The sequence below is a fragment of the Vulpes vulpes genome, chromosome 3 (assembly GCF_048418805.1).
Source record: "Vulpes vulpes isolate BD-2025 chromosome 3, VulVul3, whole genome shotgun sequence".
Taxonomy (NCBI): domain Eukaryota; kingdom Metazoa; phylum Chordata; class Mammalia; order Carnivora; family Canidae; genus Vulpes; species Vulpes vulpes.
In genome coordinates, this window is record NC_132782.1 from 4,237,589 (window position 1) to 4,359,484 (window position 121,896).

General features: G+C 41.0%; 1 protein-coding gene across 5 annotated transcripts; it reads right to left on the minus strand.

The window, feature by feature from the left end:
* Positions 1-46,867: 46,867 nt before the first annotated feature.
* CYTIP (cytohesin 1 interacting protein) lies at positions 46,868-120,953 on the minus strand. Of its 5 annotated transcripts, none has more exons than XM_072751558.1 (9): positions 119,323-119,461; positions 77,715-77,871; positions 71,382-71,431; positions 71,100-71,154; positions 67,205-67,307; positions 66,903-66,996; positions 64,004-64,073; positions 53,008-53,074; positions 46,868-50,473 (listed from the first exon to the last, which is right to left on the minus strand). In XM_072751558.1, the coding sequence occupies exons 2-9, from the start codon at positions 77,781-77,783 to the stop codon at positions 50,016-50,018; spliced, it is 966 nt and encodes a 321-aa protein (XP_072607659.1). In that variant the 5' UTR covers positions 77,784-77,871; positions 119,323-119,461; the 3' UTR covers positions 46,868-50,015. The 5 variants fall into 5 exon arrangements, with proteins under 5 accessions (XP_072607659.1, XP_072607658.1, XP_072607660.1 ...); XM_072751557.1 differs by lacking the exon at positions 119,323-119,461 and adding an exon at positions 82,013-82,082; XM_072751559.1 differs by lacking the exons at positions 77,715-77,871; positions 119,323-119,461 and adding an exon at positions 120,579-120,953.
* Positions 120,954-121,896: the final 943 nt, after the last annotated feature.

Here is a 121,896-nt window from a genome sequence, read left to right on the forward strand (position 1 = left end):
ATGTCAGCCATCGGCTTTGTACCAGACTTACGACACACTGCTCTATTCCTGAGCCCGTTCTTACGATGATCTTGTTCTTGCCCTAAATGCAACTAAGATCTTTTCATCATTGTTTTGTTTCATCATAAGTTGCAACACATCTTGGACCCGACTCTTTCCAAATCTGATCTTCGAGTCTTTGCTTTCCCCAATGTTGTCACCTTATATATTTTTTTAACGTTTAATCTCCCATATTTCCATTGCTCCAAATGGATGTCATCTGAGAGTCTAGTACACTTTCTAGTACATCCACATCAAAGCTCTTCTTTCTCCCTACATCTGTTTCACTCTCTACAAATGCATATGAATAAAATGTATTTCCACTCTAGATCCCTACTGAAATAAATCACTAGCAGAGGCTAAACACCTCTCTGGTTAATCAAATGCCTATTATTGAGGTATTGAAATAAAGAAACTAAAAAAAAATAAAAAAAATAAAAAAAATAAAAAAAAAGAAATAAAGAAACTCAGTTTCCTGATTCTTGAAGAAAAAAAATATATTTGCTAATTTCTATTGTTATCCACTTACTTCAAAAAACCCAGTGAAATAAGTCAGAGAAAAAAGCAAATACTATATTATATCCCTTATACATGGAATCTTCTAAAAGCTGAACTCATAGAAACAGAGAGCAAAATGATGGTTACCAGGGCTGTGAGGTGGGAGAAATAGGGGGATATTGGTCAAAAGTTCAAACTTCCAGTTATAAGATGAATATGTTCTGGGGAGCTAATGTCCAGTATGGTGATTATGGTTAATAATATTATGTCATATCCTTGAAAGTTGCTATGAGACTAAATCTTAAATATTCCCACCACACACAACACAAAAGTAATCATGTGACATGATGCAGATGTTAGCTGATGCTAATGGTGGTAATCATTTTTTCAATATATAAGTGTATCAAATCAAAGGACTGTACATCTTAAACTTGCATAATGTTATAAGTCAGTTATATCTCAATAAAGCTTGGGGGGGAGATTAGAAAGAGCTGGAAATAATAGTTGTATAATGTATAACATAATGATATAATATAATGATCTTATAATGGAAAGGGCTTTGCTTTTCAAAAATCTGGGTTTGTATGTTGTCTAACACCAACTAAACATAGAAGAGGTCTTTTAACCTCTTTGTGCCTTTGCTCCCACAGCACTAAAATTGGGTTAATAAATGCATATGCTAGGGGCGCCTGGGTGGTTCAGTCAGTTAAGTGTCTGCTTTTGGCTCAGGTCATGATCTTGGGGTCCTGGGACTGAGTCTCGCATTGGGCTCCCTACTCCGCAGGGAGCCTGCTTCTCCCTCTGACTCTGCTTCTCTGTCTCTCATAAAGAAATAAATAAAATCTTTTTTAAAAATGAAAATGAATGAATGAAGAATGCATGAATGAATGAATGAATGAATGAATGAATGAAAATGCTGTTAGTGCTAATCTCCTAAGGTTCTTGTATGGGTAAATAAAATAGTGTACATGAGCTTAACCTTAGAGCCTCAAGACAGTGAATTCCAAAGTGTGAGACGTGATGTTTTAGATGGCTGTTGAACATGAACTAAATAGCATTATTAAATCACATAGTAAGAAAGTTCTTTCAATTCTCTTTAATCTTTCTAATTATATAAAGAAGAAAATTTCCGTTTGGCACTAGCATGGTTTCACACATTTCTAGCACTTTTTAATCTCCCTTTTAAACAGAGAGAGACTAGGTCACAGGCTTCCCTTCAACTGGCAACAGCATTTATCTACAATTTAATTACAGTATTTTTTTGTTTTAATTATATTGATTTTTAACATCATCTATTTATGGCAAGCAATATTTGTTTTTAATTTTCCATTTCTTTTTCAAATAAACTAAACATTTTAATTGATTCATTTTAAATAACAAGTAAAAACCAGTACAGATGGATTGAGCTTTGGCAAAAGTCATTAGTGTATAAAAGACTGAGGAAATAGTCTATTACTCAATGTACACATTTTTAATGTATTATGCTAGTATTATCAGTGAAGTTTTATTCTTATGAAGTTATTTCTTATTATAAGAAAAAATAGTTCTTTGATGCTTGGTACATGTTCCTTAGACTGATTCTCAAAGCTCCTTACCCAGAATTTTTTTCTTTTAATTTTTATTTATTTATGATAATCACACAGAGAGAGAGAGAGAGAGAGAGAGGAGAGAGGCAGAGACACAGGCAGAGGGAGAAGCAGGCTCCATGCACCGGGAGGCCGACATGGGATTCGATCCCGGATCTCCAGGATTGCGCCCTGGGCCAAAGGCAGGCGCCAAACCGCTGTGCCACCCAGGGATCCCCTTACCCAGAATTTTAAAAGGACTCATCAATAAATGATAAAACTACAACTTGCATTTGATATCTCATTTTTTTTTCTCCCTTACGTTAGGGGTAATATCCTGCCTCCTTTGCAGGTCCCCCAGTAACCACCAGAGTGCTGAGTGCACAATTGTTGCCAAGTAAATATGCAAATGTTTGAATTGACATTTAAGCATCTATGGAAAGTTTATGTTTAAGATATCAGTGCCCCTCGGCTCTCCTCAGAGTACCTCCAGATGTTAACTACCCGGACCATTTCCACACCTAACTTCCACTCTCAAGTTTGAAGTTACAGCTCAGATAAATTAGAGACGAAAGAAGCCAGTTGGGACCATCACAGAATCTTCAGCTGTAAGTTGATTCTATAATGTGCACCAGTACCCTGCAAGCAGTCTGTGGGATGCCTAAGACTAGATCAAGGAAGTGTACTTTTCTCCATAGTTTATGTATGCTAAGCCTTTTTACCATGCTATACTGTCTTCTCTAATTCCTTCCCAATTCAGTCCCAGCTCCCCATCCCCATGACAACACATATCTTATAAAGAGAGCTTTTATCAACAGTCATAAGGGGAGACCTGTAATGTTACTCTTCAGGGATCTCATCCACACCCATATTCTCTGTGGGCTCCTGACATTTTTAAGGTCTGAAATACCTGAATCCTATGGAACCAATAGGAAAAGGAAAATAACTCCTCTACATTCTAATCACAAAGAAAGTTGCTTAAAGTCCTAAGCCAAAAAGAAATGCAGAATGTTTCCAGAACCTTATCAGAGAAGATATTTAAATATTCATGAGAAGCATTATTTGTCATTAGAATATCTAAAAGGAAATCCAAAAGCTGCAGAGAAAGGCCAGCCAGGGGTAGATTTAAAATCCTCTGCCCTTGAAGCCAGGTTAGCAGGCTTCGCACCAATTCCATTTGATTAGCTTCTTCTTTAAGCCTATATAATCCTCTCAACTAGTACTGTTTTTCCTTTATTTCTGACTCTTGGTCTCAAGGCCCTTAATAAAAAAGTGACATGGATGACTGCCAAAATAACATAATTGGCTAGAATCCAAAATTCTGACATTTGTCTGGCATGCTAGGTTGTTCATTGGAGCCTAGATTTCTGAATCCTCTGCACACTGGGCTGGCTGACTGCTCGCTGATAACAAGCTTTCCACCAGTCTTCCATCTGCCCTCAAGTAGGAATCTGGTTTAACTACTTTGTGAAAGACCAAGCTCCATTTTGCCCATAAACAATTTCTGCCATCATCCTCCCCACAATCCAGGGAGGTAGGCTTGCTGGCTGCTTTATATGAAGGAAGAAACCTGAGCTTAGAAAGTTAGGTAAGTTACTCAAGGTTATGCAACTTGTGAAGGGCAGAGCAAGGTTAAAATCCAGGTCTGTCTGAATACAAAATCCATTCTCTTTCTATTATACCAGCCCGCTCCATAATAGTGTTATTCATAATGTCAATCTTAAGAATGTCTTAGAATATTAAAAGGAGTATTTCAATTGACTTGCATCCAATATTAGCTTATCATTTGCCCTAAGAAGCAACTATTCTTCCTATCTGTCCAATCAGAAATTCAACTCTCGAAAGATATTTAGTGTCCTCTCTGGCCACTTTTGAGGGTGAAACATCTCCTTTGTTAAGCTGCTATCACTATTAGTTCGTATAAATGTGGTTAGAATCAAAGATGGCTACGAGGCTCTGACCCCTTCTGCAGAAAACAGAAAATAAATGGACTTGCACTTCTTGCTAATGCTTACGGTCCATCATTCAGATTCCCAGGCGTCTTCTCTTCAAGTTCTGGTTTTCTATTTTTCTACTTACTTCCTCTGTGTGTGTGTGTGTCTACCATGGATAGCTTTTGACTGTTTCTTTTTGGTCAAGTTCAAGAAAGTCTTACCTCCGGAGCCCATTAATAGCATTTCTAACAGACCAACAGCCCTGGGAAATGGAATAAGCATGAGCAGCCTGCGAACAACACTCCCCCACAAATGTATACCAAACCTTGGGAAGTATTCTATCGGCTTTCTCGAAGAAGACAAGATTTCAGCCAGAGAAAAACAAAACTTGGAACAATTGGCTGCCTTCTAAAAACTTCCATATGTACGTCTGTGACTCCCTAATTTTCTGACCGGGAATGCATGTCAGCACCTGTTTATTGCAGAGGCAGCCTGGAGAATATGGATTTTATATTTATATATATTTCTTCATGTTCCTAAATAGTGTTTTCTTTCCTTGACCGTATCCTTAGGTCAAAACTCTATTTACTCTTCGAGACATGCCCTCCTTCTACATTTGTGCCACCCTTCCCTGAATTCTTCTAATAAACCAATTGTTAGAAGACACCCCAACAGGATCTCTTATACCAAGAATGTTTCTATGAAGTTCTAGAAGTGTTTGGACCACAGTTTTCTGAAAGCCCACTATTATCATTTATTGGAACAGCTCATCACCACCACTCTTCAGTTCCCAGTAAGAACAGACTTTCACTTCTCTCTGAGGAGAAAGCAGTGTGTCCTAAGTCACAGGGAACCTGCTATATCCCCCACAGTGGTTTCTATTGTCCTGGTTAAACCCTGACTGATATGGTGACATAATTTAATAAGAAGTGAGATTGAGAACTTAGGCTCTCTGACTCCGAGACCCATGCTCTTTTTACCAAGAAATAAACGGCACATTTGTGAAGTTAGGAAAATTCCATCTCCTTGGCTACTAACGAAAGTTTAGCCCAGAACTGGACAGCACCTAAGAGTCATTCTAGTCAGATGCCCTCATCTTACAGATGAAAAAACTGAGGCCCAGAATTATTAAGAGACTTGCCAGAATCATCCAGAAAGAAAGTGGAAGGGCGATAACATGACCACAAGTCTTTCAAGTGATATAAAAGGAAACATATTGATTAACCCAATAACTTCCATGTGACCACACAAGAAGAAAGAGTCCTATAATTAGATACAAGAGGGGGTGGGGGTGGGGTCTTGCAATGAAAGGGAGGACAAATTAGGAGGAGCCTTCACTTTAAGAAGGAAATTAGGAGTAGAAGAGGGTGTTAAAGATTAATGCTGTCTCCTCCAAATTTTGCCCACATATTTCACACATACACAAGTTATTTATTAAAGTTATGTATATTTATAGGAATGAAGGTATGCGTCTATCATAGCTTCCTTCTGTAGAATTGAGGAAGCAAGTCTGCCCTGAAACAGCAAAGGAAACGGTGAGGCGTGAAAAGGTGGGGATACTGATTTCCCAACTGCGCTTGAGAGGATCCAGATCACCTGCATCCACTCCCTGGGCAAGTGAAGGGCTGACAAGAAATGGGCACGTATAAAATTCTCCAGAGCAACGGTGCTCAGCCTGGGGACTACAGATTCCCAAAGGAGAGGAAAGGTGGACTCAGTAATTTCAAGAGTTCTCCCAGTACACAAGGTCCTAACATAACATTTTCTGCGGATTAATTATTACCAGAAGGAGGAATGAGAAAGTAAAGTGGATTCGAATATTCGAATGACTGTGAGTTGTATTTTAAAGCAAACCTGCTAGGGCAGCCACAGCTCCTCCTCACCCTGGCTTCCTTCCCCCTGACCACCTCACTCTTCTCTGGGTCACTGCACACTACAGCCCAACGAGCAGCTGGGGCGTTCTCTGGGACTGCCCCAGACACCTGGGTGGGGAGACACAGGGAAGCTCTGCTACTTCTACATGAACAGAGGATGCCGAAATAGAGAACTTGCAAATATGGTCCTAATCCCTGCCTCATTTTCATGTATTTCTTTAGCCCTTCTTTCAATTTCTACCACAGGAAAAGCAGAAAGAGACAAAAACAAAACAAAACAAAATAAAACCTGAAAAGGCTTTGCAAATGTTGGCCAAGATCACTTTGAGATTGTCTTCAACTGAAATAATTACTTTAGGGGATCCCTGGATGGCTCAGTGGTTTAGCGCCTGCCTTCAGCCCAGGGCGTGATCCTGGAGACGTGGGATCGAGGCCCACATTGGGGTCCCTGCATGGAGCCTGCTTCTCCTTCTGCCTGTGTCTCTGCCTCTCTCTCTCTCAATCTCTCTGTCTCTCATGAATAAATAAATAAAATCTTTAAAAAAAAAAAACAAGAAATAATTACTTTATTGCAATAAACTATTCATCTCAATAAGTAAGAGCTGTGTATCTGATCCAGAGGTTGGGTTGAGACAATCAAAGAAAGTTTGAAAACCTGAGACTTAATGTGATTACACTCTAGGAAGTGAGAAAAGAAGGAGAGCGGCTCCAGGCCTCATGATGCAAGACAAAGAAGGCCAGGTCAATCTGCTTGGCAAGCACTCTCAAGAAATGGCTGTTGAGTTGAACTTAATCAAAACTAGCTAACAAAGTGGAATTTCAACTCAATATTTGAATATAAGACTAAAATAACTCTAGGTAAAGGTGAATACTGTGAAGAATGGAGAAAGGATCATGGAGGAGTCTGGTAATTCCATTGGAAAATTGAAGACAAATGTCAACATTCTTGTGGATTTAGGTGACTAAGTATAATGACGTGAAGAAAATTTGTAAAGAGCAAGCTAAAAATTTTAATAAAAGAGAGCAGAACAAGAGGTAACCTTGAGCTCTCTCTATGGGTCAAAAATATCACCTTTAATAATCAAAATAAACCTAGGAGACGAATAATTTTATTTCTACTTCTTGGATTAGGAGGCCATGATTCTGGAAGATTCATAACATGCCTGAAATCACAGATACTTGTGTTCCTGCAGATGTTCATAAGTGTTCTACAAAATGAGTTCCATGGCAAATAATTTTCTTGAAAAACAGCTCATACTTTTCTGTCTTCTAGAGATTAGGTCCTGAGAAGTCATGCAGAGATCAGTCTTTTTAACCTTTTTAATATCTCTTTAATTCAGAACTTCTCAAACTTATAACATGATGGGAAATGTATGTGTGTATGTGTGTCTCTGTTCTTACTACCTTTGTGAGCACATGAACATTCCACGGGAAGCATTTGGGAAAAGGCAGCCAAAGGCTACAATAGAACTAAACCAATAAGACTAAATTTACTACAGATAAATTTAAATCAGATATTAGATATTTTAAGTCCGATTACATAAGAATAAAATTCAAGTCAACAGTGTATTTTTTTCTTAGGATTTTATTTACTTATTTGAGAGAGAGAGAGCACCGGCAGGGGGAAAGGCAGAGAAGCAGACTCCCCGCTGAGGAGCACTATAAGGGGCTGAATCCCAGGATCCTGAGATCATGACCTGAGCTGATGGCAGAGGCTTAACCAGCTGAGCCACCCAGGTGCCTCAGACCAAGGATGTATTTTTAAATGCCCAGGAAAAGAGCTACCACAAGTCCAAAGATGATGACAAAGCTAAAGTTAATGAAATCTTAGGCTGCATTAATAGGAGTATGCTGTCTATATCAAGGGAGGTTGAGGCATATATCTGACCCTAAATGAAATTTTGAAATAGAATGTTGACAAATTAAAGGAAAAACAGACATTGATGGTGAAGTTGAACATTCTGGAAACTATATCATATGACTTTACTGGGGAATCTAAAAATATGTTAATTGAGGTAAATATTTGACTGGAGGTGTGATGTTGCTAAGATATGGTAGTGACATTCTTCCCATAGCTAAGATTGTGATGAGGATAATGGTATAGACTTACTCGGTGCTTTCTTAGAGTCCTGAACTAGGAGTAACAATTTATAGTTATATGGGATTAAGTTTAAGTGTCACATAATATAATGATTCAATAAGCTGTCTCAGAGGAAAATGGACTGACGGAAGATAGTCTCTTAGAAGTCACCAAGGAATAGAGGTATTTTTCCCGTTGCCTCACTTAATAGGGGTACACTGAAAATTCAGTAGTAGTGGTAAAGGAAGTCCCAGAAATGCCATAGTCACGTTTAAAAAAAAATAAAAGTTTATTAACTGATTTCCAGAATTGAATAGCACCTTTGTTTCTCAAAGAACTGTTCTGTTGACCCCATCACGACTTCAGTCGTTAACTACGTTTGGGACAGCGCTTCCCTCTTTGCCACTCTAACTGCACTGACCTACCCCACAACCCACAAAAGCTAATGCCTTTCCCTCTCATGGCTTCCCACACTGCGAGGCAGGAGGAGTGGCCTGGTGGCTTCTGCTCACTAGTTTCCCTGTTATTTGTCTTCTGACATCTGTGTCTCCGATGATTTTCTCTCCGACTCACCTTAAAACCGCCCTAGAAGATAATCCCATCTCATTGGATTGGCCTGTTGGCATCCAGGAGAGCGCAGCACTGTTAGATTTCTCTTACCTCTGTCTGACAGATGGTGCGCTCCAGGCAGTTGCCTTTGAGACAGCCGCCGAGCCATGATCCACTCAGCATGAGCAGGGTGATGTGATCACATGGCAGCAAGCACTGCAACCTATATGAGAGACATTATTAGGAGGGTATATAAATGGCAGACACTTGAATGACCCATCTAATACCACCATCCCATAGGAATACTCTAGAAGGTACTTCTGCTCTGTATGAGAGATTAAATAATATCTCTTGTATGGTCCCTTCTAACACCAATGTTCTATTGTATTGGGACATAACTCTAACCCATTATTTTTTCTTCATATTGATAAACTAAATCTTGAGTCTTAAAGAAATAATGGATTGCTGGTACCATATTTAATACAAAACATAACTGAACATAATGTTACTTCTTCTAATAAAAGCTTCTAACCCAGACCATTTATTAACAAGTGAGACAAAAGAGAAATGAGAATAAGGTGTGAGTGCATACGGACACAAGTATCTATTTTACATGTTCCACCCTGGCTCTTGCTGAACTTAAGCAGATCTCAATGTCTCTGAGATTTGGTTCCCTCATTTGAAAAATAGAAACTATGATCTAACTTTCAGGGTATGGGAATCAATTTTATAACATGAGCATGATAATTCTAAGTTGCAAAAATTTCTGTAATGCCTTAAGCAATAATCCACAAATGATTCACATCATGGAATTCTATTTCCTTCAGTATCCAGTTAGCAAAATAAATTCTTTCAAGCAACTGGAGAAAATTGAGCATTTGGTATTCAGAAGAAAATTGGGCATTTCAAATTTTCAAAGGAACAACAACAACAAAAAATCAGGCATCCTTTGAGGTGATGACCTTACTGCCGGCCATGTTCTGCCTTGATTCTTAACCTTTCTCTTCGTCACGGTTTACCATCTGATTTCCTTCAATGATTGATAAGTGTAGAACCACCAATTATTTGATAGTTCATATTAATCTCTGCAAACCAAATTGAGTTACAACTGAGACAATAAATCCTAGAGGAAATACCCTAGAGACTGCCATGACACATTTCTTGTTCTCTGACATAAGCAGAGATAATAATTAAGAATCACATGAGATATTACTAAAAATAGATTTCCTGTGTGGTTTTTGTCATACGCACATCTAAGCCTTTTTTGAAATGTTTATTTTAATATGCTGCACATTTAGCCTCTGGGAATCATTTCACTGAGTAGCTGGGAAGCTGCAGTTAATTTTTGGTTACTAAAAAGACAAGTGAATGGGTTATTTAAACATCTTTACGTCCATGACAATAGATTTGTCTGAGACCAATCCCCCATTGTGGCTAACTCATAAAGAATTTACATCAGAGGAGATGCCGTGCATTTTTTTCCTTAATACACGATCATCTTTAGACATTCATTCATTTAACAAACATTTATTGAACATTTACACTGGACTATGGCATTTCTTCCGGGGCTGAGGATGAGTGTCCTACAGTCAGTCAACAAGACAAATGAGTGATCTGCTCTCATACACTCACGATTCTGTTTTAGGAAGGCAGATTGTAAACAAGGAAATAAATCAATAGATAATTCCACATGGAATTAACTGTTAGAAAGAAAAGAAAGTGGGTAACAGAATAAGGAAGAGCAACAGAGATGAGGATGAGGAACTTATCTAGATAGGGTGATTATGGTGGGCCCAAAGAGGTGAGGAGCTGAATGATGACAAGCCTGCCACCTGAACACTGGGGGACAAGATAGTCAAAGCACAGGGAATTCCAGTGGCATGGCACATTTGGGGAAGACAGGCCAGCATTGCTGAAGCACAGAAATCAGAATGCAGTTGGAGATGTGGTCAGCATGCAGACAACAGCCAGATTCTGCATGGGCCTACGCCCTGTGATGAGGACTTCACACCGAATCTAAACTCAATGGGAAGCAATTAGAGTGTTGGCAATGAAGCAATGAGATCTAATTTACATTTTTAGGAGGTTAGTCTGATTATTTGGGAGATAGGAATGGAATTGGTGAAATCATTTCAGCTTTTGAAAAATTTAGTGGCACAGATCAAAAAACAAGCTAATGGTTTGGAGCACTGTTACAGGAGGGTGGGGAGAAATGGTGATGGTGAGAAGTGGTCAGATTCAGGACATGTTAAGGAGACATAGAGACAATCAAAAATTTTTGATGTGATATGTGAAGGAAAATGAGGAGTGGAGGCAGCAATTTCAACCTTATCCCTCAGTTTATTTTATACTGGTCTCTGCATTGTATAAGCTGGTTCTGTGATCACTGTAGGAAGACCAGAGAGCCTAAATTATCTACTTTTTTCCCTATATCGTAACAGATGATTCTACTTTTTCTTTCCATTTTATACAAGACTATACCTTTTGCACAATGCTGCATTAAGCACACAGCCCCATTACCTAATTTCAATAAAATTTGGTCGACCTAGATGTAGATGATGGAAAGAGAAAACAAAATAAAAGTTTAAAAAATATGTAAAGGCAAGGAGGATGAAAGAAATAGAGGGGAGAAGCCTGAATCACGCCTGGGGAATACAAAGAAAGTTCATTTCTGATCATCAGCTCCTGTGTACTTTTGAACTGAGGAAGTTTTAAACTAAGCAAGTTCAAAAGGTGGCCACGACAGCTAAAGTGTCTTTGTTAATGGAAAAATTTTAAACTGAATCTACTCAAGACAGGCATATCTAGGAGTCCTCTAATGAATTTCTCAGTGGGGGAAAAAAAAATCTAAACCTGATCCTTTAGGATGTTAGTTTTCTTAGTGAAAGTGGAGTCTAAGGAACCAACTTTCATGAAAGGCTGAAAGGAAAATGCAACAGAGAATGAGGGCTGCAAACCACTGCATTTTAGACCTTTCTCCTCTTTTTTTTTTTTTTTTTTGTTGTTGTTGTTGTTGTTGTTTTTTGTTTTTACTTTCCTTGTCGTCTAATCTAGGAACCGTGAGTCAGGCTGCCAGGCAACGCAAAGGTCTGAACTTTTTGTGACCAGAGTTGGAAATAATCACATTAAGGCTGTCAAAGCTTTGTAATCGTGGAGGTAAACGGTAACGACCAAGAGAAGTGTGCAATCTGTATTGCGGTGACAGGGATAATGACCAGGACCTGCTGTTCTCGATAGAAGAATAATTCAGATCACAGGATGAGTCCTTGAAGTACAAATACGATCGCACAGGCTTCCCGTAGAAAGCTTCTTCCTTGAACTTCACCGTCTTGGTATTTTGGTAAACCTAGTTTTTCAGCCTTATAAATGATGTGAGGGAATTTCAATAAGAATGTCAGAAAGTAGACTTGGGTCGTAGAAAATTTTATAAAGCTTTACTTCGGTAAGTCTCAAGGTAATTGTAAACATCCAACTTTTATAAATTCATTCCATCTGGGAGACAGATCAGCTGCTTTTAGCCATCGAATAAAGAGCAGAAGGAATCTGAAGATTCAAGGCTCTGAACTCTGTTAACTCATTTTTTTTTAGCAGTTACAGAAGATATTTTGGCAACATGAATAAATAAAACAAAGTGGCCGTTGAATTAAAACTGGAGGTATTACTTCATTAAAGAAGTATTTATTTAGAACTATTATGGTAAAGTGGCCAAGGTAAATTGGATAATGGGCCTGGGGGGCACAGGATGGGGGACCCTCCTGCCTGGGGAGGCGTGGGGGGGCACAGGACGGGGGACCCTCCTGCTTGGGGAGGAAGGGACACATTATTTTTTTTAACAGAAACGTGGAGAACAAGTTTTTCTTTTTTCTAGTACCGGTGTGCTCTTCTAGAAGCAATATTTTCCACTGAGGGAGGAAAAAGAACTAGTATGTAGGGATGGCAAAAGAAAAGTCTGGGAAAAAATGTCAAATGCAAGATGCTTAAACAAGATTACAGCGGAATGCCTATAGTTGGGCTCCTTTCCAGGAAAGCCCTATGGTTCCGCACAAACGAAGCACAGAGTATCTAGTAAGAAAGCCGTCTGGTGGGGGGGGCAGGTGGGGGGGCAGGTGGGGGGGGCAGGGTCCCCAAGTCACCTGTCCCCACCACCTGACCTGATCACCTTCGAATCATCCTGAAAACCTACCAATTCGGCCTGAGATTTAAAGAGAGAACAGTTGGAAGGCGGTGGACACGGGCTTGCACCCCTGACCAGGCAGGACCTAGGCGGGGTTCGGAAGATCCCGGGGCGCGGGGCCCGGCTGGGGGGCGGGGGGCCCGGGGACAGGGGAGCCCCCAGCCGCGGGGACCTTACCTCCCCCCGGATTCTCCCGGCGGAAAGGGCTCCGCAGGGGCTCGGGGGGGGGCGGGGGCTCCTGTCCCCGGGTCACTGTTGGGGGGTCACCTGGGGGGAGCGCACCCACACCGGGGAGCTCGGTAAAGGGGGGCACCCGGGGCCTCGGGGAGAAGCTGGTGGGGGGCTCCGGGCGGGGGGCTGCGTCCTCTGCCTTCGGGCCACGGCGGGAGCGATTCCAGCAGCGCAGGCCCCGGGACCCCAGGGCGTGGCGGGCACAGACCCCCTCCTGCAGCTCCCGGGGGGGGGGGGGCGTGGGGAGGCACAGGACGGGGGACCCTCCTGCAGCTCCCGGGGGGGGGGCATGGGGAGGCACAGGACGGGGGACCCTCCTGCAGCTCCTGGGGGGGCGTGGGGAGGCACAGGACGGGGGACCCTCCTGCCTGGGGGGTTGGGGGGGCACAGGATGGGGGACCCTCCTGCCTGGGGAGGCGTGGGGGGGCACAGGACGGGGGACCCTCCTGCTTGGGGGGGGAGGGAGAGGACCCAGGAACCGGAGGACCTCCCCTCCGGGGCCCCGAGCTGTGCAGGTGAGCGCCCCCGCCCCCGGGTCACCCGGACCAGTGCGGACTGGGAGCTGCGGTGGCCACTGGGGAGCTGACCCCTGGGCTGGGGAGGGGCCGCCACCCCTGGGGCTGCTCCTCCTGGTGTCACCTGTGCCTGGGACGGAGCAGCCGCCAGGGAACAGGGGCGCCCCGGGTCAGCAGTGCCCACTGAGCCCGGCACCCCGGGGGGGCATGTCCCCAGGTGCACACACCTGGAATCAGCACAGCAGCCCCTCCCCCGAGACCAGCAGGAAGGACGGGGAAGAGCGGGTCGGGACGAGCAGCGCTGGGAAGCTCCAGGGGAAGTCGACGGATTTACAGTACAGAGAACCAGAGGGGACCCCTCCTTGGTTTGTTTTCTTCCTTTTTCCAGTACAACTTGTTTTTATATCAGACTATAAATTTCCAATTTTTTTTTCTCTTTTCCCTCCTTAACTACAAAATCTTACCACCTCTTCATTTTTAAGATTCTTCCTTTTTGACTTTCATATTTCTACAGATACAGGCCTTAGATATATTTTCCACTTCTAGATTCCCTTTAACATACTCAATTTTGGGAGATGCAGAGATATGGTTTTTTCTTTTGTGTTTTTTGTTTTCTCTGCCTCATTTTGTTCCACAATGGTGGAAGTTAATACCTTCTAACACATGACCAGCAGCACCCAGACCAAGTGGTACACCAGGTTGGTTCATTCTGTGAGATTCCTCATTCCCATTCTGCCCCCCTCTTTTATCTCCTTTATGTTTGTGGGTCAATGTTGAGGCCTCTACAAGTATTGCTGGTTTATATAAATTTGGAACTAAGCATCTTCTAACATACAGAACTTTAATATACTCAGAACCAAGAGGATTACCCTCTAGGACCCCTCAGGTAGACAACATTCTCCTCCACTACAACTTCATCACCACCACCATCTCCCAGTACCCCCCTTTTTTTCTTCTCCTTTTTTTTCTTTTTTTTTTTTCCTCTTCTTCTTTAGGATTCCTGGACATTTATTTTTTACTACTTTGTTTAAAAATTTGTTTTTCACTTTAGTGGTCCTTTTGTTTTATTTTGTCATGATCTTTGTCTTCAATTTCTGGTCTCTGACTTTGGCAGAATCATCCAGGGTGAAATTTATTTAGGTCGTGGTTGATATTCTTGATGCAGCCCGCTAATACAGCCACCTCTGCACTGAGCAAAATGACTAGAAAGAACTCACCACAAAAGAATCAGAAACAGTACTCTCTGGCACAGTTACAGAATTTGGATTACAATTCGATCTCAGAAAGCCAATTCAGAAGCACAATTATAAAGCTACTGGTGGCCCTGGAAAAAAGCATAAAGGAATCAAGAGACTTCATGACTGCAGAATTTAGATCTAATCAGGCCGAAATTAAAAATTAATTAAAAAGTAATTAATTAATTTTTTTTAAAAAATTAAAAATTAAATGAGATGCAGTCCAAACTGTAGGTCCTAATGACGAGGGTTAATGAGGTAGAAGAAAAAGTGAGTGACATAGAAGACAAGTTGATGGCAAGGAAGGAAGCTGAGGAAAAAAGAGAAAAACAATTAAAAGATCATGATGATAAGTTAAGGGAAATGACAGCCTTAGAAGGAAAAATCTACATTTAATTGGGGTTCCTGAGGGCACCGAGAGGGCCAGAGGGCCAGAAAGCATATTTGAATAAACCATAGCTGGGAACTACCCTAATTTGAGGAGGAAATCAGGCATTCAGATCCAGGAGATAGAGAGATTCCCCCCCTAAAATCAATAAAAACCGTTCACCACCTCAACATTTATTTTTTTTAACACCTCAACATTTAATAGTGAAACTTGCAAATTCCAAAGATAAAGAGAAAATCCTTAAAGCAGCAAGAGACAAGAGATCCCTAACTTACATGGGGAGAAGTATTAGGTTAACAGCAGACCTCTCCACAGAGACCAGGCAGGCCAGAAAGGGCTGGCAGGATATATTCAGGGTCCTAAATGAGAAGAACATGCAACCAAGAATACTCTATCCAGCAAGACTCTCATTCAGAATAGAAGGAGAGATAAAGAGCTTCCAAGATAGGCAGAAACTGAAAGAATATGTGACCACCAAGCCAGCTCTGCAAGAAATATTAAGGGGGACCTTGTAAAAGAAAGAGGAAGCCTAAAGAAATAATCCACAAAAAAGGGGACTGAAGGGCAGCCCGGATGGCTCACCTGCTAGTGCCGCCTTCAGCCCAGGGCCTAATCCTAGAGACCTGGGATCGAGTCCCACATTGGGCTCCCTGCATGGAGCCTGCTTTTCCCTCTGCTTGTGTCTCTGCCTCTCTCTCTCTCGGTGTGTGTCTCTCATGAATAAATAAATAAAGTCTTAAAAAGGGGGGAGCTGAATAGGTATTATGATGACACTAAATTCATATCTTTCAATAGTAACCCTGAACATGAATGGGCTTAATGATCCCATCAAAAGATGCAGGGTTTCAGACTGGATAAAAAAAGCAAGACCCATCTATTTGCTGTCTACAAGAGACTCATTTTAGACGTAAGGAAACCTCCAGCCTGAAAACGAAGGGGTGGAGAACCATTTACCATTCAAATGGTCCTCAAAAGAAAGCAGGGGTAGCAATCCTCATATCAGATAAGTTAAAGTTTATCCCAAAGATTGTAGTAGGAGATGAAGAGGGACACTATATCATACTTAAAGGATCTATCCAACAAGAGGACCTAACAATCATGAATATTTATTCCCCTAATGTGGGAGCTGCCAAGCATATCAATCAATAACCAAAGACATACTTAAATAATAATACACTAATACTGGAAGACTTCAACACGGCAGTTTCTGCAAATGATAAATCTTCTAAGCACAACATCACCAAAGAAACAAGAGCTTTAAATGATACACTGGACCAGATGGATTTCACAGATATTTACAGAACTTTACATCCAAACACAACTGAATACACATTCTTCTCAAGTGCACCTGGAACTTTCTCCAGAATAGACCATATACTGGGTCACAAATCAGATCTCAACCAATACCAAAAGATTGGGATTGTTTCCTGCATATTTTCAGACCATAATGCTTTGAAACTTGAATTCGGAAAGAAGAAATTCAGAAGAAACTCAAACACGTGGAGGTTAAAGAGCATCCTGCTAAAGGATGAAAGAGGCAACCAGGAAATTAGAAAAGAATTTAAAAGATTCATGGAAACTAATGAAAATGAAGATACAACCGTTCAAAATCTTTGGGATACAGTAAAAGCAGTCTTAAGAGGGAAATACATCACAATACAAGCATCTCTCAAAAAATTGGGAAAAACTCACATACACAAGCTAACCTCACATCGAAAGGAACTGGAGAAAGAACAGCAAATAAAACCTACACCAAGCAGAAGAGAGTTAATAAAGATTCGAGCAGAACTCAATGAAATAGAGATCAGAAGAACTGTAGAACAGATCAACAAAACCAGGATTTGGTTCTTTGAAAGAATGAATAGGATAGATAATCCCCTACCAGCCTTATTAAATACAAAAGAGAAAAGACTCAAATTAACAAAATCACGAATGAAAAAGGAGAGATCACAACTAATACCAAGGAAATACAAACGATTTTAAAAACGTATTATGAGCAGCTATATGCCAATAAATTAGGCAATCTAGAAGAAATGGACACATTTCTGGAAAACCACAAACTACCAAAATTGGAACAGGAAGAAATAGAAAACCTGAACAGGCCAATAACCAGGGAGGAAATTGAAGCAGTCATCAAAAACCTCCCGAGACACAAAAGTCCAGGGCCAGATGGCTTCCCTGGGGAATTCTATCAAACGTTTAAAGAAGAAACCGTACCTATTCTACTAAAGTTGTTCTGAAAGATAGAAAGGGATGGAATACTTCCAAACTCATTCTATGAGGCCAGCATCACCTTAATTCCAAAACCAGACAAGGACCCCACCAAAAAAGGAGAATTTTAGACCAATATCCCTGATGAACACAGATGCAAAAATTCTCAACAAGATATTAGCCAACAGGATCCAACAGTACATTAAGAAGATTATTCACTATGACCAAGTGGGATTTATCCCCGGGATGCAAGGCTGGTTCAACACTCATAAAGCAATCAATGCAATTGATCATATCAGCAAGAGAAAAAACAAGAACCATATGATCCTCTCAATAGAAGCAGAGAAAGCATTTGACAAAATACAGCATCCATTCCTGATCAAAACTGTTCAGAGTGTAGGGATAGAGGGAACATTCCTCAGCATCTTAAAAGCCATCTACGAAAAGCCCACAGCAAATATCATTCTCAATGGGGAAGCACTGGGAGCGTTTCCCCTATGATCAGGAACCTGACAGGGATGTCCACTCTCACCACTGCTATTCAACATAGTACTAGAAGTTCTAGCCTCAGCAATCAGGCGACAAAAAGAAATAAAAGGCAAAGAAGAGTTCAAACTCTCCCTCTTCACAGATGACACGATACTGTACCTAGAAAACCCAAAAGACTGCCAGAACTCATACAGCAATTCGGCAGTGTGGCAGGATACAAAATCAATGCTCAGAAATCAGTGGCATTTCCATACACTAACAATGAGACTGAAGAAAGAGAAATTAAGGAGTCAATCCCCTTTACAATTGCACCCAAACTCATAAGATACCTAGGAATAAACCTAACCAAAGAGGTAAAGGATCTATACCCTAAAAACTACAGAACACTTCTGAAAGAAATTGAGGAAGACACAAAGAGATGGAAAAATATTCCATGCTCATGGATTGGCAGAATTAATGTTGTGAAAATGTCAATGTTACCCAGGGCAGTTTACATGTTCAATGCAATCCCTATCAAAACTCCATGGACTTTCTTCAGAGAATTGGAACAAATCATCTTAAGATTTGTGTGGAACCAGAAAAGACCCCGAATAGCAAGGGGAATATTGAAAAAGAAAACCAGAGCTGGGAGCATCACAATCCCGGATTTCAGGCTGTACTACAAAGCTGTTATCATCAAGACAGTGTGGTTCTGGCACAAAAACAGACACATAGATCAATGGAACAGAATAGAGAATCCAGAAATGGACCCTGAACTCTATGGTCAACTAATATCCGGCAAAGCAGGAAAGACTATCCACTGGAAAAAGGATGGTCTCTTCAATAAGTGGTGCTGGGAAAATTGGACAGCTGCATGCAAAAGAATGAAACTAGATCATTCTCTTACACTAGACACAATGATAAACTCAAGATGGATGAAAGATCTAAATGTGAGACAAAAATCCATCAAAATCCTAGGGGAGAAAACAGGCAACACCCATTTTGAACTTGGCCACAGCAACTTCTTGCAAGATACATCTATGAAGGCGAGAGAAACAAAAGCAAAAATGAACTATTGGGACTTCATCCAGATAAGAAGCTTTTGCACAGCAAAAGGAAACAGTCAACAAAACTACAAGACAACCTGAAGAATGGGAGATGATATTGGCCAATGACGTATCAGATAAAGGGCTAGTTTCCAAGATCTATAAAGAACTTATTAAACTCAACAGCAAAGAAACAAACAATCCAATCATGCAATGGGCAAAAGACATGAAGAGAAATCTCACAGAGGAAGACATGGACATGGCCAACATGCACATGAGAAAATGCTCCGCATCACTGGCCATCAGGGAAATACAAATCAAAACCACAATGAGATCCCACCTCACACCAGTGAGAATGGGGAAAATTAACAAGGCAGGAAACAACAAATGTTGGAGAGGATGCGGAGAAAGGGGAGCCCTCCTGCACTGTTGGTGGGAATGTGAACTGGTGCAGCCACTATGGAAAACTGTGTGGAGGTTCCTCAAAGAGTTAAAAATAGACCTGCCCTATGACCCAGCCATTGCACTGCTGGGGATTGACCCCAAAGATTCAGATGCAATGAAATGCCGGGACACCTGCACCCCGATGTTTCTAGCAGCAATGTCCACAATAGCCAAACTGTGGAAGGAGCCTTGGTGTCCATCGAAAGATGAATGGATAAAGAAGATGTGGTCTATGTATACAATGGAATATTCCTCAGCCATTAGAAATGACAAATACCCACCATTTGCTTCAACGTGGATGGAACTGGAGGGTATTATGCCGAGTGAAATAAGTTAATCAGAGGACAAGCAGTAAATGGTCTCATTCATTTGGGGAATATAAAAAGTAGTGAGAGGGAATAAAGGGGAAAGGAGAAAAAATGAGTGGAAAGTATCAGAGAGGGAGACAGAACATGAGAGACTCCTAACTCTGGGAAACGAACAAGGGGTGGTGAAAGGGGAGGTGGGTGGGGGGATGGGGTGACTAGGTGATGGGCTCTGAGGGGGGCACTTGAGGGGATGAGCACTGGGTTTTATGCTATATGTTGGCAAAATGGAGGTCCAATAAAAATATACAATATAAATAAATAAATAAATAAATAAATAAATAAATAAATAAACAAACAAATACATAAATAAAATTATTTTTAAAAAGTAAGCTATGTTTGCATCCATGCCCTAACATTTACCAGCCAGATGATCTAGGGCCATTTACTTCATCTTTCTGAGCCTCGATGTCTTTAATTGTAAAAATTAAGATCCAAAAATTAATCTCATAGATGTAACTGAGCCATCACATTAAAAGCGCTGACCCATGGTATATAATACCTAAAACACACTCACATCTAATTCACAGTGTTTTCAGTAGTGTAGGTACCAAAAGTACATCAATTTGCATTTAAAGGAAATCTGCATTTACTCAAAAAAGGAGAAGCTAAAAGAATTCCATATTTTCATTTTTCTTTAAAATACTGCATCCTGCTCTGTATACTGAGGGATTTTATTAGTGGCAACGAATTAACCACTTCTTTACACAAGTACACTTCTTCCTGTTACCTTAGACTCTCAGGATAAAAGTTAATGGGAAACTTGCCTTTTTTTTTTTTTTTTACAGGCTTAGGGATAAAGGGAGTATGTTAAAATAAGAGGCTAACAAGATAGGCAATTTCTTCTCTCTTGATGGTATTTTTAGAAAGGAGATCAGAGCTTCTAGAGAAGAGCACCAAATGTGGAATTATTTAAGGTGAATTTTATTAGTTGGAAAGTAATGATCTAAGTTATAGAAACTCAAGTAGGATCATCCATAAATAAAGAGAAATTCTAAGGCCAATGAAAAAAAAATTACCGACTTTCACTTTTTTAAAACAGTTGGGCAGGTAGATACCAAAGTATGGCAGTTTTTCAACATAATTAACATTTACTGAATCTTTTTTGTGGTCAGGCACTGCACTGAGAGCTTCTATTAACAATCTCATGTAATCACCAAACGATGTGGGAGGTACATGATAGTTTGACATCCATTTTAAAGTTAACAAACTAAGCCAAGATCAAACCATTTTTAGACAGAGGATCCCAGCACCTGATTCCAAAGGCCTAGCTTTCACCTCCTTCGCTGCACTATTTGGCAACACTGGTAGGCGCCGTGAGCCTCTGCCCAAGCATCGCTACTTGCACGGCCTCCTGGTACTGAGCCAGGAGGGATTGAACTTTATGGGATTGAATTTTTCAAAAGGAGCCAGATGACATGGGACGGAATCTGACAATTTTTTGCTGTCACTTCCCTTAAGAGCCTGTGAAAGTCTCCATATTGGGCTTCCTATTTTTAGTGAATTCATAAGCAAAATGATTTTTCCTCTTGTAAGTAGCACTAGGTGAGCCTCTCGCCCAGCACCGATTGTCAGGTCGCTTGCAGGAATTCAGCCGTGGGATGGGCCTTTTCTTTCCGTGGAGATAGATGGGAGGTACTGATTGTTTCTGTAGCGAGCATTTATTGAAAGCTTAGTATGGACCGGACATGGTGCTAAGCTCACTATATAATTTATCTCAATTAATTTTCACAGATCTCTCCAGATAGATGCTGCTATGGTCTCCACAGTATAGCTGAGGAAACAGACCCACAAAAGATACGTGGTTGTCTTGCCCAACATTTCAAACCTAGCAAAAAGTAGTGGCAGGATTTGATTCCAGAGCTATCTGACTATAAACCCAAACTCTTAATCATTGTAAAATTCAATTAAAGTCACATTTTGGAGCAGCCCAGGTGGCTCAGCGGTTTAGCGTGGCCTTCAGCCCAGGGCATGATCCTGGAGTCCTGAGATCGAGTCCCACATCAGGCTCCCTGCATGGAGCCTGCTCCTCCCTCTGCCTGTGTTTCTGCCTCTATCTCTGTGTGTGTCTCTCATGAATAAATAAACAAATAAATAATCTTTTAAAAAATTAAAAAGTCACATTTTACTAGGTGTGTGCACCTTGGGCAAGATTTATAACCTCAAGGAGCCACAATCTTCTCCTGAAAAATAAGAATAATATAACTGGTTCTCAGAGTAAGATAAGCAGATGTGACATAATGTACAGGTAAGAGCCTGAGGAATGCTAGAAGTAAGGATTAAAATAAATACCAACTAAAATTTTAATTCTATGCAATAACATTATTTGAATAGAAATGCTATGTCCTGTGCCTCCAACCACACTCTCCACATGAACTAGTGTCCAATTTCTATGGAGAGACGACCCTCTAAGTGAAAGCTCCCATACTGTTTCTGTGATCCACAATATTTGTAAGACTTGTGTAGAAACAGGTACACAAGATGCCACTTCTTTATGATCAAGCCCACATGGAGGAAAGAGATTCTCCTAAAAATGTTTTTTCTGGGAAGAAGTGTGTACAGTCTGTCTCTTGCTTTGCTGTTCAGGTTGGCCCCCTTAGATGGCATCTCAGAGTACCCCACATGAAACTACTATCCTACAGGTTTACATTGAAAAAGAAACAGGCCTTGTATTTAGCCTTATCCTTCTAAAACTATTTGATTTGGAATTTCAAGAAAATAGTGCAGATTAAAAACATATTTATTCTGTATTTTTCCTTGGAATCTATTAAAAGTACCAAAAACTTTTTAAATAGGGAAGAACATTACAAGTTCCGAAAAGAGCTATAAAACAAACAAACAAACAGAAAAAAAGTAATGGGAGCGTGCTCCCAACAAAACCTACCAATTTCTGTAAAATGTGGGCTAAAACAAAGGAGAAAACCATAAACTTCATACATCTTAGAGTAAGCCAGAGCATTGCTAAAGACTTAGCCAATAACATTCTATATAAAAGAAGAAAAAAAGAAGGGCATGGTGGTCCACAAAAGACTTAGGAACTAGCCCTAAGAAAGTCCAAGTCAATACTGTGCAAATAGCATAGGAAAAACGGACACTAAGGCTGGGATATTTGACCTCAAAAAACCATCTAGGGGTAACATGAGGAAGAAAAGAATAAAAAGAGAACAAAGACCAGATTGGTAGTTAAAAATGAATGCAACTGAGCAGAAATAAATCCAGAATGATCACTTCTAAAACCACAGTAAGCCAAGAGGCTCTGCTGAAACCCAAGATGACCTTGGACCAGTTCACCTGCTCACCCTGAAAGGAAACATGCTGCAAGGTCAGGAAACTATGTTGAGTTAATGAGAACTAACAAGGCAACAGCTTCTGATCTGAAACTGTCCATGGCCCCTGCTCAAGCCATGGGTGCTTTTCCACACAGCTCTTTTTTTTTTTTTTAAAGATTTATTTATTTATTCATGAGACACACACACACACAGAGAGACAGGGAGAGAGAGAGGCAGAGACACAGGCAGAGGGAGAAGCAGGCTCCCTGCGGGGAGCCCGCTGTGGGACTCCATCCATGCCAGGATCATGCCCTGAGCCGAAGGCAGAAGCTCAACCGCTGAGTCACACAGGCCTCCCTTCCATGCAGTTTTTAATCTAAGTGCCACTAACAGCAAATTCTTCATTCAAGAAGAATAATAAACATAAAGATTCCAACATGAAACCCTCAACCATAACCTGCAAAAAAAAAAAAAACTTTAAAAATGAACAAAAGAACAAGGACAAGCAAATAAAACAGTACACTAAGACATAGAAGACAATTAAGCTATCATGTTCAATGCTTTTACAAAATCAAAGGGATTATGAATTCTGAAACGGGACCTAATAAGGAGCTACAGTGATCAAGACCACACTGTAAAGACAAGTAAGCCTTAGTAAGAGTCATAAGAAACAACAGATTGTATCAGTAATGTCTTCAGATATTGAAGTTATCAGACACAGAAGATAAAATAGCCGTATACTAGGTATTTTTAAAAATAAAACATTGACTTCTCTTTTAATGTGCAAGGAACAAAGAGTAGTGATGAAAATTTGAAAAAGAATCCAGTAGGACGTTTAGGGACTAGAGGCACTGAACATAAATATTTAGTGGACAGATTAAGTAGGAGATAAGCACAGCTGAAAGGGCTATCTGAAGAAATTATCAAGAATTAGGTAGCTTTGAAGATGAATAAAGCAAAATGAAAACAAAGTGAAACTAGGAAATGGAATATGCAAAAGAGACGTGAAACACAGAAGCGCAGAATGGAATTCTCTAGCACACATCTAATTCAATATTCGGGGGGTGGGGAGAATAGAGGAAATGAAAGAAAAGTGATATTCAAGAGATATGGCTGAAAAATCCCTGATCAGATGATAGATAAGAAGCCTTAGAGACACCTGGGTGGCTCAGTGGTTGAGCTTCAGCCTTTGGCTCCAGGCGTGACCCCTGGGTCCCAGGATAGAGTCCCACATCGGGCTCCCCACGGGCAGCCTGCTTCGTACTCTGCCTGTGTCTCTGCCTCTCTCTCTGTGCCTTTCATGAATATATAAAATCTTTAAAAAGAAGAAAAAGAAGAAGGCCTAGGTATGAAAAGTGAAATGAATGCCATTCAGGATGAACAGAAGAAATGAACACCGAGGCACATTTCAAAAAATGTGAAATAAGGTTTTTTATATTAAAAAATGAGTTTGTCATTAGACTTTCACTGAAAAATCAATATTAGAAAGAAAGACAATAATCTCAGAAGGAGAAATACAAGAAGAAATGGGAAGAAATTAATAACAATGAGAGTAAGAGGGGATCCCTGGGTGGCTCAGCAGTTTGGCGCCTGCCTTTGGCCCAGGGCACAATCCAGGAGACCCGGGATCGAATCCCACACCGGGCTCCCGGCAAGGAGCCTGCTTCTCCCTCTGCCTGTCTCTCTCTCTCTCTCTCTCTGCCTATCATGAATAAATAATAAATAAAATCTTAAAAAAAAACAATGAGAGTAAGAAATGTTTACAAAAGAATCATTGTTATTATATTTAATTTGTATGTTGTAGAAGACCTAATTGAAATGCTTGGAAGCAATAGCATACAAGTCAAGAGAAGAGTGATCACAGTTAGTGGGTAATATCCTTTCTTCAAAAGAGAAGGTTAACTGTGTTTGTTAATTTTGGACCTTACTAGGCTATTTAGTGCAGAAGCTACAAGTTCGAGTGTGTCCACTAAAAGAACAAACAAGAAATGTATACCCTCAAATCCAGCCTAGTAGAGTGAAAAACAAAAATAAAACCCATTCATTTAAAAAGGAGAATTTTATTTACTTGTTTTTATGTATTAATTTTTAAAATATTGATTGATTGATTGATTGATTGATTGAAGAGAGAGAGCAGGAGCAGGGGTGGGGGTGGGGCAGAGGAAGAAGCAGACTCCTTGATGAGCAGGAACCCCCACTCTGGATGAATTCTGGACCCTGGAATCATGACCCGAGCCAAAGGGCTCAACTGGCTGAGCCACTCAGGTGCTTCTCTATTTATTTTTTGAAAAGGAGAATTTTTAAAGGCAGAGAAAAAGCAAGTCAACAGTACAATATAAGTTAGTAGGACACATAAAATGAATAGCCAAAACAAATAAAATAAACCAAATAATCCAAATAAAAGATAGAATTTTTGCAGATGGACTTTTAAAAATCCAGCTATATTCTGTTTACAAGAGACACATCTGAAATATAAAGATCTAAATATGTTGAAATTGTGGAAAAGCAAACACCAAATAAAAAACTGCTACAAAAAAATTCTGTAATAGCTATTCGATGTTAAAAATATTGACTTTATTTCAAAAAAGAATTTGAGATGACATCTCTACATAGTGATGGAAGTTTCCAGTAATCAGAAAAATACAATAATTCTAGACACTTATTCATCTATAAAATAACTTTAAAATATATAAAGCAAAAACATTTTAAAACACAATAAATAGAAAAATCTAACCCAAAGTCAAAAACTTCTAAATATTTGTCTCCATTTAATGGTCAAATATAAAAAATTGAATTATACCTAATTCTGCATCCAGAAGTTAAAGAATACACATCTGCTCAAATGCACATTGAACAACAAAAAAGTCAACCACGTAACAAGCTAAAAACAAATCCCAGCTATTCATATACATTAAGTATCATGCAAACTATATTATCCGCATTGTAATGAATTAAAAGAATCAATAACACAAATCTTAAATAAAGCATCCCATGCATTTGGAAATATAAAACATAATTTTGTATAGCTCATTTGTAAAATAAGTTAATCATAATGCAAATTAAAGATATTTAGAACTAAGCAATAATAAGAATAATACATATCCAATATATGTCAAAACCCGTGGGATGCATCCAAACTAGGATTAGGAAGAGATCTATAGCTTTAAATAATCACTTTAAAAAATCTGAAAATTAAAGACTCCTAACTCTGGGAAATGAACTAAGGGTGGTGGAAGGGGAGGTGGGTGGGGGGTGGGGGGGTGGATGGGTGACAGGCACTGAGGGGGGCACTTGACGGGATGAGCACTGGGTGTTATTCTGTATGTTGGCAAAATGAACACCAATAAAAAATAAATTTATTATTAAATAAATAAATAAATAAAAATAAAAAACCTGAAACTATCCTAACAAATTAGAAATATTACAGTAGATGAAATTTGAAGAAAGTAGTAGAAAGGAGAAAATTTTTTAAAAAGCAAAAATTAATAAAATAAAAGACAAAATATATAAGTACAACAAAGACAAAATGTATACTTTAAAGACTGCTGAAATAGGTAAGCTTCATCCAAGATTGAAAGGGGAAAATGAGAAGAGACAAACAAATATTCAGACTTTTAAAGATAACATAACTAAATATTTGACAGATTAAAAAGAAAATAAAGTCATATTATGAAGACTATTATACTAAAAGTTTGGAAACTTACATGACATAAGCAGAGTCCTAGAAGTATGTAAATTATTAAAAATCCCTCAAGAAGAAACAAAATTCTTTTTTTTAAGGTTTTATATTTTCAAATAATCTCAACCCCCAATGCGGGGCTCGAGCCCACAACACCAAGGTCAGGGTCACCTGCTCTACTGACTGAGCCATCCAGGCACCACAAGAAGAAACAGGATTCTTGAATAATCCTGTAATTAGTGAAGAAAGTCATATAAACATTTAAAGGTCTTTCCTAGAAGTAAATAGCAGACCTAGATGACTTCATAGTTGAGTACTACCAAGCTTTCAAGGAACAGATCATGCCAATCTTCCAAAAACTCCCAGGAGAAGAGAAAAAGAAAAAATATTCTTTGATTCTGTCATTAGACTAGCATTATTTTGATAGTCCCCGGGGCTACAATAAGGAAAATGAAGATGATTCAGATAAGAGTTCATGGCCAATGACAGGAAATTTGGGATAATATTAAACCTCAGCTAGAATGCAGAGAATGGGGAGGGAGAGTGTGATTGAATATCTGAATATCTGAATAACAGAGACAAGGAATAAGAAAATCAGGAATCATTAGCATGTGCAGGTGTGAGCACAGTGAACCAGGGACTCTAACTAAGGTCGAGTTAATATACTAATTAGAAGAGAATTTTTAGGAAGGTAATTAGTCATTTCAAGGCGATTAATTCAATTTTAAAGGGTTCTGGTATTAAGAACTTGATTCTGAGTTTTACAAAAATAAGTAGAGGTACAAAAAGGGAAGGTAGACCTTCATTTATGAAGGAACCCCATCATAAATAAAGCAGAAATGAAGAAAAACAATGGCAATCTGGAGGAAAAAAGAGAAAAGACTTGGAGAACAGAACACTCAAATTATGAAACTACCAGTGATGGGAATTCAAGAACAAGAGAAAATAGAGAACAGCTAGAGCCAATAATCACAGAACAAAAATAAAAGTAAACTATCAGTGAGATTAAAAAGAAGATGAGGGGTGCCTGGGTGGCTCAGTGGTTGATGTCTGCCTTTGGCTCAGGTCGTGATTTCCAGGTTCTGGGTTCAAGTCCTGCATCAAGCGCCCTGCAGAGAGCCTGCTTTCCCCTCTCTATGTATCTGCCTTGTTCTGTGTCTCTCATGAATAAATAAATGAAATCCTTTTAAAAAAAGATGAATTTTTCAGATCAAAAGATCAATGTAAACAAGTGTAGTACACACACACACACACACACACACACACCAGTTACTTCTTAGTCCCATTTATAGGCAAAATTTTCCCAAGAATGTTTTCCAAGAATAAGTATCCAAGAATTTCAAGAATAAGTATTGAAAAATATACTTTGTAAGAGAAAAAAAAAACTGGCTTTGGATTGTTTACATGCAGAATGAGAAGACAAAAGAGCAACAATATTACCATCTTGAGAAAGGGCTGTCATCCTAAAGCATATCCCACTAATAGAGCATTCTTTTGAGAACTAAAGCAGAGATGCATTGATATATCAAAGATTCAGAAAATACACATCTGATTAAGTTTAAAAATAAAGTTGTGGACCATTAATTTGGGAAAATTCAATTTATGTTAATACATTAAATGTTTATGGGTTTTAGATATTAAAAACTACAATTTAACATATAAATTATAAGTATTTTTAAGTACAGTTTAATTTATAAATGCCCAAAGGTCTGTAGGAAAGCTCACTAAAATGTTAACAATATCTCTGAGGATGTTAGTAGGAGTTAACTGGAAACATCTTTCATTTGATTTAATAAAAGCATAAAAATTATTTTGTCACTGCCAAGCAGCTATGCTCATGGACATTGTCATTTGAGGATAGTCTGGTAATCCAGGCTTGACTCCCATTAAGTATGTTCCTTTTTCTGGCACCTCACAGGAGATTTTGCTCTTATAAACCTGACAAGTTTAAATTCTTTCTTGTTTCCAAAATAAGTCCAAAGGGCATACATGCTTCAAACGCATTCTAAAACAACTGCTAATTTTTGTGTGTCCCGTGCTTAGTGATACACACACATTTAAATTTTTTTGGTTCATAAGAAAAAATGTCAATAAATGTCTTTTGGATCATTTTGTATATTAGATTTTCCCCCTAAAATAACGACAATTAAACCTCTCCAATTACACAAAGGTAAAGCATATGGATTTTTTTAAAGATTTTATTTTTTTATTTTATTTATTCATAGAGACACAGAGAGAGAGAGGCAGAGACACAGGCAGAGGGAGAAGCAGGCTCCCCGCAGGGATCCCGATGTGGGACTCGACCCCCGGTCCCCAGGATCACGCCCTGGGCTGCAGGCGGCGCTAAACCGCTGCGCCACCGGGGCTGCCCAAAGCGTATGGATTTTTTTATGATCCCTCAAAGTGTAAAAACCAGCATGGATACTGTAAGCATGATCGATCACACACTAAAATCCAAAGATTTTGCTAAAAGCAATGAACGTCAACTCAGCATTGGTCCGGCAACACCATTTCTAACTTCAGTGTGTCTTTTTACCAGGGGCTGCTTCATCTGTTACCGTCAATGACAGAGAAAGGGGAGACACTCATTTGTCATAACTGGCCGGCAAATTCTGAGGCAGATTCTAAGTCTCCTGAGTATTCAGATACAATCCATTCAAAACCTTCTGATTAACAATAGGTTTGAGCACCCATCTGAGGCCCAGGTGAGCCTGCCAGTCAGCATTATTCCCTCGGAGTAAGAAAGAAAAGAGTTTCGAGGCACAAGAAATCAAGTCAGTCTCAATACTCCCCGTGTGCACAGACAATACTAGGTACTGTGGGGACATGAAAATGAATAAGTAAACAAATCCACCTTTAAAGAAGGTATCATTTTTTAGAGGCTTAAGAACATGAAATGACCATATATCGTACACTGTTACATACCGAAAAACAAAGAGGAATACAATCAGTGCTATTAAAAAAAATCAGTTCTATTTTGTCACTGCCTTTTAGTCTTTTGTCTTCAAGATCCCTTTCGTGATGGGATGGCCGAATTGGAAGCAGTTATGGTCTAATTTTCACACCAGAGCAACCTTCTTTGCATGTCTAGCAGGGTTCTGGTGTTGAGCAAAAATCATCTGCTGAGACTACTTCTTCCCTTATGAAATCTCCTTTGCATACTTTTTCTGTGAGTGTATCTCATTAAGGACAATCTCCATGCATCAGAGGTCTGAAATTGCTAATTTTAGAACCTAAAGAGAGGGATCAGGGTTTCTTTCCTGGTTTCTTGACTCATCTGCAATAGTGTCCAACTTTGCAAAGCAGGACACCTGTTGTTCGCTGATGAAAGGTCCTACGCAAAGTGTAAAGACCAAAGAAGGGTAAAGGATGGAGAGTTCAAATCAAGGAGAAACCAAAGGGAAAATTGTGGGTGTGTGGATGAGTGTGTGTGCGCCTGTGTGTATTTGCACATCTACAGGGTGATGGGCAGGGTAGCATCTGAACTAATTTATAAACAATTCACTGAGAAAATTAGAAATGAAAAGAGGGGGACTCATAGACTATGGGAACAGCATCCACAAAACAAAAATGTCAGGAAAGCTGGGGGTGAAATAAGGGTGCAAAATACCAGATTTAACCTAAGATAATTTGACATCCATTTGATCAATCTACAAAGTTTGTTAAAGCAGGTAATCATAAAAACTTGAAGATTCCACCTAAAATAGATAGGTGTAGATTCATTCACCAACATTTTGACCTAAAACCAGGTCCTCACCTTTGAGGATGGACTCGCTAATTGGAATTCCAACAGTATCATTCTCGTATATAGCATTACCCATCATATCCAGCTCCAGTTTCTTTAAAGTGAGAGGAAAATGAAAAGACCCTCCTGAAGGAATCTAAGTGCAGAATTTGAGATTTTTACTATTTTCTTCCTATGCTATTTACTGTCCTGCCCAATTTCAGCAACAGCTTTTAAATAGCAAGTACAACTGGGAACACAGACAACCAACCCCTGGACAGCATGACACCACCTCAACAAAAGGGAGCAGAAGTAGCATGAGCACACCAAATGCGAGTTAACGCGGGAATGGAGAGCTTGTGTTGGTCTGATGAGGCACTTTTGCAGAAGTCTGTTTAAAAAGACTACTGTACTGAGATGCGTGTAGGGAAGCAGGAAAATAAAATCGTAACTATGTTGAAGGGGGCATTTAGAGCTCTGCTAAGGTTTCGTGATGAATCCAGTGGATAACAGAATATTTTTCTTGGGAAATGACACGCTCTGCAGTTGACTTTGCCCTTGGAAAGATTGATCTTAGCAATTGAGTAGGGCGAGGAGGATAGGCAGAGAGTGCAGTAGGAGTGTGGATTGTGTGAGGAGTTTCTTTAAAAATCTAGATTTAGGTCAGAAATTGTAAACTGGTTTCCAGGAGGCTAAATATGGCTGACATGATTTTCTTTGGCTTGCACTGTATTTTCTAAAATTCAAAACTTAGTTGTGTCAATGTTTAGAAACCAGGAGACCATGTACAACTCAATTAAAAACAGAACACCTGGAGAACAATTCACAGGAGCCCAGTAGCGACTGGCCTGCTAGCCAGGAGCCCGGTGGTCCCCATTTCTTTCTGTTGTCCTGACTCTGAGGCTGATTTGTCTTTTTCTTGCCCACACAGCTCACCCATATACTGTACTCTCCGTCATCTCTGTAATTTTAGAAACAGGAAAGTTTGTCCGTTTGGTACAACTGAAATGCAGGATACCTAGGGGAGAAAAGGGGTGTTGGGGTCAGACGGTTAGATTAGAAGCAAGGAACTCTGGCCTGGGAAAATGGCTGAGGAACACGAGTGATATTTCACGTTATGACAGAAGATGAGAACCCAGGGGAAGGAGAGAGACAAGGAAAAGCAGAAAGCAGAGGAGACAGCTCAAGGAATGGCTCCATTTAGTTCGCTGAAAGAGGAATTCGAAAAGGAATGATCAGGAAGGCAGGAGTGGAGTATTTCGTAATGGAGAGAGTCTGATCCCAGACAGTAAATGTTACAAAAAGATCGAGAAAGACCCAGTCTAGTAAGCATTAGTATTGTTCTTTAGAAGGCGATCAATGACGAGAACGTTGTATGTTTGAATGATGACATGGAGTGGCACGGAAACCAGATCACAGAGGAAGGAGCCAACAAGTAGTCGGGTTAGAAGAACGTGGAGACCATGAATGGGGGCCACGCTCTTCAGAGGAGATCGGTTATGTCAAGAAACGGAAGAAGATACAGTAAAAGATTCAAGGAAATCAGCCAAGAGAAGCTTCATAGATACAGATGTATACGTACCTATATATGCATTTATGTGGCTTGACCATACGCACACCTCTGGGTATACGCACATATTTAAAACGTATAAAATTATGACAGAGTTCCCTCAATCTAGGAGTGGAGACAAGTTATCTTGGAATATGATTTTATTATTAAAGGAAGCCACTACAGGGGCTCTTTAATTACTAAATGTAACCCACTATCTTAGATGCAAAGAAATAATAGGACCTCTCATCAGCGAACAACAGGTGTCCTGCTATGCAAAGTTGGACACTATTGCAGATGAGTCAAGAAACCAGGAAAGAAACCCTGATCCCTCTCTTTAGGTTCTAAAATTAGCAATTTCAGACCTCTGATGCATGGAGATTGTCCTTAATGAGATACACTCACAGAAAAAGTATGCAAAGGAGATTTCATAAGGGAAGAAGTAGTCTCAGCAGATGATTTTTGCTCAACACCAGAACCCTGCTAGACATGCAAAGAAGGTTGCTCTGGTGTGAAAATTAGACCATAACGGCTTCCACTTTGGCCATCCCCTCACGAAAGGGATCTTGAAGACAAAAGACTAAGCGTGCAAATTAAAATGTAGAAGAACTGCCATCTTGGGAGCTCACATTCCCCTCACTGAATTAAGCACCAGATGACCTAGGCTGGCCTCTTTCCAAAAACTCTCAAGCTATTGAAGCCTTGGGACCAGAAACAATATCAGTGCATTGAAGTCTGGAGGGCAGGCTTCAGTAACAACATTTTGTGACACCAACAGAAGCAGCAGTAACTGAACCTGGCTGCTTATCAACTTTTCACATTCTCTGTTTCTCTTCTCAGGAAGTTTGGAAGCACAACCAAGTAAGGCCCCAACAGTCTCAGGGAACGTGGGAAGGACGATGGACTAGGATTTATGAATGGCAACGTTCTCGTGCTAAGTGGAGCAAATCAGAGGCTCACAAAAGTAATTCCAATGTTGAAGACATATGACCTTCTTTTTTACTTTATGTTGGTTAAATTCAAAATAAAGAAAAATGACATTCATAGGCCTGATGGAAGGAATCTATGGGTAAGTAAAAAACATGGATTCACACCAGTCAGTACATTTTTCCAGAAACAGGGGCAGAGGGAAAGGGAGACAGAAATCACTGCGGGTAAAAGATTTGAGGGCATTCCTGTGAGATGCCTTCCATTTCAGTGAAGTAGGAGTCAGAATCACTGCTTGTGGAAAACTGAAGGAGGAATGAGGTCGGGAAGAGCAAAGATCTCACACAACCATAATGGGAAATCTAAAAGGAAACCACTAGGAGGTAGCTTTCCCCTAAAGACACTTAATCTTTGACATTTTTCATAATTTTTCTTATACTTTTTTTCCTTTACAGAGTCCAACTCTTTACCAATCACAGAGCTGGCAGAGAAATAGCTCTTAGAGCAGTGTTTCCCAAGCATGGTTCCTTGGCTACCTGTGTAACAATCCGTCGGGAAACTTGTTTTTAAACCAAGATTCCTGGACCCCACCCAGACCTATTTGATGGAATTCCTGGGATCCCATGCCTGGGAATCTGCATTTGACAAGTTTCCCAGGTGGTTCTTATGCAACAAGCCAGCACTTGTCTGAAAACTGTTGTTTCAGAACCACTATCTTAGCTCATGTCTAGTCCACCAAGTCTTATGCATGACTAATCACCCACATCCTGTTTTTAATCAGTGGCTCTGTCTATAGTTTTAAAACAAAAATAAAAGAGTCACAAACTGTGGTGAGGAAATGACAACTGTGTCTTTAAGCTAGTTACGAACAGATTGATACACCCCTTATCATCTTCTGTGTTTTACCTATTTATTAAAAAAAAATGTTAAGCATTTGCCTAGGCATCATCCATTGATGGTCAAGAATGATAGTTACTATAATTAAGCATAATTATAGAATTTTATAGTATTAAACTGCATTGTCTGGTCAATTAGTTTATCATTCTCCACCAGTCAGTTGAGGTAGTGGTGAGGTTGAAAGATATATTAACTCAATCCTAGACATTTGAGGAAAAAACAATTACAAAATTTCACCCTCCAAACAGTGTAAATAGTGTTCTCGTTTCCTTTCTGGCACCACGAGTCCATTAGCTTTTGGAGACCCGGGTTATAAACCATTGTGGAATAGAAGACACTGACTTCAAACACCCACAGGAAGGGAAGTGGGTGCCAGGTGGTATCTTGTATGTTTTTCATTCTGAGCATGGACATCAGTAATGAATTTGTAATCCGACTGGAAGGCTCTCAGGTTATAATCACCAAATTGACATTGTTGTAAACAGAAGGGAAAGCTTACTACAAATCCAGGTTATTTTCTTGGATGAACAAGTTTGTAATTTCCCTTATCATATATCTGATTTGATGTCATAGCTTAAGTGAAGTTCTTTGCACTCTTTCCCTGAAGGGTTTATGTACAAAAATTACCACCTTTCTAACTTTTCAAACAGTGAGGTGGCCCTTGGAGAGGCTCTTAAAATATATTATGTATCTCCTCTCCTTTAGAACTTCATACTCCAATACGCATCTTCTGACACGACTCCTAACTGTTGAGGTGAGGGGCTTTTATTTGTTCTTGAGTTTCTAACCCGGTGTCCACTAATTATAATTGGTCAATTGTTCTTTGACTTGTTGAGTGATTGAAGAAACCAATGAAAATTGGACATGAGCACTCTTTTCCTACTCAAAATTCCTGTCCCTTTAATAAATAATGTCTTCAGCTGGTGGCTACAAAATTATAAGAAGGAAAATTGTACATGCCGCCAAGGTTAATGAAGTCATGCGCCTACACAAGGCTAGCGGCCAGTCTCACAAAAGCTATCACAAAGTGGTATTCTTTATTATGCAGGGTTTGGTTAGTGGCAGGTGTCGTCACTGCTGTCGAGTAGGAACTTGATTCTGCTAGCCTCTTCACGGTGCCTTGTCATCTGTCTTTTCTCTTTGGTTGCCTTTAAGATTTTCTCATTGATGTAAGTGCTCCATGGTTCCACTATAATGTATGAGGGTGGCTGTATTGTATTTACCCTGCTCCTAACATAGTCTTTCTGATTCTCATAATTCGTGGGTTGCTTGTTTTTTTAATGATTCTGTTAAATTCTCATTCATCAGCTTGTCAGATATAACATTGCTCTCATTTTCTGTTTCATTCTGTGTTTATTGGATGTTTTCATTCTCTCTTCCCTATCTGTAACCTGTTCTTAATCCCTCTGCTCTTTTTTTCTTTCTCTCTCTACATTAAGGTAATTTCCTACATCTTTTAGTTCACAGATTCTCTGTATCTATGTTGGATGTGCTGCTCCTCCCATCCGGAAGACTTAATTTCAATGACAATGTTTTCAGAATGAAAATGTCTTTATTTAAATTGTCCTGGTTGATCTTGATATCTTAAAAAATTCCCATATGGTTTCTATTCCCTCCTCTTATTCTCTTTAATCAACTTTCATGTACTTTTGTTTTAAAGTTTAATTTTTGGGCACCTGGATGGCTCAGTTAAGCTTCTGCCTTCAGCTCAGGTTATGATCTCAGGATTTTGGGATCGAGTCCCGCATCGGGCTCTCAGCCCTACAGAGTCTGCTTCTCCCTTTGCCTCTACCTCCACTCATCCTCTCTCTCTCTCTCTCTCTTGCTCTTGCTCTCGCTCTTGCTTTCTCTCCCTCTCTCCTGCTCCCTCTCTCTCTCTCTCTCTCTCAGATAAACTTATTTGAGAGAGAGAAAGAGAGAGCACGTGCATGCTGGTAAGAGGAGAGGTAGAGAGAATCTCAAACAGACTCCCGACTCAGCATGGAACCTGAAGCAGTGCTCATTCCCACAACCCTAAGATCAAGACCTGAGCTGAAACCACGAGTTGGAAGCTCAACCAACTGAGCCTCCCAGGTGCCACCCCCCATCTACTTATTTTTAATAAACTTTACTTTTTGAACAATGTTGGATTTACAGAAAAATTCTGGAGATACTTCAGAGTTCCCATATGTCCTGCATCCAGTTTCCCCTATTACTGACATCTTACGTTATTATGGTACATATGCTACAGTTAATTAATCAATATGGATACATTTTTACTAACTAAAGTCCATACTCTATTCAGAATTTCTTTTTACTTAGTATCCTTCTCTTGTTCCAGGGTGCCATCCAGGACACCACATTACCTTTAGTCATCATGCCCACTTGGGCTTCTCTTGGCTATGATAGCTTCTCAGACTTTACCTGTTTTCAAGGACCCTGACTGTGTTGAGGAGTACTAGTTGGTATTTTGTAAAATGACTCTTAACTAGGATTTGTCTGATGTTTTTCCCATTACTGGGCTCAGCTATGGGTTTATGGAGGAAGACTGCAAATATGTAGCTCTTCTCGCTACATCATATCAAGCGTACATAAAATCAACATGACCTGTCACTATTGATAATGACCTTGATCATCTGACTGAGTAACATTCGTCAGGTATCTCTGCTGTAGAGTTACTTTTCTCCTCCCGTTTCTATGCTGTACTCTTTGGAAGTGACCGTGTTCAAGGAGTGAAGTGTTCTGCTCCAACTCCTCCAGAGTGGAATATCTTACATAAGTTACTTGGAGTTCTTCTGCATAGAAGATTCATCTCTTCATTCCATTTATTATTTATTTCATAATAAATAAATATAATAAATGTTCATCTATTTACATTGGTACATTGGTATGGACCCATCAATGGATATTTATTTTGTATCTTTGGCTCCAGTCTAATATCCTTTTACTTCGTTTGTTGCTCCGACTTCCATATTTGACCATTGATTGCAGTCTCATTCAATTGATTTCTGTCTCCCTTTGATGTATCTCCCTTATTGTGAGTTGGGGTTTTTTGGGGGTTTTTTTGTTTGTTTGTTTATGCAAACACACGAGGGTTTATTTACAAGCTCGAGCTTGGGTCCAAGTATACCAGACACAGCGACACAGCGGGGCAGGGACTTGGACCCCAAGGTGGGTTTCAGCTTAGTTTTTATAGGCTGGTCTAGGGGATCTTCAGAAGAGATGGAGGAATTTCTCAAGTTCTGTTTACATTTTGATATGGGGCTTTCAAGGGCATTGAGCTCTGTTCTTATTCTAATAGGCTTGGGCTCTGTTCTCATTCTAATAGGGGCTTTCTAGGACTTTAAGCTGTTTTCTTCCTGTAACTGAAGTAAGGTAAAGTTCAGCTCTTATTCACAGGGGCCTGGGATGGCTGCACTTGTGCTAACGCTGAGCTTAAAGTGGAATGGCCTTAATTTTCTCGGCCTCCACATTTCCCCCTCTCAGAGGAACCTAAGGAAGGACCCAATCATGGGTCCAGGTTGCTCTCAGAGTGAGCCGGGGGGAATGATTAAACCAGGATTCTAACCAACCTTGTTGCTATTCTCGCTCCCATTTACATTCCAGGGAAGAAGTGACATCTTACGTTTAAGGCAGCACATAACCATCCCCACCCCACCCTTTGTTGTAAGAAGACTAAATCTAATCCCCTTCTATTTTGAAAGACAACCTCAGACTAGGGAGTCTTGGAGGTGGGAAATAAGTGAGAAGGCGCAGGCTTAGCTTTAGGGGATTGTCCTTGTCCGGTTGGCTTTTCCATTCTGGAACAAAGTCCTTGAGAACGGCGTGTGGGTCAGCTGGACCGATGTGGGTGTAGTGGACCCAGGGAGTAATCCCGGGGACCTTGAGAGCAGTGGGAGTGGTCAGGATCACGGTGTAAAGTCCCTTCCAGCGAGGTTGAAGTGTCCGGTGTCGGTATCTCCGCACGTACACCCAGTCACCTGGCCGATATTGATGGGGGTCCGGGGGTGGCCCAGTCTCATAGAGGGCCCCCAGCTTAGGCCACACCTGCTCATGGGTTGGTTGTAACCTTTGGAGGGAGAAAAGAAGTTGGTGATCATCAAATTCAGCAAGCACCTCAGGTTTTAAATTGGGGATAACAGGTGGAGGAAGACCGAACATGATCTCGTAGGGGGTCAGTCCCATCTTATATGGGGAGTTCCTCACCCTATATAGGGCGAAGGGGAGGAGAGTCACCCAGTCCCTGCCAGTCTCCAGGGCTGATTTAGTTAAGGTCTCCCTTAATGTTGTGTTCATCCTCTCTACCTGTCCTGAGCTCTGGGGCCTCTATGCACAATGTCATTTCCAATCTGCCCCAAGTACTAGGGCCACTCCCCATGTTACCTTAGAGACGAATCCTGGGCCGTTGTCTGACCCAGTTCTAACGGGAAAACCATACCTCGGTATGACGTCTTCCAGCAGTTTCTTGGTCACGGTCTGTGCCGTTTCATGTTTGGTGGGAAATGCCTCTGTCCGTCCTGAAAAAGTATCTACAAACACTAGTAAATACCTGGATCCGTATTTTCCAGGTTTCACCTCAGTGAAGTCCACTTCCCAGTAGGCTCCTGGGCGGTCCCGGAGCCGGGCCGGGTGAGATCCACGGGCGGTGGCATTAGTTACCTGGCATGCGCGGCAGCTCGCCACAATCTGCTCGATCTTTGCTCGAGGGTCTTTAATAGTGACCTTTGCATGCCGTATGAGGTCTTCCATCTTCCTTGTTCCCATATGAATACTCGGATGCATTTTGGACAGGCCTCGCCGTCCCAGTTCCTCTGGCAGGAGGATGCTGGAGTCTGCGGCCCTCCGCCAGCCACGCAAGCACGGGGTCATGGGCGAGCGTTGATCCAGTGCGGGTCCCCATCACTATAGTTGGGGGTGTCGGGCAGGGTCGGTGCCCCCGGATCGGGTCGCGTGGTTGCTAAGACCTGGGTCACCAAAAGGGCCCCCTCCTTTGCTTTTAAATCGGCTCGCCGGTTTGCCCTGGCTCCTGGCGTGTCTGCCTTTCGGTGCCCCGGACAGTGGCTGAGGGCCAGGGCCCTGGGCAGCCCGAGGCCCTCGGGAGTTCAAGCATCTCCGTTGGTTTGAACAGTCCTTCCCTCCGCCCTCAGCAGCCCCCTCTCCCTGCGAAGGCTCCGTGGGCGTGAGCGGTGGCGACGGCGACCCGCTGTCCTGTCGACGTTGATTCCTTTACCTTCCCCCACGGTCAGCGCCGGGGCCAGTGCGGTCAGCTCTGCGGGAGCCGGCGCTGCGGCTGCCAGTGGCCCCGCCCAGACGGTCTCGGTCTCCGTCTCCGTCTCGGTCTCCGTCTCCGTCTCGGTCTCGGTCTCGGTCTCGGTCTCGGTCTCCGTCTCCGTCTCCGTCTCGGTCTCCGTCTCGGTCTCGGTCTCGGTCTCGGTCTCGGTCTCCGTCTCGGTCTCCGTCTCGGTCTCCGTCTCCGTCTCCGTCTCCGTCTCGGTCTCGGTCTCCGTCTCGGTCTCGGTCTCGGTCTCCGTCTCCGTCTCCGTCTCCGTCTCCGTCTCCGTCTCCGTCTCCGTCTCCGTCTCGGTCTCCGTCTCCGTCTCCGTCTCGGTCTCGGTCTCCGTCTCGGTCTCGGTCTCGGTCTCGGTCTCCGTCTCGGTCTCGGTCTCCGTCTCCGTCTCCGTCTCCGTCTCCGTCTCCGTCTCGGTCTCCGTCTCGGTCTCGGTCTCGGTCTCGGTCTCCGTCTCGGTCTCCGTCTCCGTCTCCGTCTCCGTCTCCGTCTCCGTCTCGGTCTCGGTCTCCGTCTCCGTCTCCGTCTCCGTCTCGGTCTCGGTCTCGGTCTCCGTCTCGGTCTCGGTCTCGGTCTCGGTCTCCGTCTCCGTCTCGGTCTCGGTCTCGGTCTCGGTCTCGGTCTCGGTCTCCGTCTCCGTCTCCGTCTCGGTCTCCGTCTCCGTCTCCGTCTCCGTCTCCGTCTCCGTCTCGGTCTCGGTCTCGGTCTCGGTCTCGGTCTCCGTCTCCGTCTCCGTCTCCGTCTCGGTCTCGGTCTCGGTCTCGGTCTCCGTCTCCGTCTCCGTCTCCGTCTCCGTCTCGGTCTCCGTCTCCCTGGTCACCGCTGCCCCCGCGGATCTGAGTCCTTCTCGGACAAAACTGCTGCGGCCCGTGGACCAGGTGGCGGCCGCGTTGTGCAGCGGCTGGTCCTGGAGGTCAGCTCCGACTCCGCGCCCCTGTGCCAGACTTTCTTGGCAGTCACGCAGAGGGGGTCCCAGCCTGGGTCAGGGAGCCGAGGGGCAGGGGTATGCGCGGGCCCTGACAGGGTCTGCCCCGGCTTTAGTTCTATGTATGTGGCCAGTGGGTGCGCGGCCGCCCAATTCCCCGTTTCTGCCCACGCCTGGGGACATTCCCGCAGCCAACGGTCAATGTCAGTCACTGGGGCTGAGGGCGTTTGGGGGAGACGATAGAGACGATATTCGTCTTCTAAACTCAGGACAAGCACCTGAATAGGGTGCCCCTTCTTGTTTAGGACTTTTGCCCCTTCGGGGTGGAAGCGAATTTGTGCCCCCATCTTGCTGAGCAAATCCCGACCTAACAACGGGTAGGGACACGCAGGGATGACCGTGAAGGAGTGGGATACCCGCCGCGCCCAGATCCCAGTTCTCCGGGTAGTCCGTGAGTACTGTCTGGTGCCCGTGGCCCCTTGCACCCTGAAGTCTTGTTTGCCAATTTCCCTTGGGGTTGTAATAAAACCCAATGTTGTGCCCCAGTGTCCACTAGGAATTCAACAGGTTGCCCCTCCACTTTAAGAGTGGCCTGGGCTTGGGGAGGGGTGCCGAACCCCGACTCCCCTAATTGTCCAGGTCCTCCATTTCCAAGATCTTGGCAGGGGCCCTAGATCTTTTGTTAGGGCAGCTTTTCACCCAGTGGCCCTCTTCTTTGCAATAAGCACATTGGTTTTTGTTCAGCTTAGGGCGCTCCCGATGGGGACCAGGGCCATCCTCCTTACCTGTCCCCGAAGCCAGCTTCTTGAGGTGCCTCCGTCTTTCCTGTGGGTCGTCCATGGTTGTGACCAGCAGGATCTTGGCCAGGTTTCGGGCCTGCCGGTCACTTAGTTTGGTTTGTTGTTCTTCCGGACTTTCTCTATTATTATAGACTCGTTCTGCTACTATCACTAAGTCCTGCAGGCTCTTCTCTCCCAGTCTCTCTACTCTTTGCAATTTCTTTTTAATGTCCGGAGCGGCCTGGCTAACAAAGGCCAGGATAACTGCGGCCTTTGTTTCCGGGGCTTCTGGGTTCATAGGGGTGCACTGCCTAAAAGCCTCTATGACTCTCTCTAAGAAGGCTGCTGGACTCTCATCCTTACCCTGTCTCACATCATAGACCTTGGCCAGATTGGTAGGCTTGCGCGCGGCAGCCTGGAGACCCCCCCAGGACCCCCTGTAGTGGCTTCCTTTAATAATAAAATCTACTGCTGGGCCCAGAGTCTCTCCTTACCTTCAGCAGAGTTGTGCGTTTTGGGGGGTAAAAAGGGTTTTAGCCAAGGAGGGGAATTTTCGATCATGTCCTGCCAGGCCAGGATGTTGGGCACCTGGTCAGGGTGGCCGTCCGGTTTGTCCCTGAAGGTCACGGCTTTAACCTGTAAGATAATAGGTAGGTGGAAAGTTCCTTTTCGAGGCCATCCCACGTCAAAGGTTGGCCATTCTGATATGCAATAAATTTGGAATCTCTCTCTCCATATGTCTATGCTCAGAATACGAGCTCTTTCCCTAACATCCGAGAAGTGGGAGAGCATAAGAGACAAGGGTGTGGTTTGCGTCTGCCCCATTATGTCCCCCCCCCCCGTCCACACCAAGGCACAGACAGTTATGACAGTTAACAAATAACACAGTCAAATGCACAGTTAACCAGAACACAGTAACACAGACCAGCGCACAAGCAGCCAACACAGATCAGTGCACAAACAGGTAACAAGAACACAGTAACAGACAAACGTTCCAGTGCGGCCGCAGAGACAAGACCGAAAGTACCCCGAAGGGCTGGCAGCGGCCCTCCTTACAGATGAGGACCCCGTCCTCTCTACAGATGAGGACCCCCATCCTCCCTACAGATGAGGACCCCGTCCTCCCTACAGATGAGGACCCCTATCCTCCCTACAGATGAGGACCTCCATCCCCCTTACAGATGAGGACCCGCAACCTCCTTACAGATGAGGACCTCCATCCTCCCTACAGATGAGGACCCCCGTCCTCCATACAGATGAGGACCCCGTCCTCCTTACAGATGAGGACCCCCGCCCTCCTACAGATGAGGACCCCCGTCCTCCCTACAGATGAGGACCCCCGTCCTCCTTACAGATGAGGACCCCCGTCCTCCCTACAGATGAGGACCTCCATCCTCCCTACAGATGAGGACCCCCGTCCTCCATACAGATGAGGACCCCGTCCTCCTTACAGATGAGGACCCCCGCCCTCCTACAGATGAGGACCTCAGTCCTCCAGGCAGAGGCAAGGGACGTCTCCTCAAGACCCCCGGTCGAAGGCCCGCCAGCGCGTCCGCCTAAGCCAATGCTGACCTAATACAGATTGGAATTCCTACAGGTACAGTACAGTTTAGAGCTCTCAGAAAATATGCGCGCAAAAGGTGGAAAAAGTTGAGTGCACTCACCACGTGTGAAACCCTCTGGATAGGGTCCCGAAGGTCTCTCGGATCCCGGAGGAGCCCCCAAATGTTGGGCCCAAGATTACGAATCCGAGAAACCACCGAGGAGCCAACACCGATGCAAACACGCGAGGGTTTATTTACAAGCTCGAGCTTGGGTCCAAGTGTACCCGACACAGGGGAGCAGGGACTTGGACCAGGTTTTTGTTTTATACTTCAAATACTTCTTTAAATTACGGCACTGCAAAATAATCTAGGTTCTTTCACATTTCCTGTCCCAGTCCTAGAATCAATCATTTCCCCGGGGAATCTTGGTTTCTTCTATTGGAAATAGCACCAAGACCTTGGCTTCTAATACTAAGTTTGTTCATTGATTCTAGGTATCATTTCTTCTATGTCTTTTCTGCTAACAGAGCAAATTAATATGTGTATGTATATTACCCTTGTATATAACATTTATAAATATTTTTCTATGTAACCATCTGTACCTGTATTAAGCTAGTATTGAGTGCATATTGATGTCAGCATCTCTAACCTATTTCCACATGGATCATCCTAGCCTCTGCCTTTGCTTATCTGTAAACTACCACTCCAACAGAAAAACCCCTGGCTCCCATCGTCAGTCAGCCATTTATTACTAGTTCAGTTCTAATATATAGGTACAGCAGTATCATAATGGTTAATAGGTATCCCCATGGGAAACAGTTTTCTCAACTGGACTACAATGTTTATGTCCGGTTTCCTTGGCTCTAAGTTACAGACTCTAATCATTTCCGAAGTCCTTCTATTTTCTTGAGTAGGCTGTTTCATACATTAGTAATATAGTAAGAGTGTCTTGTCCATTCTGCATTCAATCCTTCACTTAACAGTTTTCTCACAGCTCTGGATGCTGGTTCCGGGTCTAGTCCAAGATTAAGGTTCTGTAGTGTTTGATTTCTAGAAGAGCTCTCCCCAGCTTGCAGATGGATGTTTGGGTCTCAAACGGCCATTCCTACCCACCGTGGCTCTGCTGCTGGGTAGTCAGCCTCCAGAACCGTGAGAAAACAAATTTCTGTTGTTTTTGCCACCCAGTCTGCAGTAGATCAGGTAGATTTTGTCTCAGCAGATCAAGTAGACTTTGACAACTCTATAAAACTCACCAGGGCTCCATCTATTCAACGTTCTTCACACACACCTCATTCCATCCTACACCCAGGCCCCTGGAAACCATTGATTTATTTACTATTGTTACAGTATTGCCTCTTCCAGAATGTCATGTAAATTAGAATCATATTAAAATCCCTTTCCAACTAACTTCTTTAACTTAGCAACATGCATTTAAGATTCATCATTTCTTTTCCTGTCTTGTTAGTTCAGTTTTTCTTACCCGAATCATATTCCATTATATGGATACAACCACAATTTATCCATTAACCTACTGAAGGACATTTCAGTGCTTCCAATTTCTGGTGATTATGAATAAAGTTGCTACAAACATCTGCGTGTGGGTTTTTGTGTGAACATAAGTTTTCCATCAGTTGAGTTAATACCTAGGAGCACAATTGCTGAACCATATGGTAAAGCTTTCTTTAGCATAGTAAAAAAATAGATGCCAAACTCTCTCCCAAACTGGTGGTACTATCTTGCATTCCTACCAGCAATGCAAGAGCATTTCTGTTGCTCCACATCCTTGCTATCAAATGGCATTGTCAGTTTTTTGGATTTTAGTCATCCTAACAGCCATGTACTGGTATCTCATTGCTGTTTTAATTTGCAAATCCCAAATGACAAAAGATACTGCATTCTTTTGATGCACTTACTTGCCATCTATGTATTATCTTTGGAGATGTGTCGGTTCAGATGTTTTGAACATGTTCTAATTAAATTGTTTGTGTTCTTATTTTTGAATTTTAAAAGTTCTTTTTTATATTTTGCACACAGGTCCTTTGTCAAATATGTTCTTTTGCGAATATTTTCTCCCAATCTATGCCTTTTTTCCCCCAAAGAAAAGCAGAAGTATCTTTCCCATAGCAGAAGTTTTTAATTTTAATAAAGTACAAATATTGACCCTTTCTTTCACAAATCATCCTTTTATTGTACCTAAAAATTCATCACCAAATCCAAAATTCAATGATCACACTGATTTTGATTTCTCCTATGTTATGTTCCAGAAGTTTGATACTTTTATGTTTTATATATAGGTCTATAATTTGTGAAATGTGTAAGGTCTTGCATATGGATGTCCAAATGTTCCAGAACCATGTGTTGAGAACACCGTCCTTTCTCCATTTAATTGCCTTTACTCCTTTGTCAAAGGTCAATGGCTATATTTGCATGGGTCTATTTCTGGTCACGCTATTCTGTTCTGTTGATCTATATGCTATTCTTTTGCCAATACTGTGCTGTCTTCATTATTGTAGATTGACAGAAAATCAAGACATTGAGTATTGTCATTCCTTCAACTTCCTCTCCTTTTTCTGTTCCTCGTCCTCATTCTTCACTTTGGCTAGTCTAGGTCTTCTGCTTTTCTATATACACTTCACAATCAGTTTCTCAGGGTCTACAAAATAGTTTACTGGAATATTCATTGGGATTTTGCTAAATCTATATATTAAGAAGAAGTCACATCTTTTTTTTTTAAGTGTTTTATTTATTTATTCATTAAAGACACACAGAGAGATAGAGAGAGGCAGAGACATAGGCAGAGGAAGAAGCAGACTCCATACAGGGAGCCCGATGCAAGACTCGATCCCGGGACCCCAGGATCACGCCCTAGGCCTAAGGCAGCGCTAAACCGCTGAGCCACCCAGGGATCCCCAAAGAAGTCACATCTTAACACTATTAAGTCTTCCAATCCATGAACACAGAATCTCTATTTATTTAGATATTCTTGGACGTTTTTCAGATATAGATACTTGTCAAGTTTATATTTAAGTATTTCATTTTGGGGGTACTATTATAAAGTTATTGTTTAATTTCATATCCCAGTTGTTCATTGCTTTTACATGAGAAATCAATTGGCTTTTGTATAGTAATTTGTATTCTGTGACCTTGCTATATTCACTTATTACTTCCAAGGTTTTTTTGTTGTTGTTGATTCTTCATGATTTTTCCCACAATCATGTCATCTGCAAACAAAAAGTTTCATTTCTTCCTTCTTGCTCTGTATACCTTTTGTTTCCTTTCCTTGTCTAAGTACACTGGCTGAAACTTTCAGTACAATGGTAAATAAAAGTGGTGAGAGGATATCCTGGGTTTGTACTTGATCTTAGGGGGAAAGCAGCCAGTTTCTCACCATTATGATATTTGCATATGTTCTTTGTTGAGTTGCAAATGTTCTTTGCATATGTTCTTCATTTATCCTCTATTCCTAAGAAATAGTTATATTCTTTCAAACTGCTATATTTTCTCTAGTTTCGATAATTCTGGTATTTGTGCCATCTCCTAATTTTTGCTCATGGTTGATTATCTCCTTTTGTGCTTCGTAGTTTTGATTATGATATTTTTTCTGTGGAATTCCTGTCCTGTACTCATAAAGATCTACCGATATAGATGTGATAAATTTCATCATGCCAATCACTAAATTCACTTAAATACACTCAAATTCCTTGAGAAGAATTTTAAGGCAAGTAACCAGCTCACACTTTAATATTCTTTTAAATCTCCCATAATTTCATGCACTTAGTACAAAATCAGATCAGAAACAGACGTGAATTCAGTTTCCTACTCAACATTTTAGCTAAACAGTCTTGCCCAGGTTCTTAAATTTCAGAGATCTTACTACCTCTCTTTTAAAAATTAAAACATTCACCATTTTTATTTACTCAAAGGAGTTTAGAAAAGACACAATATATTACCAAATTTGTGAACTCCATGAATGATGTTCTGAACAGATAGATCCTAAGGTACCTCCTTGATCCCTACCTTCTGATATTCATGCCTTGTGTAATCCCTGCTCCTTGAGTGTGGATGGTTTCTATGACTTGTGTCTAGCAAACGTAATATGGCCCAGTTGCTAGGATGTCACTTGTATAATTATGTTCTGCTATATGGCGAAGATGATGTCACTCTTATGGTTATGTTGCATTATTTAATACTGTCTTGCTTGCAGTCTCTCTCTTTTCATGGCTGGCTTTTACTAAGCAAGCTGCCGCAAATCCGATGGCACAAGAAAATGATTCTGACAACAACCTGAGGGAGCTTGGTAGTGTATCTTTCCCCAGGCAAACTTCCAGGTGAGAACTCAATGCTGGGTGACTCCCTGAGTGCAGCCTCATGAATCCCTGACCAGACCCAGCTAAGATTTGCCCAGGTACCTGACCCACGGAAACTTTGAGGAAATAAATATGTTTTAAACCTCTAAGTGTGTAGAAATTTGTTAATCAGAAAGCTAATATATGTGCAATGCCTCAATTAAGCAGTCCATGCCTTTTAAAAACCTCAGAGAGGTAGGTATCAAGATGTTGCCCCAGATTTTTGGAAAATCTGCTTTGGAAAGAATCATTTCATTTAAGGTAGATAGGTAAAGAGGCAAAGACAGAAAGATGAGGAGAGAGAAAAAGGGAGAGAAGAGAGCTCTGACACTGAAGAATAGCATTCTTTAATTCAGAAAGGTTTTTTTTATTGCTCATATTTCTATAGTGAAATGGATATATAAAGTACAATAATCTTTTGATCTAAGGGGTTCAATATAGTTGTCATGTATTATTTACTATACGTAGATTATATACATCCATAAATACTTAAGACTATATGATCAATACACATGAATTGTACCCAAGTTTGATTTTTTTCAGTTCAAACTAGGATTTTTTTAATACTGTTTGTACATGCAATTAAGATACAAAAGTATTGCAAAATAGAAAGTGACAAATAAAAGTTTCAAAAAATAGAGTACCAACCACTTTGATATATTGAGTGGTGTGGTGTTCCTTTAGCCACAGAACAGAGTAATTCTCAATAAGCTTGATTGGAGTTTGGTTTATCAATGCCATACTACAAAAATGCATTTTCATAACCAATTGTCAATTAATGAAATCCACCAATATCACATTATTTGATCATTTCAGGATAAACAAAAAACAAAACACTTCACTTTTCAATTCTTTTCCAAGTAAGTTACATCAGAGTCATTGCACACCAGATTACAGAAATGAAATCTTCTAAAGCCCCACTGAGGTCAGATAGTCTGAAAAGCCGTGCTGTGAGAAATTTACCCACATTTCCACTAAACAATAGCTAGTTTTCTTATACTTGTGAACACACAAAACATGACATGCCCTTCCTTCCTGTACTTTGGTTAAGAAATGAAGAAATGCTTTTCTTTTTTTTCCAGAACATCTCAAACTCTTGAGTCTAATTCTTACCTTGGACTACAGTGAAACTTGTTCTGTCCCTTTCCTGCACCTTTTTGGGTTTGATATTTACTGTAAGGAAGAAGAATTACACTATATTTAACACTTAAAGCCATGAGAAAAGCAAATGACCTATAATCTGCTTTCCCAGGTGACTTACAGAAGTTCTCAAAACACCGACCACGTTGTAGAAGAATTAAAGTCACCTTTCCTCAAATAAATTTGATTATTTCTTTCCCCTGGATTTGGCAAAATAGGATTAACAAGATATGTTGCATTCATGTAAGCAGACCGTTAACACAATAACTCTAGTCTACAATGGGAAATTAGCAGTGTTCATCCAATCACAGCTGGTTTGCAAGCCCTTGTTGAAAATAAATGTATTGTTAACCATGCAGTTATCAATGTGCCTATATTTGAAAACTTGCTTGTGGAGGCCAAGAGAAAAACAAATGTGTTTGTTCTCTCATTTACCAAAGATAATTTTTAGCCATGCAGTATCTACAATTTTCTGTTTTAAGTATTCCATGAGGGGCAGGTCAGGGGTGGGGTGGGGGTCCTGTGGTGATGACCACACACAATCAGCACAAGAGTGAAAACAATACCTAGAAAGACTGAGAATAGGGGATCCCTGGGTGGCACAGCGGTTTAGTGCCTGCCTTTGGCCCAGGGCGCAATCCTGGAGACCCGAGATCAAATCCCACGTCAGGCTCCTGGTGCATGGAGCCTGCTTCTCCCTCTGCCTGTGTCTCTGCTTCTCTCTCTCTCTCTCTCTCTCACTGTGTGCCTATCATAAATAAATAAAATTTAAAAAGAATTAAAAAAAAAAAAAAAGAAAGATTGAGAATAGGCCAGAGCCAGAAAGAACTAGCTTCCAGTCTCAGGCCTGCCACTGGCCATGGGCACTTCTCTGAATTCCTGCTCTTTATCTGTATGGATAACATCTAACAGGGTTGTTTCAGGGAATCACATGGAAAACATCTTTAACCTGCCAGATATACAGTAAATGGCAGACAGCATTGTTACTGTTCCTGAGAAACACAGCACACTGTTTTCATATGAATGGTTCCTAAGCAGAGCCCACTGGATAATTCGGAGTTCAAATAATTAATAGAAAGCAGGTTCCAATTAGAAATCTTTTTATACTTTATTTTAATATTCATTTCTTACCCTACAAGCTTCCTTACTCTCCCCTTTTTTTCTCAAAATGACTCATTCTTTACTCAATTTATCTAAGTGTGGTTACATTCAAAGTCACCTACCAAATATCTCTATTCCTCCCAACACACACACACACACACACACACACACACACACACACCACAAAGCTTTAACTCAGTAAGGACTATTTATTTAATTGTCTGGATTATCTACCCTAGAACACAGGTCATTAGCAGCTGTATCACCAAAACAGAGAAATCACGGACTGGAATGGGTACTAAATAAAAATGTGATTGAAAAGTTAGAAGTAATATGACACCAATATGTAACCAATAGGCAAGAGAGGGCTGAGGCAATAATTGTTTGGAATATATAACATAAAGTGAGGAGTAATGTGAAAAAATCTATAGGAGGAAAATCCTTTTCCTGGCTATAATTTTTCAATATTAAGATATTTGCTCAAAAAAATTATAAAGCTGTATGAAGGATCTTGAGAATTCTACACTTGCCATCAATGTTCAGGCAAAACAAAAACTGAGTTAGTGAGAATGACATTCTCACTCATTTTGTTGAGGCTGTCTATAAAAAAGGAAACTTTATCATAATCTTGCTCAGCACTCATCTTAGACAACATGTTCCCATGGATCTCAAACCCTCATATTATTGTATCTTATACTTCCTGCTTTATTGTTGCTACGGATGTGAAAAATAGCTGATGATCATCTTTGTTTATAATCTTTTACAGGTTTAAACAAAAACATTCAAAATGACCTATTATCAAGCCTCCCTGGAGGCTACTGATCTTAAGCAAAGTTTTTTGACCTACCAATTAACCTATGGAAGGTATCCCAAATAATTATATTCCAACACTCTTTTATTTACACTTGACTCTGGAAAGCTCTCCATTTTTCACATAATCTAGAAAATAAATATCACCCTTGCCTTCACAGGCAGCATTAAAATGAGCAGGAATGTGCATTAATTTGTTATATTATCCAACTTAATACTTAGTTTCCCTACTTTCTGTTTATAACCTGAGCTTTTCTGGTTAAAAAATGATTTAAGAAGCACAAATCACGATACAAAAATTTAAATAAAGGTCACTATTGTCATGATATGGGGTTTCAGTTTTGCAACCCATCTGCAATTTCCCACCAGTCTGGGCGGAATTAATCTACACGAGCCTAGAGATATTTGCGAAATAAGCTAATATGAAAGGTCAGGACAACCCATCAAAACCGACTTTCTTCCTCTTCCACTGCACGGTGAAGGCCAGGGATGAATTTTAAGAGTTGTTTCCGGACACTTCCCCTTCTGTTCTTCCGGGGCAGGGTCCCGAACATGTTTGAGAAGTTGCCCTCCCACAAGGGGGACATGGACCCGCTGCTGGCAGTACTAACACTTCGGTTCCTCCTCGAAGAAGACCTCTTCGGAAAATCATCTCCATCCTTGGGGACAAAGCACTCATCATCTGTGCTTGTCTGTCGACTGAAGCCTCCTCTGCTTGAGTCCTCAGACACACACGTCTGGTAGCCATCCTCGCTGTCCACGGTCATGGAGCTCAGGCAGCTGCTCTCACTCGATAGTCGATTCCGGTCCAGGAGGGCTGGGCCTGGCCCAGGCAGGGTTCCAAACAAAACTGACTCATCTATGTCCATGTTTTCCAAACTTGGGCAGTTACCTGTGTTACCTAGAATGCAGAAAACAAAGTCTACTGTGGAATGGGTATGAGCATCATTCCCCATAAGTAAACACACCCAAATTTCTCTTCAAAGGGTGTAAGAAAGAGTAAAGGTGAGTAATATTTTTCCCTGAGTTTCACCTGTATGAATAAGTGATTATTTATGAGACTGCTTGATAAACCTTATAGTGGTATTTCCCAAACTATTGTTCATGGACTAGCTTCCATGTAAAAAATGTTCCCTGGTCACAGAAATAGTACTGGAAATTAAATAAATTTAAATAGCTTTTTCATGTAAGAATAGTCAAGTCATCTGAGAGTATGCTGGTATGACTTGTCAAGCTCCAAAAGTATCACTTCTTAAACAGAAGTGACCCTACAACCTTTTATTGAAATTCTCACAGAAATGGCATTCTAAAGAGTACACTCAGAAAAAAAAAATAAAGAATATACTTGAGGAAATGCTGTCTTACGGACTTCTTCCATTAAGTTCCTCTGATTTTTAGTTACCACATTTTTCAAGGACTTATAAAATTCTTATAACATCACCCGAAGTGTATGGGAAACACATGTAGCCTCCACCTGTAGGCTGATTATAGATAATTCAAAACAGAAAGGGTATCTTCCAACCTCAATATTCCATGTTTCTTCCTAGAATACTTTAATACATAAATGCTTGGAATAGTACCATACCCAGAAAACATCCCTGTTCTCAAATAAGTAACAATTTATTTGTAGGAGCTGAGTTTTATCTGCTTAGCCGATTTTTTTCATCAACCTTTCATAACCTGCATCTGGGCTCTCCAAGCTCAGATTTTAATTGCACATCAACATCCTGTCCCTGCCCCACTTGCTTATGCACTGAGCTGGCTGGTATGCTGCTAAAAGGAAGGGGATTATTTGTTACACCAGCCTGAGAACACGGTAATTAGAAGGGGACTCTGCTTCAGGAACAGCAATGGAACACTGCACACTCAGAAATGGTTTTACTCTGCGCTGATTATTTCTCTACTGTCACTTTCCTTTGTCCTTGATGAGCAATACAAAAAGAGCCTGATTTTCCATTTAATCTGCAAGGTTGAAGACGGCCAGCTCTGCACTGATTCGTCAGAATGCTTTCCTTTTTCCTAATAAAACCTACTTTATTTCATCTGGCAACAGCCTGATTGGAAAGCAATTGAGAATCTCATACCCTGTGTATTTATTCTAGGTCTAGAAAAAGCAAACTAAAGAATTCCTTCAATCTCTCAAAAAAAAAAAGTGTAAAACAATGGGTTTAATGAGGAGTCATTCCCCTTAATCCTGAACTAAAGATCTTGTCTACAGAAGCTATTCCTATAGAACCCCAGGACTGCCTATACACATTAGGCCAAACCTCATCTCCACTCTAGAATGTTCCAGGAGCATATGCAGAGGTTTCCCAGACATCCTCAAAGTCTACAGAAATCCAAGAGTGGCTAGATTTAAACCTGTGTCCTGCTAGGAAACGTCAGACCCCCCAAAAATCTGCTACAATTGTTTTAAAATATTAATTTGAAAACATAATAAAATATTAATTTAAAAACAGACAAGAGAAATAATTTATATAGAAGCTTCATTTAAAAAAACAGAATTTCAAAATAAACATCAAAGCCATATATTAGTGCCTAATTATGAGTTAAATGTATCTTTTATTCTGTAAATAAATTATTGCCTGAAACAAACAAAGTTAAAGGTTATAAATAGACTTTAGCTCAGGGTTATCTGAAGAAGGTATAACCTGTATTTCACACTAAACCGTGAAGCCACCATGGCGTCCCCCAATTTTTTTTTAAGCAGGCTCCATACCCAGCACAGAGCTCAACATGGGGCTCGAACTCGTGACCCTGATATCAAGGCTGGAGCCGAGATCAGTAGACACTCAACCAACTGAGCCACCCAAGTGCCCCCAAATCAATTAATTTTAAACCCAACCATTCCTTTCAGAATTTACACAGCAGCAAGAGCCATGCATTTACTCTTTGAATGATCGCTGGTATTTCCCGTCTTGGGTTTGCAGGCCATGAATAAGCATTTCTCTGCATTCACGTAACTTATATAATATGTACAAATGGTAGGAGCTCTACCCAAGAAGCAAGCTACCATTCCAGCCTCAGTAATTTCTGAGAACTACACAACCCTGAGCCACAAGCATTCTCAGAAATTTAATTCATCCATTGTAATAGTAAGAAAATCAGACTATTATTCCCACTGTTCTTCTAAAATCTCCAGGTGCTTCTTGCAAGTGTGTGCACACATGTGAGTGTGTGTGTGTGTGTGTGTGTGTGTGTGGTTTTGTGTGGATATGTGTTATATGCATGGAAGAAGGGATGTGACTTGACTTACTCTCTGAAAGCACAAGTAAATCCAAAGGTCATGCCAAAAAACCCCCAGAGACCAGTATTTTTGATCCATGCTAGACAATATTTTCTTATAATGATGATAATCTTACAACAACTTAGAGGTCGAAATACCAAAAAGATGAATGTTAGTGTGGTTTCTTCTGAACAGGAAATCACACTTACCATGAAGCAGACGCTGTTCCTGTAACTGCAGAGATCTGAACTCCACCCATTTTTTCTTCAAGGTTTGCTGATAAAAAGGAAAAAGAAGTGTTAATTATTGGGAATCCTCAGTGAAGGTAGCAATTTACCTCTAGATGTTGCGATTTGTCATTAATATCTTTCCTTCCTTCCTAGCACTAACAAACTCCTCCATTCATTTGAAAGATTATTTTCTACACAAAAGGGAGATATTGGGAACATTACTTCTGCAAGAAATAATCTAGTAGCATCAACAAGTTGAAACTATGACAAAGGAAACAACTGGCAATAGAAACAATGACATTTATTTATTTATATATTCTTAAAAATATTACAGAACCAGATTGCTTGGGTTTGTGTATATTTACCAGCTGCTGAGGCAAGGATTTACATTCCAGGCTTCCCCTGTGTGTAAGATGAAGGCGATAATAGTATCTAAACCCTGGGATTATCCTGAGAATTGGTAGAGTCAGTAGGACAGAAAATGTGCAAAACAGTGAACAGAGCTTAGTAAATGTTCAGCAAGTATCATCATTCTATCAGCCTGCACTGTTAAAGCAGTGTTTATCGCTGCACACCTATGTACTTTCACAACAAAAAGGGGAAGCCAGCCTGTCTGAAAGGTTTCCTTGGAGGGCTAAACTTAGAACACCGCTAAGCACCCTGTCTTCTTAGCTGCTTCCTTCCTCAGCTGCCCAGCACATGCGAGCAGCGGCCCAGGGTGCCATGAAGTGGCTGCTGTCAGGGTCAAGACTGCTCGTGAGGCGTGGCCTCTTCCATCAAAGGGGGTGATGAGAATCAAAGCAAACCACGCAGAGACATCTGACAAGGACAGCTGGAGGCTCACTCTCCCTCCCGCCCTTTGGCCTTGCCCTGCCGGCTCAGATCCCCACATCAAGCCCAGCAGACAGGCACAGCTCAGCTTTGCCTGTGGCCACTTAATCCCAAGGAAAGGCAGCATAGTTGGAAAGGAGCGCTCCCTTGTAAGAAGCAGTCTAGGAAAGGTAGATGGAGGCTATAAAGGAAGAGGGGGGGACAAAAGTACATTTGGAAGGTGAAGGCCTAAGGAAAAGAAAATAATAAAATCACAAGAATGTCATCAAGTGCTTAAGGGAAGATTGGCTGGTTCCTCAGTTTGGGGACTGAACACTCACTGGGCCGGATTTCCAAGCCTTGGTAACAGTAACATTTAGCATTAATCCTTACGATTACGTATATAATATGCAAGCACCAAATCAAAGCCATAAAATGGCCGGCTTAGTTAAAATTTCTTGTTCTTTCTGCACTATATGATAGTCAGCATGACTATGAGACTGCTGATCTGAGCCACAGCTCCTTTTATTTGTGCAAACTGTGGTCCTATGAAGGTCAGAGTTACGGACCCACAGAGAAAAGAACCAGCAAGGATCTAGTCCCTTCCTTTTCTCTTGAAGGAATCTATCTCCTGCAAGAGAAGAGAGTCCAGGGGAAGAGCATAAGGATAGGTTGATAGTCAAAACTAAATACAGAGAGAAGAGGAAACTGTATTTTTGCACTTGCTATTCAGAAATATGAAGTCAGGCCTTGCCAAATAGCTAATTTTTGTGAAAATAAAGGTTTTAAAATATCGAATCTGTTGATTTGGCCCAGTCATCTAAGTACGTCATCACTTAAACCAAGAAAACACCAGTGTAAAGAGCAGATGTGTCAAAGTGACTAAGAGTTTTTAGTCTCTCTCTCAGCTTCCCCATTTTCCTCACAATCTGTTTCTGCCTGTTATTAACATTATAGTTGTATATTTGGACAAATGAGACCTCTCACCATTAGAAGGAAATTAAAGCACTTGGGAGCTCTAACCATACTGGGCCCTATCACCTCATTGTATCAAGCTCGGAGCCTGGGATATAGCAGCTGCTCAGTAAATATTGATTGAATAAATATATCAAAGAATGGCTTCCTGAAATAAAACTCAACTATCACAGATGGATATTTTGAGTTGGATATATTTCCAATGTTTTCAATATATATAAGACATACAGCTACACATTTCCATCTTTACTACTTTTATAGTGCTTTCATGGATAATATGCCGTTTAATTTTCTTAACTGTCCTACAAATTTCCAGATTAGAAAATAAAGGTGTAATGTAGTAAAAATACTTCCCAAGGGCTACAAACCCAATAAAAAGCAGAGCTAGATTAAAATGTAGCTCCTCCAGCTAGCACAGGGGATGTGCTGTTTTCATGTTAAACATTTGAATCATAGGTCATAATAAAGGGAATCCCTGAAAAACATGGCTCAGAAGGGACCACTGTTTCTAAAGAAGAGCTTGTGGCCTCATGGAGTCTTTGAAAGATGAATACATAATTACATAGGACACACAAACAAAATGTCACTGTGTGAAGGGGGAGCCAACTTGACCTCAGTTATAGGTCAGATCCAGACATTTCTGGTTCAAGAGGTGAACTGGAAATCTCATAATTTTCAAGATTAGAAGAGGAAAAAAAATGCAAGAAGATAAGAAGGAATGAACTCAAAGATCTGCTGGGCCTGGAGAAACAGAAACAGGTAGGTAGGAATTTGGATCCTGTGGCAATATATAGTTTAAATGCACTTATTTATCTGAAGCAAAGAACAAAGACAAGTTTCCTGCTTGAGAAAAGAACCTTGGCTGAAGCTCTACTACCATGAAAAAGACAGTAAAAAAAGCTGATGATGGTGGCTATGGCTCATGTAGACATGCCAGGAGAGGCAGGAGAACATAAATGTAGCCTTATAACCTGAGCCAAACAGTACACTAACCCTCTAGGAAAGCATGCTAGCTGCCACACCTGGCTCTGGATTGGAAGCCTTGACAATGCAGGGTGCAGACAACCCAAGTACAATACTGAGTGGAGGCGAAAGACCACCATGCATAGGAAGTGAGCAATATAAACTCCAAAAGGTATGAAAGACAACAAAATTGAAAGTCAGGACATGGATTCTCTCCAAAGAAAAGGAAAACAGAAGAGTGTCCAAAGAAGACTTTAAAACAAAAATATTTATAGTCCTCGGAGGAAGAAATGAGATCAATGTCAATCAGAACAAGAAATCTGAAACAAAGAAATAAAACAAGAACAGATGAACATGAAAAAGAATGATCTGAAAATAAAAAAAAATAATTCTTAAAACTCAATGGAAACAACTCATTCTGTACAGAATATAGACATTACTGAAGAACTCAACAAGAAAGTAACAAAAAACATAAAGTGATACAAAATATAAAAGAGTGGTTAAGAAGCAAGGAAAAGAAAAGATGCTCAAAAATGTCTAACAGGAATTCCAGATGATAGTTCAGGGAATGGTGAAGGAGGTATATTCAAAGAGATCAAGCTGATAGTTTTCCAAAACTAAAGAAACTCACAAGTCCTTAGATTGAAAAGGTACTGCAATGTCCAAGCAGTAAAGATTTAGAAGTGAATCTAGACTTAATCACATTTCAGTGAACCTTTAGATCAGTAAGACAAAAAGAACATCTTAAAAGTAACCAGAAAGACAAAAGATTGCCACGAATTGAAACGCTGGTTTTTGAAGACTCAAAAACAAAATCCTCTAGAAAGAACTACCAAGAAAAAAAAGAGAGAAAAATAGAGAGAAGGCATAAAAAGAAGTACAAATAAAAATGAAGACAATCTTTTTTGTGAAAGAAATTGAGAACAGAATTTTTATTATCCACACATACAATAAATTTGAACAATTAAAAATTTACGAACAAAAAACATTAATTCAATAAAACCAGCCCAACAAAACAAAACAAACAAAATAGAAAGCCCAAGAAATCTTATAATTAATAAAGAAACTGAAACAGAGTTGAGAAGTAGAAGTTTAGAAGCTAGAAGGGCAAAAAAGAACGTTAAGTCCAGATGATTCAGATAGTTATAAGAATTTTACCAGAGAAGAAAGAGAAAGATTCTCCCCAGCTCATGCTAAGAGTCCAGTAAACATGATACCAAAACTAATGAAAGATAGTTTGAGAAAAGAAAATTGCAGCCTATACTACCTATAAAATGAAGCTACTTTCAAAAATCCTAAAGAAAATATTAACAAATCAAATCTACAATTAGATAAAAACAATCACAAATTATGACCAGGCTGTATTATTCTGGATACACAAGGGTGGTTTTACATTAGAAAATCTTTAAATGTCATTCACCATATTGACAGATATTTTTAAAATAAATAAATGAGAATAACACATGCAGGAAAAAAGTGTGTGATAAAATTTGATACACAAGCACTATGAAAACTACTAGAGGGGGAAAAACTCTGGGTGGCTCAGCAGTTTAGTGCCTGCCTTCGGCCCAGGGCATGATCCTGGAGTCCCGGGATCCCATCCCATATAGGGGTCCCTGCAAGGAGCCTGCTTCTCCCTCTGCCTGTGTCTCTGCCTCTCTCTCTCTCTCTCTCTCTCATGAATAAATTAAAAAAAAAAAAAAAGAAAACTACTAGAAAATTTAGTATGGAAGAGAGTGTCTCAAATCTGAAAAGTATGTTCATACAGAGAGCTCATTCCTGATAGGAAAAAGTAGAAATCCCCTTTAAAACCAAGAACAAAACAAGGATGTCTATTATTTTTTTAAAAAAGATTTTATCTATTTATTTGACAGAGAATGAGCATGTAAGAGCACAAGCAAGGGGAGCAACAGAGGGAGAAGAAGGAGGCTCCCCAGTGAGCAGGGAGCCCAATGCAGGCCTCGATCCCAGGACCCCGGCTGGGATCATGACCTGAGCCTAAGGCAGATGCTTAACTGACTGAGCCACCCAAGGTACCCCAAGGATGTCTATTATTATAGTTTCTATTCATCACTGTATTGTGAACCCTACCCAGTGCAGTAAAGAAAGAGAACTGTATGTTATCCTTAATAGTCACTGTCTTCACAGAAAACCCAAAATAATCTACAGATAATTTGTTAGAAATTGCATAGTTTAGAAATAGTTTCAAATATACAGTTTGAAAAACAGCATAAAATTGGTTTTATATATCCATACATCAACCTCAATCAAAATGTTTATTGTTTTTATAAAGAAACTATAATATGAACAAAAATCATAAGCAGAAAGGAATATATTTAGTGAAAAATATATAGGATCTATTTGCATAAAAGGATCACACTTTATTGAAAGATGTAAAAAAACAATTAAAAATGGTAATATTATGGGCAGCCCCATGGCCCAGCAGTTTGGCGCTGCCTTCAGCCTGGGCTACGATCCTAGAGACCCAGGATTCACTCCCACGTCAGGCTCCCTGCATGGAGTCTGCTTCTTCCTCTGCCTCTGCTTCTGTGTGTGTGTGTGTGTGTGTGTGTGTGTGTGTGTGTGTGTGTCTTGAATAAATAAATAAAATCTTTAAAAAAAACCCACAAAACATTGATTTAAAAAATATAGAAAAATAAAAATGGTAATACTATGAACACTTTTCCTCTAAGATCAGGAACATGACATGGATGTCCACTTCCACCACCTTTATTCAACATAGTACTAGAATGCCTAGCCACAGCAATCAGACAAGTAAAAGAAATAAAAGGAATTTAAATTGGTTAAAGAAAAAGTAAAACTATCAGTATTTGTAGATGTGATACTATATACAGAAAACCCTAAAGATTCCACCAAAAAACTATTAGAACTAATAAACTTGGTAAATTTGCAGGATACAAAATTAAAATACAGAAATCTATTGCATTTTATACACTAATAATGAAATAGCAGAAAGAGAAATAAAACAATCACACTTCTAATTGCATCAAAAAATATCTAGAAATAACTTTAATCAAGGAAGTGAAAGACCTACGTCTAAGAAATAGAAGACATTGATGAAAGAAACTGAAGACAATGCAAATTAATGGAAAGATATACAGTGTTCATGATTTGGAAGAATTAATACTAAAATGTCCAAAGTACCCAAAGCAGTCTACAGAGTAGTAATCTATCAAAATCCTAGTATTTTTTACAGAAGTAGAACAAATAATCCTAAAATTTGTATGAAATCACAAAAGACCCCAAATAGCCAAAAAACAATCTGGAGAAAGAACAACAAAACTGGAGGTAGGTATCAGAATCTCAGAATTCAAGATATACTATAAAACCAAAGTAATCAAAACAGTATGATACTAGCACAAAAACAGATACATAGATCAATGAATTAGGATAGAGAGCCCAGAAACAAACCCACACTTATATGGATAATCAATCTATGACAAAGTAGTTAATAATATATGATGAGGGAAAGACAGTCTTTCATAAATTGGGAATATTGGACAGCTACATGCAAAAGTATGAAACTGGAACACTTTCTTACAACATACACAAAGATAAATTCAAAATGGATCAAAGACCTAAATGTGAGACATGAAACCATAAAACTCCTAAAAGAAAACATAGGCAGCAATCTCTTGGACACTGGTCTTAAAAACATATTTTTGGATATGTCTCCTCAGGTAAGGGAAACAAAAGCAAAAATGAACTATGGGACTTACAACAAAATTAAAGGCTTTTGCACATCTATGAAGCAAAAAGGAACCTACCAAATGGGAGAAGATATTTGCAAATTATATATCCAATAAAGAGTTAATATCCAAAAAATATAATTTATACCACTCAACAACAAAAAAAACCCCACATAATCCCATTAAAAATAGGCAGAAGATCTAAATAGACATTTTTCCAAAGAAGAAATATAGATTTTAACAGACCCATGAAAAGACATTCAACATCACTAATCATCAGGGAAATGTAAATCACAACTGCAATGAGGTATCACTTTACATCTGTCAGAATGGCTTATATTAAAAACACAAGAAATAACAAGTGTTGGCAAGAATGTGGAGAAAAAAGAACCCTAATACACTATTGGTGGGAATGTAAACTGATGCAGTCATTGTGGAAAATAGTATGGAGCTTCCTCAAAAAATTAAAAATAGGAATACCATATGATCTACTAAGTCCACTACTGAGTATTTATCCAAAGAAAACAGAAAGACTAATTTAAAAGATATACGCACTCCTAAGTTGTAGCACTTTAAAAATATAGCCAAGATATATAAGTAACCAAAGTATCCATCAATAGAGGAAGGGATAAAGGTGTTGAGATATATATATATATATATATATATATATATATATATATATATATACACACACATACATACATACAGTGGAATATTACTCATCCGTATAAGGAATACTATCTTGCCATTTGTGACAACAGAAGTAGGCCTAGAGGGTATTATGCTAAATGAAATAAGTCAGAGAGAAAGACAAATACCATATGATTTCACTTATTAGAATGCAAAAAAAAAAAAAAAACAACCCACAATCAAACAAACGAAAAAGCAGAAACAGATTCATAAATACAGAGAAGTGGTGGTTACCAGTGAGGAAGGGAGACGGGGAAGGGGAAAATAATGGTGAGATCCTCCATCACTAAGAAAACTCACTACCAAACAGATGTTAAGTGTTTTCAAATTGAAATATCTACATAAAATGTAGTATCAATCAAAATTCCAAAATTTATCTATAGAACTAGATAATCTGAGTCTAAAATTTATATAGATGGTCAGAAGAACCAAGAATAACCTGGAAGCCTTGTTTAACTGGATAGCAATACTTATTGCAAAGGAATATATACTGAATTTGAGGGAAACAATGGATCAGAATATGGAGCCAGTAAGAAAATCCATGCATATAAGAAATTTGCTTAAAAACAGAGGCTTCACTGCAGGAGCATTGGGCGGGGGTGGGGGTTGGACTAAAATAAATTATACTTGGGAGAACAGAGTATGGAAATAAAAGAAATAAAGTAAAATAAAAAGAAAATTAGAATCCTATATCTACCACATACACAAATTAATTCTGGATGAGTTGAGGACTTAAGTATAAAAAAAGGAAAAACTTTCAAACTTTTGTTAGAAAATATAGAAAATGCAGATTACCTACAAAGGATAAACAATAGGAGCTCTTTCATAAGCAAAAATATCAAAGGCATAATACATTTAAAATGCTAAGGAGACAAAACAACAACTGAGAATAGTTTAATCACCTAATCAAACTCTCCTTCAACATTAGCAGTAAAAGATTTTTGGGGGTAAGCCCTACTTACTCTTCCTAAAGGAAGTCCCACAGCGAAAAAGTAAACCCACAGAGAAGGAAGAGAAATAAGCAGCAAGCACGTCAGTTCAACACGAGTGAGTGTATGTGCTCACTACCGGCTACTCAGAACAACCACTTGTAGTGTTTCATTCTAAAAATTGATAAAACAATAATAAAAAAAGATGGAGTCTTAAGATGAACATTTAAATGTTGAGGTCTTCTGGGGATCCCTGAGTGACTCAGTGGTTTAATGCCTGCCTTTGGCCCATGGCGTGATCCTGGAATCTCGGGATCCAGTCCTAAGTTGGGTTCCCTGCAAGGAGCCTGCTTCTCCCTCTGCCTGTGTCTCTGCCTCTGTGTGTGTGTGTGTGTGTGTGTGTGTGTCTCACGAATAAATTTAATTTAATTCAATTTAATTTAATTTAATTTAATTTAAAAAATAAAAAATAAATGTTGAGGCCATCATGATGCTCTGAGAGAGGATGGGTATATTGAAAAATGTATCCCTCGTTTGAAAAAATTGCTAAGTATGGATATTACAACTTCAAGAGAAAACATTGAAGGAACAGAAATTGCTTGGAGACATGAAATGTGTTTTTTGCAGGACAAGGCTATATTCCATGAAATCCAGACCTATTTGTTCAGTTATGTTTTGAATAACACCACCAATTTGTTTTGTTTCTTTCCTTTTTCTGCAGAGAGGTAAAAGAGCTAGGTTTACTTAATAAAAGATCCTCACTAATATTCTCTTTTTTATAAAAACAAATTATGTTTTGACAGCTTTAAAAAACAAATATAATATGAAGTACTGTTTATTCCATACAAAAATTTAATGATAAAATGTTAGAGGCATTCCCTTTAAAATCAAGAATAAGATTACCACTATTTACAATAGTCCTAGCCAATGCTGTAAGAGAAGAGAAGCAAATTGCATAGTTGACACTTGAACAATACAGGGGGCTGGCGTGCTGACCCCTGCACAATAAAAAATCCACATATAACTTTGCCTCCCTAAAAGCTTAACTACTCATAGACCTACTGTTGACTGGAAACCTTATCAATAACATAAATAGTTGATTAATATATATTTTATACATTACATTATATACTGTATTAATAAAGTTAGAGAAAAAAAGTATTTTTAAGCAAATCACAAGGAAAATACATTTACAATATTGTAACATTTATTTAAAAAAAAAAAAAAACAACCCTGCATATAAGTGGATCCATGCGATTCAAACCTGATGCAGTTCAGTAGTTGAATCATCAAGGGTAAATGAGCAAATTTTTCAGTATCTGCAGATGATGTTATGCCTATGTAAAAAAATCTAAGGGAATCAACAAACCTATTGGAATAGAGAGCTCAGCGAGACTGTCAGATTTAAAAAATTACTCAAAAATCAATAGCAACAAAATAAAAGATCTTTTAAAATTAAAAGATCACCTTTATTATAGCAAGAAAACTTAGAAGGTACATCAGAATAAGTATAATAAAAAGATATATAAATGTGTATACAGAAATGATGAAATGTTTTCAAAGTACCTAAAAGACCTGAATTAAAAGGTCAAGATTCGGGCAGCCCCGGTGGCTTAGTGGTTTAGCGCTGCCTTCAGCCCAGGGCATGATCCTGGAGACCCGTGATCGAGTCCCACGTCGAGCTCCCTGCACAGAGCCTGCTTCTCCCTCTGCCTGTGTCTCTGCCTCTCTCTCTGTGTCTCTCATGAATAAATAAATAAAATCTTAAAAATAAATAAATAAAAGGTCAAGATTCTGTGTCTGAAGGAGGAAAGGTGAACACCATAAAGATGTCAATTGATATTTATTCTATAAATGTCAATTCCGATCATCATCTGAATAGAGGAATTTTACAAACTAATTCAAAATATCACAATAAGTAAAATGGCAAGAGTATAAAACCAGAGTTGACACAGAAGGAAACAGGCAGGGCTCACTGAGGAATTAGACACGAGGGGGGTATACAAGATAAAAGATAAACATAGTAATTCTATCCTCACGGGCTCAATAATTAAGAACACATACTTCATAAAGAAAATTCATAAATGCCAGCTGTCACTAAACACAGTCCAAGCGACAACCCGCCTGGAAGCCCTGCAGTCCCTGCCCAGATTGGCCAGCGCATGGCCACGCGGGGCAGGTCTCAGGGAGAGGGGTCAGGGGGGCCGCGGGACCCTGACTCAAACGCATACGGAGGGGGTCTGCACGTGACAGGCTGGCCAGAGCCACAGGCTAGCAAACTGAGATGCTCAAGACCCTCAAAGAGCCATCCCAGGGAATCTTCTCTGAACATCCTGCATCGTGCACTATCTCCTGGAAACGTTTAACTTTCTTTTCCACTCCACAGTTGCTTGCGTGTTTGCCACGAGAGCAGATTCAAGGACAGCCACAGGAGCAGAGGGAGAACCGTGTCTGTAGGAAGAATGAAGCAGAACAGGACACAGAAGAGGACAATGGAAAAGCAAAACTTCCAGGCCCGCCTGCACATATGCAGCACTTGGAAAAATGTGGAAAAGACCAGCGACTCCTCCTTTGTTTTTTGTTTTTTCCCCCAGACAAATGTAAATCAAGAGAGATCACAGGTGCATGAGTGAAAAGTTCTTCAAGTGACGTGCCTTCCTGTTGCCTTCCTGAGCCTCATAGAAACACGGAAGGAGGAAGGAAGAAAGTGATTTGCACTGGTTTATGGAATTTAATATTCCTGTAAAGGTAATTGTGTGGCTCTTGATAATTCAGCAGTTTAGACTCATCAAGACATTTCATCTTCAAGGGCTATTTCAATCCCTCAAATAGATTTTTATTCTACTACTCACACATTCAAGGATGAAAAATGTGCCTCATTGTATTAAATTAAATTACCTTTAAAACTTGCAGTTTTGCTTCAAGCTCTGCTCTTTTGAGAATCATTGTTCCATTAACAGTCTCTATCCTGTTTTAAGAAAAAAAAAGGGCGGGGGGAGGGGAACAGCATGAGAGATCCTTTCAAACTAGCACCATCCATAAGGAGTACTACACTTTGAGCACAGACAATACTTTGAAAAGCAACCTAAATGTTATGATTCTCATGGTGTTTCAAGTACCTGGACCTAGGTCAAATCTTCCCACAACATTCAGAGAAAGAAAATGGAAAAACAAAAAAATCCCAAAAATCCCGTTGAGAGGGTGGTTGAAAAGAAAAGATATTGGTTAACTTGTAAACTGTAGCTCTTTTTTGTACAGACGCCACTCTAGGGCAACGATTATTGGTCTCTCCTGGAATTTACTCTTATGGGCTCTGACTGAATCACCTATTTTATTCAGTGAATGCTCACGGGGCATTTAGTACGTGCCAGACTGTCGACACCATGCTAAGCATGAGTGGTCCAGCAGTGAGAACAACATGTAATGGGAATTTTCAAACAGTGGAATCAACATGCCATTTCTTGGAAAAGGGAAAATCCTTCTTTCCTAGGATTCTAGGAACCTGTGCCTCTGGAAATTGCCTTCATTTTGCAACTAGAACAAACAGAGCCAGAACCATTATGAGCCAATAACCTTCATATGACTCTCACATCTCAGAACCTTTTAAGTTTATAAACTTCAATCCTAGAATTATCAGTTTAATGGTGTTTGTTTCTCCCTATACTAAATGCCTTTCTAAAAATAAAAAGATTTGTTCTATCCTGAGTGATTTGATTTGTCTTGTGGGCTCATGTTGAGGCCTTTATTTTGACTACTAAGTCAATAATCTGAACAGGATAACACATTTCATGTGTGAGTCACACACCTAAGCATTTTTAAAATATCGGTTCAGATTCCTTCTGATAAGTTAGCTGGAACTATTTTCAGATGCAGAAATTTTTCAAGTCATGGTAAAACAATAGCATTAAATATGAAGACCTATTTTCCTCTATTTCTAATAGCACCCTTCCCAAGATAACGCGGTGACAATTCAAGCCAAGATGTCTGCTTTCTCATTAGGGTGGACTTGTGTCTGGACATTTGGGAGGATCCTATGAATCCATTTCAATCGGACTCTAATGCGCATCTGACCTGCCCAAGCAACAGATGTCTATGCACAAAACCACAGGCACACATCAGTTGTTCGCTTCAGTATTTACACAGACGTTGCTCATTTTCCTGATCTCTGGATCTCCATTTGTCTCCACCCCTTACTCCCCAACTGTATGCCTGTGTCCTGCCACTTTACCCATTTGGAACGTAGCTTTCTGTTTCTAACTGCCACCTTTCCCCCTTAGACTCTCTATGGCTCCAACCTTATAGATGCAAGCTCTCTGGAGTAAAGAGCACCCCCATCCTCTACCCTGAACTCACAGGATTCAGAGTTGGACTAAGTCCCCCACCATAGGGAGTCATTTTTTAAAATGACACCCGCACACTCCCAGGACATCTTTGAAATTTTAGACTAGGATGGCTAAAGGAAGAGCATCCCACAGATTTTCTTTCTATTGGCAGCTTGTAATGAGCAGCTGTGGGGTAGCTGAAGAGAATGGATCCTGGCATCCGGAGCAGGTGGTCAAATCCTAGCCTAGTCACTTATGAGATCATTGATCTTAATTCCACCTAATTTAAGCTTCAATCGCTTTAATCTATAAATAGAACTAAAACTAACCTCACAAAGTGCCTGTGAAGAATGAAGGAGATCATGTAAGACCCACCTTGGTTAGAATAAATCCTGAACTAAGCCTGACAAGACCCATGCTCTGTCCCCTGGCAAGCTCCCTGCCTTCATTTCTTATACTCTCTCTAATCTACCAACCAGCCATCATACTGCTTCTCTCTCTTGCTCACTCTCTTTCTCTCTTTCTCTCTCTCTCGGCCATGCCAAGCCTATTTTGAGAATTCAGAGGCCTCTCTCTTTGCCTCAAATGCTTTCACCAGGAGTTCACATGACCATCCCTTCTTTTAGGTCTCAGCTCAGATTTCCCCTCCTCAGAGAAGATCCCTTTAAACACCCAAGCTACAGGAGCAGCCCCCTTACTCACTATTTTATCCCACTCCTTACCTTACTCTCTTAACAGCAGTAATTAATAATTGAAATATCAAAACTACTTCTTTTGGAGGCTTTCCTTGTCCATCTCCTTCCACAATTAATAAAGCACTACAAGAGTTTTTGTCTGTCTCTCCTAAGTCTATCACAAAACTGGAAACATCATTGAGCAAATTCCATCTTTTAACTAATACTGAAGTCTTATTAGAAAAGCCAGTCAAATATCTAGCTGAGGAGGCCAATCTCCCATTAGTAATTCTGGAATATTAGTAGGTGTGAGTGTGTGTGTTGTAGGGCAGAGAGGATTGAGCAGACTTTTTTCTTCCTTCCAAATGGGACACTAGAAAAGAGTAACAATTGCCTTGTGGTATAAGAGCAAAAACTTCAGCCCTTCTGACCTTTTATTTGTTCTAACCACAAGATTATATCAACCATGGAAATTGGACCAGTTCCTCTCTGACCAAAGAGAATGTGTGCCAGTTTAATTGAATTTGACATAGAAAAATAAATTTTCTAAATGCTATCCCTCCCACACAGACGTTTGGGCTATTGATGTCTTCTGACTTCAGATGTTGACAGTATGTTCAAGTTTGAGGAAACCTTGAGAAACAAAAGAAACTGATAAAGAATGTCTGTACCCAATCCCAAAGTTATGGTGCACTGCCTCCCTTCTTGTGATCCTGAACAAAAAGCCTATTCATTCACTCAACAGGCATTATAAGAGACTGTAACATTTTTGAAGCCCCGCGGAAGCAGATGGATAGTTACGTTAACAGGTTTCCTGAAGATCTGATCAGGTCAACAACTTGTTTGTGGGTAAAGCCTTCTGTGTTCACACCATTGATGTTTGCAAGGACATCACCTGGGAGATGCCAAGAAAAACGAGTCGTTAAAATGCTGCCTAAATAATCCCTCCTGACACGAAAAGAAAACAAGCAAGCCCCAAACCTTAGCAACATGAAAGAGCTAAGAAAATTCAAAGCAACGTTCAAATCCCAACCTTTGATATCAGAAAGTTTTCTTTTCTTGCTATTTAAATAATTCCTAACAAGAGCAAAGCTACAAATTACCAGTCTGCAGGCCAGCATGGTGTGCTGGGCTGTCCTCCTGGATTTTGCAAATCAGAGTGCACATCTCTAGGGAGCACATGTTCTGGTTCTGGAGCCTGTAAGTCTGCAAAAATTAGAGTGATACATAATTACTATTCAAAGAACTCAAAATCTCTGTGTCAAAAAATAAAATGGTGTTGATTACCTTAAGCAGTACAGTAGGTAAGTACAAAGAACAATTTGGAAAGGCTTTCTTGGATATAAACTGAACCAAAGATACCAATCTTGATATTCTATGATGCAATTCTATGATGCCAACTCCATTCATCTAAAAAAGTGTGGTGGGGGGCACCTGGGTGGCGTCTGCCTTTGGCTGGGGTTGTGATCCTGGAGTCCCGGGATCCAGCCCCATGGGCTCCCTCCTCAGTGGGGAGTCTGCTTCTCCCTCTCCCTCCGCCCCTGGCCCCCACACCCCCACTGGTACTCTCTCTCAAAGAAAAAAGCGTCTTGGCTTGAGACAGAAAGTAGGATAACACTGGCTCGCTCAAGATTTTGAATGTTCAAGCCCAAGAGATCACCTGATGCTGTTATTATTCGGTATCTGTTAAGAAAAATCAGGTTTCTTATTTCCCAATAGGATAAAACAATAGCAGCCAAAAGCAAATAAAAAAATCTCTGTGTAGTTCTCCCAAGCTAAAGTACTCATTACAGGAGCATATGGAACAGTACATATCCAGGGAGGGAGATATGCCAACAATAATTATTTTAAATCAGAGCTCTGCAAATAATGACAATCTGCCCTGCATTTTTTTCAAAAGTACTATAATTGACGCGATTACCTTCTTGTCTAAGTGGTCTCGTATGCCTGCCCTGAATACTCACCGGTTCGTTAGTTCGCCAACCAAATTAGAAAAAGTTATGCTTCGTCTCTTGCCTCAGTTTGGCAAAAGCAGTTTGGTTTTCTTTCTGTTTTTATTTTTGTTTCAACTTGTACCACGAATACTGAACAAATATTGCTAGATATAGTGGCCCGATGACCTATACCAAACATATTTCCTTTTTCACACGTTTAAGGTATGAAGCCTATTCTATTTAGAACCAAAATCAGTATCCAAGTTAAGTAATCTGATTCCTAAGATTAAACCACATTACAGTACTGCTTCCTCATGGAGAAATTAAGGTCTGATGTTCATTCCTTATTTTATAGACATACAGGCTCCAGAACCAGAAGTCAATCGCATGCAAATAACTGCCAGAAGCTTGACTTGGTTAACATCTAAGGAGTTGCTATTCACTCTGCAAGGCATTTAGAATCCCCATATCATAAAGGTAGAAGAGACCTTCTAAAGATCATTTAATATACTTCCCATCTATGACAGAGACCTCTTTAACGGCTTTTCTGCCAGAAGTCTTCTTCCTAGGGCCTGGACCCTTCCAGGAATGGAAAGGTGATCTAGATCTGGTACAGGAACCAAGGCTCTAACAGTCACTCCTTCGGGAAACCACTCCTCTAACAGTTCGAATTATTAGCAGTGAGCGTCTACCCATCCAGATCCAGTGACCAAGGGAGTACAGTGAGAGAGAAACGTGCTGATTTCACAGCGGGCATATATATCTGCAACCGGGGTAAAATGTGCGGCTTGGCGACAGAGAGAAAAACAGAGGCCCCAAAGTTATGAACAGAAATAGTCAAATACGTCTTTCTCTTTCACCAGAACTTCTTGGTCCCATTTTTAGAGGCCAATGACAGAACAATCCACTGCATTTCTTAGAGATACAAAAGTCACGTTGCCCTCTCTCATGTCCAATGGCCTTCATGCTAACACCTGCCACTGGCTGATCAATGGTACCAGTCATGTTACTAAGTACTTTACAAGATGTGTTATTTCATTTGAAACTCCTAAAAACCCCACAAGGCAGCACTGAGAGAACAGGAACTTGTTTCTATGAATCTAACATTTGTGCCGCTACCGTACCCCACGATTCTCACTAGCAGTATAAAACTAGCACACATGGAAATTCAGAGGAGGTGGACTTAGCTTCTTTTCCAACATGCTAGAAGACCAGGACCCAAATACGTGTGACTGACGGGCACACAATAGGGGTACATGAGGCTCTATCTGGTCTTCTAAGAGTTCCCAGGGCATTTCCCCTATTTGATGACTCCCGCAAATCTTAGAAGTGCTAAAGAATGGATTATGGTGTGGAGCTGGCAGTGAAAGTGTACACCAAATAGAAATTGGCAGAGGAGTGGGTTTCTGCTTTTCTGGAACACGCTGCAGTTCAGAAGTGAAATAATGAGCTCATGTTCATCTACAAGGGATCAAGGGGCTGGAGCTTATAGTCCACTAATGGAAGTTTTGACTCTCGCTCCCTTGTAGAGTCGGCATCCGCGCTGTGGGGGAGAAACATGGGGAAACAGTGGCATATATCATAGAAGAGTGAGAAAAATAATCCCTATTTGTTACATTACAATGGATTAGGGAGTAGTCATTGATCCTGTTTGCAGCAGCAACTGTTTCAAATCCTGCGTTTCTCATTTATTTATTTTTTAAAGATTTTGTTTATTTATTCATGAGAGACACAGAAAGAGAGAGAGAGAGGCAGAGACACAGGCAGAGGGAGAAGCAGGCTCCATGCAGGGAACCCGACGTGGGACTCGATCCCAGGACCCCGGGATCATGCCCTGGGCCGAAGGCAGGTGCTCAACCGCTGAGCCACCGGGGCTGCCCAATTCTCATTTAAAAGGAAGCAGTCACAAAAAACATAGACTCTCCACGTCAGAAAGGGAGTGGTTCATGCGAATGAGGAATAAGTGAGAGTACGCTGCTTGTAAAACCTGATAGAAAAATTATAGATTTCATCAAATTTAAAAATAGAATAGCTCAGAAAGTGGAAAGCATCTTTCCTCCTCCTGGAGCCCTCTCCCCATTCATTATCGCTAGAGTTCCACTTTGCTTCTTTATTCAGAAAGCATGTTTTACTCGGCAGTTTCCTGTTCCTAAGGTTCAAATACACACCGACTTACCCATTTGGGGGTTGGTATTCAGCCACCAGAGTTTTCTGAAAGCAGCACCAAGGCTAAGACCTAGAGGCTGATGTGCAGTGCAAGAGCATGATAATGCAAAAGAAATTTCAAATAATAATTATAAGGTGTTGTCATTAAGAAAAAAGCCAAGAGGCACCTGGGTGGCTCAGTCGGTTAAGCCTTCGACTCTTGGTTTCAGCTCAGGTCGTGATCTCAGGGTCATGAGATCAAGCCCCACGTGCGCTCCATGCTCAGCATAGAGTGTGCTTGGGATCCTCTCTCCCTCTCCCTCTGCCCTTCCCCCTGCTCATGCACAGGAACACTCTCACTCTCTCTCTCCCTCTCTTAAAATAAATAAATCTTTAAAAAGAAAAAGAAACAGGTCCCAATTCCTTCATTATATCTGAGACACAATCATTAGTATTTAAAAATGTAACGGGAGTTATATATGAATACATGTAGCCTCATACACACAAATCTACACTCTTTCAAGTATTTCTTGAATACCAAAGTACAGATTTAAAACCTGATATATGGTATAAAAGTGATTATCCAAAACACATCTGAAATGCAGATATATAAAAATGCACACCTGTAAGAGAGTGTTTCACTCTAAGTACTTCTGATCAGTCTCAGACTTAGAGGAAAACTAAAGCAATAAGAACAAGGAGCTGAGCATGTCTCGGGAGTTTTATTTTATCTGCTTCAATGTTTTCTTTGCCTGATGGTACCTAGAGTGCTGAAAAACTACCTCAAACCACAGCATATTGAAGAAAAGTCACAGTGTTCATCACTCTCTAATCCTGACTTCATTCTTCCTTTGCCAATATCATAACTACCAGCACCACTTTTCTTCATTAAAAGTCTGGAAAATTGAAAACTGCCCACCTGAATTTCAAATCCAAATGTTCCATTATCTTGCTTTTCCACGGTAATGAGCTTTCTGTAATAAAAAATTAAAAATATGCATGAAGATCAAATAATCACACTTGGCCCATTCTTATCACGAAATAACTGTCACAATTACAGATAGCTGACATTCATGCAAACTGTAGTAGGTAAGACTGTGTGTGCATGCGTGTACATGCGTGCACACCCAGTCCACAGTCTAAAGAGCTGTGGTCCTAAATGCCTTGGTGAGAGACCAAAAAAATACATGAATCTCTTTACCTTTGAGACCAGGAAAAGTCACCTAAAGAACTTGATCTCGTCAAAGCAAGCTGAAAAATATAACAAGCACACGGTTATTACAAGGTCCCAATACACATCTATAAAATGTTCTAAATCACAAAGGACTTTGTTCTTTATCACCTTCTTTGGCCCAGCTCTGGGAAATTGTTACGTAAAGGAAGTCATTTCCATTATCTATTGGTAGCGAAAGAGAGCCAGAGCCAAGAAAGGCAACATTCAAGCATTAAAAGGCTACAAGAGGCTCAGATAATGATACACCGTGGCAAGAGTTCCCATAATGTGGCAAAACTCCAAAGCTTCCAAAGAGAACGTCATATCTAATCTGTATTTAAAATAGCCTCTGAAAGATTAACCATAGCAAGTTATAATCACACGGAAATCCAAAGAAAACACCACCCATACAATGGCATATAAAACTCCAATACTTGATAGTTTTTTGACATACTGATGAAATGACTGTATTTATTATTAATAATTCAATATGTTACTGTTTTTAGCAAGATAAAATAATCTGTAAAGAACCAACTCCTATTCAGGAACACCACTCAGGTGAAACCAGAGACTCAAAAACCTCAGTTCTGTTTTATGATTTACTTTTACAATAATTTTGGAAAAGTGTAATGAGATTTCCAGCCAAGAAAGGAAAAGAATTACAGAATGGTATAAATAGTGTGAATTGTCACCCTCACTCCCGTGCATGCTTTGGAAAGAGATCACATAAACATAAACTTCCAGGATACACTCTACCCTTGTGAGTAGAAAAAAAACAAGCAAAGGGCGGCACCTCGTTTTTCAGATAATTGCTGTGAGTTTTGGTGTGTCTTCATTTTATTCGTTTAGGAATTGACACATGTTAACTGGCTCTCTCTCAAGTCTTGGTCTGGGGACCCAAAATGTCAGCTTATGGTTCTAGCTAACCCATGGGGTTTCACTGTCAACCTGGTATGCTTGTCATCTTTCAGTGAATACATAACAAAATGTCAGGACATCGACACATAGTCCAAACGAATACAAACAAGACAAACAGAGAATGAAAATCAGGAGAAAAACATGTAAAAGAAATGAATGCACAAACAAAAGCCTCATTAAGGCATTTGTTAGGAGAGAAGCCTATTACCACTGTTAATGAATTTGAATCACCGAGTACCAAATGGCAGCGTTCTCACAAACTTCCTGGAACGGCTCCGTGTTCAGAATTCGGCTATTGATCACTAACGCCACAGTAAAGAAGAGCCGATCTTCTCTCATGGATCTGATGTAAATTAACTACATTTTGCAATTGCTTGTCTTTTCAGGTCTGGACCTCACATCATTTATATCACCCTGAAAACCGCAACAGGAAGGCTCAGAACAAAAGAGTCTCTAGATGCGTGAAAAAGTATTTTCAATTTGCTTATTTTTTTAAAAAAAGATTTTATTTATTTATTCATGAAAGATACACACACACACACACACACACAGAGGCAGAGGCAGAGGCAGAGGGAGAAGCAGGCTCCATGCAGGGTGCCCCACGCGGGACTCGATCCTGGGACCCAAGGATCATGAACTGAGAAGGCAGACGCTCAACTGCTAAGCCACCCAAGGGCCCCTTTTATTAATTTGCAAGGACTGACCGTAGAAGGCCTGTGATGGTTTATTTCAGCCGGATTTGTCCTACCTACTGCACAAGCATGGGGGCCACTGAGCTATGTGATGGGGCCACCTTCTTACGGAGGGGACAGCAAACGACATTCCCAAGCGTTCTCCTCTCTCCCCTATGCTATACTCACATTGTCTTCATCTATGTTCATTACTTGCATCTCCCTGGCTTTTACCCTTATTTCTGATTTTAAAGTACTTCGGGAGGTCAAATCTACTTATATTACGTCATCGTAAGCAGGGCTTATACTTTTTAAAAAACGCTCCTCTTGCTATCAATATTCATCACCTTATTCAGTATATTGATACTTGTGAGACGTGGGTGCAGGTTCATACAAAGGGGAGGCTGGGTCAAATACCTCACCTCCGTCCATGATTACAGTATCCCTTGGGCCTCCTGGGGAATGTTCTCGTTTTCCTCTCTACCCCAGGGCCTAGTGCTGGGCCTGGAATAGAGCGGAATGTTACAAATAGCTGGACAGGGCAGCCCGGGGGGGCCAGCAATTCGGCCCAGGGCGTGACCCCGGGGTTCCGGGATCGAGTCCCGCGTCGGGCTCCCCGCAGGGAGCCTGCTTCTCCCTCTGCCTGGGTCTCGGCCTCTCCCTCACTCTCTCTCATGAATAAATAAATAAAATTTAAAAAAAAAAAAAGAAAGAAAGAAAGCTCAGCCCAGGAAGAACGTTCCCGACCCGAGCCGCAGGACCGCAGCGGGGGGCTGGCGGGCAGGGGCCCAGCCGCGCTGTCCCGCGGTCAGGCTCGGGTCCCCGCGACTCCCGGCCTCCTGGGCTTGCAGCGCCCCCAGGCCAGCGGCGCCGGGACCGCGGCCTCCACCCGCTCGACCTGCAGCCGTGGGGGGGCGGCGGGGCGTGAGGCGCAAAACAGAAACCATGCCCAGCTGCTCGGACTCGAAGCCAAAGTCTTTGAAAGTCCGCGAGGCAAGGCCGAGACCCGGGCCCGAAGCAAACGTCCTGGGTTCGGGGTGCGAGTCCTGCGGGCGCCGGGCGGGGCAGGTGGTGCAACTGCGCAGGCGCGAGCCCCCCCCCCCCCACCCCGCCGCCCGGGAGCCCGGCTCCGCGCCCCGTGTCAGGCCCGGAATCCCGGAACGCGGAGACTCGAGCGCACCTCAGCGACCGCCTGACACGTGTGACGCCTCGGCACGAAGCCTCGGGCGGGCTGGAGGGGCGGGGGCGGTGTGCGGGGAACGGGGGGCGGGGGGCGCGGGGGACCCGGCTCTGCTCGCGGCCCCGCCCCCGGCCCCGCCCCCGGGTGAGCCCCGCCCCCGGGTGAGCCCCGCCCCCGCCCGGGCCTCGGCACGCGCCTGCGCCTGAGGGACTTGCTCCCGACGCCGGCTTCACCGGCTGGAGGCGCCCCCGGAGCCCAGGTAAACGTCAGCGCCTCCCGAGAACGCCCCGCTGCGGACCCAGGAGCCTCTGCTCCAAGGAGAGTTGGCTGTTGGTCGCGAACGTGTCACAGTATGGACCGGAGAGGATTCTTCCAGGTCTTTTGTAGTGAAGCCACCAGCCTCCTGCCTAAAGCCCTGGTGAACGAAGGCGCGATCCCTTAGGAACACCCGGGAGCTCGGGCAGCAGGCGGCGGTGCGGCCAGGACGGGGGCGAAGGCCCCCAAGGGGCGGAGCGGGCCCCAGAACTGCACCTCCTAGGGATCCTGCGTCTTACTTAGCAATCGTTGGATGCCCCGGAGGCTGCCGGGCAAAGGCGCCGTGGTACCACCGAGGCACACTCCAGCTTCTCGCCCGCGGGCCTCGTGTCCCTGGCTCTCGTCGCAGCTCTTGGGGAAACCTGCCGTCCAAATGCAGCCCCCGCCCTGGGCGGGGCCCCGGACCGTCCCTCCTCCTCTGCCAGCCGCCGCCTGTAGAGCCTCTTCTGCTCACTTCCTCCTGTCTCCTTCCCACACGTTGCAGGGATTTCTTTCCCCTAAAACTGCACTCAGGAGGAGAAGCTGCACTGCAGTGCCTGTCACCTCCCACAAACACAGGTATTGAGATAATAGGCACACACACAAGTCTATTTTTAAGCCTTTCCAAGTGTAAACACCCAAATGCTTCTGAAGATTAATCCGAAACTACAGGCTCACAGATACAGCTTTGCAGAAACCAAAGCCAACAATAACGAGAAGTATGAACTGTTGACGTCAGCCCTGAAAGTGTTGAAAATAACAGTGGGCAGAGAAACACCTGCTCATGTGATTGCCTCACAGGGATCCTGTTGCCTGCAATTCAGTCGGTGCCAAGTGGGTGATTATTCTCTAAAAACCACTTAAAAGAAATGAACATCCATTTGGAAAATTCTGAAATGTTGGGATAAACTTGCATCAAGTCCCATTGATGATAATTGTACAGAACCCTAAGTATCGTGTAGAAGAGGTTTTGTTTTGCTTTTTTTCCCCCCCTTCAAGTGATTCTCACAACAGGAAGAAAAAGCTGTTTCAATAGGGATTTACTCTGGGAAAGAATAGGAGAAAAGGCAGGAGAGAGGACCTAAAAAGATGTGAGCAGGAGATAAAGTAATCGGGGTGTGTGTGGAAGTGGTAGATTCATACGCACAATGCGTGTGTTTGGTGTGCCTCAGTCCCCCTCAATATCTCCTTCCAAAAAAAAAAAAAAATATCTCCTTCCAATAACCCCCTACGAAGGCGCCTGCCTTCTAGGCCATGCTTGCTTCTCGCAGCCCTAAAGCCAGATGGGACTCCTGCATCTTCACTGCCTCTCACGGCCACGTCTCTGGGTCTCCTCTCCCTTACCCCCACCCCTTTGCTCTTCCTCCAACTACTGCAAAAGTTGCTCCCTACCCACTTACCCAAACATCACGTTTCTAGGGTGAGGTTCCTAAAACCTTCTTCTGCTCAGACACACCCCGTGGCTCCTGTGCTGGTCAAATTACCACTTCCTCAGGGGGGAGTGTTCAAGTGTCTAGAAAAGCAGCCCAGCTCGAGGGCTCCCCTCCCCTCCCCTCCCACAGACGCGCCGAGGTACTGTTACCTCAACGTACCCTAAAGGCCCCAGCATCTGTGCCTCGTTGCTAGTAACTGCCTTGCTCTGGAATACCCTTCAATAATCGGAACATCTATCCTTCAAGGTTACATTAAAAGGCGTGTCCTTGGGTTAGAGCATTTATGGTGTATCAGGCCTACTGGTCCTGCGAACTGAACTGTTGACCCTACAAGGCTGGGAAACAGGTTCTTCTCACCTCTGTCCTTCCACACTGCTCTATATCTGAAACCTCAACAAAGATCTTGGTGCTTCCCACAGCTGCTTTACTTTCAGGCAAGTAGTAAATTGATAGACATGTTCATCATTTGATTAAGCTTAATGTCATAAAAGCATTTTGGATTAAAAAAGATCAAAAATCCAAACCATAGCAAATTATGCCCTTATCTTCGTTGCGAAAAATAACGAGGAATCAGCTATATACATCACTGAGAAAAGATCATGACTCTCACTCTGTGCTCTGACTCTCTAATCCTGAAATTAGGCGGCTTAAGAGGAGCCCGTGATGTGAATGCAGGATTTAAGGGCAAAACTTCATGCTTTAAACCAATTCTAATGTTAAATTCAGAAACGTACTTGGAGGCTTGATAGCAAGTTGTATTACCAAAACCTGACGAGGTGTTATAGTCAAAACATTGTTTTAAAAATTGGAAATTGGGGATTCCCTGGGTGGCTCAGCGGTTTAGTGCCTGCCTTTGGCCCAGGGCGTGATCCTGGAGTCCCAGGATCAAGTCCCACATCAGGCTCCTTGCAGGAGCCTGCTTCTCCCTCTACCTGTGTCTCTGCCTCTCTCTCTCCCTTTCTCATGAATAAATAAAATCTTAAATAAATAAATAAAAATAAAAATTGGAGATTGTAGCATGAATGAAACTAAAGACAAATGCGACTAGATGTGGATTTTTCTAAACAAGTTTTCATCTCTAGGGAAATACCTTGCAGTAAAAATTAAAATGGTAGCATAATTATAGAGCACACACTACATGTCAGTCTGTGTAAGCACTGCACATGTCCTCGCTGAAGCCACAGAAGAGCTCCTTCGGGTGCTTCTGTTATAATCGCCATTGCAGGAAAAAGAAAACTAAATCTTAGAGAGGCAAGTGACTTGCCCAAGGTCCCACAGCTAGGACGTGGCTGAGCTGTATTCGATCAGCCATCCACTCATCCAGTAAAAGCCTTCATTCCCAATAGCAGTAGGTGCATGCCTGTGCCCCAGCGCTAGAAATAATTTAGTGGACAAAATTCGTCCTGAAGAAAAAGTAGCCTCATTGGACTGGAAGTGACTGCCAAGGAGTGAAGCTGGGAGGGACAGAATCAATGGGACCCAGGCGGGGAGAACACATCGCTAACTCTCCAACGGGCCGTGTCTATATGCACTGTCTACGTTCCATGTCCTTAATGATGTTCATTTTACCTTAACGCCTCTTCAAATGAGAAAAACAATCTCCTGTTAAGTTTTGCCTCGAAAAAAACCCCTTTTTATTACGGTCTTAACATATTTTGGACTAGTCCACGAGCTCTCTGGACTCCTTGTTGCCTTCCTCACCCATACTCTTGGTGACTTACTGCAAAGCCTCTAAAATACAATTTCAGTGTCAAGTCAGACAAACCTATCAAGTCTGCTCTCAAGAGAACACACACACTCTCAAAGTACAAAAGAGAAATCCTACCTGCTTTCTTCCCCGGGGCAAAGTGGCCACCGTGTCTGCCAGCATTTGAATCCTTCTATTATCATCCATGTGGAAGGCCGGGAGGGGGGAGTAAGAGCTATAGGCTGGACCAGCACAGTAGTCCACCAGGTTGCCATTGCTGCTCTGCTGCAGGAGCCTTTGCAAAGACATAGTGAATAAAGATCACTCCAGCTCGCACATGGTTGACCGGCCGCAGGATGGGGGAAGCTAAGAGTAGAACTCTGACAAGTAATCAAAAGTAGCAAAGCAGAAAGAGCCCATGTGACTTCTGTGGTTTTAGGTACTTGTTACACAAACCCTCTCTTGCAGTTCACTCCAATTTCTCAAGGCTTTTTTTTTCTTTAAGGCCTTGGGAGAAACTAAAGTTAGTTCTGCCATTAAAAAAAAAAAAAAATCAACTTATTTTTTTCTCTCTCAAACAGCCAGAACTCTCATGCTTTTATGTTCTACAGCAAGTTGTGTTCAAAACACCATCTGCCTTTTTTTTTTTAAAGGAAGAAAGAAAAATGTCCCCAAGTTCTGCCATTTGTTATCCACCCATTCTCCTACTTAATATGGGTAGCGCAATGTCAAAGTCAGGATATGCAGACGTTCAGTTCTTGTGGACGTAAGCAAGAATTACAGGGTCCAGTCACAGCGTCTCTCATGAAGTCCTTGTAACGTACTTTCCCGAAAGCACACCCTAGCTCATTAATGTTCATCAAAAAGACATTACATCTGCCACTTGGGCTGTAACCATTCAGCACTCTTCTGGTTGCCCTTCTACTACTTTGTCCTGACTAAAGTTATCCATCATCTTTACAAGGAACAATTGGAGGAGAAGACCGGCACACTCAGAGCTCCAAGTTGGCCCTTTCTTAGACTGGACTTTGTTGCAGCATCAGCATGACGTCCTGGGGGAGGGATGGAAAGGACAGGAAGGTATCAGGCAAACCAAGGTAGCACAAGCATGTCACCTGTTGGCCCCTGCTTGCTCATATGGGCCAACGGCCCCATCATGGTATATACAAGATCACAGATACTTTTTTTGGTGAGGGTGTGGGGCATTGCAATTTCAAGAGAATTGGTTTCAGAGGAGGAGCAGGGGATGTAAGCAGAGGAAAGAATCAAAACAAAAATCAAAAAGAGAAGTTTAACGTACTACAAAAAGTCAACTGTGGTTTTCAAAATAATTTTGAAGGTCAGTAGTAGAACATGAAAGGTGAGAAAGTTTTATTTATTTGTTTTTAAAGATTTTATTTATTTACTCATGAACATTTTAAACTAAAATGGAAGCTATGGTGATACAGTTCAAGCATACCCTGCCAGATATAAATGGTAAATCTTCTGAGTTAACAGTACTTCAAGAGATAGAACTACTTCAGAAGTTTCTAAAACCTGATCATAGCATAATTCACTACACTTGGAACTGGATTATGACATGAACAAAATGATGTCTCCAAAAACTTAAAAATATCTAAATCAGGGATTATAAATGCATTTGCCTTCAGGGGCCAGGTGGGTAAAATAATGTAACGTAAATGTGTAAAACAAAAGAGAGTGGTAGAGGCTTTGGCAGCTAAATGATATGTCAATTATGAAGACATTTATGGTGTGTGTGTGTGTGTGTGTGTGTGTGTGTGTGTGTCTGAGAGAGAGAGAGAGATTTTAAAACATCTCTAGGCTATGAGGTACATGACTTAAATCAACACTATTAATTAAGGACATCAGTCCATCTGTCGCCTAGGAATTTCATGAAATTAGGTAAATATTTTAATATTTCAAAATGCCAAGCAGAAATTATGCATTTGCCTGATATAAGGCCATATAGGCCAACTGACAAGCAAGTGTTATAGATGGATGCCAAAATTGTATCAGTTTAGTAGGTTATACTGATCTTAAGCTAATATAAATTACAGAAGCATATTATTAAATTAAGAAATTGGAAAATAATTTTTTTACTTAATTTATGAAATGCATTTGAAAAGAATCTTTCAAATCATGAGATTTATGGCTGTAGAACCAGAGACTAAGGCAGGTCTCACATTCAGCCAGAACATACCAGCATGGTCACATTTGTTAATTATATATATATATATATGACCTGTTCTGGTTTGATTGGCCAGTTCCCTGTTCTGATTGTTAAAGTATCACATCATACCAGTCATTAAATATTCTGAATAATATTCTGGATCAAACATATCCTTTGTGATATAATGTGGGGAAACACTAATTTTTTTTCATACAACTATGACTTCAAGCCTCAAACCTTTGATTCACAAAGGTGTTCTATTATTTACAACTTCTTTTTTCTATGGAATTTACCTCAGGACAATTACGCTATTCTGAACTCTCCTCCTCTTCATCCTCCCCTTTATTTTACAAAGGTGATTCTGAAAATGAATCAGATCAAGCTACCTACCCACTCAAAAGATTTCAGAAAGGCCTCCTTGTTCATTAAATAAAATAAAACTTTAAAAAACTGCAGTTCTTATCTAACTTTATTCTCTGAAATGTCATATCCTTTTTTTTCCAGATCTGTCTTTTGAGACTTAATATACTTAGATTATACCTTGGAAGCAAGGGCCATTTTGTATCTTTAAATTGACATTCATGTCGTATATATAAATAGTGTTCAAGATATGTTTGTGAATAAAGTGAAAAGGGTAAGGAAGTAGATGTTTAACAAAATGAATTAAACAATATTCTTCTAAAGCATCACAGAAGAAAAACTAAACTAGCAGAAAATGTTTGTATTATGCACTCATATTCCAAAGTGCCACAATCTTCTGCAAGGAGTAATCTGAGGGATGTGGAAAGAATCTCTTTTAAAATATGTCTGTCAGGTATTTAGGAAAGCTAACATCTCATTATCAGGGGGAAGGGCCTTTTTATTTGAGGCATTTTGTTCATAAATGTGCAAATACTCTTGGAGTAGATAAAGCTTTAGCACAAATTAGATAACCCCTGAAGAACTAGCTAGAACATGGGGAAGATGTGATGGAGCAGGTGAGAAAGGTATGCCCAGAGTACAGAACACAGAAAGGCAGAAGGGTCTAGAAGACAAACTTGGCCAACTCTGTAACAACCATAAGACTCACAGACAAGGAGGTTGACAACATGGGTTTCAGTGTTGAACTGCTTAGATTCAAAGCCTGGTTCTGCTGTTCAACAGTATTGTGACCTCGTGAAAGTCACTTAATTTTTCTGCTATGGACTGAATTGTGTCCCTCTACACTTATACATTGAAGTTCCAAACCCCAATGTGATTGTATTTGGAGACAGGACCTATAATTAGGGAGGTAATTAAAATTAAAATTATGAAGTCATAGGGTGAGTCGTGATCCCACAGGACTAATATCCTCTGTCTGCCGTGTGAGGACTGAGAGGGGGGTAGCCGTCTGCAAGCCAGAAAGAGAGTTCTCATGAGGAACCCAATCTACTGGCACCTTGCTCTTTGACGCTTCACGTTCTAGAGCTATAATAAATTTCTGTTGTTTAAGATATCCGGTCTGTGGTATTCATTATTATGGTATTGGTCCAAGCTGCCTAATATGCTTTCTAAACCTCAGTTTTCACATATCTAAAATAAAAATTTATAGGGAGGAACAGATAAAATAGCCCAAGCATAGCACTTGGTACAAAGTATTACTCAATAGTTTTAAGTAATAAGAATTCAAAGGAAAAACTTGAAAGGAAATTACTTGAATTTCCTACAAACAGTCTTATCTATTACCAAATGCTCCTATATACAGCAAGAAAGCAAGAATCCAGGAGCAGACAGGGCTAGAATGCATATGCAAATCCTTGCTGTCTTGTACCAGGTTATGCTTGTAAAGCATTGTGAAAGCCAATGTCTGAATTTCTGGGTTACCATCAGCCCAATTCATCTATTCATTAGCGTAGATATGGGAGAGGAGTAAGTGTTCAAAATAAACAAGAATTCTTCTGTGTCCTTCAGATTTTAAGATAGTTGCTGAGTTAGTTTGTTTTATTTTGGCCATTTGCCTTTATTTGCACAGGAGGCCTTTATTTGCTTCCTGGAATACCATAGGGTTTTGTTTTGTTTGGCTTCTTCGTTTTGCTTATTTGTTTTATTTCAGCATTTTGCCTTTATTTATTTGTTCAGGAAGTCCTTATTTGGCTACATGGACTGAAATAAGAGACAGGATAAAGTCATCCAGATAATATTTGAGTCTTTTATGTTTGAATTTATATAAAGTAAATTTAGTTTGGTAAGCTTACTCTCATATCTGAGAGCCAATCAATAGTGACAACTGTTTTGTCCTATTTCTCACCTCATTTGAGTAACTGGACTGGGTGGATGGGCGTCTCTGTCTTCCCCAAACACTCAGTGTGGGTCACTGGGATTATGACAGCATTCCCTAGAGAGGAGGAACCTTTTTCAGAAAAGAATAAATTACAACTGGGCCTGATTCTGAAAAATAGCGAGCTCAGGAAAGGGAAATAACAGAAAACGAGGTCATGAAGTCTCTATATTGGACATTGTAATGTGGGTACAAACCAAATATTAGCTAAGAGTTGTGACGTCTGTGTTTAAAACCACACATACGCACAACTCTAAATCTAATATAAATAGCAGTAACAATAGATCATATCCATTACGTTTTACTATAAGTGCAAGGAAACGATTTTCTGATCTATTAAAGCTAAATCCAAACAAATCATGAAGCTATGGATATATTACAGTATCAGACAAGAGATTTAGCCACTGAATTCATCTGGGTCTTTAAGCAGATTATCTAGATCAGTGTTTCATGAATCCACTCAGTAAGATAATATCAAGCCTTCTTTTAAATGTAAAAATGCATGATCTTGATATGTTCATTTTGTGCACTTATCCTATAGAAAAGTCATCAACTGCATTTTAAAAAATTCTATTTATTTATTTATTTTTTAACCCCCTTAAGGTTTAAGGAGAGTCCTGTGAGCACAGTGAAACATACCAAAGATGGATCTCTGGGAGTGTCCATGTTAAAGATATAAAGTTACACGTGGGCCACTTGGAGATGATAGGTAGGTATGCAGGGTTTTTATGGGATCTTTGTAGACACATCAATGTTATCTAGACAAAATGCTCCGTAGGTACAGAGGAGTTAAGTCTTTAGGAGAAAGTCTCTACAATGATTTTAAGGCTGTACTCCTCTGAATGTAAGAAGATCCTTTGAGTTACCTGGAGAGGAGGAGAAAGTAGATGTGAGAGCTTTTGAGATTTCCATCCCTGACTTCAACCACAGCTGCTCTGCTTTTATATTTTTTCTACTTTTTTCTCCTCCTATCACATAGTTTCCTTGGGTTAGAAGATAAGTGAATGAAAAAAATAGGCTTATAGAAGAGAGAAAAGAATCAACATATACTATGCAAAGAACGGTAGCCTTTGAAGTCACTCTATAAGAAAGTGTCAGTCCACAAATGAGCTTCCCCAAATCCACAGACACGGCTCTCCCTCCCTTTTGGAGGGAGACTCCCGCGTCGTGAGACAGTTCCATGGGAATGAGCTACCAGTGAAAAACACTGGGGACCCAGGCCCTTTCCGTTGCCTGCTATTGTTAACCTGCTTCTGCTCCAGAGCTGCACCAGAACGCTGCCTCATACACAAGCTGAACTTAAAAACAATAGGACCCACGCTCCAAAAAGCACCAATGAACTTCCCAAGTCACCTCCCAATATTGACCAATCAGGACAAGGCTCTTCCAATTGGTTAAGAAGAGGATACTTTCTCCACAAAAGCAGGCCTCCCTTGGTTTTGGAAATGGCTACCAAGCTGCTGCCTGTAGGTGCTGTTGCTCCCGTACCAGTAGTAAAAACTCTCTTTAAGCATAAACACAAATTAACCAGCTAATCAGTAGTCAAAAGATCCCTAATTCTGGATTTGTTGAAAAGAGTGTTTACACAATTTTTCTTCATGAATTTATTAGGACATAAGTGGAGAAGGTTTAACCAAACTGAGATGCATTTGCATCCTAAAAAAGTCATTCTATGAAATGAAGACACATTTCTGAGAAATATTAAGTCTCTAAGAGAAATAGAGTGGCCACTCACTTATCACCAGACTATTTTCCTTGCTTGAGAGATACTACCTTTCCCAAAACAAAAACAAGCAAAAAAAAGGTAGCTATTTTCCTTTCAAAGTTACTTGGTAAAATAGGGAGGAATATGTCCAACCAAGTTTAAACTTAAAGATCAAGGCATATATATATATATATATATATATATATATATATATATATGAGAGAGAGAGAAATATATATATATATATATTTATACCAAGAAGTATATATATATTTATTGCTCTCATAACCATGAAATAACTGAATAATATCAACCATGCCTAATAAAAACTACATCAGTAAAGTAAGTGGTTTCCATTGAATATAGGGGTAATTCATTGAAATGAGTGTATTCAAAACCATTTGAGTCAAAAAGCAGGACCTTAAGCATTTGGGCAAGAAGACAAAATATTTATAAATAGATAAATATACATATGTGTGTATATATGTACATATATATGTATGCATATGTATGTGTGTGTGAGAGGAAGAGAGAGAGAGGGAAAGTAGAAATTATAAATAGACCAAATATCATAGAAGAAATTGAAAAAGTAGTCAGAGGCCTATCATTTAAAAATATCATGAGGTCCAGGTGATTTTATCAGTGCTATGCCAAATTGTCAAGGTAGAGGTAAATCTTATATTAATTGCCATAGAGCATAAAACAAGATGAATTCGATAAAGTTAAGTAACCTGATGTCAAACTAGACATAGAGGGTAAAAAGTAAGGAAAAAATGGAAGGAGGAAAAGACTGATGGGAGGGAGGGAGAGAAGGAAAAGAGGGAGGATAAAATGGAAGGGAAGAAGAGGAGGGAGGAAATTAAGTCAATCTCACTTATTAATTCTGACACAAGTGTCCTAATTAAAATATCAAATTGAGTCCTCTAGTGAATTAAAAATAATGCCTCTCAACTAAGTACAATGTATCACAGGAAAAGGAGAATTGTTCAACAATAGGATATAAAATATTAACAGAAATCACTAAGTTTCCGGATGAAAGAAGATTTCAATGCAATAGATGCCAAAGCCATCCAGGGAATAGAAAAATCCAAGTAGGAATAGGAAGAAAACTTTTTTTTTTTAACATAATGAAGAGTATCTGCCAGAAACACCCACCAAATATCATCCTCAATATTGACATGTGTTTCCACTGGAGTGAGAAGGAGACAGTGATAACAATAGCCTTCATGCCTGTCACTGTTGTACCCTGCTTCACAGATAGGAGGTAGAAAATGTGAAAAAAAAAAAAAAAGGAGAGACAAAACCATAAGCTTTATTGATGATATGGTTGCAAATTAGAATATTCAAGACAGTCCACAGTCTACTGAAGAACAGACTTAGTAAGACAGGTTTCTTAAGTGTAGAAATCAAAGGACAACTATATAAAGAGAAACGAATTCATCATTCTAGAGCAATGGATAAAAAGAATTGTATTAACAGAGGAAAGAAATATTATCAAAATAGCCAAAAGCCATAAAATAGGATTGAACTCAGTACGCTTAAGATTTGATGAATAACATTATAAAGTCCAGACTAAGGAAAATAAATACCATGTTCCTATATAAGGAGAGTCCCTCTTCTTCTTGTTTTTAAGATTTTATTTACTGATTTGAGAGAGAGAGACAGCAAGAGAGAGAGCACAAGCTGGGGGGAGAGGGAGAAGGAGGCTCCCCATTGAGCAGGGAGCCCAATTTGGGGCTCAATCCCAGAGTCCTGAGATAATGACCTGAGCTGAAGGCAGACACTTAGTCACTGAGCCACCCAGGTGCCCCCAAGTGAGGGATTTTAAATGCTTTCTCAGATACTACATTATGTGGAGATTTTAAGATCAGATATATATCATTGACTGATGATCCAGTAGACCAGGGGGTCCGTTCATTAGACTGCAGCCATACCCATTCATTTCTGTATTCTTTTTTTCTCTAGTTTATTGAGATATAATTGACACTTAATATTATGTAAGCTTAAAATATACAATATAATGGTTTGATATATGTATTAATTGTGAAATGATTACCGTAATAAGTATAGGCAACATTCATCACCTCATATGAGGAAAGTTCTTCTTGTAAAGATGCCTATTTTCCCCAAATTTTCTAAAGTATTCAGTGCACTGCAAATCAAAATCCCCACAGGTTTAGTTTGCTTCCTTATCACATTTGACATACATTCTTGCATTCATCTGAACAAGAAATTACACAAGACTGGACAAGAATAATTTGAAAATACTAGTGGCGGGTGAGAATGGGCATTGAGAAAACTGCCCTACTTGGGTATCACAAAATGTTATAAGAGTTAAAACTGTCAGATAGAATGGGTCAATAAAAAAGAATATTAACAAATGGAATATCATCAAATGAAGAGAGAATACAAAACCTATCCATGAATATTCAGAAACGTATCATATCATCAAGGTAAGTTATTTCATTAGGAAAAGAATAGACCTTTCAATAAATGGGGTTGGGACCCATCTGGAAAAAATTAAGTCATAGTCCTTTGTTACAATACAATAATAAATTCCAGATGGCTTAAAAAGTTAAATGTAAAGGTAATTTTACATAGATGACATAATAGCAGAAAATATAGAATATTGTAGTAAGATTAGGTTGGGAATGGTTTTCCTAATGATACAAAAGTCCAGACAGCATTAGCGACATAAAGATTAAAAATTTGTGTTCAATGAAAGCTATAATGTACATAGGTTAAAGCTAAATGCAAATAACAAGAAATTACTTGTGATGTACAATTGATTTAGGCCATAATATACAACATAAAGAATGCTTAGAGTTACACTTTGCAAAAAAGTACATTTAAATGAGTAAAGGCTGTGAACAGATAATTCGCAAAAAACAAACAAAAAACAAAACATCAACATATTTATTAAAGGATATTCAAACACTTTAGCAATCAGGAAAGTAAAATTTGAAATAACAGATACAAGTTTTTGCCCACCAAATGAACAAGAAATAAAAATGGTTCACATCTAGTATTGTTAAAGTTACAATTAAGTAGACTTTTCACACTTTATAGGAATATAAATCAATAAACCTTTAATAGAGTAATTTGACAGTACTGAAATTAAAACCTACATACCACAAATTCTATTAAGAATTTACCCTGCAGAGGTACTCTTAAATGTTCAGAAAACAGTGCAAGAATGTTTCTGTGGTAATGTTTGTAATTGTGAAAAATTGGAGTTTTAAATATGTATCAGATGAGAAGTATCTAAATAACTGATGCTAATTCAATGGAATATTCTGCACCTGTTAGATAATATAAAAGAAACATCCATATGTATAAAGATTTTTAAGGCAAATAAAGCAAGAGAAAAGAACAATGTGTATAATGGGATCCCATGCTTTTTCCTTAAAGAAAGATCACATATGTATATGTACTATAACATGTATAGACCTAAAAAAAAAAAGTCTGCACAGATATATACCAACCTGTGAGTAGTGGTCACCTCTGGATAAGGAGTAGTGGGGGCTGTGGGGGGCACGGTGTGAAGGAAGACTGACAACATTTAATCTGTGTATGGTTTAAACCTCTTATAATTAGTGTGCATTCATATATTAGTTGGCCAGTTTTAAAAATACCAACAATTCACAGAGAATTTGAAAGAGCCAATCACATTTCATTGGTAATAATATCTTCACATTATCTAGGTCCTCATATTATGCGTATTGATGAAAATTATTGGATGTTTGCTGTTTGTTCATTGGCTCACGTTATGTTCTGCTTCGTGGGATTTTTTTCACCCATTTAGGAAATTCTTTCTTATTTCTTTATCATTTTCTTTAACCAAGTAGTCTTCCTCCTCAGAAAGGACTGCTGATATCCCCATGACGTATTGTAATAAAGGAGAGGAACACAATCACAGGCCACTAATTTTTATACAGGTAAAGGGCACCGGTTTGTTCTAAGGAAACCCACTGTGAAGCGGCAGCTCTCAGCTGCCTAGTTCAGTTCCCATTAGTCATTTATTACCCCTCCCCTCCCCCACTACACATGCAGAGTTCCATTTCAAAACCCAAATCTTTCATCAAAATTCAAAGTAAACGAGTGACAGCGTTCCTTCCTCTTCCCTTAGCTAACACCCTGGGTCACCTAGTTCTTCCTTCAGCTTTTTCTTCACTTGCCCAGGGGCTGTGGGCAGGTCCACCCAACAGAACTGGGAAGGGCTTGGGAGCTTTAAAAAGTAGCTTCTTAGAAAGCCAGAAACCTGTTTGGGACTAGAATTTTGGGTACTACTTGGAACAATCAAAAGCCTGCCTGAGAGGTAGGTAATTTCCTCCCGGCCTTTGGATAAAAGTCCAAACTCCTTAGCCTGGCTTTTGAGGTTGTGTATGTTCTAGTAGATCCTATGACCTCATAGCATCCCGGTTACACTGGCTTTTCCTCTTGCTCCTCCAACGGAAAGCAGTTCTTCCTCAGGGCTTTTTGCACTCACTCTTCCCTCTGCCTGAAACAGTGCTCTCCCCACCAATCTTCAGGTGTCTTGTCCTTCTCCCTCTCTCTCTCCCTCTCCAAATCCCAGTTCAGATATTACCTACTGGAGAGGCCCCAACTATTCCCAATGGAATGAATTTCTTTTAACACCTGTTAAAAGAAAAATCACATCCAAATGGAACAATTCTGGGGAGAGGGTTTGTCTTGGAGTCCCCTCAGTAGACAAATCTCCAATCTACTGAACATCCCGAGCTGGATTCCCCCTGCCGCCTGTAAAGGACTTGCCTTTGAGGATAGTAAGAGAGTCAGTGAGAAAGTCTAGCAGGAAGCAACTTCAGTGTTCCTCACCTTCTCCATTTTTCTTTAGAGTCTAGAGAGGTGAGAGTGTATGTGTGTGTACTTGTGCAGCAGAAGGAACCACAGAAGAGCAATAAGATAGCCTCTTAGAATAGCAGGATCCTCTATTTTACTTCTTCCATCCCTGTCTACTTACAATAAGAGGAAAAGACAGGAAATCCTAATTTCTTTGAGATTCAAGTGTAATATACGAAAGAACAGTATATTAGTCATTTCTATACGCCCATAAACCTAGCACAGAGCCTAACAATGGGCATCGATACATCTTTCCTAACTTTATTTAATCAAAATAATAAAGTCAAATAGAGCACGAAGTAAGGTGGCTCAGTGGTTGAGCATCTGCCTTTGGCTCAGGGCATGACCCCGGGGCCCTGGGATCAAGTCCCACATCGGGCGCCTCAAAGGGAACCTGCTTCTCCTCCCTCTGCCTATATCTTGGCCTCTCTCTCTCTCTGTGTGTGTCTCTCATGAATAAATAAATAAAATCTTGGGGAAATAAAAACAGCACAAAGCAGTGAGCACAGGAGACAAACCAATAACAATGCATCCTCTTTGGTAAATCCCCAGTATTTGTTAGAACCTTCAATATAGAACCAACTAAATATAGAGCGGAAAAAGTATATATCCTTAATGTCATAGGATGATAGCTGAATGTATAGAACGTTTGACTGGAAAGAACGTCAGAGCCATCTCACCTAACTCACTTAAATTTCAGGTAAAACAGACAAAGCAACAAAACTAAGGCCTAGGAAATGTCAGTCGCCCTGAAGAGATAGTACTTTCATGGCAGAGCTATGACCAAACTACTTGCTTTTCTTCAGTTCTGCAAGTATTTCCTGAGTAAATAACCATAGTAACATCTAAGTAATACCCTGAAGTGTTTACTCTCGTAAAGTCATGAGAATAGTATCATATTTATCATCCTTTTTCAGGTGAAGATACTGAAGCTAACAGACTTGCATAATGTTACACAGCTAATACCCAGGACAGCCAGGATTAAAATCCACATCATGCATTTCCAGTGATAAGAGTGTTAACCACTGTGCAATATTGCTTCCCCAAAATTGCTCTAATTCTGTGGGGATATAAAGATGAGCCAAATATAACCTCTTTCCTCATGGAGATCAGAATCCAGGTAGAGAAAAAAGCCTCCATATGATTGCAGTTAAAACCACAATTCTAAAAAATGCTATGGATTTATCAAATAGGGGCCAAGTGTTTCCTCTACTGTAGCTCAGCTCATCCCCCTAAGAAACTTACAATCAGAATAAGTGATGTGGTTTGTATATAGTAACCATAATAAAAGGAAGAGTGCCAACTGTTGGTTACAAGTTGAATTGTGTCTCCTAAAAAGATATGTTGACGTCCTAACCATTGGTACCTGTGACTTTATTTAGAAATGAGGTCTTTGCAGATATGATCCAGTTAAGATGAGGATTTAGGGTGGGCCCCAATCCAGTGTTATGACTGGTGTCCTTATAAGAAGAAATCCTGTTGAAGGAAGACACGCAGAACTCAACAATGTGACAGAGGCAGATGTTGGATTGTAAGCTTTGTAGCTGCAAGTCAAGAAATACCAGGGACCGATGGCCACCAGCAGAAGCTGGGAAGAAGCAAGGAAGGATACTATCCAGAGTCTCAGAGAGTAGATGGCCCTGATGATGCCTTGATTTCAGACTTCTAGTTTCTAGAACTATGAGAAAAAAAAAAGTTCTGAGTTAAGCCACTAAGTTTGTGGTAAATCGTCATGGCAGCCCTAGGAAATTCATACACATCGATTCTTATATTTAGAGATAGCATAACAATATCAAAGGTGAAATGTGCAGTCAATCTTAGGAACAGGTGATCACTCGGCACCTCCTTGGTCTGGATATTGACTCAAAACACAGTGAAAGGTCTTTGAAGTGAGAAGTATTGAAAATTTACACACCAATTCATGATAAAGAATTATGCTGAACTTGGAAACAATGATACCTTCTCCTTAGCCAACCACTGGACATACTTTTTTACTAATGACCTGGGTGGAGCTGGCAGGAATATTATGAAATGAATGATTTAACCTAAGATAGGCAGACAGCTGGCCTATATCCCAAAACAAAAGTCTTGGGAAATTGCCATGAAGTCTGGACACTAAGTCTCCAGAGACAGCCAGCTAGGGCTTTTCCTTCCTCACCAGTGGAAAAATACAGAAGCTATTGCTTCTCTGGACAAGCACCTGATCATGTGGTCCTGCCAGTATCAGCCAGAAAGCGATCCACTTGTCTTACTGGGCAAGGATATGATCTACTTAAACAACTACCTATTTCCAGGGTTGAGCAAATGCATCAATTGCTATGTGGATGTCCATTTACATATCTGATTGTAAGGAGGAAATTTATAAGGTAAAAGTAAGCGAGGGCAGCCCAGGTGGCCCAGCGGTTTAGCGCCGCCTTCAGTCCAGGTCATGATCCTGGAGACCCAGAATCGAGTCCCACTTCGGGCTCCCTTCATGGAGCCTGCTTCTCCCTCTGCCTGTGTCTCTGCCTCTCTCTTTCTGTCTCTGTGTCTCTCATGAATAAATAAATAAAATCTTAAAAAAAAAAAAAGATAAAAGTGAGGAATGAGTAAAATAGTAGCAATGATCTAGGCTCCAGAAGATCTTGTTTCCTACCCCAGCTCCACCACCTATGAGCTTTAGGGCTTTGGTGACATCAGTGCCAGTTTGGGGTCTATTTCTCCATGGACCCAATGCAGGGAGAAATACCATATCATTATGATAATTGAAATAAATGACATATGAAATGGAAAAGATCTATGAGATTATAGTCTTATAAGAACTTGAGAGTCTTAAAGTTTTGCATTTCCCGGAGGGTGCTGGAATTTGACACCGAAACAACACTCTTCTGGTATCATATTTCTAAAAACGATTCTGGTCCAATTCCATTACACACACCATAGCAGTGGTGACATTGTATGATGCCGTCACAACAGCTACAGAGTAAACTTCGGAGTCCTTCACATAGTTTGTAGCATCTTCCTTGGCCTGTGTCTTACCCCTTTTCAGAGCTGTATGTGACCTTATGTGTACACTGCTGTGAAAAGAGCAAAGTCAACCTGTCCAGTTTGAGTTCTTAGGCCCCAGGGCAAGTTACTGAGCTGATCTGTGCTTTATTGTCCTCACTTATAAAACAGGACCAATTATACCACCTATCACCACATAAAACATAAGAGTACCCAGCATATGGTATTGTTCAATAGATGTTTCCTGCAGTCATTATTACCGTTAATTCATATTTGCCCTCCAGCTACCCTGGGCAGCCATGTTCCCTTTATACGTGTGGTTTTCTCCACCTTCTTACTTTTGTTCATAACACATCGTTCACCTGAATTTACCTACTCCTGCTCTATCTGGAGGATAGGAACCTACCCATTCTTCCACATCTGGCTTAAATGCCATATCCTTCATAAAGCCTTGCGTGATATCCCCAAGCAGATATGTGCATCACCTCTCTGGGGCACCCAAAAAACATCTTGGGGATCTCTGTTACGGTGAATCACATTATCTCTTCTCCCTTAATAAGTTGTGAGCTCACCTCCCCACCCCAAGACAGAGTTCTTTCCTCATTCATTTTTGTATCCTTCTAGCACTTGGAAGAGTGACTTTCCCTTAAGAGCTGCTCAGTAAGCATTTGATGAATACATTCATAACCTGCCCAGAGCTCTGGCAGTTGATTTATTCTCCTGGTGATTCTTTACTTTGGGCAATGTAGGTATTTGATGAATAACATTTGCTGTGTTTTTAATATTCAAATGTAATTTAGGTTTTCTAGATTGTTTGGCTTAATTGTAATGAATATGAAATAATTTGGCAGTTTGAAAGGAAACCTAATTCAGTAATAATATATATATTATACTTTATTTCTATGATGATAAGGTGCCATTAACTGCAATGTGTACCACTGATTTGCTCTACTTTTCAAGGAAAACTTCCACCTTAAATGTATCCATAGATGATAAGAAGCATCCTAATATCAGAATTGTAAATTGTGAACAAGATATGTATTAGAATGCAAGAGGTGCAGTTAGGGTTCATTTCTCCCAACATAGCCCCTTCTGTGCTCCAAGCTGTACACACGTTAACCCAGACTCACCTACCTAGTCCCGTAAGGCAGAATGGAGCCTCTCATTTCATTTGTCTCAGACTTTTTTTTTTCCTACTTGATTGAACCTCAAGTTTTGTCACTTCCGCCTCTAGAATGTCTAACATCTGACACACACCCGCCCCCCGCCCCAACCTACCTCTTCAAGCTCAGCCCTCTGGGTTCAGCCCTCAATACAACAAAATGGCAGGCAGTTGATCTCCCTCCATATAGTCTTCCCAACCTAACTATCCCTATCCAATTATGCCATAGCCCACCCCTACTTAATTTTAGACTTCTTCTTCTTGCATTAAAAATCACCCACAATCTAATTCTTACCTAATTTTCCAGTCTTAACTTTTAATCTAAATAAATTCAGAGGCCCTAAGACATGAAAGCCTTAGCACTCTCATACCTCTGCATCTTTGTTTAAACTGTCCTCTCTTCCTAAAACCCAATCCCCATTGCTATTCATTGAAATTTCCCCCACTGTTAAGAGCTATGCTCAAACACTACCTCCTCTGTGAAGTATTCCCGGATGACAGCAGCTAGCATATCTCACTACTACTACCACTGAACTCCTATAAAAATTTAGAATCTGCCCCATTCACACAGCCCTTAACACATCACCAGATATTTTATTTATTTGAAAAGCCATCATTCTAGTAGGATGAGAACACTATTTTATATATATTTGTCACCTTCATAGGCTTAAACAACATGTTAGTTCAGTAAAAATTGAATGAATATACATCAAATGAATAAATAAGCTTTTTAGAAAAGATAATTCAGTTGACTGAATATCACGTGGAGGTTTCTGAGGTGGCATGGAGGCAGTCAGAGCAGATAAAAATTACCCAAAATAAGAATTTTATTTCAAGCTATTTCATGTGCTCATTTGGCAGGGCACTCAGAAGCGTGGTAGAGGAACAGTTGGCACGTTTAAGGATGTACTAGGTGGTTTAACAGCCATTGTCCCTGGCCAATTTGTTTTGTTTAGACTAAGTAGGAAAAATGCAAAGTAGAAGTGATAAAATATTTAAAAATTCTTGGGATCATAGAGGGGAAACACTAAAGTATATGGAATGAGTAAAATACCTGCTTTAGGTTAGCAGTGTCAGAAAAAGTTGTCACCATTTTACAGAAAAGAGAAAAGGACGGGAAAATATGCCATTTTATGAAAAGCGAAAAGGAAGCATTTTTATGTCTTCCCTGCTGGTGGTTCAACCTCAGCCGACAAGCTCTATAACACGGAGAATTTCAGCACCACCCTCCTCTGTAACACTGGAGAAGAATAAAAATGAAGTCTGTAGAAGAGATGCATCTGGAGAGAGACAGTAATTACTGGCCAGGACTGATTAAAATTCTCACTAAGACCTCAGAGAAGCACTGATCATGGCTAGGCAAAGAAAGGAAAGCATAACTACTGCTTCCCCAGAGCACGTGTGGAGGGAGGAACAAAGACAGGAAAATATATCACTGGCTTCTAGCCACAAGCTAAGAAAGTGAATGAAGGAAAAGCCAGATTGTATCGATCTGTCGCTCCCATCTATGATAGGATATTCAGCTCCATCATCAGTGTGAGGACAACACTCGCACTCCCTGTAAGCAGATTGTGACTATTCCCTAGGCCTTTCTGGAACTGCCGCATTTCATCCCCCCAAATAAGAGCAATCGTAGGGGCAAAGTTTGTTTGTGTCACATATTTGTCTCACCCATACACCTGACAAAAAAATTCTGCACCTATTACAAACTGATAGGCAGCCCAAAGGGGAATGTTCCCCTCCCTCTTCACTCCAGAAAAGACTTAAGGTTTTACTCCCAGAACCAGGGAATACAAGGTGGGTTTTTTGTTTTTTGTTTGTTTTTTGTTTTGCCAGTCTGTTGACTCCCACCTTCCTCTGGCCTAGAGAGTTAGTTTACTAGTTGGCTTCTCGAATAGATTTTTTTAGAATAAATGCTCTTGAAATATTCTTTCCAAAACGTGGGGATAATATGAGCAATGGTATTCACTACAATATGAACTTTGATTTGTTTTCCAATTGCTAACTGATGACTTTATTAAACTTAAGTCTCTGAATTTTTCTAAGGGTAAAAATTCCCTTCAAGAGTAAATGATTCACAAGTGCACACCATTATAGATTTGTCACTCTCTACCCTATCCCTGGCTTGCTGTTTGCTATCCTCTGCTTAATGGTTTAGCTTTCGGAACACGGTTCACTCTCCCAAGCAACAAATGAGAAGTCAAACCAGTGAACTCCCCAGGAAAAAACAATGTACTTGAAAATGCTGGGAGTGTTTAGGGACAGACACACTAGGAGGTTATGTGCCTTTAGTCATTTTCAAGTGAACCACCTGGCTTAGTGTAGATTTCCCCTTTCCACCACTTTTGAAATGTGATTTCCTTATCGGCAAGGATCATGTCATGGAAACTATGGACTAAATGGGATTTTGAAGATCATCTAGTCCTTGTTTACCAAACTCTGAGGCCCTCTTTGTCATTCCCCAAATAAACAGTAGTTAATTATTTACTTAATTTCTTGGGCGCCTGACAGATCTAGGCACAGAGAGGAATGCAATTCTGTGTTACCTTGCTTTTAAGCACTGGTAGTCTGGTAGTTTTATTTAGTTGCATAGTTGCCTGTCTTTTTTTTTTTTCCTTTTGCCTCCACTTTTTTGTAAAAACTCTAACAAGGTTTGCAAGGAAACACGAAATGGGCATGCAAACAAGATTGGAGGAAAAAAACAGGGCAGACTGAGAGGAAACCAGTGGACTCCCAGAAGAAATTGTACTTGGCAATAATTTTTCTATTTACACTGTTTTTTTCTTTCCTTTTTTTAACAGCTGGTATTTGAAAACTGCTAAGAATAAGCAAGATACAATGGGCTTTGCAGAGGGAAGGAAAAGAAGATAAGCATTGTACCCAAATGCCGACATCATAGATTGACTAAAATTTTCCCAAATTTTATGAGTATTTCATTCCTAGCCTTAAAAATGCTGTACATTTTTCATATACTCTGTGCATTTCCTCTATATTCCTAGTAGATGAAAAGCCATTATAAAGTTTGAGCTAGGAGTACCTTAAAAATCATTCAACACAATGCCCTCATTTTACTGCTATAGAGGATTTGACCCAAACAGGTCAAACCACTTTGCCTAGAGACACGTGGATCCCTGGGAGTAGCTGCAGAGTAAGGCACAGGCCTGCCACTTCCCAGACCACTGCTGTTTCTGCCAAACCACACCACCTTTTACTGGAAGATCATCATTGGAAACTGCTTTGCCTTTTTCTCTTTTTCCACAAAAGTCCAGCCTTCGATCATTTTTATGCTCTTTCAACTAATCTCTAAAACTTTGACATGGCATAAGATAGCAGGTAACTTTTCAATAAAATACAAAACAATCAGTTCATTTGCTCATAATGGTATCTAATGTTCCAGCTCTCTAACCTTACTATTTTTCTGTTCCTCTTAATAAAAATAGTTCTTTGCTGCTATTTTCTGACTTAAAACTAAACTCTCATACGTATTTCTGTTTTTGCTCTTTTCCTATTCTTTCTCATGTGCTACAGATCAGACTGCTACGATTTTCTGAAGACTGACACAGAGTCGTTCAGTACTCAATCCTGCTGCCTACTGCCTGTCAGCCGTCCATCAATTCAAAAATGAATATGTAGGAATGTATTTCACAGTCTTGGCAGGACAAATTTTTTAAAGACTCTGACTGATTTACAACATTTAACCAAATTGCTAGAAATATACTCTGACAAAAAATAACCCTCAATACTAAAACATAATTATAGGAAAGCAAAAAAAAAAAAAAAAAAAGAAAAAAGAAAAAGAAAAAGAAAAAAATGCACTCTTCTCAACCTGGAAAAAGTCTGAGATAACACTAGGTGAAATACTGATTTTCTTTCTGCTTTTTCTTTTAAATTAAATAAGCTAAAATACTTTTTGGTACTTGATTATTTGATGTGGGGTAGGAGAGGAGACAGAAGGTATATTCAACCACAATAACTGGAATTTCTTTTTTTAATTCTTTTTTAATAACTGGAATTTCACTAGAAAATAAGATTAATATATTAAAGCAATAAAAATCCATTGAACTAAAACTGCACACTGAATTAGCATGCCCTTTTGTCCTGAGAAATAAAAAGGCTGTGCATATGGGAGGCATCTCACAATCTAATAAATATTCTCTCTCCTAAGCCCTTGTTGTCTCACGTGGAAAACTGGGGAAATGCAAACATAACTTAATACGCTAATAGTAAAGTTTAAAAATGACACACAGACACTGCCACAGTCTTTTTTGTTCAGTATGAGTCTACCTAAGAATAAGAACCTGGGGTAGTCTTTCCCAAAACGTTCCAAGTATGCTGCTTAGAAAATTGTGCCTTCTTGCCTCTGAAAGGATAAAATGAAAAGAAAGAAAAAGAAAGCAGAACATAAGTGGAAGGAGAAGGAAAATAGAAAACAAAGAAGAATAAGAAGAAAAGCACCAGGAGGAGGAAAAGGTCAAAGACTGTTCCTGACTTATGGGAAGACTCTTGCAGAGGGAGGAAGAGGGTTCGGCTTGACACCCAAATTGCTTTTAACTTCATAATTCATGTCTTTCTACCCCACTGTCCTTTCCAATCACCTTTCCAGGCACACTAAAGTTCACCTAAAATCACAAAATTAAATATATATATTGGGACATTCCCTTCCTCCACTGCATTTTACAAAGAAACTCAGGTAGAAACAGGGTATTAGATTTGTCCAAGAACAGAGAAAATTATTCTAAATAAATTAGAAGAAATAAATTAATTCCATAACGAAATTACTCGGGGCAGGCGCGTGGTTAGCACCAGTCTTTTAGATCAGTTTATCGCAGTGGGATATTTAGAAAAGATCTATTGGCTGCCCTCAACTGTTTAATCCCATGCATATGAAAACACTCAAGTTGGAGGACTAAGAATGTCCTTTATTAAAAACTTGTCACCAAGGTAATTTTTCCTGGTCCTTGAGTTTCTGAACCAGAAGAGCCAGAGTTGGACTGGTTGGTGAAAAGCAAACTTCTCCCCATTTCGTTTATTTCATATAGAAGAAACTTAAACATGGAGACTAACTTAGAGTAAAGAAAGCCCCAGTTTTCATCTGCCATAAGTTGTAGATATTTGGAAGAAGATGCGGAGAAGAAACCAGGAAGAATCTAAGCCCTGAGTGACATGGGTTTGAAATAAAACACTAGAGCTGACCTGATGATATTGGACTTTTGATTGGCTGACAGAGGACAAGACTTGACATCCTCAGATGTCCAGGCAAGAGCAATTACCAAATTTCTTTTATTACTCTTCAAGTGACTGGTTATTATTCTTCCGTGACTACCTGAGGTGACATTTTCCAGAAAGGAAAGACCATTCAACGTGAACATGTACTGGCAAGGCATTTGTGGAGTCTCTTTTTCTGAATTTTTTCAAAATTAGGTAATCATATGGGAAAGCTTTGTTCTTGTCTCATGGAGTCAAAGAATGAATCTCATGGACAGCAGAGACTTAAGCAGAGATACAGAGAAAGCTCTCAAAAGTAAGAGGGGTTCCCCATAGGGTTGCCACTGGGGGCTTTCATGGTCTGTCTTTTATAGGAAACTGACCAGGAAACTTGGTAAATTTCTTGTCAATATCAGGTGGATATTTAGAACAAAGGTGTTGACTTGTAACTATCATAACAACAAACAAAATGTTTTTGTAAATATCATGAGCCCAAACAAGGCATTTCCTTATCTCTGGTTAATATTTCCTCCATAATATTTCTCTACATCTGGGATTTCTGTGAGCCTAGTCAGGTAGCCCATGGCCTTGAGATTCATGTCCCGTCTTGGTTTGAACAGGGACAATTAATAACACCTTAATGACATGTTTCTGTGATTACGTAGTAGCCATTAAAAAGGGGATACTCCCTAATATTTGGGAGCTAGGGAGCCAGGTTTATTTTTTTCTATTTTTACTGTCTTATCTCAGTTTTCTTGGGATGGGTAGGAGCCTCACTCTGGGGTCTTTTCCTTATGTTTCCCTGCCTAGCCCCATCTACCCCTAACTTGTTCCTACATCAGTAAGACATCCAGGGAAGAAGATTGGATGAAATCCAGTGATTACTTATAAGAATTGAGTATCAGGGCACCTGGGTGGCTCAGTGGTTGAGCATCTTTGGCTCAGGTCATGATCCAGGGGTCCTGCTTTTCCTTCTACCTATGTCTCTGCCTCTCTCTCTGTCTCTCTCGTGAATAAATAAATAAAAATCATGAAAGAAAATGAGTATCATTAAGTACACTTCTCACCCTAACAAGTCAAGCAAAGGATCAAAAATGTAAAATAAAGAAAATATATTCTATTCTCTTTTTTAAAATTAAAAAGAAAAGGCAGTAAAAAGGGCAATAGCCTTAGGCTATCTCCTAGCATTTGCAGAAGAGAACACAGTGTTTGCACCTATAAGGACTGGAAGACACTGTCAAAAATTATCAGTTTGTGGCATGACAGTTCCTGCTAGAGTAACCTAATTGTCTTTGACTCACTTTTAATCTGGGTGGATGTGGTGAGAATGGCTGATGTTGCTTAACAGCATTTGGTGTTGGTGTTAAATATAGAAAATTCACAAAAAGATTCTTATCTACAGAGGAGTGGAAAATATTGTTACACTTGATGAAAGAGAGAGAGAGGAAGGTGGGAACAAAGTTCCCACTGGCTTCAAAAAAAAGATCTGTGCCCAAGAGAAATAGGTAAATGTGTGGTGGGGACTGAAAAAGCAAGTCCATTATGAATAACATTACCCCCAAGAAAGTCTACATTACCTGAAGGTAATGATGGAAAAATGATGCACCATTCAAAACTGAAAACAGGATAACTAAATATTATTACAAGGTGCAAAGAGAGTCAGTTCTGAAAGTGATCATTTTTAATGCAGGAGAAGAAAGATTCATAACAAATCACAAAAACAGTTTTGCTTTAAATATAGTAGTTTTGTGCAATTTTACTATGCAATTCTCAGTGACCCCAATTCTCAGGCTAGTTCACACATCAGCTTCTTAGTATAGTTGAAGACAGGAAGACATATTGGTGGTCTCATGTCTCATAAGGACACCACACAACAGAATCACCTCTAAAAAGAGATGAAGGGGGCACCTGGATGGCTCAGTGGTTGAGCATCTGCCTTTGGCTCAGGCTGTGATCCCAGGGTCCTGTGATCAAATTCCTGCAATCAAATCCTGCATCAGGATCCCCGCATGGAACTTGCTTCTCCCTCTGCCTGTGTCTCTGCCTCTCTCTGTGTGTCTCTAATGAATAAATAAATAAAATATTTTTAAATAAATAAATAAATAGGAAAAATAAAGGCATAAGATCTGTATATATACATATACCAAAAATATTTAAGGACTTCCCATGTCAGCATATAGGGTGAACAACTATTGGTATTACCAAATATCAGGAGTTTGTATCTACTCCTGTAAAAGCTGTTAGAGTTGGTAAATTCTAACACATACATACTGTACATCCAGTGTTTGAGAAAACAGTCCTATTGTCCTTCAACAATTATGTCTCTTAAGCATTCTTTATTCAATCATATTTAAAATGTTTGACTCGGAACACATAATCATAGTCATAATAAAACAAACCAATCATACATTTTCACCACACTTGCTTTACACACTTTGTATAGAGAAAAACTTGAGTTGATAGTCTGGATTAAATTTAACTCTTTCCCCAGAGAGATTCTGTGAAAATTCAATTCAAAATAACAACCTTTAGCAAAGGCCTACTATATATCTGGCTCTAACCTAAGGAAAAGCGATGCTAAAGTTTTTAAAACATCATCTCTGCTCAGAACAAGTCTATAGTATAGTAAGAGATCAACATACCCACTTCTACAGAATAAAAGATAGAGAATGGTACAAAGAATTTCAAGAAGACAAAACTGAGAGATTAATTTCTCCTTGGGATGGGACAGGAGTTGTCTTTGAAGGAGGAAGACAAGTTTAGAGATATTAGTATAATTTCAACAGTTAGATACGGTGGTCATGGAAGAATCAACATTTTGTATACAGAAGACAGTACAAACAGAGTTGTCAGGAGGAGAAAACACAGAGAGAGAACTGATCAGAGACTGGTATCAAGGCTGGTGTTTCAGGAGCGTGGACTGCTGGGTAAGAGACAGCTCCCAAGCAGCTTACTGGGACTGGATGGGTGAGGGCTCTATCAACTATGCTAAATATTTTCGACTTGATTCAAGAATCAGAGGGAAATCACTAATTTTTTGAGCAGAGGCATAAGTCAACTAAATGGACATTTTAGGAAAATGGGCTTGCTTGTAAAATAATTGGAAGGGAAAAAGCGAAAGTCTAGTTTGACTAATGCCATAATCTTATAAATAGGCAATAAAGGCTTGAACTACAGCAGGATCCATGGAGAAAAATGGGAAAGAGTAGAAGCCAGAAGCACAGGAGGATGGGACTAGGACTTACATAGTGACTCGTAGGTGTAAGACACAGTGGGAGTGGGAGTTGAACTCTGAGAAATACTGGGGAATAGGAAGGATGATGATCCCGTGCGCAGTGATGGCAAGGAGCCTAATGATTTTGTTCCACTGTCTGACTCCAATTTTACTGCCCCCCTCTGCAACCAAAGTCCCAGCAAATGGTGCTTAACCTTTCAGGTCCAAAAATGAAATCACATTGGGAAATTGAATTCTCTCTTTATCCCACACTACAGAAGCTGTTTCTAGTAGGTCAACAAGTATTAAAATTCTGCGATTTTTGAAAAACAATAGTTCTGCAAGCCACACTAAGTGCATATCCTAAAGTCAACTAGATAATTTGAGTCTGACCATCCCTTCAGACTAATTTCCAACCAGAGAATCCAACCTGAGCATCCAAAGACGGTTGTGGAATTTCTTTCAGTTGCTTCCTCTTCCTGTATGAGACAACTTCCCAATGGTTACCAAGAAATTATACTCTACTAGTGCAATCTTATCAGTGGAGGAAGAATGTGGACAGTGATTGGTAGGCAACTGAAGGTTGGCCTTTGATGACCTATTCAAAAAATAATGTCTTATTTAAGTAGTTTAAATATTAAAAAAATAGTAAGAAACTAAAAGAGAAATGGGTACAATACAAACAACACAATAAATACCCATATAGTTGGAGAAGTCAGCAAGGGCAAGGTGACAGAAATTTCCTACGGATAGCCAGAAACATTTAGCCGAAGATAGTGCCCTTGTTCCTCTGATAGATGTTTTCTCAACACACTTAAATATGAGCACAAACTCTTTTAAAGTCATATCTCTGGTTCTAAGCTCTCATAAGCACATCATCATGGAACCTTAATGATTCTATCGAGGCCAAACTAGGAAGAGGAGAGCCCTTGGAACTTGAATGCCCTATTTACACCCCTATTTACACAAGTATGCATATTGCAGGCATACATGTGAACGTGATGGGAGATGGGAGAAAGATTATTCCCAGGCGTCAGGCTGGTCTACTTTGGGGTTATCGGTTTGCGTGATGTGACACCAAGAGATAACAAACGTGTCAATGACCGGTGAGCAGACGAGGTGGATAGCTGAGTGAGGAAGCTAAGTGTGAAAGGATGTAGGGCAGGACAGAGGAGAAAGGTAGAGAAACAAAAAAGAGAAAATAAGACGTACTAGGAATGAGTTGTGAAACAAATCCCATGAATAGAGACTTCCCTCTTGTGTTCACATCTCCTTACGTGTAGCTGCCTCCACTTTGCTTGGTCAAGAGATGTGTTCTTTGATGCCAGACCTTAGTGGGTGTTATCGACGTAGTGTCGGTACCAGAAGGCCAACAGAGACACCATCGTGTCCAGCCTTTTCTCTCCTAGCACATGGGACACAGCCTAGACCCTCGGACTTCATCTTTTCTATGCAGGCTTTCACTTTCATCCTCATTTCACTACTGTCAAACCATTGCTCAGGCTTTTGAGCAACTCAGGTGAGCTTTGCTAGGAAGGGGCAGGGCTTTAGGCACTGATTGTTGTCCCCAGAGGATGCAGTTTTAGTGCACCTGCTCACATGAAACCCAGCACGGCACTAGTCCCGGTTTCTCTTGCACAGTCAAATAGCACTTTTCACACACCTCGTGGACAAAGAAGACAGAGTAAAGGCATCTGCAGGTTTCCCCAGGGGAGTCATTTTATAAGCACCTTTTCTAGCAACCCCTAGCAATTGTCTCTGGTGAGATTTTACACCTGAATCCTCCTCCTTTTTTTTTTTTTTTTTAAGATTTTATTCATTTATTCATGAGAGACACACACAGAGAGAGAGAGAGAGAGAGAGAGAGGCAGAGACACAGGCAGAGGGAGAAGCAGGCTCCACGCAGAGAGCCCGACGTGGGCCTCGATCCCTGGTCTCCAGGATCACGCCCTGGGCTGAAGGCGGCGCTAAACCACTGGGCCACCCAGGCTGACCCGAATCTTCTTTTTGAGATAATGGGGCAGTATCTTCATGAGCTCCATCCTTTAGCCCAGTTAGTGCAGAAAACTTCTTCCTCTTCCTCCTCTTAACTGGGATGGAAAAATTCAGTTTCATAGACATTAATTGAGCACTACTATATACAAAGCTCTGAGATAAATCTGGACAGTAGAGGTATGAGCCTAAGATGATAGGCTCCTCGAGGCAAATTGTATTTTTTAAAGATGGCCTCATCGATATCGATAGGCTACCCCACACACTTTCCTTACAATGTGACTTTTGAGAGGCAGGGTGTACATTCTATCCCCTTGAGTCTGGGGAAGGCTGTGGCTACTGCAGAAATGATGCTCTGCGACATCCAAGAGCACATCACACAAAAAATATATATAGTATCTGCCCTGTTTTCTTTGCATGCGTGCAACCCGGCCACTATATTGAGGAAGCCAGCTCCACAGAAAAACCACGGGAGGGTGTCCCAGCTGTGGTCTAACTTGGGGTCCCAGCTGGAACACTCACATATGAGCGAGTGAGCCTTCACATGACTCCAGCCCCGGCCTCTGAGCCATCCCCACCAACGCTGAGTGGAACAAGGATGATGACCACCCCTACCCCTCAAGCCTCACTCAAATTGCAGATATGTGAGCAAAAAAAAAAAAAATATATATCATTAGTTTTAACCTCTAAGTCTCAGGATCACTTGTCATTTATTAACAGATGACCAGAACAGCATGCGTAGCATGACCTCCAAGTGCTCACTGTCAGTTTAGGGAAATAAGCATGTTCACAACAACTATAATATGTCAAAGTGTAACACAAGGACCTTAAGAGATCCACAAGTGCAAATGAATGTGCACGCAGAGGGGTGTACATCCTGGTTTGGGTAGAGGCAATTTCTGAATACATTAAAATTAATAGTAATTACCTCTGTGGAGTAGCGTTTGGGTGTAAGGGAGTCTTGGGTGTGTATCTCCTTGCATGTTTTGAGCCCTGCCTTATTTATACACATCCTTCCTTCTGAAACTTCAAAAACAGCTTAACTGCCTAAAATAATGATAAGGGGATCCCTGGGTGGCGCAGTGGTTTGGCGCCTGTCTTTGGCTCAGGGAGCGATTCCGGAGACCCGGGATCAAATCCCACATCGGGCTCCGGGTGCATGGAGCCTGCTTCTCCCTCTGCCTGTCTCTGCCTCTCTCTCTCTCTCTCTCTCTCTCTCTCTCTGTTACTATCGTAAATAAATAATAATTAAAAAAATTAAAATAATGATAAAATAAGTGTGGGGGGGGGGGGGGTCAACTAGTGCCGTAAGCACCTTATGAGGCCAGAATGCAAGGAAGCTATTAGAAGAGCTGCTTCTCTCCGTGTGCCTTAGTGGTCCTATCCGTGGGAAATACTACCAGCCTCGAAGACTCGAGTGCGCACAAGTATCTGACACCAGGAAGCACTCAACAAACATGGATAAAAAGATCTAAGCAGGGTGTCTGTGTGGCTCAGCCGCTTCAGCGACTGCCCTTGGCTGAGGTCATGATCCTGGGGTCCTGGGATCGAGTCCTGCATCAGGGAGCCTGGCTTCTCCCTCTCCCTCTACCTTCAGCTCCCTCTGTTTGTGCGCTCTCTCTTTCTCAATCTCTCTCTCTCTGTCAAATAAATAAAAAATATTCTTATCAAATAAATATAAAATCTTAAAAAAAAAAAAAAGATCTAAGCAATCCTGAACTGCTGAGCGTTGCCATGGCAGGTGGACAGAGAGTGTCCCAAGTCACAGAATCAGACTGTTGCTTTAGGAAGAAAATCCTCTCTCTCTTCTGAACATTAAAGGATAAAAAGGAACCCGTGTTCTTAGGTACAATTACAAAAGCGCATGACGGCAGTGACTATAATGTGACAACTTCTGCAAATGCCACATTGACTTACTCGTTTTCCAAAATGTGAAGAGACCACTAAATTAAAACTTTCCATCCCACTTCCCCATTGTGCTTCCCCTTCAGGGTTTTCACTGGGTGTAACCAGTTGCCTGCCTCTTACAGGTGACTGCCATCCGCGAGGCCGAGGTTAGTGCTCACAGTACTTTCGCATCTAACGTCCAGTTTTTCCCTATATTTTGAGAAGCTGGGCATTGCGTGGGTTATGTCAGAGGAACACATCTTTCCATTTGTCCTCATGGATGGTTTCCCCACTCGGGTTACGTAGGATGGGGTAGGCCACCCAGAAGGTAGAGAAGGATAAGTTAACTTCTCCCTCAAGGTGTCCTGTGTTCTAAAGCATTTGTGAAGACGTGATCTAGTTCTAGAGGTCAGAAGGATTGGAATATTCTAAAAGAGATGGAGAAGGCAAAGATGCCCATGAGATGACATGATGCGAGAGTATCAGCCCAGCATGTCAGAGTTGACAATGCGTTACCCTGAGGGCAGTACGTTTCAGGGCAGTGGCATCACCGCTGTGCTTGCAAAGCCAAATGAGTAACGAGCAGTTCCTCTCTGACTCAGAAACTTCTGTTGTTTCCTGTTTGATTTAACTTCCCCAAGTATCTTAGAAACAGATGAACTATTCTTTCGGCTTCTTAAAGGTGACCGGGCTTGATGTCTTTTCTTATGAATCAAGCGTTTCTCCTCCTCCAAATTTCTGGCATTTCAGGAACAGTTTCAAAGCTCCATTCTCCTTTCCCTGACTTAGAGATGATACCAGCCTCCCAAGTGCAAGGGAACTCTCTATGCTCACAATGAATTAAGCAACAGCAAAAAATAGTAAAAGAAAAGAGAAATCATGCTAAATGTGGTCAAGAGCCAACTTGTTCAATTTGACTAAAATGTAGCCACGTCAAGTCCCTTTTGGTATCAACAGGGATAAAATTAAATAAACCAAGAGAATGACTGTGTAACAAACAAATGCTGCTGGTTCCATCGCTGCGTAGTGAACATGAACAAATGTCCGTGTGAATTGTAATGAGTGCAAAGAGTACATTGTGCAAGCGGCATACTCGGGGTTCTCCCTGACACGTGGGTGGACTGGGATGGGGACCCGAAGGCTCCCTGGTTCGCTCTACGTGGAGTTCTTGAAGGGGAGAAGCATTATCTACAAAGGTTCGGTGGCAACCTTAGTCCCCCTTAGCTGGGACTTCTGAAAGCTGGTTCAAACCACCAGCAAAAATCATCGTCATCATCAGCAGCAGCAGCACAAGGGGCACATCAGCAAGAAGGCTGGCAGTGCAAGATGGGTGGGCTCTGAGGCTCTCGTGTATAACTGGGACTGCGGTTGCTAACACTATATTATATAACTGAAATTTGTAAGGAGAGTAGAACTTACATGCTTTCCCCACACCAGAGAAAGGGCTAAATAGGTGAGGTGATGGATGTGATAATGAGCTAAAGGGGGGGGGGAGTTTCCATGGTGTTTACATGCATCAAATCATCATTCTGTACACTTTAAATATCTTACCATTTTGTCCATTTGCCTCCATAAAGTTGGAGGGAGGAGAAAGACGTCTACTGGGGTTGACATTACTTCAAAACAACAAGAGACAGAGCCCCACTAACTCATGACCTGAGGCTGATGCACCTTCTATTCTTAGCTGCCCAGGCCATACCTCTTTCTCCGCCACTAAAAGTGCCTCTTAATGATCTGATTAGAACCAATTTGACACCTGCTCTATCTTCATGCCCTCTAGGTGAGGAATTTCGACACTTTCTAATCCATCTGTCGAGGTGCACACATGCACACAGCCCCTCACCTAGCATAGATAGAAAATTTTAATTAGTTTATGTGTTCTTTCTGATTTTTATGTATGCTTACAATAAGTAAAAATTTTTTCATAATAAAGTGGTTTATTTTAAAAAATAGTAAAACTTTTAGGGCATGTCAAAGAGTCCATATATTCGCAGGGTTACATAGGAAGTGCTGATGGTCACGATGGTGATCTCATAATCCGGGCACCTGTTTCCCTAACCCCCAAGAAGGGTGGTTTCAACTACAGTACCTCAGATTATCTTTTTAGCCAAGAAATAACATCGCTAAGCCCATGACAACCAACACTCAGCAGACAGCACAAACAAAAACAAAAAGAAAACAAACCAGAAAACTAATGCCCAGTGACATTCCTGCCCCAGGATGGAGTATCCAGGGCTCCTCACTGATTCCTGACTCGAGTCTCCTGGACTGTATTTCTCCTTTAGTGAGACCCACTCGCCCCCAGGAAGACCCTTTGTTTGCCTTGTCCTATGAATTGCATGTTTACATCTCTACCCTCACCAAATTTATATATTGAAACCCTAATACCAGTGTGGTGGTATTTGATGAGGAGGACTTTGGGAGGTGAATACATCATAAGGGTGAAGCCCTAATGATGGGACTAGTGCCTTTATAAGAAAAGCAATGTGAGCTTGCCCCTGTCTCTGATCTTTTCATCATATGACACACAGCAAGAAGGAAGCAGGCTCTCAGCAGAACCCAACCATGCTGGCACCGTGATCTTAGACTTCCCAGTCACATGAACTGGGAAAACTGGGAGAAATAAATGTTTGTTCTTTAAGTCACCCAGTCCATGCTATTTTTTATAGCAGCCCAAGACTAAGATTCCTTAAAACCTGTGATAACTGTCAAAACCCAGGCTTTTGTTGCCAGTGTGCCACAGACCAGGAACGCTCCTAGGACACACGGGCCTTCTGAATCACAGGGACTGTAAACAGAGCTCAACAGCAATTTGCTGTTACATATTGTATATTAACTTCTAATGTGCTCCATAATAAATTGAGGATAACATTCAATGGATGAAAGTTTTTGAACTCTCTGTGCCTTGATATCCTCACCTGCAAAATGAAGATAATATATTTATTCTGCAGGATTGTTCTGCAGATACGGAAAAATGCTTTGGACAGTGCCTGGAATATAGTCACTCAACAATAACAACCACAGAAACAACAAGAAGCTTTAGTAGTGGTGGTAGGAGGAGGAGGGGTAGAAATGGTGGCAGTAGTGGCATCAGCAGTACAGGTAGTGGTAGTAGTAATAGAAATAGTGGTGGTAGTAGTTGTGGTAGGAGAGGTGGAAGTAGGAGAAGTAGTAGGGGTGTAAACAGCAGAAGTAGTAGTTGTTGATGTAAAAGTCATAGTAGTAGTGTTAGTAGTAGTACAAGTAGTAGTTTAATAGTAGTAGCAGCAGGAGGAGGTATAGTACAAATAGCAGCCATAGTAGAAATCGTGGGGTGCGCAAGTAATAAAAGTGGTGGTGGTGGTGGTGGAAGTAGTAACAACACGAATGAGGATATTTGGGAGGAGCCAGATAGAGACGTTGGACATTACAGGCAGGTCAAGTTGGAGAGCGATTGTGGCAAGCAGCTGGACACTAAGGTTCAAAGAATCTGAGGCAAACAAAGAGGAATTTACAGAGAACATCCCAGGGAACCCTCAGCGGCATGTCAGCCTTGCCCACCCGGACCCTCTCAAATGGGGTTATTCATGAGGTGGGTCCATTCTCAAAGGTCACTCTGGGCCTCCAGCAAACTGCCAGGAAAGTTAGATCTGCAGCCAGACACCAGAAGAAACCCTGGGATCCAGCAAGACACATTCAGGATGTTTGTTCATGACAAAGAAATCACCATTTATATATATATATATTTTTTGTTTAACATGTATTTAGTAACACTGAGAAAATGCCCCCCAATTTTAACAAATGGAAACACCACCAAAACCAGAGAATAATGACTGCTGTTTCCCCAGAGCCTGGCCAAGTTTGGTCTGGATGATTTACTGCCCTCTCACCCTGGGGCTTCTGGAAGTCCTGTATGTGCCTGTGTCACAGGCATCATGCCGGTGCATCCCATGGAGGAGGGACCTGAAAGCATCAGACGCACATAGTTTTTGTCTCTCTTCTTCAGCTTCTATGCTGTTTCTCCAAGAACTTTCCCTGACCAATCCTCTCCAAAGCCATTCTGGGTGCCCCTCTTTTGTACTCGTGTTCCTATAACATGGGGGATTTTTCTTTCCACGGCGTATTATTAATTGGCTCTTTCCTTCCTGTATTTTCCAATAGGTTGTAAGCTCCCTCCGGGCAGGGTCTCAACTCTTTCTCACTTGTGTCTCTAGCACCTATTGGAATGCCTGGCAATGGGTGCTCTTTCTATTTGCAACAAATTACTGAATGCTACAGGTAGATGCAGTGGCAGGGTTACATGAAAGGCTAACAGCACCAGGATTTCTAACAGGAAACAAAGGGGGCTTATGGAACATGGGGTGCAATCCCAGCCTAAAAAATGGCTCCACGCTTCTGAAGAGATTTGGTGGCTCCACAGGCATTTGAACCTACCTATAGACATTCTGATTTTAAATTAGCATTTTACAGTTCTGTTTGTGACTTCTGTATTTCTAAAACAGCAGCAAAAACCATAGCTGTACTACTAGTAGGTATTACTCACTAAAAGACGAACTGGCCCAAGTGACAAGATGTTCCTATAAATAGGCACAACACCACTTGCGTTTGAAAATTTGGCACTTGGTGGACGGTGTTTGGTGATGGCCAAAACAAATGGAGATGGGAGAGGAAAGAAGGTGAGCGTGGAAGAGTGTGAATCCATACACATCATCTCCTAGGCGCCACAGGGCAAAGCAGTGAAACAACGCACACGCCATGGTGATTCACGCCCTGGCATTGGTGACGCCACCTTTTGAGAGCCAACAGCCCGGATCTCATATCCTGGGCTGAGGGAGAACCCCACAGGATCTTACTAAGAGAGGGGAAAGAAAATGTTCTCCACATAAAACACTTCATGGGATCCCTAGATGGCTCAGTCAGTTACACACCTGCCTTTGGCTTGGGTCATGATCCCAGGCTCCCTGCTCATCGAGGAGCCTGCTTCTCTGTCTTCCCTTCCTCCGGTTAGTGCTCTCACTCTCTTTCTTTCAAATAAATAAATAAAATCTTTAAAAAAATAAACAATTCAGTGATGACTCAATGGAAAATACAGCTTTAAATACACCTTATTTCTCTTCAAGTTTATTAGAGGTAATTACACTCATGTCTGAACCAAATACATTGATACCTCCTAAAAAGGAACGAAGAAACGACATTCCTTTCCACCGTGTCTGGATAAATGGCCGCTCACTGTGGACATACGGCTGAGGTGGTGGTAGGCAGGCTGGTGCAAGGGAACATAGGAAGAGATCCAGGGTTGTGAGGAGACAGACACTGAGAGCATAAACTTGAGTGTGGACCAGGATCCAGCATGCTGAAAACAAGCAGGTCAGGGTCCAATTCTGGAAGGGTTTGATTAGAACCAAGAGGTCAAGATGAGAACTAAAAATGCACGGAAATCAATCCCCCTGGCCTCGGACCAGAGCCTATGAGACATAAATACATCCAACTTCCCGGGGTAGACAAGCGTTTGAAGAAAATAATTAGAACTTCACATTTCTCTAAGACATTTTAGAAAGTCCTGTTGAAGTGAGGGTGGGGAAAGTTGGAAAATTCTGTGTATATTTATAGAAAACTGAAAGCAACAGCTAGTAGACCGGTTACCTCTACTCTTGTGGCTGCCCCCCCCCCCCCCCCGCCAATTTATAACAACATGAACTGGAAAGTCCATAGGCTTAAATAAGAAGAAATGCTACACACTGAATTACAAGACTCATTCCTTTGAAAACAGACAGTTGAGAGGTAGCACTGAAAATCTATGTGACATCTGTACAAACAAGAGCTTGGGCAGAGAACTGGTTTGTTTTAGACAAACACTGGCTTCTATCAACAAACCCCAGGGGATGGATTGGCAGGTCTTGCCAAAGGTAGAGAGAGAAGCAACTATCCTTGCAGTTTTTCTATTGACTCCATTGCTTTGAAGGGGCTGGCCAAGAGCGTGAACAGTCTCAATATTTTTATTCACTCTAGACTTTCTTCTGGCTCTGCCATCATCTCTGATTTGAGATATTTGTGTGCCTCTCACCATTTTCAATGATCTGTCTGCCCTTTACCCTTGGTCTGTGTATTGCGCCTATACTTATTTTTTTATTGAAAATACATTTCCTCCCATTATTGGCTCTGTTTTAGGCAGCTTGTAAGACATAGAAGTCCCTACCACTAGTTATAGCCATGGTGAACATTTGTCATAATCCTTCAAGTCCTCTTTTACTGTTATTATTTTTAACTACATAAATAATTATGTATCATCCTTTGTTACACTTAAAAGCACTATCTAATAACCATGTTCACTTCTCACTAAGAACTACTCATGACGGGATTTTAATTGTGGTAGGATAGTCCACCCTACAGCTACACCATATTTTCCAGTTATTACCAGCTAATCCAATATATAATATTAAGTAGTTTCTAACATATCACTACTAGAAATGATGATACGATGAAAACTTGAACATAAATATTGTCCACATAGCCATTTTCTTAGGATGAATCCACATATAAAAACACTAATTTGAAAAATATGGCTATTTTCAAACTTTCAATGGCTATTGGAAAATTATCTTTAGAAAGGTTGTACATGAAACCATCCAACCATCCTGCAGTGCTCCTGACAACCTTGATTATTACCAGTTAAAACTTGCCTGCTTTTTCTTGTAAAATGTCACCTGGTTTTTTACGTAATTTGAATTTTTGAAAATTTGCCTTTCTTATAAGAGGGTATTTTTCTTTTTTTTTTTTTTTAATTAATTTTTATTGGTGTTCAATTTACCAACATACAGAAAAACACCCAGTGCTCATCCCGTCAAGTGTCCACCTCAGTGCCCGTCACCCATTCCCCTCCAACACCCGCCCTCCTCCCCCTCCACCACCCCTAGTTCGTTTCCCCGAGTTAGGAGTCTTTATGTTCTGTCTCCCTTCCTGATATTTCCCAACATTTCTTCTCCCTTCCTTTATATTCCCTTTCACTATTATTCATATTCCCCAAATGAATGAGAACATACACTGTTTGTCCTTCTCCGACTGACTTATTTCACTCAGCATAATACCCTCCAGTTCCATCCACGTTGAAGCAAATGGTGGGTATTTGTCGTTTCTAATTGCTGAGTAATATTCCATTGTATACATAAACCACATCTTCTTTATCCATTCATCTTTCGATGGACAGAGGGTGAGTATTTTTCATATTTTGTTAGCCACTTCCATTCTTCCTTTGTGGTTTTCTCACAAGTGTGTATGAAAAAATTATAATTTCTTAAATATGTTCATTGTTTATTTTTTCTGTCTTATGATATATTAAAACTTTTATTTTTTCCATCAGTATTTTCCTCTGTAATTTTTTAAATTGCTTTTACGTTTAGAAAATCCTTTTTCATCCAGAGATCAGATAAATACCTATCTATATTTCTTCCAAGTTATTTTGGTTCGCATATTTAGATTTAACACCTTAATTTATTTGGAATAAAATGGGTAATTATTTTTATGGAGGGGGGTATGATAAACTGAATTTTAAAAATCTAAATAACTACTTTCCCCAAATGGAGTTGTAAAATTACCCACCTTCTGTTTCACTGATTTATGGTGCTTCATTTTTCCTATTAAGCTTTTCTATATTCTATTTCCAGTCTATTTATTTTTATTACATTAAGAGCTCTGATTTTCAGTGAATGCTATGTTGTTCTTACTATTTTCTTTTTTGTAACTCGGTAGAGTGATAAAGATCCTGCACTGAAGCTAGATGCTTATTCTCAGATTTCAACTCTACCCCTAACGAACTATCTTACAGTGGGCTGGTTATGGCCTCCCTGTGATTCAATTTCCTTCTCTGTAAAATGGGCACACCAATATTATTTCCCTCATGAGTTTCTGAAGACTAAATTCATTTGTAAAATAATGAGCTTAGAATAGTGTTCAGCACATAGAGAGTGCCCGTTCTGTGTTAACGGAGGAAGCCCCTGTAATGCTCATCCTTCAAAATTTTCATAGCTACGTTGTCTGTTTTTCTTTTGAGCAATATAAATTTTCAAAAGGAAATAGATTTATTTTTTTCTGATGATATACAATGCATCTTCATCTTAAGGACAATTTTTAGATAAGGCATAAATGTACTTTGAAATCACCTGTAACCCCATCACCTAGAGATACATGCAGGAAATCTCCAAATAGTCACTCTTCGTTAGTTGTGTAAAACATTTTAATTTGACAGAAGGTGTCGGAGAGACCAAGACCCAGAATGGATGTCTACAGCTAAATGTGAAATAATACTACAGTGGTCAAGTGCCAGTGTTGTCCAAGTGACTAAATGTCTCAGGGCTACACCACGCCTGACTTGACAGCTTCAGTTTTGTCTATCTCTGCTTCTCATGCTGATTAAAGACCAACTGAAGTTGTGAACAGAGAAAAGAGTGTTCTAAGAAAACAGAATCCCAGATGCTTTTTTAAGGTAATAATGACTCACTGTGGAGTTACGTCATTCAGAACCGTAACTGATGCAGGGTTCTCTGCAGCCCTGAGGTGGCTGCACCATCTAGGAGAAGGCTTCCAGGAAGAGGTGTCTGTACCCCTCCACCTGTGCTGTTGCCCAGTCATCTCAGGATCAGTATCTCCCAGCATGAACTACAGACAGGAGGTAGAAAACTAAACTGCACCTATCATTTGCTAGGCATTCTCCGTCCAAGGGATGGACAAACATATAACAGATTACTTGGTCCCATATGGATGTGAAGAAATCTGTTATCCATTTGGAAAGCAGATGTCTCTATTTTGGCTACCTGTGACTCTTTATAGGAATAGTTCTACTATAAATGTTTAATAGACCTTATTTTTTAGAGTAGTTTTAGGTTCACAGCAAAACGGAACAGAAGGTATAGAGTCCTCATATACCCCTAACTCCTACACGTGCACAGTCTCTCCCACTATCAACATCCCACACCAGGGGATTTATTACAATTTTTTAAAAGATTTTATTTATTTATTCTTGAGAGACATGGAGAGAGAGGCAGAGACACAGGCAGAGGGAGAACCAGGCTCCCTGCAGGGAGCCCAATGTGGGACTCGATCCCAGGATCCCAGGATCACACCCTGAGCCAAAGGCAGATGCTCAACCACTCAGCCACTCAGCGTCCGGGGACTTGTCACAATTATTAAACCTGCACGGACACATGATTATCACTGAAAGTCCATGGTTTACATTCGGATTCACTCTTGGTGTTGTACAGTCTATAAGTTTGAAAAAATAAGATATATATGCACCATTGTAATATGTACAGATTAGTTCCATTGCCCTAAATATCCTCCATCTATCTATTCATCCCTCCCTCCTCCTGAACCACCGATCTTTTTATGGTCCCCATAGTTTTGCCTTTTAAAAATGTGACATAGTTGGAATCATACAATAGGTAGCCTTCTCAGGTTGGCTGCTTTCACTTAGTAATACGTATTTATAGTTCCTCCATTTCTTTTCATAATTTGATAGCTTATTTTTAGTACCGAATAATATTCTGTTGTGTGGACATGCCACCATCTCTTCACTCACGAAAGGACATCTTAGTTGTATTCAAGCTTTGGAAATTAGGAATAAAGCTGTTATAAACATCTTTTTGCAGGTTTTTATATGGACATATAACTCATTTAGGTAAATATCCAGGAGTGCAATCATTGTATTTCAGGGTAAGGACATTTTTAATTTTGTAAAAAACTGCCAAACTGTCTTCCAGAGTGGCTGTACTGTTTTATATTCCTACTACAGTGAATGAGAGTTCCTGTTGCTCCATACCCTGGCCAGCATTTGGTGTTGTCAATATTTTGGATTTCAGTGTTCCAATGGGTACGTAGTGGTATTTCATTGTCGTTTTAATTTGCAATTCCTTAGTGACATATGATATTGGGCAGCATACAAATGCTTATCTGCCATCTGTGTATCTTCTTTGATGAGGAATCTGTTTAAATCTTTTGCACATTTATTTCCTCGGTTTGTTCATTTCCTTATTGTTGAGTTTTAAGTGTTCTCTGTACCTTTTGGATAACAATCTTTCAGTAGATATGTCTTTTGCAACTATTTTCTACCCGTCTGCGGCTTGCCTTTTCATGCTCTTGACAGTGTCTTTTGCAAATAAGGAGTTTTTCATTTTATATCAATTAAATTTTGCCCCCAGAAGGGCACAAATGTAACAGAGCTGCTAAGTACAAGTTTCTCTGCCACCCCGCAATGAGCCAGGAGGGCTCCAATCTCCTCCTGCAGCCTCCACCTTCTCCCAGGTGCCCTGATAAGATGCAAGTGCTCTCATCCACCACCCCCCACTGCCCTCTCCTTCCCCAGGACAGTCTAAGCGGACGACTGGAGAGGGAAAGGAGAAGCAGCAAGTCTTCAAAGCGGTGAGGCGGCCTTGACAAGGGTGGAAGACGGTGACGCTGCAGGTTCTTTGGCCACTCCCCGGACACACCTGTCACCCCTGAGCCAGGGCAACCATTCTTAAAGCCCGGGAGGGGGCCGTGGCAAGTGGACACCAGCCAGTGTGGCCTGGCTACCTTTGACATCTGCATAGGCAGTGGCCTTGTCCATTCACTTCCTGTATCTGTTTGAACGGAGGGAGCAAAGAGGAGAGAGGGCACACAGCGCTGGGGCAACTTGCAAGCTTTCCTCTTGGGCCAAGTGAACTCAGGGGAAGAAGCCAGTTCGTGTTACCTTGCGGTGTTCCCGGGGTAGTCACAGGCTACTGACCTCACAGACCCAGCAGCAGTAGGCTGAGTGGTAGTGCTGGGAACGGGGGCTGTTACATTTATAAAATCTTGCTGGAGCTGGATCTCCCATCAGTAATTTGGAGAGGCCCCCAACGGGCACTCCGAAAATGGTCATGTGGATGCCTACCATGCACAGGGCCTTAGTCTGCCTGGTCAACATTAACCAGAGAAAGAGTCAAAATCTTGAAGAGGAAGGATGAAAACTTCCCCATGACATGTGAGAAACTTGTCCTTTCTTCTCCTTCCTCCCTGCCCCAAATCTCCTCAAATTGTAGTAGTCTGGAAGAAGGAGAGACAGATGGTATCCCAGAGACCTACCACACCCCAACCTTCCTTCTAAGATCTTCTACTAACCGACGATGTCAAAGGAGATACTTTTAAGTTGCCTTGAGATTGAATTTATATAACACAGAGTCAGTTGTGTTTTGCTTTCATTTTTTTTTTTTTTTTGTAGATCATGGTATCTGCCCAACCAAAAGGGAAATTTGACAAAGCTTAAGTAACTGGAGAAGAAAGCATTGTCACCTTCATGTAATACGCACATGGGCATGTTCAGACTAGTCAGTAAACTCAGTGCTCAAAGTAAAAAAAAAGAAAAAAGAAAAAAAGAGAGAGAGAGAGAGAGATTGCTGTTAGGAAAAGTGCTCCCCTCACAAGTGAAAAGTGTAGCAGGAGGACAATACACACACTTTGCACTGTATTTTTGAATAATAGAAGAGTCTGGATCAGGGTGCAAACTATACAGGCTTACTACGGACGCACCTAGTAGAGCAGATTTACGGTGTCCTACAGGATAGAAACATGGAGTGAAGAGTTAGAAAGACCTGGCCTTGGATCCCAACTCTGCTATTGGTTCCTCTGTGACTTCCCATAGAAGTCATCACAGAATCCTCGTCGAAACTGGCCACAAAAAACACAAACCAAACCAAACCGAAATGGCCACAGTGATGCCTCCTAACAGAGCCAGAATAAAAGATTAAAGAGGAACTAGAACAAGCATAACACCTAGGAGATCATAAGTGCTCAAAAATGGTGGCTACTGTTCACATTTCTTTATCTGTCATTTATCTATCATCACATGCACTATCATACTTATTTAATGAGAAGATATCCGGAACATGCAGAGAAATAACAGCACCGGCTAAAATGTATTTAAGTTGAAATTTGTGTTTGTGGAAAAGCCCTGAAATATTTGTATTTCACGGTAAACAAAATTCTTCAAAATAGCTAGCATTTACAATAACCTAGGTGCCCTCGTTTGGGGACTACTTCCCAGGTAAAAATATGACAACATCGGGATGTGTCCCACCGTCCATGCCTTACCACCGTGTGTCAGGACGAGACGGGCATTTAGGAAGAAAAGTAAGGCCCAAAGAGGCTGAACGAGGTGCTCGGCATTTAGGAAGAAAAGTAAGGCCCAAAGAGGCTGAACGAGGTGCTCTTGTGTCCCCCACCCATTCATTGGTTGGCTGTGTCAGTCGCGGCATACCTTGCAGGGCCTCTGAATTTTACCTGTGTTTGAAGACAGGCATCTCCCCAGGGGTCGGCCAGTTTCCTCTGCCCCTCACGCCTGGCCCCGGGGAGCACCTGGCAGCCGTCGGAGGGCGAGCCAGCGGGTTCAGTACCACCCGGCCCCGCGCTCAGTCACCAGACAGGGGGTCATCTCATTACAGTCTTATGATTGGTGCCCCCTGCTCCTTTCATTCTCTTCCTTCAGTACTCCTTCCGCGGACAGTGGGCGGCAGGTATGAACAAGCCACCGAATTGGATGCATTTCCCTTCGTTCCCCTCTAGAGGTCCTTATAAAGGTTTTCCCAAGGAAAATCAATTTACTGTTGACTTACATAGCACGGGGGGATCAATTACAACTCCAATTAACTGTGCCATCTGGGCTGCTGCTTACCACTCTTGGGAAGCATTTGTAATGGTGAGAAAATGTGTCTCCCATCCTCATGTCTATGCATTTTCTGGTCTATGATCTATCTTCAGACCTCTTCCCTGGACCCCCAGGATCCAAGAGCCGGCCTCCTGGTCGGTCACACGTTGGCTCTGCGGGCCCCAAACCATCTTCCTGGCCACAGAGGGCTTATCACCGACATTTCCCTTCTCTCTCCACCACAGGAGGTAGTATTTCCTACTTGCGTTATTTGGAGCCACTCTCCTAAGTGCCTTGTGTGCATTATTTCCTTAAATCCCTAGAGGTAGACAATATGGTTGTCCTCTTTTAAAAAGGAGAAACCTGAATTTCAGAGAAGAAAAGCACTTTGTGCACAGCCATGGGGGATTCAAGCCCACACCTGTGTGACACAGGCAGTGCCTCTTCATCCCAACTGCCAGGAGTCTCAGAGCCAGGCTCCTGGTGGTCTCCGAACCAACTGTCCTCCAATGGGATTAACAACCCAGAGAAACCCCACATATTTTTCTCAAAAGTGGGGTCCTTCAATACCTGCACCTTTTACAAAATGAAGATTCCCAGGGATATATTCATTCCCCACCTCCCACCCCGGCTTCCTGATTCAGAATCATTACAGGTAAAACCCGGGATCCGGTACTCGAACACCTGTCATTCTTAAAAGTTTGAGATCCACTGTCCTGTTCCGTTTGACACCCACTGTCCTTTAATAAAGCTTTCCTGGAGACGATGCGCTGACCCCTGGTGGTCTAACCCAACAGCGTGCCGGCGGTGAGGACCATCTGAGGGGAACACCTGCTGAGCTGCTCACCTTTTGACTCATTTGATTGGGTTGCAGCGGCCTGTGTCTGAGCCCTGCTTACCTTACCCAGGTCCATCACACATAAAGGACCTGAGAGCAACCAATTTGCTTTTTTTTCTTGTAGCAGCTATAAAAAGAGATAGCTTTTTGTTCAATAAATATTTGATTGTTTCTTCTTTGCAGATGATACAGAGCTAAAGACACACACACACACACACACACACACACTGAATTTCCATGAGCTGCTTTACACAGTCTTCATCACTAGGGCATCACGTTTGAGCTCCAGTGCTTGGTCAATTTAAACTAGGCTCCTTTCCAGCTCTTTCTTTTCTTTTCTCTTAATAAGAGTTTGCAACTTTCTAGTCCATTCTCTTTTTTCCCTTTTCCTTTCCGTAATATCACACTCTCGTATTTATTGGACCTTCCTGGCTCTTAACAACAATAGTCGGGGTGTCACAAGCCCATCATCTCCCTTTACAGAAGACATCCCATCACCAGATCCACTGACCCTATTACTAAAGAAAAAGTAGAAGGATTCTAGTACCAAGAATAACAAGAACAAAAAAAGACCAACTTCTAAAAACAAGTAAAGTCCAAAATATTTAGGAAAGAAACCCAAAAGAGCCAATCAGCTTACTACTCAACGCATGAATGAGGAGTTCCCGGCAACCATTCCCTCAATATTTTATTTATCTTACTATTAACACTTCGGTAAAATTTGTTCCCTTCCTCCCTTCCTGGCTGCAAGAAAATAACGCAAAATGAGAATCAACCCACACATTTCAAACTCCAACTTACCATAGAACTCTGATTGGCAAATCTCAGCGATCCCTCCCGGCTTCCAGGCCCCGGCTCACGGGGTGCCCTGCCGTCTGGCCCCCTGCGACACCACGGGACACCAGCATTCGGAAAAAGAAATGTGATCTCCCCCTAATTCATACGGCCCTCCCCCTCCTTCCTGAAGGGAGATCCCGCCTGTTTATTTTAGAACCTGGGCAAACTGCCTAGTATCAACTACCTCACAAAGAGAGGGGGGAGAAACCAATAAAAACTCAATAGCCCCTATGTGATTCTCAAGCTCCAAACAAATGGAAAATGAGGGTTCTTCATTTTATAATGAATCGAGCAGAGAAAGAAACCATTTCTTATCTGGAGTCACTCCCAAATAAATGTCCCACATGAGGCTTTTATGGGGACACTAAGCTCTCAGGGTTTCAAAGCGCGCACTATAATCTAGCTATAAACGTGCCCGGCCTGTGTGTGTCTTCAGGTTGATGAGCCCACTTTAATTGGAGACACGTTTCCTCCCACAATTTCCTTTTAAACAAAATGTAAGACTCTTGGTTGGCTTCATGCTCTCAGCAAAAGCCAGACTTACCTGAGCTTTTTCCTCGAAGCAAAACAGACATCGTCTATGTGGTCTTTTCAATGGGAAACCGTGTTCATTTTTGTCCACGTAGCACCCACTTCCAGTCCCTAGGGACAACCTAGAGCCAGAACAAATTTGCTACATGTCCAGCAACAGGCTGGACAATATGAACTTGTATCGTGGAAAAAATGAATATATATCATGGAAAATTTTCCACACACGGAGGAACCCTCGTGAGCTGGTCTGGAAAACAAGTCACTTCAAAGTTGTGGAAAACAGGACCTGTTCCTGCCATTAAGGCAAACTCTGCCCCGAGGGTCAATTCGGCTGTTCTGCGTCCAACCAGCCCTCCCTGCTTTACTTTGAGATGTTTGTTGAGTGTGAGCAGCTGAAAGCCAGTATATTATGACCTGCAAAACCCCACAAACCTCTCTCTCCCGAGTCTGTTATAAGGGACAGTCATCCTTGATAAACCAAAACACAACCATACGACAACAAAAATCTTGTTTCCCAAATCACACTTGGACTGCTTCATTATTGAGCTGGAAATCGAGGCAATCTTTATAGTCCTCAATGCGTGGGAGGACGTGGAAGCCTGGATCCCTCGTGAGCAGGCCCCTTTATTCGCCACTACCGAATATTTAAAAATTATGGAGAAAGCAGTCATAAGAGCTGAAACTTTTACCCGCGTGAAGGCCATCTGGCTCGTCTCAGGAGTCCTTGAAGGCCACTACTTTCTCCAGCTGCTGGTCAAGGCGTTGCATTATGTGTGTAAACCCGTGGACACCAGGGCAGCCACCTGCGCTGGCACATCCTGCCGGGCGCCTGAGTGACGCCCCTGCTTCTCCTTCAGAACCTGGTCCTCGGGGCCCAGCCGGGGAACCTAAGGGCATCTTCCATGGGGGCCCGGCACCCCTCTCCCCAGAGTCTCTTCGGAGGCCTGAAAGAAATCTTCCCAGGCCTTGCTGTGTCCCGCCCCACCCCGTCCTGGGGGGCTGGGGGGGCTGGAGGGAGGCAGGAAGGGCCTGCAGCTGCCCCCTGTGCCATCGTGGCCTGGCCCTGAGCTGGGGGAGGGCCCCGCGCCAGCAGCTGGAGCCAGACAAGGAGGGGCAGCTCGTGAGCAAACATGCCACCGAGCCAACAAAAACACCATTCTTCCTCCCAAGAAGTTCAGAGTGCTTTGCAAACATTCACTCGTGGGCCCTGGGAGCCTCGGAGCAAGCACTAGTTCATGGTGCCCTTAGGAGGACCACGGCTAGCCAAGCACCGAGGAAAGGGCGACTGTCCATTGCTCCCTTGTTCCTTGGGTGTTTATTGAGCACCTGCTACGCGCCAGGTACCTGCCAGAGGAGAACAAGCAACACGGGCAGGGTCGGGCCCCTACAGCAAGAGGCACCAGGCTACCCTGCGTACACTTATGTACACGTTATTTCTGTCCAAATTGTTTAATGGAACGTGCCCCCTTCTTCAGATGGCCTGCAGTGTGCTAAGTGCTGAGCAAACGCACAAAAGAAAAATTGTTTGAAAAAAAAAAAAAAAGAAAAATTGTTTGAGTTACCTGTAAATCTCATTATGATGAGAGGAACTGGGAATATCAATTCAAAGTGCTTTCTCTTAAGATGCCATAAAGCCTCATTGTGAGCGATCCCGTCTCTTGCGATGTTTATGGGATCACTAGTCAGACAAGGAGAGTTAAGATCAGTAATATCACGCCAGTTTATATAAATAATCCGGCTTTTTAAAAATGATTAGTCAGATGGGTAAGCGTGTTTGGAGAAGCAGAGAGCCTTGATCCACAGGTCTTTTCCTGACCTCCTTTTTATTTTAATGTGAAAAAATGGCAGGTCTGATAGAGGAAATGACTCATGCCATGTGCAAACTCTTTTCTTCAGGCACTGGATTCCAGATATTTTAGAGTATATGGTTATCTATAGTAGATAGATATGGTCATCTAAGCGTATGGTTATCTGAGTAGGCACTACTGCTTTTAAAAGATGCATGAC

Bases quoted from the DNA above. Each gene is read 5' to 3' on its own strand.
- CYTIP (XM_025994237.2), bottom strand. From the start codon at position 77,885: ATGTCTTTGCAAAGGCTCCTGCAGCAGAGCAGCAATGGCAACCTGGTG. The intron at 67,308-71,099 runs GTGGGCAGTTTT...TAATTTTTGCAG, and splicing joins CATTTGGATTTGAAATTCAG to ACTTACAGGCTCCAGAACCA. The intron at 66,997-67,204 runs GTAATTTGTAGC...GGCATCTCCCAG, and splicing joins CCATGCTGGCCTGCAGACTG to GTGATGTCCTTGCAAACATC.